We start from the raw sequence: 121,896 nt of genomic DNA on the forward strand, positions 1-121,896 counted from the left end.
ATTCCAGCATGACAATGACCTAAAACATACGACCAAGGCAACAAAGGAGTGGCTCAAGAAGAAGCACATTAAGGTCCTGGAGTGGCCTAGCCAGTCTCCAGACCTTAATCCCATAGAACAACTGTGGAGGGAGATGACGGTTCGAGTTGCCAAACGTCAGCCTCGAAACCTTAATGACTTGGAGAAGATCTGCAAAGAGGAGTGGGACAAAATCCCTCCTGAGATGTGTGCAAACCTGGTGGCCAACTACAAGAAACGTCTGACCTCTGTGATTGCCAACAAGGGTATTGCCACCAAGTACTAAGTCATGTTTTGCAGAGGGGTCAAATACTTATTTCCCTCATTAAAATGCAAATCAATTTATAACATTTTTGACATGCGTTTTTCTGGATTTTGTTGTTATGCTGTCTCTCGCTGTTCAAATAAACCTACCATTAAAATTATAGACTGATCATTTCTTTGTCAGTGGGCAAACGTACAAAATCAGCAGGGGATCAAATACTTTTTTCCCTCACTGTATTTGGAGTTTGCATGTTCTCCTTGTGATCTCGTGGATTTTACTCCGGGTCCTCCGGTTTTTCTGTCCACATTTAGAAACATGCTTTTAGCGTATTTGGCTGCTATAAATTTCCTTGTGATAAGCCAATTCGGTGACCTATCATTTGTGGCCAGGTAGCTCCTGAAAAATAGCTATATAGATAGCTAAGTGGGCCTTACCTGGTAAAATAAAAAGTTTAGTGTTTAGTGGAGTTTCTGATATTAATTGATGAATGAATGTTTCTTTACACCCCAAAAATATTAAACATCCTTCATTTTCTTTTTGTTGATATATACTATATGCATTTTAAGAGGTAGATAGTATTTTCTCTTTTACTGCATGCTTGTAAACTGCTTACTCTCTCATCACTGTTGGCTGTAGGGCCACCTCTAGAGCGAGCTGCAAAGAGCTCCAGAGAGCTCCCGCCAGAGGATCTTTTTGCCTGCTCTTCCACGCTAGCCAGATGACTGAAATAAATGTGGAAGAACCCACACTTTAACCTACCATACGCAACCTGCCAGTCGCCTGTGTAGTGAACCCGATTACACTGCTGGGTGGACAGTCAGTGGGCGTGGGGGGTTTTAGAAACTTGTTTCAACTGTCGTGCCAGAAGATTGAACCGGTGACCTCTGATTTGCAAATGGTCTGGATTGAAAATCTACTGGACATCTATGAAAAAGAGCATTATAGCCCATATAATTCCTCTAGTATGAATACATATTCTGATTTTTAAATCTGGTGGTGCTGACCGTTATTCCACATAAGTAAACAAAATTCTCCTGCTTCCTCTGCAATTGGAAACCCAGCAATGAGAAAACAGAGACAGGGATTGGGGACATATAAATGGGCGTACGGAACAACTTCCCATCCTGAAACTCGGTGGCAGGAGACCTAGGATAAGCTGAGATTGTTTTTGGCAACGACCTTGCCTAATCGTGCCACTGCAACGCGGTCAATTCAGCAGGATTGGAATTACACTGCAGGGCATTGAACCCGATAAGGCCGCCATTGAACAGCTGCGGCACTGGGTGCTTTATGGTGTCTAAATGTACCTGCACAGCATAATGGTGTGACATGGTAACGAGACAATTGTAACGGCAACCCCAATCGCGCCTGCTATGTATTGTAACTATGCTATTGCTGAGTTGTCCGCGTAAAAAAATACTCTTTTAGTTTGTTGGTGACGATGATGGTGGAAGATTTGTTTTAAACTGTGCCAGTGTCCGGTTATCCCCAATAAAAATTAATTATATGCACGGCTAAGAGCATCCTACAAAGTGGTACTTATTTAAACAACCCCAGAGTGATAATGTGTTGAGTCAACACTCGGCCAAGAATTGAAAGTGTAAACTTATGACTGTGAATTGTGTTCTACTACAGTGGCATGTTGATGGATACAGTAGTTATGGTAAATGTGACCATTTTTTTTCTATGAGAATGACAATTTTAAAATATTGCATACCCTGTGCAGTAACATGCCATTAAATGTAACCCATTACCTAGTGCATGCCATGTTACCATATGCGCCAGCGTCACGCTCCACATTTTTACAAAAAAATTACACCAAAAATGTATACATTGGAGCTTCACAGCAATCAGTTTCAGTTTCATTTATTTGGTATAACCCTGTGAGCCATTCGGCTCTTGAATCGGGTGCAACCGCAACAAAAAAACAAAAACATGAACAAGAAAACATCTTAAAGTGACTATGTGACTGTGCAAACGGAAAATCCAGGAAAAAACTGCAAAATATTCCAGAAAAAGCACCGTACGCCAACGTTGTGTGCAAAAATCCCAATGGGATGCAAGTCAAACAACAACAAGATAACTTAGATTAAGGCCATCAGTCTAACTCCGTACTTCAACAAACAAACATGGCCAAACCAAAAAGCGTTTTTGAAATCACCAAAATTAAGCCATAAAAGCAATGTAACAGTGATCATAGGAACTGTGACCGAATTTTCACAATCAGTGCCCCCTACTGCAAAAGCTTGGCAGAACCCTCCTGAAAAAGTCACGACTCAGTAAGGCAGTGTTCTTCATTGCAAGGCCCACGGGCCATTGGCGGCCCCTGGGGGAAAACACCCCCATTATCATCGTGCTGCTGTCAAACCCAACAATTGTTTCAAATGTGTGGCGGCCCTCACACTTATGTCTTATCGGCGAAAGTGAAGGACACTGCAGCAGGGCTTTCCCTGTGTAACCAATAGTAATTTAACCTCTTGCACGTGTTGCAATGCCGTATTAACATAGTTATTTTAAAACGATGTTAGAGGAACCCTGATTTACATGTATCGGGTAGATAAAGGCACTTTGCCCACCCCAATGATCAGACGTCAGAGCCCTAGACCAGTGCTTCTCAACCTTTGTTGGCTACTGTATCCCTTGTTGAATTTTGTTTAAACCGAGTGTACTCCCTTGCCTGACCCGACATGGATCTGAGAAATAAATATATGAAGAATGAACATCGATATTTTAACGAATTGTCCGTGTTTTGAGGTAATCCTAACGAGCTTTGCAACTGCCACGAGAAAACAAAAAAAATCAATGGACGCTCTGCATGCATGACGTCAATTGTTCGCGCCCGCTGGTTACTCTTGGAAACTACCTTGTTAATGATCAATGAGTTTACAATGGTAATTTATATCGTTTTAGGTGACCACATGGATTAAAATTGTATCGTAGTTAAATTATATTGGCAGATTCATGATTATTCACCAAGGACATATGTATGATATAAATTCACATTTATAAATCACCTGACGTACCCCCAGAGGGTCCGCGTACCCCCAGTTGAGAACCACTGCCCTAGACAACGATTAACAGGCAAGGAGGGCCAGAAAATTTAAAGCCAGAGTGGGGGAAAATTAGTGGGAAACTTGAAGGGGAAGTAAAGGACGTTTGGAAGAATGGAGGATTGGTGAATGGAGATCGTGGGGTGGAACAGAAGAAGCGGTGCAGAGAGTGGATAAAGGGGAGAGGGGAGTACCCAGTGTGGAGTCTGCTGGGGAGCATGTTACCTGCTGGCTGACCTGTTGTTATCTGTGGGTCATCAATACAGAGTTTTTTTGAACGCGCGTGAGTCCCTTCATCTGTATAGTAATACTGTAGAAGAAATACTGACGTGAGGTAACGTACTCATCTCGACGAGCTGTACACGATGCACCGCTACGGTGCATACCGCGAGCGTTCAGGGTTTCAGCGCAATCGTCCTCGCTGCGTTTCGACATCATGGAGTAGCACTGATTTCGGATTTATTGGTACCCCAGTCGCGGAGTTAAGTACACCCCTGGGAAAGATAGTGTCCCAGAAATAATATATTTAATTGGCTCGGCCATTTTGTATTATTTGGTACCCCGGGGTACCGCCATAAGGATCAAATACTTACGTGAAGGGAAGGGTCCCATAGTGAGGATGACATCAAGAGGGAAAGGCGAGAGAAGGCGGGGCAAGAGAGAGCATGCCCCAGAAAAAAACGGGATGACGCCACCGGAGCGGTCGGGACGCTTCTGGTCAGGAATTGGAGTGAGGAGGTCGCGTGGAAAATAAAGGAACCTGGTGCTCCGCTGACTACGACTGGCGTTCTCATTACACCTATATGCTCTCTACAGCACGCGTGCTTTAGACCTGCGGTCCCCAACCTTTTTGGCACCAGGGACCGGTTTCGTGCAAGACAATTTTTTCACGGACGGGGGGTGGTGGTTCATCATTGGGTCTTTCCCCTTTTTCAAATAAGCTGTCCAGCGACGTTTGTTTTTGACTAATTTTGGCTAGGGTGAGCTTGTGGGCTTACCAAAACTGTGACTGAGACAAGTGCGCAGTGCAGGAAAGAGGCATAGACAGATGTGGTAAATAAAATAATGGGCGGGTCACGCGCGGACTCACCGCTCTCACCTCCTGCTGTGCGGCCCGGTTCCTAACAGGCCACGGACAGGTACCGGTCCGCGGCACGGGGGTTGGGGACCCCTGCTTTAGACGAACCTTGGAAGGTCTACATCTAACAAATACACTGGGGAACAATGCGATGTGGTTATGGATTTTGTTTACGGTAGAGCTGGGTCGAGTCAAATAAGTAATGTAATGAAATTGTAACCAACTAACCTTTTTGTAGTTTGTTACTCTGACCCCTTTAAACTATACTTTGTATTATACCAGGTAAGGCCCATTGAGCTATAGAGCCCATTTTCATAAGCGACCTTGACACATATGATAGCTTAACGTATTGGTTTATCACGATGTAAATTTTAGAGCAGCCATATATTCTAAACACGCGTTTCTAAATGTGGAGGGAACTGTAGGACCTAATGAAAATTCCACGCAACCACGGGGAGAATATGTAAACTCCAAATATACAGCAGGCGTAAGGGTTGGGATCAAACCCCCAAGACCTATATACCATACGAGGTAGTTACCATCGCCATCGTGGCACCCCAGGTATTGTCACACCTAGTCCCATTGTGCTGGATAGGCCTACCTGTGTTAAAGAAACTCAAGACACCACAGGTTTTGGAGCAAGCTGCCGACCGCGTTCCCCGGGCGGACTCCGTGTGCAACCGGCCTACAGGTAACGTCAAGTCAAGCTTGAGGCAGGGGATAATTATTTGCATGGGCCACCACCCATGCTTAGAATAGGTATTATAGCCTGTGGGGTTTCACTGTGGGCAGCAAGGGGGATTGCGAAAATTCCACGGTACTGTGCTTCTATGCTCAACATGTCCATGTACCCCACCTTCAATCTGCACGGACCAACGTGGCGACATATGCTCAGATCTGCACAATGTGGGGAAAACCTCAACTAGCAGTGGATTACTGTGGTTAGAACGTTCAAGCAAGAGGTTAAGACGAAAAATCCTGGTTGAAGTTTTTGCATATTTTCATTGGCGTTTTTGTGGGCCGAAAATGCATTCCACTTTGATGCCTACAGTGGTTATCCTTTGGAAGGACCACCACCCACCGCCCATAACAGGAATATGGAGTTTCCAACATTGACTCAGGGACATGAGTGTCTTTCCATTTATCTTTTTAGCAGGGAGGTGCTCTGACTTTATTTAAAGTACAATATTACTGCTCGTTTTCTTAAAATCGTGTGCAATAATTAATCTTAATCAGTAAAACCGAGGGTACCACAAATTGCCTTGTAATGTGTGACCCGCGCCCACTGTGCCTCGGTTCTTCCAGCCGTGATCGTCCTCTTGGGCACAGTGGAGGTGATCAACAATAATTAACAAAATAAAAACCGGTAGTTCTCTGGCGTGATCTTCTTGCTCTGCACGCTTGGACATAAGGAATCCAGGAGGAAACTCCATTCACACGGTGGATTTATTGAACCAGCCTCTCCAGCACAAGTGTATGTCAGACCATCTTAAATGACCAAATGTGCTGTCAACTTCACGCCCCACACCTCATTCATCAAATTCATGCGCCATGCCAAGCCGATTCTAAAATCCACAACTACATGCAAATCTGTACGTTTTAGCTCAGAAGTTGCCAAGCGGCAATTTTGAGCCCTCTGCTTTACCACTTAGTATAATTAAACGATACGAACTTAAAGCAATTTATTCTAGATTTGAAGCTTTCGTGACTGCAAGGATTCATACTCTTTGTTTTTTGTCGGCAAAGTCACGTAGTTAAATTAAGCAACCACTGGAAAGATGTCATAAACCAAGTGAAAACTATAGCTACCTTATAAGTGCACAGCCTTTTTTCAAATGCTCTGGTGCAGTGAACCACCGCATCCCCCGAACCCTCAGCATAACAAAAGACGGATTAACATAGCCCCGCACCTCATCATCATCCCCGGCCTGGCTCCTCCCCCCCCCTTAACCTGTATATAAGCTCGAGTGTCTCAGAGCTCCTCACTTGATGCAGCTATCTTGCTGTGACTGTTCCACCTGAAGACGGAAGCTTGTGTTGCTTCCGAAACGTCGTGATTTAATTTAGTTGTTTTATTATTATTATATTATTTTATGTTTATTTTACCTATGTGACTTCACCGAAAAAAACAAAGAGTATTAAAGCAATTTATCATAAAATAACAATTTTGGTCTTATCACCAGTATTCCAGTCATTATAATGGATGAGTCCCCTGTACACTCAAACACGCTACAAATACTGGTAAAAAATAATGATATAATATGCCTCACGAGTAATGTCCTTCCATTAGGTTTCCCGCGCAAACCCCGCCCGTTTATACAATATTAAAAATAAATTAATCTCATACCTGAAACGACCAAATGTGCTGTCAACTTCACGCTCCCACGCCTCACTGATCAAATCGCTGGCATATGGGATTCATTTCAGGTTTTTAATTATTTGTACTTATGTAATGCAGCACTCAGAGGTGCTGTCTTCTTAAGTTATATGTATTTATTATATAAATACAGTCCACCCGACTTGATGACAGGTTATCAGATGGACGCAAGTTGACTAATTTACAATTGGGTGACTTCTATGTAACTGCTACACGACGCTCACTACATAGCCGACTATGTAGGAGGGGGAGGGGTCTACTCTTTTTGTGACGCCGTGTGACGAGGTGGGGGGGTCAAAAGTCGTCCAAAATCGCGTGACGTCATTTATGGACGGCCCCTTTTTACCATTGGCAAACAATATGGTAACTAATTTGTGCTCTTGCGTATTTGCTTTCAAAGCGTGCAGCAAACAGGTCAGCAGTGTACAGTACAGTACTTGACAACTAGAGCACTCACACTAGTGGCAAGAGTAATCGGGTACTGTAGTGCACAGGCGGTGCAACTCCACCGGGCTAACAAGAGAGAAGGTGGGTGGGGGAAATTGTACATTTTTCATAGGGCCCAATTTGACCAGAATAAGGATATTCATTGATTGTATTTTATTATTCGCACATACAAAGACAAGTGAAAGACAAACAGTGCAAAAAACCCAAAGTAAAAAGGTGTGCAGGTAAGGTTGGAAACCCAAGAGGGCTTTTATGAAAACCACACCAAAAATAACAATGTATATACAAAACAGATTGTTCAATCAATTAAATCATACTAATTACAATTAAATATTTTAAACTCAATGGAAAAAAAAAACATTTAAATTTCGACTTAAAGCTTTCGTGACTGCAGTGATTCATTTTCTTGGTTCTTTCGGCAAAGTCACGTAGAAGGAAAATAATAAAATAATAAAAATAAAACATTAAATAAAATTATCGCAACGTTTCGGCCACAACGCAAGCAGCCGTCCTCAGGTGAAGAACAGAGCTGTCGGAAAGAGAGCGTCCTAATGAACACTGCTAAGCTTGGCAGCGTATTTTAAGCTGAGTTGGAGGAGGAGAGCGCCTTGACAAAGGAGTTTACATATCAACAGAGGAATTTAGCATATTGATGCCAAATGCAGATATGGGGTTAGTCACTCCTTGTGGAATGTGTAGGCGGTGGGGGTCTCAAAGTCATATTATGCTAGTGTGTTCTGTAGGATTAGCAGTAATAAAGGGAGGGAAATTTTAATAATAAAGAACTGCACCAGCCAAACCACCGCGTATCAAGCTCGTGCATTATGTGGAAAACAAAACAGGAGTTTCTAAAGAACTGCAAATACCCTACTACCATACAATAAACCGATGTGAAAAACTAAATATAAACTACATCAATATAATCAATGTACTTAATATACTCTCCAAAAAGCTTAGGTATTAACATTAAGTAACTGGGTATACACTACACTATATAATGAATACCATATAGTAAAATGATTAAAAAAACTAAAATATGAACTACATCAATATAATCAATAAACTCAATATATTATGAGACCTCCATTGCCAGTAACAAGAAATAGTAATATGTTTTACCCTTTTAACTGGCACAAAAATTCAAGGACAGTGCATATTTTTATCAGAGTTGTCTCTTTTGTTTGCATTTTGACTGCTTGTGTTGTGGTTATTGCAAATATGATGGGTAAAACATATTACTATAACTCAATATACTCTCCAATAAGCTGAGTTACTACCAATAAGTCATTATACATTACACTTCTATATCGAAAAAAGTGGCGATTTTTGTTTTTATTAACGTAAGCACCACGGAAAGCGGCGAGCGTTGTTCAGACGGACGAGTCCATCTATGCTCGGAACGGAGGAGGGGGGAGAGAGAGAAACAACCACGGTGCGCTACTCTGTCCTGTGCTGTGTTACAACTATGCTATAAACTAGACTACTATACATTACAATATTATACCTTCCAATCTAAACTACACTGTATAATATCGTATACACAGCCCAATATAAGCTCTAAAATTATGCATTATATTGATATGCCTCCAACTAAACTTTTTTTGTGCGGTCCAGTTTTTATTGGCCCGCAGCAAATTCTGAAAATATTATTGAATATGGCCCGCACAAGAAGCTTGAGCTCAACTCTGTTGCACTTAAATTTTGATTTAAAGCTTTCGTGACTGCAGTAATTCATATTCTTAGTTTTTTTCGGTAAAGTCACGTTGAAGAGAAACAACAAAATAATAAAATATATATATAAAACATTAAAAAAAATTCTCATGACGTTTCGACCATAACTCAAACGGTCATCTTCAGGTGACACTTCTCAGTTTCAACACTAGATGGAGCCAGCCACGGAAAACCGCGCTTCTCCACTAAACAAAATTAAGCAAAGAAAAACTTTTACCGCGAGTCACCAGAAATGGCAGCACCGAAGAAACGCAAAATAGCAAATGAGTGCAGAAGATTTCAAACACGGTGGGAAAATGAATATTTTTTAAAGAAATCAACGGAAAGTGTGTCTGTGTGATTTGCAATGAAGATGTTGCTGTGATGAAAGAGTATAATGTCCGTCAGCACTATGAGACCAAACGTCAGAGCTACACATCGTACACCAGTGCCGAACGAACACAGAAAGTCAAGCAAATGGCGGCTAGCCTGCAAGCTCAACAACAATTTTTTTTCGTGCTAACAAAATACAGGAAAACGCCACAACAGCAAGCTATGAAGTCACTAAACTTATTGCCCAGCACGGCAAACCGTTCTCAGACGGTGATTTCATAAAGCAGTGCCTCATCAAAGTCACAGAAATAATGTGCCCGGAAAAAGTGCAGGGTTTCAACAGCGTGAGCTTATCCAGAAATACAGTGGTGCGGAGAATCGAGGACTTGTCAGCTAACTTGAAACTTCAGCTGAGAGACAAAGCTTGTGCTTTTGATTTTTACTCGATAGCATGCGACGAGAGCACAGATGCCACAGACACCACGCAGCTTCTTTGGTTCTTTCGGTAAAGTCACGTAGAATGATAATAAAATAATAAATTGATAAAATAAAATAACACAATAATATTCTCACGACGTTTCGGCCACAACACAAGCGGCCTTCATCAGGTGAAGGGGGCGAGACTGTCTGGTAGGACAGCGCTGGAGTGAAAGAGCCACGTTCAGATACGGCCTTTAAGCTGTGTGAGAGGAACAAAGCGCCTTGACAAAGGAATTAGCATATAATTTAGCATTGAAATGGCTGAATGATTAGCTTGTGACTGGTCACAGAAATAGCTATGTTAAAAGTTAAAGCATACACACCCGCAGAGGCACCCATTGTTAAAGGGATTAGCATAGAATTTAGCATTGAAATAGCTAAGTTAAGGCATACACATCTTGACAATGGAATTAGCATAGAATTTAGCATTGAGATAGGTGAGTGATTAGCTTGTACCTGCTGCAGAAATAGAGCTTGTACCTGCTGCAGAAATAGCTACGTTAAAGTCAGAGCATACACATTCACCGAGGCCCTTAGTACAAATCAAACAGGAGAATTTAGCATTGAAATAACTAGGCGAATCCAGCATTAAAACAACTGAGTGATTAGCTAGTGACTGGTCACAGAAATGACTACACATCTGAGCTATTCACAGTACTATATAGTGAACCAATAAAAACTAAAATATAAATTACCTTCATGTTATCAATAAACTCTATATTCTCCAATCAGCTAAGCTACCAACAATAAGTCGTTATATATCACAATGCTATATGGCGAAAAAATGGGTGGATTCTTACCCTCAAATTTCAGCACCACGGATAGCTACGGGCCCCGTTCAGACGGACGAGTTCGTCCATGGTCGGAACAGAGGAGGGGGAGAGAAGATGGATTCAGGCTTAGTAACCACTGGAAAGATGTTTTAAATCATTTCTGTTCTTAATTAATTGTATTTTTACGATGACCTTCAGACCGCAGCTCTTTCGCCAGCATTGCCTCTTAATACCTCTCACACCACGGTTAATGGTATAGTTTTACAATATGGAGCATACTAGGGCCTCGCAGCTGTCTCTCTCCAGCTGCGAGGCCCTAGTATGCTAGATATTGTAAAACTATACCATTAACCGTGGTGTGAGAGGTATTAAGAGGCAATGCTGGCGAAAGAGCTGCGGTCTGAAGGTCATCGTAAAAATACAATTAATTAAGAACAGAAATGATTTAAAACATCTTTCCAGTGGTTACTAAGCCTGAATCCATCTTCTCTCCCCCTCCTCTGTTCCGACCATGGACGAACTCGTCCGTCTGAACGGGGCCCGTAGCTATCCGTGGTGCTGAAATTTGAGGGTAAGAATCCACCCATTTTTTCGCCATATAGCATTGTGATATATAACGACTTATTGTTGGTAGCTTAGCTGATTGGAGAATATAGAGTTTATTGATAACATGAAGGTAATTTATATTTTAGTTTTTATTGGTTCACTATATAGTACTGTGAATAGCTCAGATGTGTAGTCATTTCTGTGACCAGTCACTAGCTAATCACTCAGTTGTTTTAATGCTGGATTCGCCTAGTTATTTCAATGCTAAATTCTCCTGTTTGATTTGTACTAAGGGCCTCGGTGAATGTGTATGCTCTGACTTTAACGTAGCTATTTCTGCAGCAGGTACAAGCTCTATTTCTGCAGCAGGTACAAGCTAATCACTCACCTATCTCAATGCTAAATTCTATGCTAATTCCATTGTCAAGATGTGTATGCCTTAACTTAGCTATTTCAATGCTAAATTCTATGCTAATCCCTTTAACAATGGGTGCCTCTGCGGGTGTGTATGCTTTAACTTTTAACATAGCTATTTCTGTGACCAGTCACAAGCTAATCATTCAGCCATTTCAATGCTAAATTATATGCTAATTCCTTTGTCAAGGCGCTTTGTTCCTCTCACACAGCTTAAAGGCCGTATCTGAATGTGGCTCTTTCACTCCAGCGCTGTCCTACCAGACAGTCTCGCCCCCTTCACCTGATGAAGGCCGCTTGTGTTGTGGCCGAAACGTCGTGAGAATATTATTGTGTTATTTTATTTTATCAATTTATTATTTTATTATCATTCTACATGACTTTACCGAAAGAACCAAAGAAGATGAATCATTGCAGTCACGAAAGCTTTAAATCGAAATTTAACCACGCAGCTGTTAATTTTTTTGCGGGGAGTAGATGATAATTTTTGCTGTACGGAGGAACTGCTTGATATGATGAGCCTAAAAGGCACACCGACGGGTAGAGATATTTTTGAAGCTGTGTCAGAGGCAGTTGAAAAGATGGGGCTTAAATGGGACAAGCTCTGTGGAGTAACAACGGATGGAGCTCCGGCCGTGACAGGCGAGCGCAAAGGAATGGCATCGATGGTGTGTGCAAAGGTAAAAGAGAGCGGAGGTGAGGCTGTTAGGATGCACTGTATAATCCACCAAGAAGCACTGTGTGCCAAGACTGTCCAGCTGGGCGATGTGATGAACACTGTTGTAAAAACTGTCAACATAATTCGAGCTAGAGGACTGTACCACAGAGAATTGCAAGCTTTCCTATCTGATGTGGATGCTGAATACTGGGATGTACTCTACCACTCTGATGTGCGCTGGCTCAGCCGCGGCTCTGTGCTGCAGTGGTTTTATTCGCTGAGATCAGAAATCGACCAGTTTTTGAAAGAGAAGGGCCGACCTCTTCATGAACTGAGTGACCCTCTGTGGCTGGCAGACCTGGCATTTTTAGTTGATCTTACTCATCATCTGAATACACTGAACAAGAACCTACAAGGCAAAGAACAGCTGGTGCCACACCTGTATGCGCACATGAAAGCCTTCTGTGTGAAGCTCCGCCTGTTTGAGACACAACTACGAAGCTTTAATGGTGCACACTTCCCTGCGCTGTCTGAAATCAAGTCTGCTTTTCCAAAGGCCGACCTTTCTGTTAAAAAGGAGAAATATGTGTCTGTAATTGTATCTCTCGTGACAGAATTCAACCAGCGTTTCCAAGATTTTTCTGTCATTGAAAAACAAATCAAGCTGTTCTCGATCCCCTTCCTGGTGGATGCAGAAGAAGTGGAAGAGAGTCTGCAGTTAGAACTGATTGAAATGCAATGTGATGATTCTCTGAAGAGTCAACATCAGTTTCTCTCCCTCCCTGACTTCTATCAGAGTTTGGATAATGCCAAGTTTCCTCTGATGAGACGCCACGCAAAAAGAATGATGAGCCTGTTCGGCTCAACATACATATGTGAACAAACATTTTCTCTGTTAAATCAGAACAAAAGCAGACTGAGAACCAGAATGACTGATAGCCATCTCTGTGTCCTTCGTGTCTCAACCACCAAACTTTCTCCTGACATGTCAGCCATCCTTCAATCCAAAGGACAGCATCACTGCTCCCACTGAGTGCAATGTTCTTCACATTATAGGTGCGTTAGAAATACACACAGTATTCATGTGTCAATATGTCACCTCTAGTGTGTGGCCCGGCCTTTTGTTTATTTTTCTGTATTTGGCCCTCACTAAAAAAACTTTGGACACCCCTGGACTATACATTGTCATATTACACTTTGTATTATTCTACAAACCCTAGTGTACACCACACTGCTGTATATTCACTATACAATTACGATACTATATATTACCGTATACATTCTATTAAACATTACACCATTATACTATGTATTATTATAGAATCCACTATACACCATACCATTGACCGTCGCGTGAAAGGTACTAAGAGGAAGCAAAGAAATATGTCAATGGGAGAGTGGTAGCAGGAAACTTGCAGTGGAGCAAAGACTCCGATCCGTGAAGAGAATACAAAAGCCAATGCCAGCGAATGGAATGCGGTCTGAAAGTCACCGTAAACGTGAACACAATCAATCAAGACCCTAAATGGTTGATCACGTCCTTCCAATGATTTCTGAGCCAGAAGTCATCTTCTCGGTTGAAATTGTCTCTGTGTTTGTATATGTGGATGGCCTCATGAACGAATCTCTCATGGTAGCCGGATGTCTTGCAGAGAACCTCCGTCTTGGAGAAGTCAATGTCATGTGAGCCCACTGAATTATAACAATGGTCTGCCACGGCTGAGGTGTTGGTCCTACCGTGTTCCAGGTCTGCTTTGTGTTCACGGATGCGGTATATAGCTATATAGTCAATGCCAGTGCAATCCATTCGCTGGCATTGACTATATAGCTTTTGTATTGAGGGATGATGATATTTTGGCAATGTGAATTTCAGAGTATGGAATCTCTGTATCTGATAGAGAATTGACTATATGTGGTGCGGCAGTGGGAAGGTGAAGGTTATCAGATTGTCTTGTATGCATGGATGTGGGAATTAAACTGGAAGAATACTTTGAAAGGTTTCGGTGCGATGTCTCGGAGGTACGTGTATTTATACACAAAGGTGCATATTTGGAGTATATTAATGTTGCAGAAAGACATGATATTGAGTTTTTTTTTTAATATGGGCAGATGAAGCCAAGTAGTGAGAGGAGTTGGCCAGTCTTGCAAATTTATTTGAATGATGTGTAATTTATGGAGGTTTGAAGCATATGTACTCGCCCAGACAATATGCAGTCAATGAGATATGGGTAAATTAAGCTGTAGTATAGAGTTAAGAAGCAAGCCTGATGAACCAAACCACCCATCTCTCTGATGATACCAATGGACTTAATCACTTCACTGCAGACAAAGTGATTGTGATGTTTCCAGCACAATTTTTCATCAATGAAAACTACAAGCAATCTGGTGGATGAAACCTGGCCCATTGTATTCCCACTAATTGAGATTCTGGCTCTTTTTTCACAACATTTCTTATTCTTACCAGTTAATATAATAAAGTTGGAATTTGTAAAATTTGAAAATAATTTGTTTATCTGGAGCCATGTGGAAAATTTGGCTATGCCTGTGTTTGCTTCATTGATTAGTGAATATAAATTATTGTGTGATAAAAAACAAGTTGATATCATTACCAAAAAAGTATTGGAAGTAAGGTAGAAGACACAGCAGCAAGGTCATTGATATAGATTAGGAACAACAAGGGTCCAAGAATAGATCCTTGTGGGATGCCACAGTATATCCTGGTCCTGGTAGATGCACAACCATTTTGAATATACAAATTGTTCTCTATTATATGCATAATTATATAGCCATGTATATGTATATTAATGAAAGCCATAATAATGCAATTTAACAAGTCATATTTCATGATGAACCATGTCAAACGCTTTTAATAGATGTAGAAAAATGCCGAAGGGCGTTTTCATTGTTCAGGGGTGTGAAGATTTTATCCTCAAGCTGTAAAAGAGCCATGTCTGTGGAATAGTTTTTTTTTTTACGAAATCCATACTGGTGCTCACATGAAATACAGCGTTGGTTTTAATGTTTCAAAATTATTTTATTTCTTAGTTTCCCTACGGTTTTTAGAAAACTGTGGTAGTACAGGTATTGGGCGATAATTAGTAAAAGATCTTGGATCCCCATATTTAAAAAGGGGGGGGGGGTAACTTTGCCAACTTTGAGATCTTTAGGAACAATACCAGATTCCCGATTCCCTAGATTTGGTGGAGATATAAGTTAGAGGCTGAACAATTCAGGATCTGATTTCACCAAAGAGGCACCAATCTCATCATGATCTGCTCCTGATATCTTTCAGTTACCAATTTCCTCCATCACCTCCGTTACATCTGGCATATCAAACTGTAACGGTGAAGGGAAATGCCCCTCATGCTGGAGGAATCCGATGAGCTATAATTTTATTTTTTACACATCCAGGGCCCATGCCAATCACACTCCGCCACCGATTCACACCACGTGGTACCCTCCATTCACCACTAAGCAGCCACTCTTATTTCTCAAGTGAAGCCTCACTGAGTTTCAGGACCTCGTTTTTTCAGGAGGATCCTGCAGTGGTATCTTCGGCCAATATCGAGTGTCGGGCATGTGGAAGGTAACGGAAGAACCCGAAGAAAATCCACGCACACGAGGGGACACTGCCTTCTTAGCCATCTCGCAGTCACATGCCAACCTAAAACACCTGGCTAGCCCTGCAGGTCACCCAATTCAAGTATTAACCAAGCTCAATTCTGCTTAGCCTTTTAATATCTGATGATAACGAGCAATATTGAGGATGCTTTGGCCCATCATCCTGGACTCGTGCTAGACTAGTTGCACTTTGAAACCACGTGGAGTTGAAAAATATATTTGGCAGGAAGACAGGACGGACCCAGGTGTTATGGATTAACAGAATATGGTGGCTGGCAGATACAATGTTTGCTCTGCCTGCTGTGCCAGCTCACTGATGTTTAGCCACCCAATGCTCTATATCGTTATGAGCATCACTTCTTTGCCTCCTGTTGTTCCTGGAGGGCGGCTGCCTACAGCTGTCCACTGGGATTATTCGATTTTATCTTGATAGACTTGTCTCAGAGGCAAATTCCAACTCCTCATAAACCCACAACCACCAACACGCACACATATCCCAAGAAAACACACACACGCAACCACTAACAACACAATACCAACACAAACAAAGCGAAAGTACATACTAACACAACTCAGATAATGCACATACCAATATACACACAACCCGAGCAATCTTTGTGCTGTTGGCAGCTATGACGAGGCGGTGGGTGGCCAGCACCATGCCCGGCGGATTTTATCTCCCCAGTGCTGATGTTTACACACTGCACCTGGTGCTCATTCAAGGCTGAGTCAACCTAGGGGAGAGGCCCAGGCCAAGTTCAGATAATCATCACTGGTGTTGACGATGAGCGGGAATCTAACTCGGGTCATCGGGTTTGTAGTGTAGTGCGCTAACCACTACGCTACCGCTTACCACGGTTACTCCAACACATACACAACCCACTTTGCATACACACTCAAACAAACATACACACATAACCCCAGCACACGCCAGCAGACACGAACACGTCTCAAAACGCACGGACAATTTAACAAAAGCATGCTCACGTTCGTACGCACGACATATTATGTAAGTTCAGCAAAATAAATTATTTTATCCACGCCCTCAGGGTGTCCAGGGGAATTGCTTGTTTGGGAAACTTTAAATTGTTTCAGGGGAAGTTGATCTGTGGCGGAACTTTATCGGCATCAACATGCGGAGTGCCGCGACGTTTATCCACCAGCCCCGGCCTGCTGCCTGTGATGCTCGCCTCATGTGGGGTTGGTGGATCACTAAAGGGATTGGGCTGTGATCGACAATGTTGGCTTCATGGGTAAGTAAACTAAACTATTAAAAACTATATTTTTTTACACCAGGTAAGGCCCATTGAGCTATGTAGCTATTTTTCAGAATCGACCTGGCCAAAAAAATCATAGCTCAACGAAGTGGCTTATCACGTGGACATTTTAGAACAGCCAAATATGTAGGTTTGGTCGTACTTCCGTAGGTACGAAAAAAACCCCACTATCATGGAAAGAAGATGAATATTTGACAGTACCTGAAGAGCGTAGGACTGACTATATGTGAATCCATTGACATGAGTGGTGTATTTCCAGTAAACATGCAACATTGGACCAACATCTATTGGCGCTGGACGAACGTTGGCCAAACGTTTGCATGTGAAGTGACATCGCGGATGTCACTGTATGGTGCCGGCCCTAGAGGGGCACGGCTGCGATGTACTCACATCACGGACATCACGTGTGTAGCAGCATCGTGCATGTCACCGAGTAATGCCGGCTCTAGCAAGGCACGGCGTGCGATGCACCGTCATTCCGGACACCCCATAGGTGGGTGTAGTACCAGCCCTAGTGAGGGCTTGGTGAGCGCTGGGATAGCGCAGTGGCACCACGCATGGCGTGCAGTGCTGTCTCCTACCGGAGGGAGTGGGAGAGTGTCAGCCCAGGGGACAGGGTTACCCTAGGCCATGGCACTCTGGTTGACCCCGAAGGCACGTGACTGGAAAAGTCTACAGGGGGCCCCCAGATGGGGGCTAAGGGGTGGTCACGTGTCTGGGGGAAAGTTGTCTCAAGAAGAGTCGAGAGAGCACCAGAGCCAGTGCTCTCTCTCGACTCTTCCCCGCCCACCTTCGAGAGAGAGCTCTGGCTCTCTCTCGAAGGTGGGCGGGGCCAAGGGCGGAGCCGGCCCCGACCCGGGAGCATATAAGCTGGATCCCCGCAGGGACCGGGGTCGGCGTTGCTACCGTCATCTGAAGATCTACGTTCTACGGCAAGAAGAGTCTCCAACACGTGGTCCGGAACCCGAGCCGGGGTCCGGTCCGTTGTAGCTAACTCCCAGTGTGTTAGTGTAGTTAGCCGGGTGGTCCACCACCCTAAGCTGTTATCTGGTAAAGGGGAAGCTATCCCTTTGTGTATTCGTGTTGGTGTAATGAATGTGTTGCCTCTAAGAAGTACGTCTGCGACTCAGTTTGGCCCACTTCACATGTTTAATGAGTTATTACATAACTGATAATAAGACTTTTCTTATTTTACAGGTTAAGGCTTACAGATTTACCAGGACTGCAGCTACCTCTTTAAAGATAAAAGTTGACTTCTCCCAAAGTGGGTCTCGTTTTAACGATCGCAGTGGAGAGGTGGGGTGAGGGAGGTCAACGATTAGCACGGTTGGCTGCGTACGGTGCGAAAGAAGTTCAACATCAAAATCTAGTTAAATTATTTTATTTTAAAACTATTTTTATTTTAACAGGTAAGGTCCCCTGAGCTTGATAGCTCTTTTTCAGAAGCGACATGGCCAGATATGATTGCTTCACAAACAGGTGAATCATGTGAAAATGTTATAGCAGCCATATATTCTATACAACTTTCTAAACGTGGAGGGAACAACTCGAGGACCCGAAGAAAAATCCACACGGCCACGTGGAGAATATGTAAACTCGAAATATACAGGCGTCAGGGTTGGGATCGGGATCGAACCCACGACCGCCTGTATACCAGACGAGGGAGTTACCATCTCGCCACTGCGGCGCTCTACATACACGCGTGCGGCGAGTCACAACTTTTAGACAGTGAGCCAAGCGCTCTCACAACAATAGTGTTGCCTGGTCACAATCTAATTTTGAGTTGGAAAGTTTGATTTCCATTAGAGTTAAAAGTCCAGCCAAAGCTAATAACGATAACGCACGCTGCTCCAGGAAGCATGGCATCATAAAGCATTTCGGAATGGGCATAGACAATCTTAGCAGAATTGAGCCTGCATAACGAGCTCTGCTCACACTGATGAGTTAACGAGCATGAATTGATGGAGTTGCATGGGAATGGTGCGTGCATAATCGGTGGCAGCAGAATTCGAAAAAAATATACAGTGGAGTTTGTTATGCTAGTGAATGTAATCCACATTTTTCTTTTCTATTTTTCCCCTCAATTTCATGCCAAATGTGCTATCGGCGGCGCATCATGGACATCAATAATCCATTGGGATCTCTTGCAGGACAGTGAAATATTTTGCGTTAAACAACGGCATGCTGAAGCGGATATAATTGAGCTACTTCTGAGATCCCTTCAAGTGACCACTTTCCCACCTACTCTGCATATGAGTCAAACCAATCTGTATATGTATTGTTTAATTCTCAGATATAAAAAAAAACTCAGAACCAAATTGAATACGATGGGTTTTGTTTGTTTGTGGTCATTGGTGATTGGTGTTTTGTTTGTGGTCATTGGTGACCACAAACAAACACTCCACTCAGTAGGCTTTACCTGGTAAAATGAAAATGATTTCGTTTAATTTGTATATATGTTTATTGATTTGTTTACCTTTTCTATTCTTCGTACTCCTATCGTGCCTTTGTACTGTTGTTGTAACATTCTGACCTGCCCCTACTGGACATCTGTGAAAAAGAGCTTTATAGCTAATCGAATTCCTCCAATATAAGTAAATATTCTGATTCTGAGAACGCGCTTTTAATAGCAAGCGGGTGACACCTGGGTCCGAAGCCAGGAACTCAGTGGTGCCTGCTCAGCAGCGCTCGGACCTCTGAGCGACCCCAACACCTCTTTGACCCAAGTTCCCTCTTGCATGCTACATCCACACCACATCGCACACGACATCCAAACAAACAACAACAACCGCCATTCGCCACTAAGTGGCGGTGACGTCACCACGATGCTTGTGCTAGGTTATGTGCACCTTGAGGCCACGTGAAGTGTTGAACGCCTGCTGGCAGGATGTCACGGGGTAGACCTAGATGCCACAGGTCGACTGACTGAGACGACTGGCTGATGCACCACCTTTGCCCCCTACTGTGCCAACTTGCTGTGCTTTAGCCACCCGGCACTCCGCTTGTTGTTGTGAGCATCGCTCCTCTACCCTCCATTGTTGTTGGAGGGCAACTGCCTCCAACTGCCTAGTAGCATCCTTCACGAGCCTCCTCCACAGAGGCCAATCTTGACACCGCTGGTACCAGTCATCGGCAAGTCCACTCAGCTCCACATCCTCCTGTACCACATCACTCCATCTCTTCTTTAGCCTGTGCCCCGCCCGTTTCGCCTCCTCGATCCGGCCGAACAAAAGCTGTTTAGGCATGCAGTGGCTGGGCATGCGGGCTACATGGCCCAGCCAACGCAGCCTTGCCTGCTGGAGGAGCTCACCGATGGGACTTTGTCCAGATCTTTCAAGGATTTGTGAGCTCATCACACAATCCAGCCTGGTTAAACCCAGGAGGGATCGTAGGCAGGCCAGCCTAAACGTTTCTAACCGGCGAAGATGTTCCATTAGGGGCGTCCACGTTTTGCAAGCGTAGAGAAGGGAGGGAATGACCGTGGCTGAGAAGACCTGAAGCTTCGTGCGGAGCGACAGACTAGGTAGCTTCCACGCAGCGTTACGCAACCGATGAAATGATAATGCCGCTCGACTGATTCGGAGTGAGACCTCTGCTGTTAAACCGGAGCCGGTCATGAGCACACGGCCCAGGTATGGGAAATTCTTCGCTTTCTCCACAACTGCCCTATCATCAATTGGGAGTTGTGGGGGTGGAGTGTCCAATGGTACAAAATACCCAGGCAGGTGCTTAGTTTTGGTGGGGCTGATGGTAAGGCCCACCTCTAAGTGGCAAGTTCCAGATTCAGCAGCAGCGCCTCCAACTCCTCCTCTGAGTGAGCAGCAATTACCAGATCATTGGCATACGTAACATGGTTGAGCAATAGGGAGCCATCCCTTGACCGCACCTGGGCATCGATCAACCTCCCATTGTATCTGTACCAGATGGAGATTCTTGCAGTACAGCTATTGAAGGCTTCACGAACTACGTGGTCGAAATAGATGTTAAATAATGTGGGAGTGAGAGGACATCCCTGTCGCACCCCAAGATGTACAGGAAATGGTTCTGACTGCCAGCCACGTAGTTTTAGCTGGGCCTGCTCACCATCATGAAGGTCCTTAATTATCGTGAGCAGAGGTTCAGGCAATCTGAAAGCACGACGAACAACCCAGAGCCCAGGCCTATTGATGGTATCATAGGCCTTGACCAGGTCAATAAAGCAGAGATGTAGGTCTTGTTGTAATTCCCTACACCTCTGCTGTAGTAGACGGACAGAAAATATGGCATCTGTGCAGGACCGCATTTTCCTGAAACCACATTGAGGCTCCGCAAGCCTCTCTTCAGCGTGCCTAGCAAGGCGATGTTGAATAATCCTTGCTAGGACCTTTCCCAACACTGAGGAGTGAGATGCCCCTGTAGCTGTTACAGTCTGTGCAGTCCCCCTTCTTCAGGATAGGGACCACCAGGGCATCCTTCCAGTCCTGCGGAACCCGTCCAGTGGTCCAGAATGTTGTTATGATGTCATGTAGGGTAGTCTGTGCACAAACGCCACCCTCCCTCAGCATTTCGCTTGGGAGATCATATCTGCCCGGTGCTTTTCCTGGTCTCAGACTCTGGATCGCCTTCAGTACTTCCTCAACAGATTGCACCTCAGCCAGCCATTCACAGGGGGTGACTTCCAATGTTTGAGGCACCGCAGCCTCAGCAGGGTCATCCCCACTTTGTCCCAAGTTGTTATCCAGGCTGAGAGATGTCCCCTCCCCCACGACCTCACAGAAATGCTCAGCAAATCTGCAAACCTGTTCCTGGGGGTCGGAGATTGGATCACCGTTCTTTCCCCTAATGATGGTAATAGGTGTGGCGCTGCAGGTAACTTTTTTGATGGAATAAAAGAGCGAATTGTGATCGCGGGCCATTGAGGCAGACTCCATCTCCTCAGCAACCCGCGACCACCACCCATCCTTGCAGCACCTCATGGCTCTCCGAACCTCCGAGCGAAGGCTACGGTAAGCCTCCTCATTCTCCAACATGGGATGCTGTAGCCGATGAGCGTGGGCCTGTCGCTTTTCTTCAGCCAGCTTGAACACCTCCTGTGTCAGCCAGGGTCTATGGGGAGGTCTGGACCGTGTACCCAAAGCAGCCATTGCAGCTGCATGAGCCACAGTCCTAAACCTCGCCCATTTCCACTTGAAATCAGGAGGAGTGGGGGACGATGCCAACCCCAGCCCCAAGCGATTATTAAATTCTTGCTTGCAACTTTCATCAGCTAGCTGAGAGCATGCCACTAAGGGTTGGAATGGGGTCCTGGGTGTACACCCACCACTGGAGTGGAAAAATGGCAGGTGCATCTTACAGATGAAAAGTCGATGGTCAGTGGGCAGATTAGCTCCATGGTGGTCCTGGTGTCAAGGACATGGGCCCGCATCCGCTGTTCCATCACTATGTATTCCAGCAGATGTTCTTGCTTGGACCCGGCATGCATCCATGATGTTGTGTGGATGCGCCGATGCCGGAACTATGTTGGTAATTACAAGCCCATGGGCTGCACACAAATCTACCAGCCTCCTGCCATTGTTATTGAGCTGATCTGGCCTATGACTTCCAATCACTCCAGACCAGGTGCCAGCATCATGACCAACTCGGGCATTGAAGTCACCCAACAAGATCACTCTATCCCAAGGAGCCGCTTTAGCTAGCACCTGTGACAGGAGGTCATAGAAGGCATCTGGTTCATCGGCCTTGCCTGCATCCCTCCACGGATGTTCGTCTTCAGTGGGGGCATAAGTAACCACGACCACCACTCCTCGCCTTTGGTTGATGGGACGGCGAGCCCAAAGTAGCCTGTGGCTTACAGCTTCCCACACCTCACCGCCACGCTCCCACGCCCCCTTCATTCTTTTGTTCAGAAGAAGAGCCACTCCCTGTTGTTTGACAGTTTCCTGCCCTGAGAAGAGGACTGTCCACCCCTCATGGTGGCAGGAGCCAGAGCTGATCCACCAGACCTCCTGAATACCACAGAGATCCAGGCGGTACCGGTCCAGCTCCCGACAGAGGAGTGGCAGCCTCTCCTCTGCAGTGAGCGTTCGAATATTCCACGTGGCCACATGTAGTGTTTTTTTGTTGTTTTGGGAGGAGCACCGAGTGTAAAGATACAGTCTCCTGGCTTCGCCAAATGGGGTTTGGCCAGGAGATGTCATAGGCGCCTGTCCCCCCGGGGCCTCCAGCACAAGCTTATTAATTAAAAATTTCCGTCGTGGTTTAACGGTAATTAATTGGAGGTGGAGGGGTTACCAGCCCCTCGCACCCATCCAGAGCCCTCTTTTGGCCGCTATGGTGGTAACAAACGCCATGACGGGAAAGGCCAATCGGAATTGGCCCTCCCTCCGCAGCACTGCCCACGACAGCGTTGCCCGTCCGGCACCACGAGGAGGTAGGGGGTTGTTTTGCCGGACACATCCACGCCACATCCCACACCACATGCACACCACATCGCACACGACATCCACATCACATCCCACACGACATCCACACCACATCCAAATGACATCCCCACATCCCACACTACATCCACACTACACCAACACCACATCCTACACTACACCCACACGACATCCAACACCACATCCACACCACACCCTACACCACATCCACATCCCACACTAAATCCATACCACAACCACATCACATCCCACACCACATCCCACACCACATCCACACCACATCCCACACCACATCCACACCACATCTACACCGCATCCCACAACCCTCTATTGTCCCTGTGCGGCATTCTCCCAATCATCCAATCGATTTCCGGGATCAGAGGAAGTGGACCCAGAAGATGCAGCGGTGAGGACGACTGGAGGGGGCTGTGCCCCTCCATAGTGCTATTAAGCCACGGGCATCAACAGCCCTTTCTCGCACACACTGGGGGTGAGAGAGCCAGAGCTATAGGTTTATCCAGATGTAGTGGCATATTCATTCTCTCATACGAGCCTCTGTGTGAATAATCATCGCGCAAACTGCGGTCTTTCTCGCAGTAGTTTTTTGCTGGCCATCGGACAAAAATGGTCACTGCATTGTGGGATTTCAGATGTGCTGCTATCGCTGTCTGGAACGCTGTTCATTTCGATATTAGGAAGCTACTGGAGCTATGCACTTTTCCATCTTGATTGAAAACTAGTTTCCTTAGAAATGCCTTTTTGTATTTAGTGTAATGTCCTTCCCTCACACCTCTGATTAGCTATGTATGGTTGGCTATGTACGGTGCGAAATAAGTTCCACAATCATACATGCAATCAGGGCCTGTGTTACAGAACCACGGGCTGTGTTATAAACTTGACAAGAAAATAAACACATTAATCTTCAACGGAGAAAACCCCTGGGGATTCGCATCAAATTTACAAGTGGGTTTACTCTTCCTGCCTTCTTGTCAGGAGCAGTAAATCATTCGAACAGTAGATCATGCATTAACCATAACCCTTGCCTTGACCAAAACCCTATCCATTAACAATTACCTTACCCTAACCCACGCCATAACCCAAGTCTGTAAAAAAAAGTATAATCATCAATCAGCTCTTCGTCAATCCATTGCCAAGAAAGTATTTGTGTTAATGACACAGTGCGCCAACCAACGCGCCACCACCCCAACCCTATTCTTTAGCATGACTATCATCCTGACCCCAGTAATAAACCCTAACGTTCTTCCGACCCCCAAGCAGGCTAATTTTTATCCTAACCCATAAAGTGTAAATCTAACCTCATACTAACCTTGACCGTAGCTCACCATACCATTACACCATCCTTTCCGGTCTCTGTTGACCTGAATAGGCGCTCGCTAATGGCACTTGTCGACAGTGTCTAGAAATAGGGTTGCGTGCGGGACCATGTCTCCACTTAACTGGTTTGATGTATTTTAAATTGCCTCTCTTAGCGTTACTTTTGTCTTGTTTTGTTTGAACTACTCCCGGTGGTTTTGAGTAAAAATGCCTTTTGTAAATCATATCAAAGCAAACACATCTGCACTCGTCTTTTGGGGGTTAGCACCGTGAAACCAACGTTGTGAACAGTGCCTAAATAATAAAGATCACACCCGTGTGTGTGTGTTCGTGTGTGCACGTTCATGTGTATTCCTAGATCGACTCAGCCTAAAATTAGTACCTGGTGCAGTGTGTAAATATTGCCACGGAGAAAAAGGCGGCTGGGCATGGTGTTGGCCACCTACCCCCTCGTGTGCCATGCCAGCCATATAGGTGCTCGCGAATAGCAAATTCCCCAACAGTCTTAGCACCTGCACACGAGCTAATTTCGTCGCTCCATCTCCTCAGTGGACGTTCTATAGGACGTGTTTAATGCCTTTGCTGCCACTCCAGGTACTCGGCTGGTTATAAATAAATGGTTGAGTTACATTTTCGTGTTGTTAATTTTTTAAAATGGACCCATTTACAGATCTGCTGTTGGGTTAAGTGCACAAAATTTAAAGCGGTGGTCTGCTCCGGGAAAGTAAGCAAGTTCTTGATTTGCGATTCAAAAACAATCGCGATTTATGTCCTGAAAGGGCCCCTACCTGGTTAATACCGGACTCAAATAGTTTTCTCCGGTGTGTCTTACAGCTTTAAAAATTTCATGCAATAAATGTATAACATCTCCTACTATAACGAGCCAAGAATGTCTGTGTCCCGCACGTGACGTTACTCCACGTCGGCCAGACCCCCTCATTAATAATCATGAACAGGTGACGTGCTCCACATGGACCCCCCCCCCCTTCATTAATAATAATTAGCGGGTGACGTCACTCCACATTGGGGGGGGGGGGGGGGTTAGTCGCCTCCTCCCCCCTCCTCGGCGTCAACTTACAACCCTCACTACAAAGGCAGAACCCTCACGTTACGCGATCTCCGTGACGCTATTGAGACATCAAAGTAAAAAGGACGGCATCATGAACAAATGTTTGGTGGAATTTCATTTTAAGCATATTTCTCATATTTGTGTTGCGGATGGTCTGTTTTACCTGTATAACTTTAAAATAAACTTGTGATTTAACCTAGGACAAACCATGCAAATGTTGTCTTCATGGGTTGTTTTCCATCTCCAGATAAACGTTTACTATTGCTACTCCCCACAACCCACATGGCACGAGGAGGCCCTCGTCCAGTTGTGGATTGACAGACTGGGCCACGTATGCACTATGACGACACCTCGCTGGATTCACTGCCCTTGTTCCAGTGAACAATTGGGACCCGGCATGTGCCACGGCGCTCACCCTCAGCGTTCACCACGATGGTTCCAATCACCCCCTTGTGGGTCTGAATCCTCTTCAGAGTCTCCTCCACCTCAGACTGGGTATCAAAGACAACCGTGATTCATCATTAGACGGCCGTACCTAATAGCACCCGAATGTAATGCTACCGTAACCATGATGAGCAAGGGATTATAACCTTTAAATGAAATAAGTCTGTGTCACCGCGGCCTTCAAATTGCACACGAATTGATGCAATGAATATCACGTCGTGATCTGATTTTTGCTTTCAAGTTTCAGATTTACATTGGACGGGCAAAAGGCTAGTTTAAAACATATTTTTACAGATAACGTATTTCAGTAATGAAAATACTTCACTTTTACCCAGGAACTCCACACTCGAGTTCTAATAAACGTTTACAGGAGGGTCCTGCATTGACGTCTGGCCGTCGTGGAAGAGTATAGAGTTAGGGGTCGACAACCTGCGGTTCTGGAGTTCCTTGCGGCTCTTTAAGGACTGCTTCATGACGTTACTCACATGGCTCTTGAAATAGTGAGGGTTTTTTTCCCAATTCGAAAATAACGGCTCTTCATGGTAATTTGGTTGCCGACACTGCTCTTACCAGGTTCAGGATTTGAAAGCGGCTGCCGGTCACTCTAGTCCCCTTGGAGCTTACATTTGTTGAGAGCTTCTCTTTTCCCACCGAAATGATAAATTCCCCCAGGCGTACATCGTCAAGTACACTGACGTCACTACAACAGGTCTACCCATGATGCAATGCACCACTGACAATACGTTTAATTTGAATACAAATGAGTTTAGTTAGCCTCACTATTTTGATCATTGAAGGCTTTGTCTGTTACTCAATAGGCACCTAAAACGTCACCTGTTATTTAGGCCACACACAGTGCTATCGACAAACGTGGTGTGCTTTGTTACCGATGCGCCACTACCTACGTAATGTTTACTTTCCTAAGCCATTTGGACGATGTCCTTAACCTGGGCACGTTCCCTGATCTGCGTGTTGCAACGTTAACACGTAATCTACCGTGTGCGTGCGAATGTCGGCTCACGTGCACATGTAAACACTCGGGACACATTTCCACAAACTCAACCACTAATGACTCATTGGAGCTATGAAGACCGACGCATGCATCTAAATCAATAATGATAGCGAATGCGCATACATTGACGTTGATACATTCCAATAAGTACATTCTCATGCGTTCATACAAAATCCCATTTATATTTCCATTAAATGAAAAAAAAACATCGACTTTTCAAATGTGTTGAGATGAGATTTCATGTGCGTTTCTTCCTGTGCATGAAGTGCTCCGAGATGCTCCGGTGCAGAAGTCCGGTCGATCAAATACAACTCGCTATTATTTGTACGACTGCTACTACTACCGTAAGGCGGTCATGTGGATTGATGAGCTATTGCGCACTGATTTCCTCCAGTCACCTCGCTCAACGGCGGTCAGTCACTTATCGCTTGTTAATCGCTACGACCATGTTGATTAAATTTGACGCACTCACACAAAGCAGCATTGGTGCGGTGCAACAACTTAAAACAGTAACTTGCATGCAGCCTCTTGGCAATCCACTGCTGGGTGAAGTCCTCGCACGATGTCGGTTGTTTGACCATACTTCATGTTGACACCAGTGCACGTTGGAGGAGAGGGATCTTGATGTCCCACCAATCTATTACCGAGTCCCAACAATCGGCTTCACTCTTTGTGTGTTTTAACGCACATTTGTTTGGTGAAATCGCTTGATTTTTAAACCAATCTTACTGCCTTCCCAACCCCGATTCTTCATGTATCACAACGGCATTAAATGTTGATGTAAAGCTTTCGTGACTGCAGGGATTCATATTCTTGGTTCTTTCGGTAAAGTCAAGTAGAAGGGAAACAATGAAATAATAAAAATATAAAACAATAAAATTCTCACGACATTTCGACTGCAACACAAGCAATCGTCATCAGGTGTGAAAACCACAGCAAGAACATTTTGAAAAAAGTGGCGGTTTTTTAGCGTTTGCACCACGGAGAGCGATTTGGCAGTTATTCAGATGGACGAGTCCATCTATGTTCGGAAAAGAGTAGGGGGGAGACGAAAATAATGGATGCGGTCTGAAAGCCACCGTAAGCGTGAACAATCAATTAAGACCCGAAATGGTTTATCAAATCCTTCCAATGATTGCTAAGCCAGAATCTATCTTCTCAGTTGAAATTGTCTCTATGTTTGTATATGTGGATAGCCTCATGAACGAATCTCTCGTGGTAGCCAGATAGCTTGCAGAGAACCTCTGTCTTGGAGAAGTCAATGTCATGTGAGCCTACTGAATTATAATAGTGATCTGCCACGGCCGAGGTGTTGGTCCTACCGTGTTTTAGGTCTGCTTTGTGTTCACAGATGCGGTCCGAGACATGTCGTTTGGTTTCTCCAATGTAACTACTACCACAGAGGCAACTTAGTTTGTAGACGCCAGGGTACTGTATGTCTGGAATCACATCTTTTACAGACGGAACCAGATCACGGATTTTATGTAATGTGTTGAATCGGACGTGGATCTTGTGTTTATTCAAGATTTTGGAGATTTTTTTGTGATCCCCGCAATGTAGGGTAAAGTGATGGTTTTGAATGGCTCCTCAAGAGGGTCCTTCTTCATGGTTTAAGTGATAGCTTTGCGGATTGTGTAGTCGGAGTAACCATTAGCCTTAAGAGCTTGATGTACGTGCTTGAGTTCACTGGCTATGTGTTCCTGGTCGGATATGCATTGGGCTCCATTGTGTAGAGTCTTGATGAGGGAATTCTTCTGGGATGGATGGTGGTGGGAATCCGGTTTCAGGTAAGCATCCGTATAGGTAGCAAGTGAAGTATGTATTGGTTAAGAAGTGTCTCACCAGGGGGGGTACCTAAGTGTTTAGTCCTTGATGAACCAAGTCTTCAATGATTGCGATGGTGTCAGGTACAGGAACTTTGGTGAATAAGGAAACTGCCACTCTGCGCCCAACCTTATGGAAGACGTACATACGTGGATGACACTTTTGTCATCTGGCCACATGGCCGGCCTGCTCTAGACCAATTCCTCTACCACATCAATTCCATACACCTAGCCATCAGATTTACCATGGAAGTCGAAAAAGATGGCAAGCTACCTTTTTTGGATGTCCTAATAAAAAAGAGACCTGATGGTTCAATGAGCCACTCTGTCTACAGGAAAGCTACCCATACGGATGCTTACCTGAAACCGGATTCCCACCACCATCCATCCCAGAAATATTCCCTCATCAAGACTCTGCACCATAGAGCCCAATGCATATCCGACCAGGAATACATAACCAGTGAACTCAAGCACGTACACCAAGCTCTTAAGGCTAATGGTTACTCCGACTACACAATCCACAAAGCTATCACTCCAACCATGAAGAAGGACCCTCTTGAGGAGCCATTCAAAACCATCACTTTACCCTACATTGCGGGGATCACAAAAAAGATCTCCAAAATCTTGAATAAACACAAGATCCAAGTCCGATTCAACACATTACATAAAATCCGTGATCTGGTTCAGTCTGTAAAAGATGTGATTCCAGACATACAGTACCCTGGCATCTACAAACTAAGTTGCCTCTGTGGTAGTAGTTACATTGGAGAAACCAAACTACATGTCTCGGACCGCATCCGTGAACACAGAGCAGACCTAAAACACGGTAGGACCAACACCTCGGCCGTGGCAGATCACTGTTATAATTCAGTAGGCTCACATGACATTGACTTCTCCAAGACAGAGGTTCTCTGCAAGCTATCTGGCTACCATGAGAGAATCGTTCATGAGGCTATCCACATATACAAACACAGAGAAAATTTAAACCGAGAAGATGGATTCTGACTTAGCAATCGTTGGAAAGATTTGATAAACCATTTCGGGTCTTAATTGATTGTTCACGCTTACGGTGGCTTTCAGACCGCATCCATTATTTCCATCTCCCCCCTCCTCTTTTCCGAACATAGATGGACTCGTCCATCTGAATAACTGCCAAATCGCTCTCCGTGGTGCTAACGCTAAAAAAACGCCACTTTTTCAAAATTTTCTTGCTGTGGTTTTCACACCTGATGATGATTGCTTGTATTGCAGTCGAAATGTCGTGAGAATTTTATTGTTTTATATTTTAATATTTTATTGTTTCCCTTCTACGTGACTTTACGGAAAGAACCAAGAATACAACGGCATTAGTTTGCAGACTTGGGCTGCTGGAATCACCCTCTTGCACTCGTTGCACAGTGAAATGAGGCCCTTTCAGCGGTCAATTTGGTTTTCCTGAGCAGCCCTGCGCTAGAGGTTTGGCTTCCTCGCGGTGGGACCAGTGGTCTGGGTTGGTGAGGGTGGGGGTCGGCGTCCATACACACGGGTTGAACACCACAGTCCGAGAGTGTTGGAGTAAGATTCGTTCGAGTGATAAAATGACCAAGGCCTTTTTAAATATTTGCAATTTTAATTAACTTTCAAGCCACACACAAAAACACGAGAAATAAGACCCAACAACATTAACATTATTGCATTTTCGAAAAGAACGTATTATCCCACGTACAAAGTTACTCTTGCATATTTTTTGCTTATTTGAAGTTAATTGTGTAATGCGACGCATACTTTTATTTTTAAACGCACATCTCGGGTTTTAAAACGGTTTTCCCAGCGGATAAAAATTATTGGTCAATATGAAAAATCAACATCCCCCGCCCCTCACCTACCACCCTTCCCCTCCCGCACCCTCGACAATTCATGAACCTGACGAGGTTTAACTTCGCCCCCAAAGGCGACTCCACTAAGGAGGCGGTACAGTACAACAAGTAGGCTGCAGATGCGCTATCTGCGTGGTACAGTGTTCGACTGCTCTCCTCTTGCATGTGTGGATTTTCTCCGGGCATTCCGGTTTCTTGCCACGTGCCAAATAAATAGAAAATGCAAGAAATTAATAGCAATTCGTCAGACATATCCCAAATGCAGGACCCTCCTGGCAAATGATCTTGAGACTCAGGGAGGCGTTTCTGAGGAGACAAAGGAACTGGTATTACCGTATTCTCTGGATCATGCCACACTCCCCCCCTGTATATAATTTTGTGGTGCGTATTATGGTTCGGTAGATGTGTTCGTGCGTGGTGACCAGTCTTTGTCTTACTTTATTGACAGGGGGCACAAGTTTGTATGTATGCTGAACTTTTTTGCACCGTACGTAGCCAACCCTGCTAATCGGAGGTGCGGGGGAAGGACAACTATACACAAAAGGCAGTTAAAAGAAATGAGTTTTCAATCTAGATTTAAACAGATACAAGTTTGGGGAGAGCGTCTTAATTTCTTGAGCATCTTAAAATCTTGAGAATACGGTAATATTGCAGTACAACTCCTCTTGTCTGCAGTGGTGTGTGGCTACACACGCGGTGTGTGCCCGGGACACCGCTAAGATATTTGGACACTGCATCAGGACTGCAGGTGGAGAGGTGGCGCAGTTGGTGCCCTGCGTCACAAACCCGACGACCTGAGTTTCATTTCCGGGCATGGCTAACATCAGTGGTGACACCTGGACCGGTCCTCCAAGCTTCGGTGATTCCCACCGTCACCAACCGGTACTGAGCAGCTGTGGTGAAGTATGATCAAACAACTCCCGTCACCGGCAACGGCGAGGCCTTCATCCAGCAGTCGATTGACATCAGGGCCGTACGTAATTATGATTAAGACTGAGCAAAACATTGTCTCTTGTCACTTCGCTTCCGGCTGTTTTAAGCAGTCGTGTGGATGCAATTTGTGGATGTGCCCCCCTAACTCTCAGCCATCGTGTTTGAGACGACAGCCAACAAGAACGAGTTACAATTGCCACACTACCATAAGCAGATTAACCAATGCAGTCTCTAATCAGTAATCTAAAATTATTCATTGTTGTATGAAATCATATTACTATTCGGGTCAGGGTGATCCGATGACATTTTGTTCGTGAATCTGAATTTATCCAAAATCATAGGCGGAGTTTGACGTCTATATTTGGGGGGGGGGGGCTTTGTTCGCTTTGTCCCTCACATTATGAATCTCGGGTGCATATAGTTATTATTTTTATCATCATTGTAAACTACTGAAAATAAATTAATAAAATGTTTAGTCTGGGTGGGGCGTTGCCCCCTCCCCCCGCAAACTCCGCCCATGTCCAAAATTGTATCAATTACTGTATATCGAGAAGTCTCTCCCTGCTCAATGGATCGATGGGATTGGTATCACTCTTCATCTGCTGCTCTGACCCAGTGTTGGATATTGCACATTCTCATGGTAAGTGGCAGTCTGTCCATAGGATGACCACTGCTGATTGACTTTCCACAAACCCTTTAGGGATCATGGGTTTTATAAACCCTTTAAGGATGATGATGAACTGAGCCAACCCCGACACCCCCGCCCCTTCCCCCACCCCTGAGTGAGATTTTAACTCATAACCTCTCCGATTGCGAGTTGAGCTCTCTAACCACAGCCCTGCGCTATATTTACCACACTTGTGCACTGTCAGCAGAGATTCTCTATCAAATGAAGCAGCAGTGGTGGAAGTTGCCTATTGGGTCTAAAGCAGAATTTTGATCTAGAGCCCCCCTTTCGGAATTATAAACTCCTGGTGAGATGACAGAAGAGCTATGGAAATGCAGGCTTAGGAATGGGAATGTAGTGAGCTAGCAGAGTGATGCAAAATAGGATAGCATTGATTTAGTGATATTATCAAAGACCGTGATTAATTCAACTTTTTACGTTATACAGCAATTAAGGGGTTATGTTTATTGGAATGTCAATTTCCAATTATATTTTATTCTAATGGAATTGATATTTATAGAGCGCCTTCACTCAAGGCGCTTGATACAAAAACGGTGACAGAGTTATTTAAATGACAGGGGCGTGCCACAAGGATCAGGAATGAGTGACAGCGATAGAAGGTACAGTAAAATCTTGGATTGCGAGTAACTTGGTCTGCGAGTGTTTTGCAAGACGAGCAAATTTTTAAAATAAATATTAATTTGATAAACGAGCGAGGTCTTGCAATACGAGTAGTACGTATACGCTTTGTCTGCCGAGCGTCACGTGATCACAACTGATATACGAGTGCTTTGATATACGAGTGCTTGGATTGCAAACACGTTTCCGGAATGAATTATGCTCGCAATCCAAGGTTTTACTGTATTTAGGGATCACAAAAGGGGAGGGGAGGGACGCGAAGGAGTGGAGGGATGAGGGGAGGTAAGAGAATGGGCAATATAGAAGGGGTGAGGCTTTATGTACAAGGAAAGTTGATTCCAGTGGAGAAGTGCAAGGAGGGAAAAGAACCGAAAATGGGACTGGGCACGGAGAGGAGGAGGGACAGAGAGAGAGACAGAAAATTGGGAATGAAGAGGACGAGAGGGGACATGCAAGGAGATGAGAGAGGCAATATAAGATGGGGCTAGGCCATGGAAAGATTCGCTGCGACAATGCCATGATTCGAGGGCACCTTGTGCTACTTGTGCCCTGAATATTTTGCTTGGTTTGCTTGAGCCTAGGGCGGCCACCGAGGAGCCACGGGCATTGCTGTGATTGTGCCGTATTGTCTGGTTCACTTTACTTCACCGCGTTACATTGTCAGAGCAGTTTCACTGAGCTTGGAGTCAGTCGGAGATCAAATGTTACGATGCGAGGCCTTGAATTAAAACACTGTGGGGATTTGTAAACGGCTGATATCCAAGCAGTTTTTTTTCCCTTTCTATTATCGGCTGTTTTGGTGTCGCAAAACAAAACTGATTAGATTAAATAGGGAAGGATTTTAATTAGCAGACTCGGGAGTCAAAAGGCGAAGTGTCCCGTGAGCTCTGGCGCGCGACGGGGCAGCGCTCATCTCTGTTGCCGAGCAACGAAGACAAATTAAAATGTGCTCATTTGCATATTGCAGGGGCAAATAGCTAAAGCCTGTTGCGTGTGTGATGCAGTTGAGCTAGAGTTGTTCAGTTCAAGTAAAGCCATCGGTGGGTGACGTTATTGAAGCCACAGGCGACTAGCAAATTAATTACATTTGTACGCAGGAGGGCACGCAGAACTGCTTCCCAAATGTCTTGAAGTCACCTCGTTATCCACAAGAGGTGGGCATCATATTTTCGTTTGTCGCTTGACGGTGCGACCGATACTTTTCAATGTTATCGGAGCTGGAATTTAGTTGAATTAAGGCCAAAACTAAATTAGTATGATTTTTTTTAGTGCAGCCATTGATGACTGGTTTGAGAACATCAACCCGCTACATGTAAAAAGCCAGCTAAATCATGGGCGACTGCAACCTGGATTCGAACCCAGGTTCGCTTCAGTGTCGGCACAACAATCTGATTTCATAGTGACCCGGTCACCTCTCCCTGCTCAAACGAACTCTGTGCAGTGCTCAGAGCCAGTGGTGGAAAGCCCACGTTCCTGTGGTAGGGGCCATTCTCTCGAGGGAACCACCCTTTGAATTTTCACAAAGTGGTGCTCATTTTTATCAGTTCTGAAGGGATGGTACGTCGACAGCTCAAAGCGCAGAGCTCCGTGCGCCATTACTGCACTGTGAACTGCAGTAAGGTCCGACGAAATGTGAATGGTGGGGTTAGGGTGTCAGTTACAGACCGAGTACTGGTGTCTGGTTGGCTATTTGGTTAGGGCTAGCATTTGGTTGGTCACTGGGTTAGCGTTATGGTCACTGGGAAGGCTAGTAATAATGTCAGGTTGCCTAGTCGGTTATGGTCAGAATAGGGGCTAGTACTTGAAAGTGGTTTGCCTGGTCGGTTAGTTAGTTAGGGTTCTGACCAGGGCAGTATTAGATCCGTGGCTACTTTTCATTCCCGGTGTTTACAGAGCCACTAAGTAACCAGGACCACCACCACCATAAAAAAGTGATTAATAAAAAAACGTGGCGATCATCGGCGACGCGGATAACGGGACTGCGGAGAACGAGGAGTCGAGCAGCGCCACCACAACGGCGGCGGTTGCGGCAGCTTAAAAGTGGATGGAGGCAGAGCGCAGCACGGGGCCGTCACACTCACACGAGCATTCGTCACACTCGCACTCGCTCTCGTCGTCCACCTCCGGCTCGCGGGGGTCGTTTGCTGGGTCGCCGCGGTGGGGCGGGAGCGGGAGGCCGCGCTTCACCGTGAATATCCTCTTGCGGCCACGGCCCTCGGCGGGCCCGCTTGCCCCCGGCGACTGAAACGCGTGCAGCGAGTGCGCCGACAGTGCCATGTGCTGCTGCTGGTGCTGCTGCTGCTGCTCGTGGTGGTGATGGTGGTGGTGCGGCTGATGATGATGATGCTGTTGCTGCTGGTGGTGATGTTGGTGAAGGTCCTGCTGATGCTGCTGTTGCTGGTGGTGATGATGGTGGTGCTGGTGGACGTCTTGGTGGTGAAGAAACTCCTGGCTGAGCAGGTCCTGGTGGTGGTGATGGTGGAGGTCTTGGTGGTGTAGCAGGTCTTGTTGATGGTGGTGATGGTGGTGGTGCTGTTGCATGGCACTGCCAGGCAGCCGATGGGCGGCATGAACCCCAAATCCTCCACCTGTTCGGACTCCGCCTCCGCTGCTGCTGCTGCCGCTGACGCTCGCGCTGTTGCTGCCGCCTCCTCCGCCACTGCACGCCATCCGGCGGTCGACGTGACCGCAGTCGACCCCCGACGCAGTGCACATGTGTGGCGCATCCTGACGCAATATCAGGTCGCGCAAGCTAAGCGTGCTGCGGGCCATGCACGCGGCGCCGCCACCACTGCCACCAATGGCCACCGCGGCCGAGGAGGAGGAGGGCAGGGTGCCCGGCCGGCCGGAGCCGCAGTGGTGCTCGTGCACGCAACGCGTGAGCGACGCGCACCGGTGAAGTTCTCTGCGCTCACACGCCGCACCCGCCTGTGCCCCGCCACCGCCAATAGTGGTGGAGAAGGTTTCGGCGAAGGCGCCAGCGGCGGAAGAAGATGCTTGGCCATGCAGCATGGTGACGGAGTCGTGCCGGCAGCCTTGGGCGGGGGCAGGAGAAGGGGTTAGTCAGGACGTGCCAATAGATGAAAGATAAAGGTGCTAGAACCTATAAACGCTCGCTCGCTCGGACACGTCACTGTTGGCACAATGGGACCCTTCACCAGAGGAGGGCTCTAAAGAGTCACTCTCTATGAGCCACGTCCTTTCTCAAATATGTCAGCGATCGTAGCCTTCTTTTCTTTCAGCTTTACCCGTGATATTTACTCAAGAATGTTGCCAACATCCGCCAACTCTTGTGTAGTGACATCACAGCCACACAGCCGGGGTGGCTATGCTGCACATGCCCTGTAATCCAGCATTTTGGAGTCAGCAAGGGTTGGTGGATCACTGCACAAATGTTGTGCAATTACCCATACATTATAAGGTTTCACTCATTGCACACAAAGTGCTTGCCACAAATGAACCACAATACCTTACTGATCTCGTCAAGGAGCATAGACCACCACGCAAACTTGTAGCTTTTGTATAGCCATCGAACAAAGATGATCTTTGCATCGCGCGCTTTCAGATACGCTTCTGTGGCCGTCTGGAACACTCTTCCTTCTGATATTAGGAATCCACTGGAGCTATGTATTTCAAAATATAGATTGAAAACTAATTTCTAACTGCTTTTTGTGTTTAGTTTGTTGTCCTTCCCCTGCACCTCCGGTTAGAATGGTTGGCTATGTACAGTGCAAAATAAGTTCACATCCCGTGGGCGTCGAGGAGATGCCGTTCCCCTGGCTCGCTAGGAGAAGGCGGTACAGTAAAGCGCGCACTAATATCGTCTGCCCCTTCTGTATGGGATAGAGTGTTGTCCCCTCGCACCCGTGGGTTTTATAAGGGTGCTCTGGTTTCCTCCCACATGTATAAACAATCATTAATTGGTCAAAACACCTTAATATAGAGGAACACAGAGCTTGGGAAATTTTTGGTATTGCTGGCTCACTACCTGGCTGATGTCCTGCAGCTCGTCTGTGGCTCCTCAGTGATGGTGAGATGTAGCTTTGCAAGAACGACGATGCTATTTATCAAACTAAACGTTCTTATTTAGTTTTTACGCAAAGCGGGTCTGGCTATTTCCAAGAGGGCAGGAGACAGCAGGTCTTGTGCTGTGGAGCAGCCGTGCTGTGTGGCAAAATTTCCAGCCGAGAAAAGTGTCAGAGCAGCTTAAAAGTTATGGAAGGTTGGGAGCCGTGCGGTTTGTCATAATCATCATCATCATCATCTGGGATCCCTCGAGGTCCAGTACAATGGTCCTCCATCGACAGCGATGATGGTTAGGATTTGTGTGTGTACTCAGGTGGCTGATGAGGCCAATCCTGGAACCACATATCATGAAACAGTGACAGCGTGCGTCGTCTTTATTGGCAGTTTGGAAGCTTTGAAATTCCTATCTGGCCTGGGTGCGTTTTATTCATTCGTGCACGTTTCCTAACTCGTGTCTCTCACATGCAAGTGTGCTGGATGGGCAACTCTGTCGTGAACAGTGCTGTGGGGAGAGGGCCAATTCCGATTGGCCCTCTCCCCTCATGGCGTCTGTGACCACCAAAGTGGCTAAACGGGGGCTCTGGACAGGTGCGAGAGGCTGGTAACCCCTCTACCTTAAAAAATTTACCACAAAACCACGACTTAAATATATAACTAATAAGCTTGTGCCGGAGGCCCCGGGGGGACAGGCGTCTATGACATCTCCTGGCCAAACCCCAATTGGCAGAGCCAGGAGATTGAATCTCTACCCTCGGGGCTCCTCCAGAAACAACGACAAGCCACTTCGTGTGGCGTGGAATGTTCGAACGCTCACTGCGGAGGAGAGGCTGCCACTCCTCTGTCGGGAGCTGGACCGGTACCGCCTGGATCTCTGTGGCATTCAGGTACTCGGGGCAGCAGACTGCCAAACAACAGGGTGTGGCTCTTCTTTTGAACAAAAGCATGAAGGGTGCGTGGGAGCGTGGCGGTGAGGTGTGGGAAGCTGTAAGCCCCAGGATACTTTGGGCTCGCCTTCCCATCAACCGGAGGCGAGGAGTGGTGGTCGTGGTTACTTGTGCCCCCACCAAAGACAAACATCCGTGGAGGGATGCAGGCAAAGCCGATGAGTCAGATGCCTTCTATGACCTCCTGTCACAGGTGCTGGCTAAAGTGGCCCCTCGGGATAGAGTCATCTTGTTGGGTGACTTCAATGCCCGAGTTGGTCATGATGCAGCACCTGGTCTGGAGTGATTGGAGGGCATGGGCCAGATCAGCTCAATAACAACGGTAGGAGGCTGCTAGATTTTTGTGCAATCCATGGGCTTGTAATTTCCAACACGCTGTTCCGGCATCGGCACATCCACACAACATCATGGATGCATGCCGGGTCCAAGCAAGAACATCTGCTGGACTACATACTGACGGACCAGTGGATGCGAGCCCAGGACCTACCGTGGAGCTGATCTGCTCTCTGACCATCAACTAGTCATCTGTAAGATGTGTCTGCCATTCTTCCACTCCGGTGGTGGGTGTACACCCAGAACCCCATTCTAACCTAAAGTGGCCTGGTCTCAGTTAGCTGATGAAAGTTGCAAGCGAGAATTTCATCATCGCTTGCGGCTGGGGTTGACATGTCGAGGGTAAATGGGCGAGGTTTAGGACTGTGACTCATGCAGCTGCAATGGCTGCTTTGGGTACGCGGTCCAGACCTCCCCAGAGACCCTGGCTGACAGAGGAGGTGTTTAGGATAGTTGAGAAAAAGCGACAGGCTCACTGTCATTGACTACAGAATCCCACGTCAGAGAATGAGGAGGCTTACCGCAGCCTTCGCTCGGAGGTTCGGAGAGCCGTGAGGTGCTGCAAGGATGGGTGGTGGTCACAGATTGCTGAGGAGATGGAGTCTTCCTCAGTGGCCCGCGATCACAAATCTCTATTTAACGCCATCAAAAAAGTAACCTGCAGCGCCACACCTATTACCATCATTAGGGGCAAATTGGTGTTACAATCTCCGACCCCCAGGAACAGGATTGCAGATTTGCTGAGCATTTCTGTGAGGTCCTGGGGAGAAGGGAAACCCCTCAGCCAGGAAAACATCGTGGCACAAAGTGGGGATGACCCTGCTGAGGCTGCGGTGCCTCAAATATTGGAAGAAGTCACCCCCTGTGAGTGGCTGGCTGAGGTGCCATCTGTTGAGGAAGTACTGAAGGCGATCCGGAGTCTGAGACCAGGAAAGGCAGCGGGCAGAGATGATCTCCCAAGCGAAATGCTGAGGGAGGGTGGCGTTTGTGCACAGACTTCCCTATATGACATCATAACAACAGTCTGGACCACTGGACGGGTTCCGCAGGATTGGAAGGATGCCCTGGTAGTCCCCCTGTTTAAGAAGGGGGACCGCCCAGACTGTAACAACTACAGGGACATCTCACTCCTCAGTTTGCCGGGAAAGGTTCTGGCAAGGATTATTCAATATCGCCTTGCCAGGCACGCTGAGGAGAGGCTTGCGGAGTCCCAGTGCGGTTTTAGGAAAGGGCGTTCCTGCACAGATGCCATATTTTCTGTCCGTCTTCTACAGCAGAGGTGTAGGGAATTCCAACAAGACCTACATCTCTGCTTTATTGACCTGGTCAAGGCCTATGATACCATCAGTAGGCCTGGGCTTTGGGTTGTTCTTCGTGCTTTTGGAGTCCCTGACCCCCTGCTCACGATCATTAAAGACCTTCATGATGGTGAGCGTGCCCGGGTAAAACTATGTGGCCGGGAGTCAGAGCCATTCCCTGTACACCTTGGGGTGCGACAGGGATGTCCTCTGGCTCCCACATTATTTAACATCTATTTTGACCACGTAGTTCGTGAAGCCTTCAATAGCTGTACCGGGGGAATCTCCATTTGGTACAGATATAATGGGTGGCTGATCGATGCCCGGGTGCGGTCAAGGGATGGCTCTTTATTGCTCAACCACGTTATGTATGCCGATGATTTGGTAATAGCTGCTCATTCAGAGGAAGAGTTGGAGACGCTGCTGCTGAGACTGGAGCGTGCCTTTAAGAGATGGGGCCTTACCATCAGCCCCACCAAAACTAAGCGCCTGCCTGGGTATTTTGTACCATCGGACACTCCACCCCCACAACTCCCAATCGGTGATGGGGCAGTTGTGGAGAGAGTGGAGAGTTTCCCATACCTGGGCAGTGTGCTTATGACCGGCTCCAGTTTAACAGCCAAGGTCTCACTCCGAATCAGTTGAGCGGCATTATCATTTCATCGGTTGCGTAACACTGTGTGGAAGCTACCTGGTCTGTCGCTCCACACGAAGCTTCAGGTCTTCTCGGCCACGGTCATTCCCTCCCTTCTCTATGCTTGTAAAACGTGGACCCCCTTAATGGAGCATCTTCACTGGTTAGAAACATTTAGGCTAGCCTGCCTACGATCCATCCTGGGTTTAACCAGGCTGGATTGTGTGAGCTCACAAATCCTTGAAAGATCTGGGCAGGGTCCCATCGGTGAGCTCCTCCGGCAGGCAAGGCTGTGTTGGCTGAGTCATGTAGCCCGCATGCCCAACCACCGCATGCCAAAACAGCTGTTGTTCGGCCGGATCGAGGGGGCTAAATGGGCGTGGCACGGGCTAGAGAAGAGATGGAATGATGTGGTACAGGAGGACGTGGAGCTGAGTGGACTTGCCGATGACTGGTACCAACGGTGTCAAGATTGGCCTCTGTGGAGGAGGCTCGTGAAGGACGCTACTCGGCAGTTGGAGGCAGTCGCCCTCCAACAACAACGGAGGGTGGAGGAGCGACGCTCACAACAACGAGCGGAGCACCGGGTGGCTAAAGCACAGCAGGTTGGCACAGTAGGGGCCATAGGTGGTGCATCAGCCAGTCATCTCAGTCAGTCGACCCGTGGCACCTGGGTCTGCCCCGTGACCTCCTGCCAGCGGGCGTTCGACACTTCACGTGGCCTCAAGGTGCACATGGCCTGGCACAAGCGTCGTGGTGACGTCACCGCCACTTAGTGGCAAATAGCGGTTGTTGTTGTTGTGTGTACGTGTGAGTGATGGGAGCGGTAGTGTAGCGGTTAGCGTGCTGCGCTATGAACCCGGTGACCCAAGTTCAAATCCCGCTCATGGACAACACCAGCAACAAATATTTGAGCCGGTCCTGGACTTCCCCTAGGTCGACTCCGCCTTAAATAAGTTTCTGGTGTGGTGTGTAAACATTGCCACGAGGGAGACAAAGGCAGACGGGCGTGGTATTGGCCACCCACCCCCTCGTGTACGATGTTGACCTTCATAGGTGATGACGATGATGATAATGATGTGAAAGCAGAGGTAATCAAATGGGTGTATACCTGTTTAAATGATTCTGTATCTATGGCATTAAGGCGTAGCGACATTCACGTGTAGCAGGGGTATGATTTGAAAATATAGGAAAAAGTCAACATTTGTCAATAACACTTGCAGGGAAAAATCTATACGAGCGACATTTTGGGCAACAGCCCTTCTCCATGCATAAATACAAAGTTACATTTACTTATACTTTAAAACATTCTCCAACTAAAGTGCCTGTTAACCTTGAGGGAAACTAATAATTTGCATACAACAATAATCTGATACCAATACTTTCAAAGAAATGGATTGTTACATGAAATTATAAATTGGCCCAAAATCCAAAACAGGACATTACTGCAGGAGAATCGTGCTTATCCTAGGCTTTCCAGGATAAATTAAGGGCACAAATGCATAACTAATTTACATTACTTCTAAAACTTAAATTAATAAGTCATTCAGATTTCGATTTAAAGCTTTCGTGACTGCAATGATTCATCTTCTTTGGTTCTTTCGGTAAAGTCACGTAGAATGAGAATAAAATAATAAATTGATAAAATAAAATAACACAATATTCTCACGACGTTTCGGCCACAACACAAGCGGCCTTCATCAGGTGAAGGGACGAGACTGTCTGGTAGGACAGCGCTGGAGGGAAAGAGCCACGTTCAGATCACGACCTTTAAGCTGTGTGAGAGGAAACAAAGCACCTTGACAAAGGAATTAGCATATAATTTAGCATTGAAATGGCTGAGTGATTAGCTTGTGACTGGTCACAGAAATAGCTATGTTAAAAGTTAAAGCATACACATCCGCAGAGGCACCCCTTGATAAAGGAATTAGCATAGAATTTAGCATTGAAATAGCTAAGTTAAAGCATACACATCCGCAGAGGCACCCCTTGACAAAGGAATTAGCATAGAATTTAGCATTGAAATAGCTGAGTGATTAGCTTATAACTGATCACAGAAATAGCTACGTTAAAGTCAGAGCATACACATTCACCGATGTACTTAGTACAAATCAAACAGGAGAATTTATCATTGAAATAACTAGGCGAATTTAGCATTGAATTTACTGAGTGATTAGCTAGTGACTGGTCACAGAAATGACTATGTTGAAGTCAAGGCCTACACATCTGAGCTATTCACAGTACTATATAGTGAACCAATAAAAAACTAAACTATAAATTACCTTAATGTTATCAATAAACTCTATAATCTCCAATCAGCTAAGCTACCAACAATAAGTCGTTATATATCACAATGCTATATGGCGAAAAAATGGGTGGATTCTTACCCTCAACTTTAGCACCACGGAGAGCTACGGGCCCCGTTCAGACGGACGAGTTCATCCATGGTCGGAACAGAGGAGGGGGAGAGAGACAGCTGCGAGGTGCTATTATACTCCATGTTGTAAACTATACCATTAACCGTGGTGTGAGAGGTATTAAGAGGCAATGCTGGCGAAAGAGCTGCGGTCTGAAGGTCATTGTAAAAATACAATTAATTAAGAACAGAAATGATGTAACACATCTTTCCAGTGGTTACTAAGCCTGAATCCATCTTCTCGGTTGAAATTGTCTCTGTGCTTGTATATGTGAATGGCCTCATGAACGAATCTCTCATGGTAGCCGGTTGGTTTGCAAAGAACCTCCGTCTTGGAGAAGTCAATGTCATGTGAGCCCACTGAATTATAACAGTGATCTGCCACGGCAGAGGAGTTCGTCCTACCGTGTTTCAAGTCTGCTTTATGTTCGCGGATGCGGTCCGAGATATGTCGTTTGGTTTCTCCAATGTAGCTACTACCACAGAGGCACTTTAGTTTGTAAACGCCCGGGTACTGTATGTCTGGAACAGCATCTTTTACAGATGGAACTAAATCACGGATTTTATGTACTGTGTTGAATCGGACCTGGATCTTGTGTTTATTCAGGATTTTGGAGATCTTTTTAGTGACCCCTGCAATGTAGGGTAAGGTGATGGTTTTGAGTGGCTCCACAAGAGGATCCTTCTTCATGACTGGAGTGATGGCTTTGCGGATTGTGTAGTCGGAGTAACCATTAGCCCTGAGAGCCTGGTGTACGTGCTTGAGTTCACTGGTAATGTGTTCATGGTCGGAAATGCATTGGGCTCTATGGTATAGAGTCTTGATGAGGGAGTTCTTCTGGGATGGATGGTGGTGGGAATCTGGTTTCAAGTTAGCATCTGTATGGGTAGCTTTCCTGTAGACAGAGTGGCTCATTGAACCATCATGTCTCCTTTTAATTAAGACATCCAAAAAGGGTAGTTTGCCATCTTTTTCGACCTCCATGGTAAATCTGATGGCTGGGTGTATGGAATTGATGTGGTCGCGGAATTGCTCTAGAGCAGGCTGGCCATGTGGCCAGATGACAAAGGTGTCATCAACGTACCTCTTCCATAAGGTCGGGCGTAGAGTGGCAGTCTGAATGGCGTCAGTTTCAAATTTTTCCATGAATACGTTGGCTACAACCGGAGATAGGGGGGGCCCATTGGGGTGCCCTCAGTTTGTTTGTAGAAAGTTCCATTCCAGGTGAAGTATGTGTTGGTTAAGCAATGTCTCACCAGGGGGGGTACATCAGTATGCAGTCCTTGATGAACCAGGTCTTCAATGATAGCGATGGTGTCAGGTACCGGGACTTTGGTGAACAAGGACACCACATCAAAACTGACAAGCAGGTCGTCTGGGGACAGGGAAATGCCTTTGATTGTCGATACCAGGTGAGTAGAATTTAGTACCGCAGAGGTGGTTTTTCCAGTGAAAGGTCGCAGTATATCAGCAAGAAAAGTGCCAGTTTGTAGGTGGGGGAGTTGATAGTAGAGACGATGGGACGAAAGGGTGTATCTTCTTTGTGTATCTTTGGAAGGCCATATAATCTTGGTGGTCTGGCAGCAGAGGGTTTCAACGAGAACTGTTTGATCTCATCACTTAATGCTGTTGAATCAGAGATGATTTTGTTCGTTTTGGTAACCAGGCTGTTGGTGGGATCTCTTTTTATTTTTGTATAGCTGCCATTGTTGAGTAGTTCTTGAATTTTGTTGTTAAATTCTGTTTTGTCCATGATGACAGTGGCATTGCCCTTGTCGGCTGAGAGGACCACAATATCATCCCTCTTTTTTTAATTGAGATAATTCAAAACGTTCGTCTTTGCTGATGTTGCTGGGTGGCAACTTAGCGTTTTTGAGGGTTGCAGCGATTTCAGATCTTGCTACGTCTGCAGAGATGTGACTCAAGCCCTTGAGTGCAACGTCGACATGGGCAATGATATCATTAACCGGTAAGTGTCTCGGTGTGACAGCAAAGTTTAGACCTTTAGCTAAAACGGATTTCAGACCATCAGAAATGGAACTGTTACTGCGATTAATTACGACTTTGTTGACGTCTATCTTTTCGGTGTGTGGATCCGATTTTTTGCTGGAGAGGTGATTGAATTTGGAAATCAAATTGTCCCTACATTTGGTCGACATAGTGGCAGCCGAAGAGGTAGTCATATTGTCTACATGTTCCCAATCCGATGTAGACATTGTTGCTGTCAATTTTAAGTGTGATTTGTAGAGTGTCTTGTCTAACTGATCGAGTTCGGTGCGTGTAAGTCTGATTTTTTCCGAGATAAGAGCGAAGCTAGTTCTAGCTAGAATTCGTTTTGCATTGAGAGAAGTTGCAACAGCAGAGGTTAGTGTAAATGCGGTTGGTATTACCTTAGAGTCGCGGCATCTCTTCAGAAAGGTGAGAGACTCGATTAGTTGAGCCTTCTTATCCCGGAGTCTGTTGAATGATCTTAAGGATGTGTGGAATCCCTCCCCGTAGAGGCGGTTAAATTTCGATTTAAAGCTTTCGTGACTGCAATGATTCTTCTTCTTTGGTTCTTTCGGTAAAGTCACGTAGAATGAGAATAAAATTATAAATTGATAAAATAAAATAACACAATAATATTCTCACGACGTTTCGGCCACAACACAAGCGGCCTTCATCATATATTGGACCGCATCCGCGAACATAAAGCAGACTTGAAACACGGTAGGACGAACTCCTCTGCCGTGGCAGATCACTGTTATAATTCAGTGGGCTCACATGACATTGACTTCTCCAAGATGGAGGTTATTTGTAAACCAACCGGCTACCATGAGAGATTCGTTCATGAGGCCATTCACATATACAAGCACAGAGACAATTTCAACCGAGAAGATGGATTCTGGCTTAGTAACCATTGGAAAGATGTTTTAAACCATTTCTGTTCTTAATTAATTGTATTTTACGATGACCTTCAGACTGCAGCTCTTTCGCCAGCATTGACTCTTAATACCTCTCACACCACAGTTAATGGTATGGTTTACAACATGGAGTATAATAGTGCCTCGCAGCTGTCTCTCTCCCCCTCCTCTGTTCCGACCATGGATGAACTCGTCCGTCTGAACGGGGCCCGTAGCTATCCGTGGTGCTAAAGTTGAGGGTAAGAATCCACCCATTTTTTTTGCCATATAGCATTGTGATATATAACGACTTATTGTTGGTAGCTTAGCTGATTGGAGATTATAGAGTTTATTGATAACATTAAGGTAATTTATATTTTATTTTTTTATTGGTTCACTATATAGTACTGTGAATAGCTCAGATGTGTAGGCCTTGACTTCAACATAGTCATTTCTGTGACCAGTCACTAGCTAATCACTCAGTAAATTCAATGCTAAATTCGCCTAGTTATTTCAATGATAAATTCTCCTGTTTGATTTGTACTAAGTGCCTCGGTGAATGTGTATGCTCTGACTTTAACGTAGCTATTTCTGTGATCAGTTACAAGTTAATCACTCAGCTATTTCAATGCTAAATTCTATGCTAATTCCTTTGTCAAGGGGTGCCTCTGCGGATGTGTATGCTTTAACTTAGCTATTTCAATGCTAAATTCTATGCTAATTCCTTTATCAAGGGGTGCCTCTGCGGATGTGTATGCTTTAACTTTTAACATAGCTATTTCTGTGACCAGTCACAAGCTAATCACTCAGCCATTTCAATGCTAAATTATATGCTAATTCCTTTGTCAAGGCGATTTGTTTCCTCTCACACAGCTTAAAGGTCGTGATCTGAACGTGGCTCTTTCACTCCAGCGCTGTCCTACCAGACAGTCTCGTCCCTTCACCTGATGAAGGCCGCTTGTGTTGTGGCCGAAACGTCGTGAGAATATCATTGTGTTATTTTATTTTATCAATTTATTATTTTATTCTCATTCTACGTGACTTTACCGAAAGAACCAAAGAAGAAGTCATTCAGATACCAATTACTTTGAGAAAGTTACCCACGCAGCTCAGACTCAGGCAAACACTGCCACAACATCTCCCACATTCTTCTTCTTCAACAAACACAAACAAACATAAAGCCAACCCCAGCGTGCTCATTCATGCTGCCAGGTTTGTGCTCGAGTGGCTTTTCCCTCGCCTCCTTTCGTCTGCGTCCATTCGTCAGCATTATTAGCCGATCGTCTCAGAGCTACAGAGCCAAGTCTTTCTCAGCGACGAACACAAATGCTGACTTGCGCGGGGGTGGGGGGAGGGAGTGGGGGAGGCTTTCAGTCAATCAAACTAATGAATGGACTATCTCACGCTCCGGCAAGATGCTTTGCAGGCGCTGTGTTTTCCCGCTAATTGAGTGTGACCCTGCGCGTAATGAGTTTTTCCGCCGCCAAGATCCGGGGAGAGGAAAGGGCTTTGTTGCGTCGTCGCCCATTGATGCCGGGGGTCCCCTTCCCCCCCCTCACCTCACTCCTCTGGCAGAGTCATCAGCGGCCTGAGGAGTTTGCATCAACGGGGAGCACCGTGGACGTGCATGACACAATTTGTTGTCGCGCTGCCGTCGAGCCTCAGAACCAGCGTCGGTGGGAAGGGTGACCAAGCACCCCTATTTGTTAGTTTGTTTGTTTGTTTTTTTCAAGCATCGTGCGGCGATAGACAAACTGTCTGCGGTAGCTTGGGGGGGGCGGGGGGTGCTGGGCAACATGCCCAAGCTGGGACGGTTTCACGTGACGGGCTTCGCAGCCTCTCCTTACACACGCAGGGTAGGTGAGAGAGACAGGGCGAGAGCAGAATGTAAGGTGGACAAAAGCAAATCCTAGAGTTACTCTTTCTATTCGGTGGTTAATGTTTGTTTATAGCTTGATTAAGGTTGACTGTGCTTGTGCCCCCTCCTCCCCAACCCCCCAGAGTTCTTGTATGCGTGCCCCCTCTTTTAAACAAGGTCGTGATACAGGGCTGTCGTGAGTTATCTGCGTGAAATTTTAATGCTTTATTTGCATCCATCTCCATGTGCCTGGGTTTTCTCTGAAATGCAAGAAATTCCCAAGAAGAGGCACCGGCGGTGGGCAGCCGGGTGGCCGGGTGGCCGGGTGGCCGGGTGGCCGGGTGGCCGGGTGGGCGGGCGGACAGGTTCAGAGGTCAGGGAGCTGAGCCGGCACCCCTGGGAGCCTGGATTTGAATCGTCAACTGAGCTGCTGCCCACAATCAACCCGGCTTGTCCAGTGCAGCGAGATGGATGCTGAAGTCACCTACAATGGCTGTACAAAAATATAATCGTTTTCTTTGGGTTAGATCGCGTAGGCATAATGCCGATATTGTTTTATATATATGTCAATCTTTAAATCATATCTAGACGATCTTTAATAATCTTTTTTTTTTACATGACACATACATGATCTAATTCGGCAGAAACTAATTATGAATGATAATATTGGTCGTGAAAGCCGATGTATAAAATAACTTTTTTGTTATTTGTCTTTAGTTTGGTGTCCTTCCCCCGCACCTCCGATTCACACGGTTGGCTACATACAGTGCAAAATAATTCTAGATTTGAAGCTTTCGTGACTGCAAGGATTCATACTCTTGGGTTTTATTCGGTAAAGTCACGTAGGTAAAACGAATTAAAATAAAATAAAATAAACAATTTAAACACGACGTTTCGGAGGCAACGCAAGCTTCCGTCTTCAGGTGGGACCAGTCACAGCCAGAATCGCTGCACCAAGTGGTGAGGCTCTGGGAACCTAGCGCTTAAATACAGGTTAAGGTGGGGGGGGGTGTGGGAGGGGCCATGTGGGGGGACTTTAGTGGGATGCGGAGGGGGTATGGGTCGTTGTGTGTGTGCAGGGATGAGTTAATCGGTCTTTTGTTGTGTGTAGGGTGCGGGAGATGGGTCACTGTGTGTGTGCAATATAAACGGAGTTAATCCTTCTTTTGTTGTGTAGAGGGAGCGGGGGATGGGTCGTTGTGTGTGTGCAGGGATGAGTTAATACGTTTTTTGTTGTGTGGAGGGCGCGGGAGATGGGTCACTGTGTGTGTCCAATATAAACGGACAGAATATCGGCCAGGATGTGCTGTAAGGGGGCAGTAGAAAAAGGAAAATAGAAAAGTTCGGAAAGAATATGTTTGGTATACCACTGCTTGAAATTGCTGTTAGAAATTAGTTAGTGTTTGGTATGATTCAAAACGTCTTTACAGTGGTTGCTTAATTTGAAACCATCCTCTCGTTTGAAATTATGCCTGTGTTTGTATATCTGAATGGCTTCGTGGACAAATCTTTGGTGATAACCTGTAGGTTTACAAAGAACCTTGGTATCGGAAAAGACAATCTCATGATCACCCATAGCGTTGTAACAGTGATCAGCCACAGCAGATGAATTCGTTCTGCCATGTTTCAAATCTGATTTATGTTCGCGAATTCGGTCAGAGATATGTCGTTTCGTCTCCCCGATATAACAATCACCACAGGTACAGCTCAATTTTTAAACACCGGGGTACTGCAAGTCAGGGATGACATCCTTTACGGATGGGATCAGATCACGAATTTTGTGTATTGTATTGATTCTGGCTGTGACTGGTCCCACCTGAAGATGGAAGCTTGCGTTGCCTGCAAAACGTCGTGTTTTAATTGTTTATTTTATTTTATTTTAATTCGTTTTACCTACGTGACTTTACCGAATAAAACCAAAGAGTATGAATCCTTGCAGTCACGAAAGCTTTAAATCTAGACTTAACAACTTCTACGGGGAAGATTTTCACCTATCTGTTAGAGCTTTTAACAGACAACGAGACAAGAAGTCACAACTCATCGAGACGCTGACTTTCCTCAAAAGATGCCGCGACCAGAAGGTAATACCCATCGCTTTCACTCTCACATCTGCCACTGTATCTTCACTGAACTCTAAACAGATTCTGTTTAAGGCTAGTCTTTCATTAATCTCAGAGAGGATTAGGTTACTCCGATTTGAACTCGACTGTTTAGACAGGACTCTCCTACAATCTCATTTAATGTTAACACAAAAAATGACACCTTATGATTGGAACCACATTGATAACATGACTGCTTCCTCTGCTGATTCACTGTCAGTCAAATGCAAGGCTAACCTAATTGCTAAATTCAACCGCCTATCAAAGAAAAACCCAGTTCCACAGATCACAAAACTAGACGTTAACAAAATTGTTATCAATCAGAGTAGCATCCCGATTTCGGACAATCTGAAAACAGTATTGGCTAAAGGACTAAATTTCGCTGTCACCCCAAAACATATACCAGTAGATGATATCATTTCTCAGGTCGATGTAGCCCTCAAAGGTATAGGACACATCCAAGCAGACATAGCGAGAGCTGAAATAGCCACTATTCTTAAGAGTGCTAAGAAACCCGTTAGCAACATCAGCAAAGGTGAACGCTCTGAACTAGCGAAATTAAAAGAGAGGGATGACATAGTCATCCTCTCAGCCAACAAGGACAATGCCACTGTAATTATGGATAAACAACAATAAAACTCAGGGCCTACTCAGTGATGGGAGTTACTCAAAAATTTAAAATGACCCGACCAACAGCCTATCGATTAAAACCAACAAGATCATCACAAATTCGACCTCCCTAATCGAACCAACTAAACTTCCCTCTCTAAAACCCTTCGCTGCAAGACCTCCTAGATTTTATGGTCTTCCCCAGATCCACAAAGAAGGTACCCCACTACGACCCATCGTGCCCACGATCAACTCCCCTACCTACAAACTAGCCCGTTTTCTCTCAGATACTCTGCTACCTTTTACTGGCAAGACCACCTCAGCAGTACTTAACTCATCCCAATTGGTCTCTATGGTCAAAGACATTGTACTGGCCCCTGACGATATCCTCGTCAGCTTTGATGTGGTGTCTCTGTTCACCAAGGTCCCAGTACCTGACACCATTAAAATAATTTAGGATCTGGTCCATCATAGACTAAACCCCGAAGTACCTGCGCTGGTTAGGCACTGCCTTACCAACACCTATTTTACTTGGAATGGTACCTTTAACAAGCAAAATGAGGGTACTCCTATGGGTTCTCCCTTGTCACCAGTGACAGCCAATGTTTTCATGGAGAAATTTGAATCGGATGACATCCAGACATCCGCCCTCAGTCCTTCCCTTTGGAAGAGATATGTGGATGACACTTTCATCATTTGGCCACATGGCCTCCCAGCTTTGAACCTTTTCCTGGACCACATCAATTCCAAACACCCTTCCATCAGATTCACCATGGAAATAGAGAAAGATGGCAAGCTTCCATTCTTGGATGTTCTGTTTGAGAGGAGGTCTGATGGCTTGTTGGGACATTCCGTTTACAGAAAGCCCACCCACACAGATTCCTACTTGAAACCGGATTCCCACCACCACCCGGCTCAAAAGAACTCTCTCATCAAAACTTTACACCATAGGGCTCATTGCATTTCAGACCAACACCACTTGACCAGTGAATTAAAATTGGGACGGCTGGCCCTTAGGAGGAACGGATACTCTGACCGTACCATCCGCCAAGCTGTTTCTCCTACCATACAGAAACAACCACCTGATACTCGGATCAAAACCATCACACTACCTTACATAGCAGGCGTTACTAAAAAGATTTCCAAAAATCTAAACAAACACAAGATCCAAGTCCGGTTCAATACAGTACACAAAATTCGTGATCTGATCCCATCCGTAAAGGATGTCATCCCTGACTTACAGTACCCCGGTGTTTACAAATTGAGCTGTACCTGTGGTGATTGTTATATCGGGGAGACGAAACGACATATCTCTGACCGAATTCGCGAACATAAATCATATTTGAAACACGGCAGAACGAATTCATCTGCTGTCGCTGATCACTGTTACAACGCTATGGGTGATCATGAGATTGTCTTTTCCGATAGTAAGGTTCTTTGTAAACCTACAGGTTATCACCAAAGATTTGTCCACGAAGCCATTCAGTTTTATAAACACAGGCATAATTTCAATTGAGAGGATGGTTTAAAATTAAGCAACCACTGGAAAGACGTTTTGAATCATACCAAACACTAACTAATTTCTAACAGCAATTTCAAGCAGTGGTATACCAAACATATTCTTTCTGAACTTTTCTATTTTCCTTTTTCTACTGCCCCCTTACAGCACATCTTGGCCGATATTCTGTCCGTTTATATTGCACACACACAGTGACCCATCTCCCACGCCCTCCACACAACAAAAGATGAATAAACTCATCCCTGCACACACACAACGACCCATCCCCCGCTCCCTCTACACAACAAAAGAAGGATTAACTCCGTTTATATCGCACACACACAGTGACCCATCTCCCGCACCCTACACACAACAAAAGACGGATTAACTCATCCCTGCACACACACAACGACCCATCCCCCCTCCGCATCCCACTAAAGTCCCCCCACATGGCCCCTCCCACACCCCCCCCCCCCCACCTTAACCTGTATTTAAGCGCTAGGTTCCCAGAGCCTCACCACTTGGTGCAGCGATTCTGGCTGTGACTGGTCCCACCTGAAGACGGAAGCTTGCGTTGCCTCCGAAACGTCGTGTTTAAATTGTTTATTTTATTTTAATTCGTTTTACCTACGTGACTTTACCGAATAAAACCAAAGAGTATGAGTGCGAAATAAGTTCAACATTCATACATTTTCTGTTTTGCTGCATTAATCTAATTTCCAGCTCTGAGAATCAGAATATCGGTTTGGCGGCCACGTGGTGAACATGCATCCCATGGCGCTAATGGATGGAGCATCTCCATCCATTAACGCCATGGGATGCATCTCCCCACACTCTCTGGGAGAATCTCTGGCACAACCCTTTACTGATGAAATGAAGTTCCACTGCTCTGTGAGATTTTACCAATGGAATTTAACTTGTTATTTTATTTAATAACCTAGAAAAGAGAGGTAAAATTGTGAAAAAGACTCTCCTAGGTAAAAACAAAATAATTATATTATTGTAAAAAATACCTGGGAGGTCACACAAATCCTGTTCAAGGCAAATATCATACAATTATAGTTGTCTGTCTCCTGTCAATAAAACGAGTACTGTAAAACTTTTTGTAGGAAGCCATGAAGCGATAACTCTTTGGATAGACTGTCACTGCCTGCCATGGGAACATGTAATATCCACCGCTGGCATCAGGACTGCCATCCATTGGAGATGAACGCTGCCCAGCTTTTGTGTGCGTAAAGGAAACGACTTTGACGCCGACTTTGTGGATCTCGCTGTCGCTGGGTAAGGTCGCTCCAATGTTGCCTTTGCATATTGGTGTGGCCACACTTTACACTCCAGGCACGCCAGGCTCATGACGGCGTGCCCTGTAATGGACTGTGGTTGATTGCATGCTGCAGGGAGGCCTTGAGCATATACTTCCTCGCCGTGCAGAGGTGGAACAGAATACGGAATGCATTACTCTGCAGGGCAAGCAATAAACCAGCGTGAATGCATACACACACACACACTTCTGTATCCACAAAAGACACATACATAGACACGCAGGCAACAATCGCCTGTTTAGATTATAGAATTATAGACTGTACGAGAAAGTTCTGTCAGGAGCAATTATTAATAAGCAAACATCTACCATATTCTCCAGATTAATAAGACTCAATTATACGCCAGTAGGTGTGAGTGTGTGTGTGAGACCAGCTTTTCTTTACATGATTACCACCGGGTACAAGTTTGGGGTGCGTCTTACTTTCTGGAATGTCTTATAACCCAGAGAATACGTGAATTAGGCTGCTGGAGCAAGTGCTGTGCGTGAGCATCAGTATATGAGAGTGATATGGCCAGGACTACTACTGGCCACCTTTGTCTCCCCAGCACTGATGTTTGCACGCCACACCAGGTACAAGACTGAGTCGACCTTAGGGAGGCTCAGGACCCGTTCAGATAATTCCTATTGGCTGTAGCCAGTAATGTAACTCTGGCTAATGGGTTTGGCACGCAGTGGCCTAACCACTACACCACCATGGTGCCTATGCAAGGCTAGGCACACTCTTAGACCATGTGATGTATGGAAGACTGGCTGGCAAGAGTTCACCTCATTTCTTAAGAACTGCTTTTTGTGTTTAGTTTGTTGTCCTTCTCCGTACCTCTCATTAGCACGGTTGGCTATGTACGGTGCGAAATCAGTTCAACATGCATACATACACTCACTGGGATGACTGGGAGATCCATTACTGCACCAATGCCACACACGTACCGGCCTACTACAGTACTCATGATTTTACTCAAAGGTATATTTTTGCTTGTCTGTCATTCAGTTTTTAACTCGTGAACCGAACGTTGCATAATACTGAGCGATTCAACAGTCATGAAAGAAAAGGCATGCTTTGAGAGTTGGTTCATAGGAGGGCATGAACTGGCCTGGAGAGCTGGCACGAACGTTTCATGGAGTGATCTGTTGGTCGTGATTGGTTGGTTATTATTTCTCACTGAAGAAACCTTTTGACGGATGCCTGAATGACGGCATTTTTCAAATCCTCATCGTCACACTCGGCAGAGAGTGTGATGATGATGATTTGTCTGCATATACTGTGCTTGCATCCAAAAGACAGAGATCTCCCATATAGCCTTAACAGACTGTTGGGGAAAGTGCTGTCCGCGTGCACCTATTCAGGCTGGCAGGGCACACGAGCAGGTGAGTGGCCAGCACCACGCCTTTTGTCTCTGATGTTTACACACCGCACCAGGTACTCATTTTAGGTTGAGTCGACCTAGGGGAGACCCAGGACCAGTTCAGATATTCGCCACTGTTATTGGTCTTGAACTGTATTCGAACCCGGGTTGCCGGTTTTGTCGCGCAGTTGCGACAACTACTGCGCTAAAACTCCCTAGACTAACAGCCGCCCACCGATATACCCGCGGGCACACACACATGCATGCAGACACGCACGTACACACATCAGGAGCAGAGCAAGAGAAACCGCCTTCAGATTGCAATAACTGTGGCCCCTAATTAATATCAGGCGCAGCAGTGAATTATCTCCACAGATGTCAAAAAGCCCTGGGATGCAAATAAGGTCGAGTGTGGACAGTTCACGCTGCCTCCGAGCAGTGCATGTGCGAGCGTGTGAGTGGGTTTTTTTTCAATAGCCAAGCAGCCGCTCCTTTGTGCTGAAAATATTGTAAAGGCAAGCTGCTCACAGCCGGGCTGTGACGGCACTGGATAAATGGGTGGGTGAACGAGTAGATGGGTGAACAAGAGGGTGGGAGGACGAGTGGGTGAATGAACGAGTGGGTGGGAGGACGAGTGGGTGGGTGAACAAGTGAGTGAGTGAGTGGGTGAACGAGTGGGGGGGGGGTGATCGAACGGGTGGGTGCACGAGTGGGTGGTTGAACGAGTGTTTGGAGGATGAGTGGGTGGTTGGGTGAACAAGTGGGTGGGTGAACGAGTGGGTAGGTGAACGAGTGGGTGGGAGAACATGCGGGTGGATTGGTGGGAAGACGAATACCCCGTTGTGGGACGTCACCACTGACATAAGGTACAGGTGAAGGGGCAGCCCTGAAAGTGCTTGCTCGCGCCACTGCTGGCAGAAGGGCGTCCGCTCAAGCGAGTTGATGAGAGCCCCTCTGGAAGGTGTTTCAGCCGAGTCTGCTGCAAGTGGCCAGACAGATGAAGTGGGTACCCACATTTCACCTCACCACACGCGACTTACAGATTGATTGCCTGTTGTGGAGATACAGGGTGGATTTAAGAAAAGTGGTAATTGTTTTAATTGTGGCGACCACTATATTTTAAGTCCAGTGTGATAACATTACACCAGGCCAGCATCCCACTGGGATAACGTGTAATATTTTACCGCCGGTTAACTCTCTCAGCGAGCAGTGTACCACCCTGTCAGAGAACAGACCTGTAATATGAACTACTTCTGAAGCCACTTAAGTAGCCTTTTTAAACATGTTTAGGCACATCTTTTATATGCCCAGCAAAGAATCTTTGTCTTCTTTCAAACTGAAGACACAAACACACTTCACCCACTCATATATAGAATACAAAGATCCCCCGTACAGCCTTAATAGACTGTAATAGCAAGTGCTGTGAGCGAGCACCAATTAAGGCTGGCGCGTCACACGAGGGGGTGGGTGACCAGCACCAGGCCCCGCTGCCTTTGTCTCCCTCATGGCGATCTAGACATATGGCACCAGGTACTCATTTCAGGCTGAATCGACCTAAGGGAGGCCCAGGACTGGTGTTGGTCTAGAGCGGGAATTGAACTCGGGTCACCGGGTTCATAGCGCAGTGCGCTAACTGCTACACTACCGCTCCCGACAACACACACCCACCCACCGACACACGTGAGCGCTACACAGACGCACCGGTCAGCGTGCCCGTGCCGTGGTTGCGTGCGCCGTCCCCTCTGCCGTCACGTGCCGGCCCCCCACTGGGCTTGGCGGCGGAGAAGAGGTCGTAGAGGGGGGGCTCCAGGACCTCCTGCAGGCAGGCGGCATCAGTGCTGCCCGAGCCGCTGGCGGCACCGCCGCAGGCCCCGGCACTCGTCCCACGCTGCGGGAGAAGCTTCTTGCGCGGCTGCTTGAGCTGCACGTAGACGGAGATCACGATGAGCACCACCACGAGGCCCGAGCAGACGCCGATAAGCGTGCCGTTGGTGGTTGTCATCTGCTGGAAGAGGCTGCCCTTGCGCTTCTCTGCAAAGGGGAAACGAGGAGTCGCGGACACGGCCGGGGTGAATGTTATGAGCGGGCCCCAAGGCTGATTGCAGGGAATGGCCCAAAGCATGTGCGCTATTACATATTGCAAAATAAATAATACAAACATTTATTCCTTTATTTATCGGTGTAAAATTTACAAATGTAAACTAATCAAACAAAAATCACTCGCTATATTCATTTTTTAAACAAAATACATTTTTGTTCCGAGGTTTAGCTGTGGAAAATTGTATGAATGATGTAATCGAAATTCATAAAATAATTCCAATGGCTTCCATCGCTCAGCTGTGACTCCAACCTGGAACGGTGGGTCTAAAGGTAGGGCCTAAGGCTATAGCCACCACCCTGCAGGTCACGAGAGGTGGTACAACGGATTGCGCACTGCGCTACGAACACAAAGTTAATATCCCAGCTACGGCTAACATAGTGATGAATATCTGAACCAGTCCTGGGCCTCACCTAGGTTGACTCAGCCGTAAATTAGTACCAGGCAGAGTGTGTAAACAAACATTTTTCTAAGGTTGCACTCATTACACTCAAACTGTTGGCCACAAATGGACCACAATACCTCGCTGATCTCGTCAAGGAGCATAAACAATCACGCGAACTCCACTCATCCTCGCAGCAGCAACTTTTGGCGAGCCATCGAACAAAGATGGTTACCTCAACATGCGCTTTTAGATGTGCTTCTACGACCATCTGGAACGTTCTTCCTTCCGATATTAGGAAGCCATTGGAGCTATGCACTTTTAAATCTAGATTGAAAACTAATTTCTTTAGAAAGGCTTTTTGTGTTTAGTTTGTTGTCCTTCCCCGCACCTCCGATTAGCACGGTTGGCTACGTATGGTGCGACAGAAGTTCAACAGAAAAAATATAATCCAGCAGTGGAACTGGTGAACCACCACTGCTGGATTATATTTTTTCCGCCTGAGGACGACCGCTTGTGTTGCGATCGAAACGTCGTGATTTATTTTATTTTCTACCTACGTGTCTTTATCGAAAGAACCAAAGAGTATATGGGAGCTCTTTGCCTTTGTACATGCATTTGCCAGGGTATGTGTGTGCGTGCACGTGCCTTTGCAGTGCTTCTCGTCCCAAGGGTAGACGCAGTTCTGCACGCCGTTGCACACAAGCGAGCTGTTGATGCACATGTTGCTGTGGCAGAAGAACATGCTGCCATCGCACGGGGCTGTTAACCAGCATGGTGGGGGAAGGGGGGTGAGGAGGACACTTAGATGAGACGAGAAAAGCGAAAGACCCAACCAACGACAGAAACCTCTTGACAAGTAAAATGCATTTTCGTTTCGTAGCCAATGTTACAATGACTCACAATAGATTATTTTTTTTAGGCCACTTAGTGGTCTGGCCAAATTTGTGTCATGGCACCCTCCACTACCTGACATAGCTAAATAAATGAAATGTATTGTGTGTACAAACATTTAACATGCCAATTCGTGTTCTAGCTCATTCATCTGTGCTTTTAAGAACAAAGCTCGCAACCAAATTTAGCTGTTGGATATAACGGTGGCAAGATGTTAACTACCTCGCCTGGTATATAAGATGTCGTGGGTTCGATCAGGACCCTGACGCTCGTTTATTTGGAGTTTGCATGTTCTACCCGTGGTCGAGTGGATTTCTCTGGGTCCTCCGGTTTTTCCTCCACATTTAGAATCAACGTGCGTTTAGAGTATTTGGATACTAAGCCACTTCGTTGAGCTATCATTTGTGACCAGGTCGCTTCTGAAAAAGAGCTAATAACTCAGTGGTCCTTACCTGGTAAATGAAAAATTGTTTAAAGTTGTAGTTTAAAGTTTGGCTTGCAACTGTGTCAAGCCGCATTCTGGTGAGAAACCAGGAATTCATTCTGATTGCCTGGTTCTGACTTTCTCAAAATGAGTTCCTGGTTTCTGGCAAGAAGATGCTTTTAAGACCTTGCTCATTGCAAGTACAGTAATGTATTAGCCGTTACTTTGTTTAACTTTAATCGTGCTAAATTTCGATTTAAAGCTTTCGTGACTGCAAGGATTCATCTTCTTTGGTTCTTTCGGTAAAGTCACGTAGAATGAGAACAAAATAATAAATTGATCAAATAAAATAACACAATAATATTCTCACGACGTTTCGGCCACAACACAAGCGGCCTTCATCAGGTGAAGGGAAGAGACTATCTGGAGGACAGCGCTCGTCCCTTCACCTGATCAAGGCCGCTTGTGTTGTGGCCGAAACGTCGTGAGAATATTATTGTGTTATTTTATTTTATCAATTTATTATTTTATTCTCATTCTACGTGACTTTACCGAAAGATCCAAAGAAGAAGGTTTAATCGTGCTGTTTGTTGCTGGCCGCTTGGGCCTAGTGCGCTTCGCAACCGCGAGAGAAAAAATATTCTCAAGGGGGAGGGAAGTAGGTGGGGCATTGTCGCATTCGTTGTTGAGCACGTACGGTCGAGGAAGGAGGTGAAGAGCATGGAGAAGTGCGTCATGGTGCGGCTGCCCTCGTCAGCCCACATCCTCACGACGCCCAGGCCCGACTGCAGCATCACATCGCTCGCCACCGTGCTGCAGAACTTTGCCTTTAGGTTGTCGATGAGCCGCGAGCCGTCGTACACGGCGATGAAGTTGCGCTTGCACTCGTTGGAGTGGTGCATCTGGTAGTCGAGGAAGCGCAGGTAGATCTGGGTAAGGTGAGTACGAGGGATGGGGTGGGCAAGGGAAGTGGATGGGCAAGAGACGGAGGTGGGCAAGGAGCACGGGTGGGCAAGGGATGGGGGTGGGCAAGAGACGGGGGTGGGCAATAGACGGGGGTGGGCAAGGGGCACGGGTGGACAAGGGACGGGGGTGGGCAAGAGACGGGGGTGGGCAAGAGACGGGGGTGGGCAAGAGACGGGGGTGGGCAAGAGACGGGGGTGGAGGACAGAAAAACTCGTAACTCAGCTTGTAACCATTTACCCACCCAGCTTGACTGCACCAGCTGTCACGATTAGGTGGTCACAATTCAATTCAGGAATGCTTTTTTTGTGGAGTGTGTATTTTCTATACTGTCTGGCTTATCCGTACTGCCTCTCTTGTCTGTACTGTCTTGTCATGTGTATTGTGTCCGTCTTGTTTCGCCCTTGGTGAAACACGTTTACGGCAAGGAAGACGCGCGCAAACAAAGTACGGCACTAAATATCTCCACGAAGAAAAATAAAATAACCGAAAAACATCAACGAATCTGACACAAATACAAAGTTTCACAGCAAAACAATATAAATAAACAGTATATATACGACGTGTAAGGGACAATCACAGAAACCCCTTTGGCTCTCGCCTTCATGCAAATAAATACATTCCCCAATTTCAGGGACTTTATATAATGATACCACTGACCCGATACTCTAGAGCAGGGGTGGGGAACCTTTTTTCTGCCAAGGGCCATTTGGATATTTATAACATCATTCGCGGGCCATACAAAATGGTCAACTTAAAAATTAGCCCGTTATATTTGGTAAAACATTTCATTAACTCACCCCTAACGTGATGGCTGGAACTGCTTCTCTTTGGTGAGGCGTGGTGGTGTTAGCTGGTATTGATGATGTTGCTACTCGCAACTGCTTTTCCAGGTTTGCTCCTAGATTGATTGAATTTCGAGTCCCACCTGCGGTTGCCTTGTCAGGGCCAGACCAAGTGATTTCGCGGGGCCTTATACGGCCCGCGGGCCGGACGTTCCCCACCCCTGCTCTAGAACCATCCAATCACCTGCAACATTGCACATCATAAATAATGTCAACTTGTAACGCGTCGCAACGCGTCGCCGAGCGAGGAGGAATCACAGAGAAGCAGGAAGGCAGCCATGCAATGAGCCAGGACCAACAATTGCCCAAGCTCTGCGGCCCTCTGTCTGTTAAGGTGTTGTCAACCAATTCATGAGTGTTCATGTGTGGGAGGAAACATGAGCATCCAGAAAAAAAACCTACATGAGGGGAAAACACTCTATCCCATACAAAACACTCTATCCCATACAAAACACTCTATCCCATACAAAACACTCTATCCCATACAAAACACTCTATCCCATACAGATGAAACAGGTGGAGTCCACATTTCTGCTGTACCGCCTTCTCCTGGCGAACCGGGGTATGGCACATCCTCTACGCCCACAGGGAGGGAGTTTCGCAACACTCGTGTGATCCACCTGCCCTCGCTGCCTCCACAGCGCAGGATTACAGGCCAAGTGCAAATCCACCACCACTGCCTGGCATGTACAGCCCTTGTCCATCAACTCTTAGATGTGCATGATCTAGAATCGAATTGTGAACCAGAATCAACAGTGCTCACTCAACAATGGATGGGCGCTCTATCATCCTCTACTTTGATCAAGCATGAGTAACCGTATGTCAACCTCCAAATATATTTACAAAATCTAGCTCTCACATAGGGTAATATGAAGTGAAAAGCTACATTCATGAAAATATTGAGGAATGTTGTATTGCGATATTATAAAAAAAAATACAAATGTTTTTACACCTTTCTCCCGATATTGGCATCGCAACGCGAGAATGAGGAATCCATTGGGAGCTCTCGTAGGGTACGGTCCACAGAAGACTTGCTGAAACGCTTCCGACATCCCTCCAAGCGCCCTCTTATTTGCATGCTAGGGGAAGCACCTTCCCGCCCACACGACTACACAAACATAATGTTCGTCACATGATGGTCAAAGCGATTTTTTCTAATTCGCAGAGCTGGAATGAATCCAAATTAAGTGTAAAACCAATTTATTGTTTTTTTGTACAGCCATTGGTGACCGGGCTGTGAACATCAAAGTGACTACGCCTGAGTAACTGGTTTAATCACTGGCGACTTGCATGGATTAAACACAGCATTTAAATAATGCTGGCTCTGCTCTGAGACACCCATTACCCCAGCCACGTCTGCTGACATCCCTCTCCTGAATTCACTGCTCCAGCCTGATGCATCCACTCACTATTAACGAGACCCCCGTATTAACGAATGATTGAATTATCTTGATTTAAAGCTTTTGTGACTGCAGGGATTCATATTCTTGGTTCTCTCGGTAAAGTCACATAGAAGGGAAACAATAAAATAATACAAAATATATAAAACAATAAAATGCTCACGACGTTTCGACTGCAACACAAGCAATCATCATCTGATAATCTAAGTTTTTGTGGTTGTTGTTGTTTGACTTGCATCCCACTGGGATTTTTTGCACACAGCGTTGGTGTACGGTGCTTTTTTCAGGGATATTTTTGCTGTTTTTTTTCATGGATTTTCTGTTTGCACAGTCACATAGTCACTTTAAGATGTTTTTCTTGTTCGTGTTTTTATTTTTTTGTTTGTTGTGGTTGCACCCGATTCAAGAGCCGAATGGCTCACAGGGCTATACCAAAATAAAACTGAAACTGAACTATTCGGCCAAACAAAAGCTCACTGGGCTTGCGGGTTACCTTATCAAGTCAACGCAGCATTGCCCGCCGGACGAGCTCACTGATGGGAATGTGCCCAGATCTTAATATAATTTGTGAGCTCCTCACACAATCCAGCCTGGTTAAACCCAGGATGGATCGTAAGCTAAACGGGCAAATGTTCAAATTAGAGGGATCCACGTTACGCAAGCAAAGAGAAGGAAGGGCATGTTTGTGACCGAGAATACCCGAAGCTTCGTGTGGAGCGACAGACCAAGTCGAGTATTTGGCTGGTATAAATTTCCACGTGATAAGCCACTTCGTTCAGCTATTATTTGCAGGCAGTTCGTTTCTGAAAAAGAGCTATATAGCTCAATGGGCCTTATCTGGTAAAATCAAAAAAGCTAATTAAAAAAAATTAGTTTAGTTCAGCTTCCACACATCGTTACGCAGCAGATTAAATTATAATTCTGCCCGAACAGATAACGAAACGATAATGCACAGACACACAAACTTGTACGAGCAACCAAAGAGCTACTTCGCTTTAAGATGTTCTTTGTTCATGTTTTTGTTTGTTGCGGTTGCACCCGAGTCAAGAGCCGCATGGCTCACAGGGCTATACCTAATAAATTAAACTGAAACTGAAAGGGCAAGTGCTTTTTGCGAGCACCTATGAAGGCCGGCACGGTACACGAGGTGGTCGGTGGCCAGCACCACACTCGACACACAGCCACATATACACACATGCTCTAACACATGAAAATGTATTCACACAATAGTACACGCAAACATACACTCACTGCCATACACAACATATAATCACACAATGACAAAGATAGCAATCCCCCATATAGACTTTCACGTAAGTTGGGGCAGAGGTACTGTTTGCAATCACCTATGAGCACCGTGCCCGGCCACTTTTGTATCCCAAGTGACAATATTTATGCACTGCACCAGGAACTCATTTGAGGCTGAGTCGACCTCGGGGTAGGCCCGGGACCGGTTTGGATAATCACCACTGTTGTTGACCATGAGAGAGAATCGAACTCGGGTCGCCGGATTCATAGCACAGCGCGCTAACCGTTATACTATCGCTCCCCTATAACACACGTACAAAGATCCTCCCAGCGGTGCCATACAACGGTCTGTACACAGACATGTACACAAACATTTACACAGACATGCACACACGCTCACGTCTGCAGACACCGAGCCGATATTCCGGGTCAAACGCAGTCATTTTAATAATACGCGCGCTCTTGGCTCTTTGCGATGAAACATCGCAAAATCAATGTCCTAATGTAATGGAATGATCTAAAACGGGCCCAGCTTTGGCAGGGCGACGTTGGTGCCGGCGCGTTCTGCCCAGATTGATGGTTTTAAATGCAGGACTCGTTAAGGATATTGGCCGTGGAGAGACGTGACGGCAGCGGCTGTGGAATAAAATGAGTGGTGATTTTTTTTTTTACTCCGCTTAAGTTCCGAATCAATCTTGGCCCGGAAGAGTGTTGACTCGGCACCAGCTAATCACACAATTACTCCACCGATAACCCCGGTAATAGAAGTGGTGGTACGGAATTCTGATAAGATGGCCGTTGAGTGTAGAACAGAGGGACGATGCTGCCTAATGAGATGATCTGGATGTGACGCTCACTAGTGGCAGTTGTGATTATAATTGTTGGTGGTGAAATTGAATATGGTGGAAATATTTTGATGTTGGCATGCGTTGATTTTCTCTGGGTATAGTATTCCTCTTTACTCTAACATGCAAACAATTGTTAACGTGGAAATAACCAAACAATGCCAATCAAGTCTCTCCTGAAAAAAAGGCTCTTTGGACTCAGTTGATGACAACACATTAAAGTGTCTGGCTGCTTAAACGACTCGAAACAAGTGGTGGAAATTCCACATTCAAATGACAGGCATCAGTTAGCCACTCCATAGGACACTCACTGGGGTTCTGTATTAATACCGTTAGAGGGATGCTGCCACAGCGTAGTGGTGAGCCCACTGCACTTGCAATCCAGAAGTTGCCAGTTTGATTTGATCTCCCGGCACGGCGGTTGAACAATGGTGCGAGCTTCTTAAATTCCCCATCCTCTCCATCCCCCACCACCTCTGTCCATGCAGTAGTGTAAATGGGTAGAACCAGAGTTAGTTGATCAGTAGGTCGTGTGCGGTGGGGAAAAGTGTGGGTACTCCAGCCTCTCCCACGATGTCTTGCAGTTGTGGAAGATCAGGCAAAAATACCCTCCACAAGAGCCCCCCCCCCCCCCCCCTTCTGCCAGCAGTAGTATGAGCAAGCATTTGCAGGGCTGCACTTTTACCAAGTACCATCAGATGACAACAACGATGCAACGGTGACAATGATGAGGACGGCAATTGCGATCACGATGACAATGATGGTGGAGTTGACGATGATGACGACGATGGCGATGATTCGTCGAGGCGGACTCTTGTGGCTGTGGATGGGAGAGTACCCGTGAATTGGGGGTGGCCCGGATAGTCCAAAAGCAGTCGATGGCTTCGTTGGCCGTTGCCTTGCTCTCGGTTTCGAGCTGTGCTGACTTGAGGATTCCCTCTGCGCCGCTGACTTCAAACTCACACGCTGCACACCGCACAGACATCAGCTACGCTCGGAATTTTTTCATAATGATATAGTTGAGACACTTGGTATTCACGCCACTCTTACAGTGCGAGGCTTTCGTGAGCGTCCTATGTATCACCGACACAGCAGTATATTCGCAGCCCAGGGGTGCTGTTGTTTGCTGTGTGTAATTCCTACTGAGTAATTTGCATTGGATTTTCTTCAAATTTGGCAAAGGTGTATCACGACGCCGGCACATAATGGCCTAACTTTTTTGGAGTGGTGCCACGGGAGATCTTTAAATGTCCACTGTGAAGCAGACGGCACGTAGTAACTTGACAGTTAATACGCCCACAGTGGTAACCATGGGCGACCTTTCCGGATTTGAACCACGAACGTGCTCCCACTGCTGTTTTCTGTGGGGTGTGCAATACATCGCGCGTATGTATCGCCTCAATTGGATGGTCACGTGACCAGGTATGTCACAGTGGCAAGATGTTAACTACGTTGCCTGGTATACAGGAGGCTGTGGGTTCGCTCCCGACCCTAACACCTGCTGTGTATTTGGAGTGTGCATGCTTTCCCCGTGGATCACATGGATTTTTCTCCGGGTCCTCCGGTTTTTCCCTCCACAATTAGAAACATGCTTCTGAAAAAGAGCTATATAGCTCGATAGACCTTACCTGGTGACATTGAAATAGTAGTAAATAGTTAGCATAATCTATATTGGGGCTCTTGCTGGAGTGGATACCCATATAATGCCTACCTAATAGACAAGATGGCTGCCTGTACCTGCAACGCTGTGTGCTGCACCAGTCTGTGGGCCTCATTGCGATAATGATTATACAAAAGCCATGTCGGTCCTTACACTCGTTAATGGATGCCTCTGTGTCTCTGGTGAAATACAAATAGTTGAGTTTAGTTTTAACTCTACACTTGGGAGATGAGGTTTTTTGGCAGCAAGGATGGGATGTAGCCATGAGGTGCAGTTTAGCAGGCTATAGATGTATATGGAATATTAGTTTGTATTTGGAAAAAGCTGCTTTTGGGATGCAGAGGTCTGCGTAAGCCAGGAAGCAGCATAAGCCTGGTGATTTTCAGGCAAGTGAGAACAGCAACAGCAGCAGCAGCCAAGTTAGCGGCAGAATAAGCAGATTAAATCAGGAAGAGAACAGCTGAAGGTTGCGCAAGACCCCATTGGATCTCAGCTGCGGCCACGTGAAGGAAGGCATGGCCACAGCAGCACAAAGGGTGGGCAAGATGCCTCTGGATCTCGGCTGCACGGTGCTCTTGCAAAGTAAGCTGCTGCACTTATATGCATAAATGTTTTAATGTATACGGTTTAACCAATATTGGAAATTGCTATTTTGCTTTGTTTTTTATATTAACAGGTAAAGCCCAATGAGCTATTCGCTCTTTTTCAGAGGAGACCTGGCCACAAGTTATAGATCATCAAAGTTCTTATATCACCATATATGGGAATTTATAGTTTCAGCCAAATAATATAAACGCATGTTGTTTATATATGTGGATTGGGGCAAAACCGGAGAGACCTGGAGAACAATCCATGTGACCACCATGGGGAGACAGACAACGTGGACTCCAAATGTATATCCCTAATATCGTTTTTTTGGGTTAGATCCTGTAAATATCTTATCACGTAAATGGCTTATCATGTGGAAATGTATAGCGGCCAAATACTCTAAATGCATGCTGATTCCAAATGTGGAGGGAAAAACCGGAGAACCCATAGAAAAATCCATGCAACTACGGGGAGAACATGCAAACTCCAAATATATAAGCATCAGAGTTGGGATCGAACCCACAACCTCCTGCGTACCAGGTGAGGGAGATAATATATCCTCGCCACTGGGGTTGCTGTGATATCGTTTGTCACCTGGCTTTATGGTTGTCACCTTTGAGGTACAAAAAAACCAGAACAAATCATGGGAGATGTGGAAAATCTCACAATACCAGAAGACGGGAGAACTACACGTGTACATGCATCGTCTTTAGTGGTGTAATATTATTGTTATTCATCAGCAGACATAAAAACATGGGAACGTGAATGTCTTGGGAAGACTTACATATGTTCCAGGATGACAGCAGCTACCTCAAAAAGGATGATTCTGGGAAAACCAGGTCAAGTATCAACCGTACTTGGCTCAGGAGAGACAAAGGGGTTACAGAATTCTGGGTTTTAAAAATAGCAACCTGGACTATCAGTCCAAGCGGCTGCGTTCTGAACTCTGGCCATGCTGATAATGAGGAATGGCTGCTTTAAAAATGGGCGTGCTCCTGCAAAGCTGCTGACCTCAGAGGTCCTCTTAACCAATGCTATGGGACAGACGGCCATCGTGCAAAACCACCAAATAGGCTGGTACAGCACACAGCATTGCAGGTACAGGCAGCCATTTTGTCTAAGAGTTATGCATTATCTAGGTATCCACTTCAGCAAGAGCCCCAATATAGATTATATATTTTTTTACTGTTTTCATTATCCAAGTAAGTCCCAAAAGCAACCTGGCCTCAAATGATAGCTCAACGAAGTGGCTTATCACGTGGAGATTTATGGCAGCCAAATACTCTAAATGCACGTTGCTAAATGTGGAGAGAAAAACTGGAGGACTTGGAGAAAAATATACACAACCACGGGAAGAACATGCAAAATCCAAATATACAGGCGTAAGGGTCGGCATCAAACCCACGACATCCTGCATACCAGGCAAGGGAGTTAACATCTCGCCACCGCGTCGCCCCTAAACACAATGGTTCGATTGGACAGCCACGGCTCGACTGGACAGTCACGGCAGTGATGCATCTTAGTGGAGGGGGGGGGGATACGAGGCGTGGGAAGGAATTGCAGTGGAGGCACCCGCTGCGCCACCCCCCACCCACATTGAGACTCTGCGAAAAATGGTATTTTATTGATATTTACCCCAGGAAATGCATGGGATCTTTTTGCATGATTATAGGGCTTTATTTATTTTCTAAACACTTGGAATTTTGAGACCACCCCCCTGGCCTCCACCCACCCCCACCTCCTTTGAGAAGATTACAATCTGCCTCTGATTCCCGGTCTCGGGAAATCTGTACCATTGTCCTGGACCATTTGCATAAATCAGGATTGTCTCCCAGTTGAACATTTTCTGGCTGTGTCGTGGATGGGACCGGATCAGAAGAAAATAGAAAAGCAGACAACTTGCCTCCTTCCCACATTCGTCCCTCCACGTAAATCCAAAGTATTATTTACACATTCCAGAATCGCATCACTGATTAGCACGGTTGGCAAGAAGTTCAACATACATCCATACATACATATGAGCCACACCGTCTTCTGGAAGTGCATAATTTTAGCAGAATTATTTTGACACAAGAAAATTTTGGACGGGGTTTGCCATTCAGCATCTCATTGGTAGAGTCAGGCTTTTGCTTGAACCAGTGCTGATGAACCGCCCCAGATGTTTATAGGCAAGGGCCTTCTGTGTTAGATGTGAACTGAGCACTCACCTGGGAGCGGGTGGATGATGCTGCCCATGTGGCTGAAATCTGGGTCTGCAAGAGGAGAATGCAAATCGTTGTTGATTTTAGACTTTACTGCCTCTGCTTGATCATCATTCATATAGGAACACAGCCATAAGCCAGACTCTGTTAAAATCAGAATGGCTAAATATTAAAATAAAGAAATAAAAGGCAGGGGTTGGTCCAGTGGCAACAGTTGTGCCTCACAGCAAGATGAGTTAGTAACATTGCATGATTTTTATTTAGCTATGGGGGAAAAACCCCGGAGAACCCAGATGAAACCCATGCAGAACAAGGGAAGAACATACAAACTCCACACACTCGCAATCATTTTCACACTCGGGAGAACATACAAACTCCACACAATCACAATCACTCCCACACTCGGGTGAACAATCTCCACACAATCGCATTCACTCTCACACTCGGTAGAGCATATAAACTCTACCCACACTCGCAATCGCTCTCACACTCCGGAGAACATACAAACTCCACACACAATCACTCCCACAATCGGGAGAACATACAAACTCCATCTTACACTCGCAATCACTCTCATACTTGGGAAAACATACAAACTCCACACACTCGCAATCACTCTCACACTCCGGAGAACATACAAACTCCACACAAAGAGGCAGCCAACCCAGGCCCTTCTTGCTGTGAGGCTATAAACACTTCACTCCTGCGCCACCCTGCCGCCCACTAACCGCCACTCCCGACGGCAGCGCTGCTTCCCAGGGCGGTCGCGGCGCCTCACCGGGCAGGAAGGTGTAATAAGCGCGGAAGCCCATGGACTCGAGTTCGCCGTCGGAGTAGAACTTGATCCACATGAAGCGGCCGTTGGAAGTGATGGGCGGGGGGCGCTCGGTGCCGCAAAAGCGGCCGATGAGCGGTGAGAAGCTGAAGGGGCCGTCGCGCACCTCCAGGTGGTCGAATTTGCACTCCCACGACGGCTCCACTGAGTACGGCTCGTCGAAGTGCAGCTCCGTGCGCTGCCGCGGCGGGGCTAAGGGGTGCGGCATGGAGAGGGGTCGGGGTTAGGGTCTGATTCAGGTCAGGGACAAATTAAGGGAGGACACGGCTGGGTGGGTTGGTTGGAGAAGACCGTTGGCAGGCATCTCAAGCACGGCAATGAGCCGTGTGTCAAATGTCACGTTCTCAAAATTGCTGGAAACTTGCTAGAAACTTGCCAGAAACAAGCCGGCCCGTATTACAAATCCTGTGTATATATAGATATACAGTAAAACCTTGGATTGCGAGTAACTTGGTCTGCGAGTGTTTTGCAAGACGAGAAAAATGTTTAAATATTAATTTGATAAACCAGCAAGGTCTTGCAATACGAGTAGTACGTATACGCTTTGTCTGCCGAGCGTCATGTGATCACAACTGATATACGAGTGCTTTGATATACGAGTGCTTTGGATTACAATCCAAGGTTTTACTGTGTACCCCTTTTCCACTGGCACATCCAAGCCGAGCCAGTATGGGCCCTCATAATATGAGTATTTTATTTTTCATACTGACGATTTGCAGTGCCAAGCAGGACCAGACCGTAGTGCGCTGGCCTTGGCATGGCTCGGGTTGTACAATGGAAGACGGGGGATGAGTGAAGCGAGTACAGTTTCGATAATCGCACTCGGCCCATGGAGCTACCTTCTGTGCTTGAAGCAATGGGCAAAGTAAGTGAGACATACAGGACCAATCAAAACACAGATCAATTTGGGCTACAGATCAAAGAACTCAAGGGATAATCGGGCTGTGGAGAAGGGTACGTTCACTCTATAAGATTCAGAAAGTTCACGTACCTTTGTTCATTTTCAATGCCTCTCACATATTTGCATCCTGTTCAGTCACTCTGATCGCCCACCCCTAAAGCTGGGCGTGCAAAATGATCACGTGTGCAGTGATGCGAGCGAGCGTGGCGCTGTCCACCCATACGCTCGTGTGCCATGCCGGCCTTCATAGGTGCTCGCTAACAGCACTTGCTCCAACAGACTATTAAGGCTATAAGGGGATCTTTGTCTGTGTTTGTGTAGAGAGTGGTCACAGCGTTTCGTGCACACTGCAAATACAAACACGGCGACCCAAGTCCGTTGACCAGACACGACCAATATCAGTGGAGAGTGATAACTGAGCCAGTCCTCGACTTGACTCCGCCTTAAACGGATACCTGACGCGGTGTGCAATCAGCAATGGAGACGCAAAGGTGGCTGGGCTCGGGTATCGGCCATACCACTCGACCATGCACCTTTCCGACTTTAATCGGCGCTCGCTAACAGTACTTGCCCTAACTGTCCTGTTGAAGGCTACTGAGGGGTCTTTGGCTCGGTGTGTGTTCGCTTCTGTGCCGAACGGGGGAGGGCCCACTCACCCTCCAGGATGTAGATGCACTCCTTGTCGGGGGGGTAGTTTCCAGGGTAGTTGGAGGAGGAGAAGGACCCCCCGTTGGGGTTGCGGAGCCACGTGCCGCACTGTGCAGCGCGGAGCCTCTCTGCTGCCGACTGCGCATCTGTGGGGCCCGGCACACAGACAAAAAGGCAAAGGTCCCCCCTATATTACCCTTCATGGACTGTTGGGGCAGTACTATTAGGGAGCACTTCATGAAGCCTGGAAAGGCACACGAGGGGGTGGATGGACAGTACCAATGCCAATACCCATCATTCGCCACTAAGTAACGGTGACGTCACCACGGCGCCTGTGCCAGACCAGGTGCACGCATACACAGATCCCCCGTGAAGCATGCACGTGTAATGAAAATAGAGCCTGCATGCGGTGTGAGGGGACTAGTGGCCACGGGAGGTAATGATAGGGAAGCCAGCCTACATTACGAATGCACTAGTGGCCACGGGAGGTAATGACAGGGGTATCAGTTATGAGTGCAAAGAGACTGGTGGATACGGGAATGTTGGAGAAGGGAGCGTAGTCAGGAGACGGAAGAGGATGGTAGAGCGAGCGTCCAGAGTCAGCGAGAATGATCGAAAAGGGGAGCGTGGACTCGGTTGATATATAAGGGAGATGTGCGGGAGACTCGGGACTGTTGCAGTGGGATCTCCGCCTGACGTCAAGTGAACGTGTCTTCAATAAAGTGCCATCTCAATAGAAGTGTGTCAAGTCGTCGTTACACACGTACATACAGATCCCCCGTGTAGCCTACAGATGCTGTTGGGGCAAGTGCTGTTAGCGAGCACCTATGAAGGTCAGCACAGCGCACGATGGAGTGGTGCGGCCAGTACCACACGCGGGGAGACTTGTGACTAAACTTACACGTGGTGCCAGGTATTCATTAAGCCTGAGTAGACCTAGGGGAGGCCCAGTACTGGTTCAGATATTCATCACTGATGTTGGCTGTGAGCGGGAATCAAATTGGGGTCTGCTGGGTTCATAGCGAAGTGTGACATACATATACAGATATAACCATGAGAGATGTCAGCTTGGGAAAATACTTCATCTAGCAATTTATTGATCACGGATGATGAATTGTGCAGGCTTCTCCTTGTGATCACTCGCTTTGTGCAGCAGCAGCAGCGCTTATCATAGCAGTGGAATAAAACTTCTCAACCTGAGGAAATATATAAGCAACCTTTATCAGTAACCCTTGGGTTATTGTCAAAAGAGCCTTTAAAAACTTATTTTAAAAATCTCACATTTCTGAACAAAAATCCTCGAATCAGGAATACAACTTTTCTTTTTAAATGCGACGGAGATAAAATATCAGTTGTATAAAACAACTCAGCTGTGACTCTACCCCCTTGCACTGCTGTCGCTGATAGATGGAGCAAAGATTCTACTTTAGCTATTGTTGTATGCCAGCCCGCTGATTTGGCACAACCGCTGGGTAGCGGCATGCATGACTTGTCTGTGTGTGCGCTGTAGCAGGATACGATGAATTTGCGACAGAATGAATGATACATTGTTAATCAGGGAAGCTAATTAGCGTGGGCAAGACCACGCCCAATTATTATATATATGGGTCTGAAAAAAGATAACGTAATTTATCATTAATTCTGTGGCGGATTCATTATATCCTGTTACAGCCCGCCTCTAAATCGGGGTCGGTGGCCACTGGTCGTTATTAAGCTGGGGCCCTCCAGTGCGGCGAGCTGATTATCTGGGCCAGGCACCAAACGCCGCAGACACACAGCCGAAATTCTTGCTTCTCAACCAATCTATAATCTTAATCCTCCGTGATTCGTAAACCCTCGTGTAAAGTGGTGCTTTACACAAAAATACATTGTTTACAACACTTTATTACATTATTTTCTGGGTGCGTCCTTGGTGGACTTTTAGCTGCATTAGGCTACGGCCTAGTCACTCATGACTACACACAAAATAAACCCAACCACATTATTTTCTTACTTAATTCAGCTTATTCCAGCTCGAAAAATTCTAAATCCTGCTTTTATTGATATGTGATAACCAGGGCATATAGAGTTCACCCTTAGTGTGGCTACAGAGGCCTGAATGCAGAGTAACCTTAGAACGAGTTCTACAACAACATCCCCAGGGAGAGTTCAGAATGAAAGTTTGTTTATTATAGTCTCATGACATCACCAATAGCACGAACTCAATACATATACGTTGTAACAGTATAGACAAGCACTGTCGCCCCGCGGCGATGTGTGGTGGCCGAGGTTACATCAGGTAAGGGGGGTTGAAAGGTTATGGGAGGAAAACGCCCCATCTCAGGAAGCGGGGCACGAGTTGGCCATTCAGGGCAGGCCGGTTGGCGTGAGGTGAGGGGTTAGTTGATGGGGCTGTGAGTGGTGGAAAGTGAGGTGAACAAAAAGTCAGGGCTAATGTAACGATTTTACGGGGTTACATTTGGGGGGTGCTGCACAAGCCAAGTTGATTGACAGAGGCTGTGAGAGCGGGACCAAATGTGTATGTGAGCACTACCCGTGTATGGAAGAGGGGCTGGGATGGTCGGCGTTCGCCGGGGCCGGGGGGCTCCCACGGCGGGCCGGCGGCTGCGGGGGGCTGCTGTCGTGTGGGCAGCTCGGTGGGCGGGACTGTTGTTGCGGTGGGTCATTGCGAGCGCTGCTGCTGTTGTGCGGGCGGGCCGGTGCCTGGGGATGCTGGTGCATGGAGTGGCTGTGTGCGGTGCTGCCGTGCGGATGGGTCGGTGGCTGAGACCGCAGCTGCGTTGAGTCGCTCAGAGCGCTGTCGTGAGCTCAAACCAAGTCCTGAGTTGGTGCGAATGGCCGGCGCAGTGTTCTGTAATCGCACTACCGTCGCGGTGTTCTGTACCTGTTTTGTCGTCAAAGGTATTCTGTGATTATTGACACGTGGGTCGCTTTGTTAAGTTGGTGAACTACGGAGTTATGTAAATATTATGCAAATGTATTGTCAATGAAGTATTATCTGCCAAAGTTGGTTCGCGTCCTTGTGCATAGTGTGTCAATAGTGCATAAATCAAGACATCTATATATAAGGGAAATTTGTGAATCTGTGTCTGTTCGAAATGTTTAGCATACTTCCCGACATGCAACAAACTTAAAATGTGGCATGTGGGTAGCTTCCAGACTGTACACAATGCAAAAAGTATAAAAATAGACTTTTGTATTTGGGGGGGGGGGTGGGGGGGCGCAATAATGGATATATTTTTTCACGGCAAGTGAGCGGTGACGTCACATCTGTGATGTCACCCGCATGCGGCAGCGTCACGCAGTGTGCCTGCTGACGTCACGCATCCCCCCCCCCCCACCCTCCGCGTAGGCCGTGTATTGATCCAAGACAAGCATCCAAGTCTCGGGCGAAGCCGGGTAGTAAAGCTAGTCGTTAATAAAATCCAAACCTTAAGATTAATTGTATTCTGGATCGAGTTATTGTCCTCCTTTCAGTCGACATTAAAGCACGTTTGAAAAAATCCGCATTGGTATCCTCATAAAATTATTGAAGGAATTGCATGGGAGAGAAAATGGATCTGAACTCCCCTCTCTCCCATATTAAAAGTGAGCAACCCTCACATAAGTAAATAATTATAAAAAGATTGCTGGAAACACTGTCTCCTCTGGGTTGAGTCATACCATTCTTTCCCAACCTTTAGGGTCAGATATTGCCCTTCGTCAGTGGGCAAGGGCCCTGTGCTGTAATGAAATGAGGCCACCCCCCCTCTCTTCGTAGCCCAGGGCATTGATTGGGCCCTTGGGCCCTGGTGCAGCTGCACCGCCAGGGTAATACTACTCGATAGCCACAGCATTGACAAAAGAGAACTTGAAAAACATTCGACCTCTGTGGATATTGAAGGCCTGCCTGTCTCCTGCCTTGGAAATGAGCAGTTGGAATTAACCCGGTGCTCCTTGCGTAACATCACTAACGTCTCAACAAGGACATCGTGGCTTTACCACAAACGCTCTACCGCATGAATAATTCCAGAGTAAATGATGGCTGAATGCTGCCGGACTGATCCTTCTAACACATTACGTGTATCGACTACGATGGAATTGCATTTAAATGGGTGTGCATGGGGACACACTTTCAAGTAAAAAGGTGCTAAATTTAATTTCTCTTCTCCTCTCCCTGTGAATCTCCATGAAGCGTGTTCAATCGCTCCTTAGGTAAGAAAACAAATTCCTTCCTTTCATCCCGTGATCTGCAAATGCCACCTCTTGTACTGGGTATTTGAGCTGCAATCACATTTGGCCGCTTTGTCAATCCAGAGTGTTGATTTAAAAGGTAAAGGTCAAAGTGCAGTCCTGAAATCTCAAGTGGAAGGGCCTCCACTAGAGAGAGCTCTAGAGGGCTCCTCCTTTGGGTATTTTTGGCCTCCTCTTCCATGCTGGCCAGACATCTCAGAAGTTGTGGGAGCAACCGCACTTTACTCCACGACACCTGCTCATTTAAACAGCTGCTGGACAAAGGAGGTTAGCACCGTTGTTTCAACTGCCGTGCCAGGAGATCAAACCGGAAACATCTGAATTAACATCCAGTGTGATCAAAATGGTTATAACCATTAGCACCATGGCAGTATCCCAATTGGAGTGCACTTTTAAATGGGATGAGTGTGCTTTTATCTGCATTCCATGTCGCAGGTGCAATCGCAATGAACATGAATATTGGAGGTGGCCAAGTGGGTCATAGATCAGAGGATTGAGCCAGCACCACTGAGATCCTGGATTACAGAATCGGAATCTTTATTTAAACTGGAGAAATCCGATGAGCTTTGAAGCTTGTTTTCACAGATGTCCAGTATGGGTGGGTCAGCAGACATCCCATTGTGAAATAAACTGGGTCCGCATGTGTAACGAGCTGATGGTCTCTACCTGGTCATCAATGATTTACATAAACATAGACGTACATATAGAACCATAGACTCGCATAGAGACCCATAGACTCACATATGCTGAGTTGGGATTTAAACTGGGATCACAAGCGTAGTGACCGGAAGGTCTCAGCCTGGTCATACAATGATGCACGCAAAAAATACCACGTAAAATGTGCTACTGCTCTTGTTTCAGCTAAATGCCAGTTCTGAAAGTTAAAAATAACGTATTTGACTGTCACACGACGAATATTACTTTCAGTGGCAGAGCAGCTGGAAGAAAGTGCTGCCTCCCTGTGTGTGGACCAAGCCACTTAATGAGGGATCTCAATGGTAGCTCTGAGGTATGCACGTCCGGGTGCTATTGTTTACAGTGAGGGGAAAAAAGTATTTGATCCCCTGCTGATTTTGTACGTTTGCCCACTGACTAAGAAATGATCAGTCTATAATTTTAATGGTAGGTTTATTTGAACAGTGAGAGATAGAATAACAACAAAAATTCAGAAAAACGCATGTCAAAAATTGTATAAATTGATTTGCATTTTAATGAGGGAAATAAGTATTTGACCCCTCTGCAAAACATGACTTAGTACTTGGTGGCAAAACCCTTGTTGGCAATCACAGAGGTCAGACGTTTCTTGTAGTTGGCCACCAGGTTTGCACACATCTCAGGAGGGATTTTGTCCCACTCCTCTTTGCAGATCTTCTCCAAGTCATTAAGGTTTCGAGGCTGACGTTTGGCAACTCGAATGCTTCAGCTCCCTCCACAGATTTTCTATAGGATTAAGGTCTGGAGACTGGCTAGGCCACTCTAGGACCTTAAAGTGCTTTTTCTTGAGCCACTCCTTTGTTGCCTTGGCCGTGTGTTTTGGGTCATTGTCATGCTGGAATACCCATCCACGACCCATTTTCAATGCCCTGGCTGAGGAAAGGAGGTTCTCACCCAAGATTTGATGGTACATGGCCCCGTCCATCGTCCCTTTGATGCGGTGAAGTTGTCCTGTCCCCTTAGCAGAAAAACACCCCCAAAGCATAATGTTTCCACCTCCATGTTTGACGGTGGGGATGGTGTTCTTGGGGTCATAGGCAGCATTCCTCCTCCTCCTCCAAACACGGCGAGTTGAGTTGATGCCAAAGAGCTCCATTTTGGTCTCATCTGACCACAACACTTTCACCCAGTTGTCCTCTGAATCATTCAGATGTTCATTGGCAAATTTCAGACGGGCATGTATATGTGCTTTCTTGAGCAGGGGAACCTTGCGGGCGCTGCAGGATTTCAGTCCTTCACGGCGTAGTGTGTTACCAATTGTTTTCTTGGTGACTATGGTCACAGCTGCCTTGAGATCATTGACAAGATCCTCCCATGTAGTTCTGGGCTGATTCCTCACCGTTCTCATGATCATTGCAACTCCACGAGGTGAGATCTTGCATGGAGCCCCAGGCCGAGGGAGATTGACAATTATTTTGTGTTTCTTCCATTTGTGAATAATCGCACCAACTGTTGTCACCTTCTCACCATGCTACTTGGAAATGGTCTTGTAGCCCATTCCAGCCTTGTGTAGGTCTACGATCTTGTCCCTGACATCCTTGGAGAGCTCTTTGGTCTTGGCCATGGTGGAGAGTTTGTAATCTGATTGATTGATTGCTTCTGTGGACAGGTGTCTTTTATACCGGTAACAAGCTGAGATTAGGAGCACTCCCTTTAAGAGTGTGCTCCTAATCTTAGCTCGTTACCTGTATAAAAGACACCTAGGAGCCAGACATCTTTCTGATTGAGAGGGGGTCAAATACTTATTTCCCTCATTAAAATGCAAATCAATTTATAACATTTTTGACATGCGTTTTTCTGGATTTTTTGTTGTTGTTATTCTGTCTCTCACTGTTCAAATAAACCTACCATTAAAATTATAGACTGATAATTTATTTGTCAGTGGGCAAACGTACAAAATCAGCAGGGGATCAAATACTTTTTTCCCTAACTATATTAGCACGAAGGGTGACACTGCTCTGAAACGGTGCCAAATTGATTATTTGCCTAATGACGCTGCGCCGAAAGCGCAGTTGATATCAAGATAAACATTTATAATTACGTAAGATTGATGACTATTGCAAGGATTTGTGACTGAACTTCAAATGGGCAGTTTACAACTTGAGCAGTCCTTGTGGTCTACAGTATCAACAAATCCCGATTGGCATGAATTGAATGAACACCCTTATGTCTATGTATTAATACCCAATCGGCATGCCGCCAGCAGATATGGGAAATTAGTGTAGAAATGTCAATCGCCCGTTCCAAATACAGTACAAGATTGACCGATTTATTGAAGGCATTAATAACGGCCGGGAAGTTATAACGTCTTTGAACCTAAAAGTCACCTTAGCCGTTCATCAGAGCACTAATCACTCAGCATGTCGACGTGCGTATGTTTATACTTCAAATTGAGTTGCGTAATTTTGATGAAAACTTGGCACTCGCACTTGCTTGAAACAAGGCAGGCGCACCGTCTGGCTCAGGATGTTTCTCCCCCCCCCCCCCCCCCTGCCGACTACCTGCCACCCCTCTTTCCCTAGATGACACTTAGTTTGACTTTTTCAATCTTGGTCATCGTGAACACCCGCTAAGAATCTCAAGTATGCCTTGTTGAGCTTCTGTCGACCCCCTTGAGAACCGACCGCAGGTGCACCTTCGAGTGGCACACTTGGCAAACGCCGTTGATTTCTGATTGAAAAGGTAAAGGCACAGTCCTGCAATTTTATTTTCAAGCTCTAGACAGCCCCCCTCTAGAGGGTATTTGGACTACTCTTTCACGCTGGAAGAGGTGGGAGTACCCCCACATTATACCCCACTGCACGGGACCTGCCGATCAAATGGCCTGTAATGTGCCGCTGTATGATTTTGATTGGACATAGGCGGGTCATTTGGGGGTGGGGGATTTAAGAATCTTGCCCCCTTGTTTCAACTGCCGTGCCGGGGGATTTAACTGCCGACCTCAGGATTGCAAGTCCAGGGTGCTGACTACTACATCACTGCGGCAACAGCATCTACCAGTTTGACACGTCGGCTCTAATGACTAATATTATTCTTAAATGTTTTTTTTGGATTAGATCATGTAAATATAAATGTGTCGTTGACTGTGTTGGGTGGTGGTAGGTTAACTACACATTTATATTTAAGTATTCTAACCCAAAAAAACCCTTTATTATGAACATCTAACTGACTGACCTTTTCATCCCATCCACACCACGTCCAACCACCACACTTGCAGGTCACAACGCTTCTTTATCTGCTTATTTCCTCTCACTGTTCCACTTTGGAATTCCCTCCCTCCCAATCGTGTCTTATCTTATTTCTTATATAGATTCATATTGCACCATATTTCAAGGCGCTTTAACAGCAATTATAGAATTGTACGTAATATGATAATGGTTGAATTCACAAAGAACTGCTCACAGCTCTGGCCTGTTGATGGTATTATAGGCCTTGATCAGGTCAATAAAGCAGAGATGTCGATCTTGTTGGAATTCCCTACACCTCTGCTGCAAAAAGGGGAGAATGTCACATCCATGCAGAACCACCCTGGTCTGAAACCACATTTGGGCTCTGCAAGCCTCTCTCTCCTCAGCGTGCCTAGCAAGGTAATTTTGAAAATTTTTAGCCAGTACCTTTCCCAGCACGCTGAGACGAGAGATGTCCCTATAGTTGTTACAAACTGTGGTCCCCCCTCTTAAAGAGGGGGACCACCAGGGCATCCTTCCAATCCTGATGAACCCACTTTACCCCATGATTTTGTCTGGGCTGAGGGAATTCCCCTCCCCCAAGACCTCACAAAAATGCTCTGCAAACCTGTAGATCTGTTCCTGGGGGTCGGAGATTTGATTATCATTCTTTCCCTTAAGGATGGTGATAGGTGAGGCGCTGCAAGTTACTTTTTTGATGGAATTAAATCGTGATTTATGTTTGCGGGCGACTGAGGCAGATTCCTTCTCCCCAGCAACCCGCTCCCACACCACTGATCCTTGCAGTGCTGCACGGCTTTCCGAATCTCTGATCGAAGACGACAGTAAGCCTCTTCATTTTCAGAAGTTGGATTTTGTCGATGACGTGAGTGGGCCTGTCATTTTTTCTCAACCAGCTGGAACACCTCCTCCTGCAGCTAGGGTCTCTGGGGAGGTCTGGACCGCATACTCAATGCAGCCATTGCAACTGCATGAGCCACAGCCCTGAACCTCATCCATTACCCCTCAGCATCAGAAGGAGGGCAGATGATGCTAACCCCAGCTGTATGCGATGTTGAAATTCCTGCAACTATCCTCAGCTAGCTGAGACCAGGCCACTGTAGAATTGAATGGGGTTCTAGATGTACAACCACCACCGGAGTGGAAGAATGGCAGGCACATCTTACAGATGACAAGTTCATGGTCAGTGGGCAGATCAGCTCCACAGCAGGTCCTGGTGTCAAGGACATGGGTCTGCATCTGCTGGTGCGTAATTATATAGTCCAGCAGATTTTTTTGCTTGGACCCGGCGTGCATCCATGATGTTGTGTGGATGCCCCAATGCTGGAACAGCATGTTCATAATTACAAGCCCATGGGCTGCACATAAGTCTAGCAGCCTCATTCCGTTATTATTGAGCTGATCTGGCCCATGCCTTCCGATCACTTCAACCCAGGTGTCTTGAGTCATGACCCACTCAGACATTACAGTCACCGAAGAGGATGGCTCTATCCCGAGGGGCCAATTTAGCTAGCACCTGGTACAAGAGGTTACAGAAGGCGTCTGACTTATCGGCCTTGTCTGCATCCCTCCAATGATGTTCATCTTCGGTCGGGCCATAAGCAACCACCACCACCACTATTCCTCGCTTCTTGTTGATGGGGAGGCGAGCTCAAAGAGGTCTGGGACTTACAGCTTCCCACACCTCACCACCACGCTCCTACGCCCCCTTCATTTCTTTCTTCAAAAGAAGTGCCACTCCCTGCTGTTGGTAGTTTCCTGCCCCGAGTGGAGAACTGTCCACCCCTCATGATGACTGAGCCAGAACAGGTCCACCGAACCTGCTGTATTCCACAAAGGTCCAGGTGGTACAGGTCCATCTCCTGACAGAGGAGTGGCAGCCTCTTTTCTGCAACGAGAATCCAAACATTCGACGTAGCCAATCTCAGTGTTTTCCTGCTCCTGGATCTGCCAAATAGAATGTGGCCAGAAAGCGTCATGAACGCCTGTCCCCCTGGTCTCTAACACAGGCTTATTTGGTGTTGCCATCGTGGTGCTTGGTAGAAAAAGGTGCCATGTGGAGGGATTACCAGCCCCTCACACACACTGATCTATCTACTGTACATACACAACAACAACATGACCCAGCCAACACAGTTTTGCCTGCCGGCGGAGCTTACCAATGGGACTTTGTTGAGATCTTTCAAGCATTTTGTGAGCTCCTCACCCAATACAGCCTGGTTAAATCCAGGATGGATCGCTGGCAGGCCAGTCTAAATGTTTCTAACCGGCAAAGATGTTCCATTAGGGGGGTCCACGTTTCGCAAGCGTAGAAAAGGGAGGGAATGACCGTGGCCGAGAAGACCTGAAGCTTCGTGCCACCCCTCTTTCTACATACAGATCCCTACTCACACCAACACGGCCCACACACACACATAGCCTGCACCGCTTACACTCAGCCTGCACCACACACACAGCCTCTAACCACACGCACACCACCTGCGTTGCATTGTATACAATTTAGTGCACTACACACTATGCTCTACAAGCCAAATTGCACCATAGACTGCAGTAAACACCCACGATAGTACACACACTACAGTAAACCACGCTACTGTACACCACGCTACTGTACACAAACCACAGTACACTCTACAGTACAGTACACACACTGCAATACACCACGCTAAAGTACTCACACTATAGTACACCCCAAGCTATTTATAAACATGCAGACAAGAACACACGCACCCAGATACGCAAACACACAGACACTAATAATACACATACAGACACAAATAATACACATACACTAATAATACATAGATGTAAATAATTCAGGATACAGTACGTGCATGCTGTCGAAAAGAAAAAAAGTTCGCCAAAACAAACCGCCAAGAAAACGTTCAAAGACGTTAAACAATAAAAAGACGATCTTGATTTTAAGCTTTCGTGACTGCAGGAATCCATACTCTTTAGTTCTTTCGGGAAAGTTACGTAGGTATCAAATAAAATAAATCACGACGTTTCGGTCGCAACACAAGCATCCGTCATCAGGTGAAAAAGCATGATCTGCTGCTGAGGCAGTCTGCCTCAGCAGCAGATCATCCAGATCATGCTTTCTCACCGGATGACGACCTAAAAACGTGATATTAACTCACACTAATAAACACCAAAATATATATCCAACCTACCTTCATAAATGCACTCATTTTCAGACACAATCACACAATCGTTCATCCCGCTCGACCGCCTACAACCGCTCAGCCGCCACCACCACCACGGCCGCCCAGCCAATCCGAAGACCGCACGTGCGCCCCCTGGCAGCACGCGGATGTCGGTGCGAGCGGCAGCAGCAGCGGCAGCAGCGGCAGCCCCAGCGGCAGTCGGGGCCCCAAATTTAAAAGGGCGGCTCCTCCTCCTCCTCGCTGACAGCGTCAGGACCTCCGCTTCATTCTCAAAGCTGCCACGCCATCCAACGAAACGTTCCCGTCCGACGCGTTCGGAGCCCGGCGTTACCACCCCTTCCCCCCCCCCCCCCGGGGGGCACGACAGAGCAAATTCAAGCAAATTCAAGCATAACCTTGCCGACTTCCGTTTATAAAACTGCGTCTGAGGCTACCGACCCCTGATTACAGAGTGGGGTTACAGGGCCAAGAGTACGGATTGAGTGGGCATTTATTCCCATTGTTTAAACTTCCACCATCTCTCTGATTGATATCCGCAAAGCAATTATGCCGCCGGATTTAAAAATGTACAGCATAATTATGGATATGATTCGCGCCGTGAATTCTTGCATTTGAAACGGATATGAAGTCCACGGGATGGTTCGTTGCACTGGTTGTGTGTCTGTGGGCTGTCCAGTGTTAACATTCCGGTTTGTGCAGCCTGGTTAACAGCTGAGACTAATAGTGACGGTTTTAAAGATTTGAGATTAACGTTATTTTATGGTTCACAAAGTTATCGAGGGTAGGGGAAATGTCAACGCCTGAGCAGCCAATGGGCTGCCTCGTTCCTCATCGTACTTCTCTATGCACTTCTACGTGACGGTCTCTTGCCAATGTAACTGCACGCCTCTACGCATGCGTGTACAGCCACGTGTCGATCCACTGCTAGATTGAAGGTCTCCCCACGCAGTAGGGGTTGTGGGTGTCATTTGACCATACTTCACCATGCTGGTTAATGTGGGTTGGTGAAAGAATGTAGATGTGGGAGCACAGAGGTACAGCACAACAATGAATCACTGTCCTCTGCATGGGGTAATCCACCTTGCTTTAGATATTGTTTTATTTATTAATATCTCCGAGACTTTCCAAATTGTAAAACATTGCCAAACCCACAATTTCTCGTTGAGGGCCGTCCGGTGCGTTGTCTCTTTCTCGCGTGTTTACTGAGACGCGTCTCGTAGCGAGCTCCACGGTCGCTGTTGCAGAACGAGCGCCACGAGCGCATGAACGGGGGCGCCCGTAGTCGGCCCATCGGGGCTGCACAGCGCGAAGACACAATTGCTCAACACCACTCACTTCACTTGCGTCGTAGTTTTCGTGATAAAGAAAATCCAAAACAAATTATTTCGAACAATATCACCAATTTGTGATAAGTTTGTTGTATTTATCCCACATCTCCGATTATCACGGTTGGCTACGTAGGGTGCGAAAGAAGTTAAGCATACAGTACATACATTCACGAACATATATTTACGTATTCTTTTGTTTCCCAAACGTCTTTGGCATTGTAGCGATCGTAAGATAGTGTTGGTAGAAGCTGGAGCAGTCTTTATCCCCAGGGCCCCTGACACTTTTGCCACCGTTGTGCCTGCCACTCGTCCGCTCTCCAACCCATGCCTGCGTTGCCCCTCTCCACCAACGAAGCGATTCTCGGCACGGCACGTGAATGTTTCCCGCCCTGCTTCGTGCACTTCCTGTAGTTTCTGCTGCAACGGTGGTTTTGTTGTTAAAAACTATCGACTTCATCAGCGGCCAATATTCCTTATCGTCGTTGGCATTGCCGTACACGGACAAAGCCATGAACTAAAATTAAACCCCCGGACCACCGCACGTTTCCGGACCTAACCCTCATCCGTTTGACAAAGCGATTTTAAGCTGCAACTGAGATTGGCTTTGCGCTTTGGCGGGGGCAAGAGGAGGGAATACTTCTTTTCTGAACCTCTCGAGTGCCGAATAAGACTACCCTTGGCGAGAAGCCACACGTTAAGACACATGCCTGGGCATTACCCACGGCGTAATGCCAGCACTCCATTCCAATTATTATTTTGGTATTATTATTAAATGTATATTTGGATTTTAAAAGCTGTTTATAGGATTATAGGAACATATGGTACACTAATGTAGGGTTATTACAGATCGGCTTTCCACCCTGTAATTTAGTGGTAGTGCCTTACGCCGATAATCCTACACCACGCCAGCCAGGCAGCGTTCTGGAAAATATCGAGTGAGAAATTAAGCACCAGCAGTGGATATATAATGATGTCCTGGCTCTGAAATTGAGTGGATGCCGGTGCATTACCTGAAAGCTTGTGTGCAAATCCGCAGAAGCCCAGTGTGAGTAGAGGCAGCCAGACTGGAAAAGAAACACAAATACACGTGGAAACATAGTCCAGCTTAGCAAAAGGTCATCACAGCCACAGAAGTCGATTTACAAATAAATTTGGCGACACTCAGTTGGCAGTGGTGCAAAAGCACAAATAAAAAAACAACACACTGCCGCCTTAAAAAGACAAAGTATATAATAGGTAACGTTTCAGGCAATGGCCCTTTTTCACAGCACATAGAGAGCCGAGACTCCACCTCTCTGACCTATATGATGTGAAGCAGAACCATTGCATGAAACGTTACCTATTATTGTATATCATTTCTTTTAAAGGCAACACATAAGGTGTTATTACGTATTGGCGGACGTGTTGAGATTATTTAGCCAGCTCTCTTTCAAATGCAGCGCGGCTTTTATATTTAAAAAAAAAATGAAGTATTACGTAAGGATAATGCCAGTTGGAGTGGACTTGTATGCGCGTTATGAACGAGGGCGGCTGTGGGAATTGCCTATTTATCGTGCACGCAAAGCCATACTTATCACATCAGACCCCTGTGAGAGCATCGCCACCCCTTCCGTCAGGGCACTTACTCTTCAGCCGTCTCTCCAATATAAATTAATAAATATACGTGCATCGCACGTATAAAACATTTTAATTAAAGTCTAAAAGTGAGGACATTTTTCATTTCAAATCAACACGTCAGCGAGGAGCACCTCGGGATCGGGCCTGCCTGACAGCTCCCCACGCCGTGACCGTGCATAATTTAACAGCCTTGGGCGTTTTCCGTCTCTCATTTCCCTGGCCCTTCGGCTCGCCGATCGATGATTGGCTCACTTTTACGTGAAGTTTTCTCCCCCCACTCCATGGAGAAGTCCGCGCGAGTGCCAGAGATTATATTTGCATGCACGGCATCAGCGTCACCACGCCTGGCTCTGTGGTCGCCGGAGTCAAGTAAGAATACTATATATTTTGTATTTTACCAGGTAAGGCCCACTGAGCTGTATAGCTCTTTTTCAGAAGCAGTCTAGCCACAAATGATCGCTCAATAAAGTCGCTTCTCATGTGGAAATTTAGAGCAGCCAAATACTCTAAATGTATGGTGATTCTGAATGCAGAAGGAAAAACCGGAGGATCCGGAAAAAAATCCACGCGACCATGAGGAGAGAGAGAACATGCAAACTCCAAATATACAACAGGCGTTATGGTCGGGATCATAACCACGACCTCCTATATACCAGGCGAGGTAGTTAACATCTAGCCACCCTGGTGCCCAGGTCAAATCCCGGTTGTGGCGGTCGACTAGTCGGCCAATCAGTTCATCATCATCTATCCGGGGTCAATACAATAAGTTTCTGCTTTGTGAGAAGTTACTAGTGATTGTTACTGTGGGTAAACTGGCCCGTGCCATGGGAATGTGGAATTGTATGCCAGGTTTAAGACATGAAAACAACCAAAGAAGGGCTCAGAAACGAGAGGAGGCCCATTGCGTAATCCAACTCGCTTGGCTGCATGTCGCTGACCGAGTAAAGGAGCTCACCGAGGCGCTTCTTACAGAGTCCGGGTGAGAGTTTGCACTTCCGATTAGCACGGTTGGCTACGTATGGTGCTAAAGAATTTCAACATACTTACGTGTGGCAGCCGCTACCACACTCGCACCACCGCCCTCTGCGCATTAAACACAATTACTGCCTCCTCCCGGCCTCAGTCGTGAACTTTCCCCACACGAGGCTTCCACCCCGTGGTGACTTGTTTCCTGTCTCCTCTGTGTCGAGCTTGACGCAGTCGGGAGTCGTCCGCATCGACTCGGTCGATATTATTTACGATTCCGTAGACCTGTATTAAATCTCCATGGATTTTTTTCTCAGTTTAAGGCTAAAGAGATACAGTACCTCGAACCAATCAGCGACTATGTCTTTTGAGTCCTTAAATCGCTCGAGTTGCTCCTTGTTGGAACTGCCTACAGGCAAGCAGCATTGTCTATGTTGTACCCCGTGGTGCCCGCAACTGAATGCAATGCTTTATGTGGAGTCGTAAGAGTGCATTGCGCAGCCTCAGCATTACATCCCTGGATTTACATTCGACACTTGTCCCTCCATACCCCAAGTAATTTATTGCATTTCTTTATTGCGTCTCTGGTTTTGTCTGGACAACGAAAATGCTGAGTCAACTCACTCCTAGATCCCTACCTTGTGTCCTGCTTCCACAAATTCCCATTCCTCCAGTTTCACATTAAATTTAGGTTGTCTTTTGAAAAAAGTTGAGTGGGCTTGGGCAGGACGCAGGGTCACTAGAAGGGAAGAATGATGGGCCAGTGGTCGAGATTAATGATGGACTGGCAGCCAAAACGAGGGAGCATGGCTGAGAGGGGAAGTGCTTTGTAAAGATGGACCAATGAAATTAGATTGTGTGCAGGAGCTGGATGCATTTTTGCATCGCAAAACCGTGAGAGATGGCGACAGCTTGGGGATACTTTCACCCAGTAGTGGATAGATCATGGCTGCTGGTGATCATGACAATAATCATAATAATGAACATTTATACAGTACAGTACTATTTCCAAATGCTAATTTTCGCGGAAGCCACTTTCATAAGATATTAAAAAAACAGTAACAAAACTGTATGCTAAGGTTCTCTTTAACTTGATCATCTTCACGAGGATTACAATAATCGTTCCCTCCCCGCCTCCCCACACACCAATTATAGACGAACGGACAGTCAGAGATAATACAAAAATTGCTTTCAACCTTAGTTGGAAATATTGCTAAATTATTAAAAAAGAAAAATATGTATAGAACCTTCACCACTGGCATATTTAGGAGCTGTATATTCACCCATAAGCCATCAGAAACAACCTCGGAGACGTTTAATATCCTTGGGTCCTCTTCCCCTGCCATTCCCCTCTTCCCCCCTATCTCCCAGACTTGTCCTTAGCGTGCTGGTTTATTCTTCTCCTGCCCCTCCCTGTCTCCCCTCCCCATATATATCTTCATATCCCTCTTTGTCCACCGTGCCGAAATAGAATGTCTACGCTTTTGTTCTGTACCGTGTTCTGGGAACTTTTCAATATGGTATGCTGGGCTCGCATGTTGTTGTAATTATATATATATCCTTGGGCCCTCAGACCTGTCGAGCAAAAAACATGAAGGTATATTTTAGCTTCCTAAGCTTTAGTCTGCACCACCTGCACAACTCAAACCGAGGCAGAGAGTTAGAAGCAACGCGGGATAAACGTTCCGAGGCGGGATGCATGAGCTGCCCCGTTAACGCCACACTTTCTTGCCAGTCGTCCAAAATAAACGCGCGCTCGAGCGTTGGATTATTGATGACTGCGATGACGTGGGCGGCCAAGAGCCCGCGGGAAGTAATTTCTCCCCGAGTCTTGGATGAGCAGAGAGCGCATGCTCTTTGAACGCTGCTCGGCTCTGCCTTTTTGGCCTCCAGTGAATTAAAGAAATAGAAACAGCACCTCGTCGTCCCATAACGCTCTCGAGTCTAGTTATACGGCTCTTGAAAGCCTATGTGTGTGTGTTGTTTTTCCCATTACAATCAACGCTATGTATTTATTTTTTAAGTTATTTTAAATAATCATCTTTGGCCATGGTCTATCCACCGTTGGATGAAGGACTCTCTACGCCGTCGCCCTCCCCCGCGGTCCTGTAAAACCACCACCATCTGACTTCCGCGCGTGAGCTTATTTCATCGCTCCGTCTCTGTTCCCTCTTCTGTGGCCTGCACTGCCCAAAAAGAACCAGACACACCACAACTCTTTCGCCGTCTGCATGGCACCACGGTTGCGAATAAAACGATCTAAGCTCGCACTCTTTACACACAAAGTGCTTGCCACAAGTGAAGTACAATACCTCGCTGATCTCGTCAAGGAGCATAAATCATCCACGCAAACTCCGGTCATCCTCGCAGTGGCTTTTGGCTAGCCATCGAACAAAGACGCTCACCGCATCGCGCACTTTCAGATGCGCTTCTGCGGCCATCTGTAACACTCTTCCTTCCGATATTAAGAAGCCACTGGAGCTATGCACTTTTGAATCTATATTAAAACTTATCTTCTTTAGAACTGCTTTTGTGTTTAGCTTGTTGTCCTTCCCCCGCACCTCTGATTAGCACGGTTGGCTAGGTACGATGCGAAATAAGTTCAACATGCATAGATACGTACAAAACGTCTCTTTTTTTCTTGGAAGCTCTCTGCCACTGCCCATGCTCTATGCATCACAGGCAGCTGCGAACGCCCGTCTTAAATTTTCCTTTCCGAAACTCGACAAACAGACGTGGTGTTTTTTTTACCGATACCGTCAGCACGCGCGTGGTTGGCGGTGTACGGGATTGGCTGCTGCCCATGAGCGATGGGTGTTTGCCAGGCGGATGCTGTGGCCTGCAGCAGTCCGTGCTGATAGGAGAAAAAAAACACTGAGGAAGGATGCGTCACGAAGTCAGCAAAACTCACGACTTGAGATATCAATACCCCCTTTTTCCACCAGAACATCAGGTGAGCCAGCACGGGACCAACAGGAAATGGGTAAATTTCGATTTAAAGCTTTCGTGACTGCAAGGATTCATCTTCTTTGGTTCTTTCGGTAAAGTCATGTAGAATGAGAATAAAATAATAAATTGATAAAATAAAATAACAATAATATTCTCACCATTATTTTATTTTATCAATTTATTATTTTATTCTCATTCTACGTGACTTTACCGAAAGAACCAAAGAAGAGGAAATGGGTACTTTTCCACTGGCGGTTTGCCATACTGAGCCAGAACTAAACCGTGATGCGCTCACCTCTCAAGACTGAATTGGGCTGGGGGGCTAATGATGCGTTCATTGAGTGTGATGTCAGTCAGTACACTGTGAGGACACTGCATCACTGCATAATCTACATGCATCTTTACTAGTTCGTTGTGGGTGAAGTATGTACGTTGAACTTTTTTCACACCGTACCTAGCCAACCGTGCTAATCGGAGGTAACAGCTCAGGTTCTACAGTGGAAAAACTATTTGCTGCCTCCTGAGCCATGTCGGGGTGGCTGTCTGGATAACGAGAAGTTTCAATAACAGATTTTGAGGAATTTCACCACTATCTTTACGCATAAGCTAATTTCTCAATCCAGTATATATATCACCGAATCACGAATTAGAGTCAAAGTCAGGGAGTCTTCCTGCTTAAAGGAGCATAGGATAATACTCATATTTATTGATGGCTCGGAACACAAATGCCGAACAGCCAGGAACAGACCACAATATTGACGTGGTGAGTTAATGTGTTTCTTAAATTACACAAGGATGTAAGAACTTTGGAAAATGGAGCAGTGCGAGGGAAGAAGCAGAAAGAAAAGTGAGGTGACCTCCAGTTTGGTGAGTGAGTGAGTGGGTGTGTTGTGACCCGCAGTGTCATGAGTGGGTCGGCGGGTGTGTTTATCAGAGTGTGGTTAGTGGGTGGGTGAGTGGGTGTGTTGTGACCCGCAGTGTGGTAAGTGGGTGTGTTGTGACCTGCAGTGTGGTGAGTGGGTGAGTGAGTGGGTGAGTGTCTTGTTGTGACCCGAAGTGTGGTGGATGATACGCTGTGTGCATGAGAATTAATCAAGTCGAGTCTGGTGGAGCAAGTTCATGGAAACATGACCCTTAGTTTGGTTGCAGCGAGCGAGTGACTGGAGTCATGGAGTGTGAGTAGGTACGTGGATACGTGGCAGGATAGGTTGCTGAGCGGTTGTTATTAAAATTAATTGCTAGCTCGCAATAAACACATCAAATAGTGTGTGATATTTAGTATTCTCGCTGTAAGCAAATTACATGTCCCCTATTACGTTTAGGCTAATGGGGTGGAAAAAAACCCATCAGAATTACAGATAACAAAACACCATATTAGTGATACAAATTATATGGTTAGCACGATACTAGAATGGATTCTTGAATCGTATGAATACCTACAATCGCAACAATGCATTAATCAGATCGCTGACAGAGTGGACTTTTGCGTTCCTCGCGAATGCTGAGTGAGCGTTTCGCAAACGTTAACGGAAGACTCAACACAAAGAAAACACAAACAGGCCTCAGCAGCAACGCGCCTGGGCTATGTGTCGCGGTCTCTCTGACATGCTTTTGAGGCTTAGACAATGGAATACGCTCCTTAGCCACGTGTTAATAATGACGCAAAGTAATTCATACAGTTAATTCATCAAAGTGGGAATAACCCGAAAGGAGTGAAATCAACATTGAATGACGTGGTTCAAACAGTCACAGGTGACCGGGCTGAGACCATTACCTTTCTACTCTTGGGAACTGTGGTTTAATCACGAGCGGATGACAGTGCGACTCAAACCCAGGAAGGATGTCACTGGTGGCTCACTGTATTACATGCCCTGTCATGGTAGTGATCTTTAGTCCTCAGAGCTCGGATTTACAGTGAGGGAAAAAAGTATTTGATCCCCTGCTGATTTTGTACGTTTGCCCACTGACAAAGATATGATCAGTCTATAATTTTAATGGTAGGTTTATTTGAATAGTGAGAGACAGAATAACAAGAAAATCCAGAAAAACCATGTCAAAAATTTTATAAATTGATTTGCATTTTAATGAGGGAAATAAGTATTTGACCCCCTCTCAATCAGAAAGATTTCTGGCTCCCACGTGTCTTTTATACAGGTAACGAGCTGAGAATAGGAGCACACTCTTAAAGGGAGTGCTCCTAATCTCAGCTTCTTACCTGTGTAGAGTAGGAGTTAGTGACGTCATGTCACGCTCGCCCTCTGGTACGATGACGTCACGAATTGTACCGTCACGCACAAGGGGCGGGACGGTGACGTCATGTCCCCCTGGGGGATTTAATCTGGAACCCGTCACGGGTTCAGGGTCGTCTGGAGGGTCCGGGAACGTGAAGGGTGAAAGTCGGGACTCAGGGTAGGGGGAAATTGGCACCAGGCTAGGGTAGCCCGTGAGTGTACTAGGGACCTCCCCAGTACCCTTCCCATGGGGGAGCGATGGGACCCCGGGGTAGGGGGAAATTGGCACCAGGCTAGGGTAGACTGCAGGTGCTCGGGAATCCCCAGTACCTTTCCCCTGGGGTGTGGAGTGTAGGCAGTGAGTGTGCACTACACGGAGTCGTGTGCAAAGAGAGGTCTTTAATAAAACAACTGGCGTGAGCCCTTAATAAACATGGCGCAAACCTTTACACGAAGATCTGCCTCCGAGTCATCAGTTACACCCCAACACCTGTATAAAAGACACCTATCCACAGAAACAATCAATCAATCAGATTCCAAACTCTCCACCATGGCCAAGACCAAAGAGCTCCCCAAGGATGTCAGGGACAAGATTGTAGACCTACACAAGGCTGGAATGGGCTACAAGACCATTGCCAAGCAGCTTGGTGAGAAGGTGACAACAGTTGGTGCAATTATTCGCAAATGGAAGAAACACAAAAGAACTGTCAATCTCTCTCGGCCTGGGGCTCCATGCAAGATCTCACCTCGTGGAGTTGCAATGATCATGAGAACGGTGAGGAATCAGCCCAGAACTACACGGGAGGATCTTGTCAATGATCTCAAGGCAGCTGGGACCATAGTCACCAAGAAAAGAATTGGTAACACTACGCCATGAAAGACTGAAATCCTGCTGCACCCGCAAAGGTCCCCCTGCTCAAGAAAGCACATATACATGCCCGTCTGAAGTTTGCCAATGAATATATGAATGATTCAAATGACAACTGGGTGAAAGTGTTGTGGTCAGATGAGACCAAAATTGATCTCTTTGGCATCAACTCAACTCGCCGTGTTTGGAGGAGGAGGAGGAGGAATGCTGCCTATGACCCTAAGAACACCATCCCCACCGTCAAACATGGAGGTGGAAATATGCTTTGGGGGTGTTTTTCTGCTAAGGGGACAGAACAACTTCAGCGCATCAAAGGAACGATGGACGGGGCCATGTACCGTCAAATCTTGTGTGAGAACCTCCTTCCCTCAGCCAGGGCATTGAAAATGGGTCGTGGATGGGTATTCCAGCATGACAATGACCCAAAACACATGGCCAAGGCAACAAAGGAGTGGCTCAAGAAGAAGAACATTAAGGTCCTGTAGTGGCCTAGCCAGTCTCCAGACCTTAATCCCATAGAAAATCTGTGGAGGGAGCTGAAGGTTCGAGTTTTCCAAACGTCAGCCTTGAAACCTTAATGACTTGGAGAAGATCTGCAAAGAAGAGTGGGACAAAATCCCTCCTGAGATGTGTGCAAACCTGGTGGCCAACTACAAGAAACGTCTGACCTCTGTGATTGCCAACAAGGGTTTTTCCACCAAGAACTAAATCATGTTTTGCAGAGGGGTCAAATACTTATTTCCCTCATTAAAATGCCAATCAATTTATAACATTTTTGACATGCGTTTTTCTGGATTTTTTTGTTATTCTGTCTCTCACTGTTCAAATAAACTTACCATTAAAATTATAGACTGATCATTTCTTTGTCAGTGGGTAAACGTACAAAACCAGCAGGGGATCAAATACTTTTTTCCCTCACTGTAACTACATGGCATGAAAACCCAGATTGAATGTGAGCCAATTTTCGAATGGTCATCGGTGACTGGGCCGAGACCATCAACTCGCTGCACTTGGCAGCTGGGCCTTAATTTTAAGTGGCTGACAGTGCAACTCAAACCTACTAACCCAGTGGTGCTGTCTCAGCGTCTCTGACATGGCCATAATGAACCTCTAATAATACGCCCCTCTGATGTAATCACGGGTAGCTGAAACCTTCATTTTGTTCAGGATCTCAGCGGTGGCTCGGTGTCGCGGACTCGGCCATGATGAGCCCTTCATGCCACTCGGATTTAATCTCTGGTTTATATCCAGACGCTCGGGGGGGTTGGTTCACCGGCTCCAACGCGGCACGGGTCCATCTCAAGCCGTTTTGTCCGTGCTCCACAAACACCAAAGAAATCCGAGTCAGCCACCAGGGCGATGCCACGGAAGGGTTAAAGCCCTAAATTCTCGCTCTGCAGCCGAACGGCGGATCACCTATCAACTGGGGTCGCGCGTTCCTGCCAAAAAGCTTCTCTCTCTCGCCTTATCTCGCCCCCTGGGGAAACATCGCATTATTCCGCTAAAAATACATCCGATGCTCCCCGTTTCCTCCTCTTCGTCTCGGCGTGGACCCCCTGGCCTGGTCGTCGGGGGGTCCACGCCGAGAGGCACGTTTATACCAGCAAGTGGGCAGCACTGGTTTGATGCCACGGTTAAAGTCAATGCCGAGTGATGATATCTGAACTGTGCCTGGGCTTACCCACTCTTTGTCATGCGGGGGGGGGGGGGGGGGGAAGACACGCGAGCAGTACGGTACAACACTGCATTTTGCTGTGCTGCACTTTGCTGGCCACTTTGTAATCACACAGCCTCGAAACAGGCCTCAGCAACCGAAAAAGACAAGGACAGCAATTTTTTGTTCAAATTTGGTAATATATTTCAAGAGCCATAATGAATGTGAATACGAGACAGTACTTAATAAATAACGCCGCTAAGCAGTCCTTTAAGAGCGGCATGAGGCTCTGAAGCCGCAGGTTGCCAACCCCTGATCTAGAACAACCTGCTTGTGCATTGTGACACTCATCCTGGCACTGCCCAGGCTCAAAGTACCTGCTTAGCTTGTGCGATCGGGCACATACTGGGTGATTTGGTCACGGCGCGTAGCATGTCACATGAGCTGTTAACGAATGAGAATACAATACGATTGAAACCCGAGTACAGGTTAAATCAACTGAGGCAATAGCACTGTTAAAATCAACCCCACTCACGTATTGTTCTTCCGAAGATGTACAAAATATTTTGGTCGCTCATTGTAGGAGCGGTGATGCCGTGGTTGGTGCGTTGGGCTGTAAACGTGGCCACACGGGTTTGATGCCAGAACCAAGGCTAATGCTGGTGAACTCCCAGATGTTCATAAACAAGGACCCTCGTTGTTAAATGTGTGTTCTAGTTGAACGGAAAACTATAACACAACCAATGCAGCCTCCTCTAACCCTAGGCCTAGCAAATGTTCACTTTTTTGAGGCTATACATTAATAGAGGGAACAGATTTTCACTGGTGCAGCCAAATATTAATTTCCTCGAGGGTACAAACATTCGCAAATATATTTTGTTTTCTCGAAGAACAAATATTTTGGAACCTGCGTGTGTTTATACCAGCACCACTGAGAACCTCGGTTCGAATCCAGTTTTATTCACCTGTGATTAAACCGGTTTCTCAAGTGCAGCGAGTTGATGGTCGCAGCCCGGTCACCAATGACTTTGAACAAGGTCATTCAAATATTAGACTTCTGTTTGTCACTCAAATATTTTTGGGGTAATATGATGACATTTCATATTGATTGCCATGCGACAAGACAATCAGCAGGGTATATATATACATATACACAATGTGTGCTTCTAATGCGAACAAGGGTTTGGATGATTTTTGCACACCGGTTGGTACATTGTTCACTGCACAAGTTACGAATGGAAATGTATTCATCGCATGAGACAAAAACATTGAGGGACTCGTTGGCATTGGTGTGCAGATACTGTACAGCTAAAATTCCCTCGCCAAATTTGTCATTAACAACGCCATATAACAAACATAAACAAAGCCTATGTTTTGGGCGTCATGCTCTGCAAAAGGACCATTACCTAAAACGTCAACCCATGTTTATAGTTTTACTTTACAAGGCAGTGTTATAATCTCTGTGTGACACGTAGGTGTGAGGCACGGACATGGGAAAGGTAATGGAACCAAAGTTGAAAAGTGAGAAAAGAAGAATCGTGAGACATCAGATTGGCTGTTAAGAAGAGTAGGTGGACTTGGACAGGGCAGGTCACTAGGAGAGATGATGACCTACGGTTGAGACTAACGGCTGAGCGGCAGCCAAAGGAGAGATTGCGCCAGAGAGGACATCCACCGCGGAGATGGAGCAGTGACAGTGAGATTGATTGTGACATTTTCAAGGCCACAAGCGATGCCAACAGCTTGCTGAATACTCTTAACAGCAGTGGATAGATCACGGCTGACGATGATGTTGGTGGTGAAGGGAGTGTTAATGATTCATGTGGGGAGTGCTTTTTTGCATCGTGACGCAAATTGCGCCTTCGTAACATAATTGTAATAAAAATAAGAAAGCGATGTTTTTTTCAAAACGCAATATGAAATGTATTTGAAAAGGTAAAAAATAAATAAATCTAAGAAAAGCAATTAAAAACCTGAATCAACACCGCGACCGCGGGTCATTCTTGTATTCGTTGTTGTTGGTGAGAAGACAGACAGCCTTTGCTCTTCTGAGCGTTGTTGCCCAGGACTGGCCACATTCCAATTGGCACAGCGGAAAATTGAATGGAGGGTGCGAAGAAAAAGCCTCCGTGCACTTTTGGCAATTGCATTTGGGGAAGGGCGAGCGTTTTGGCTTTTTAATCAGCACTCTCGCACGGGACTCGTTTAAACCCCGCCGCTCTCGAAATTAGCAAGCGGCACGATTTCAAGGGATGATGTCCCACACAGCGAGACCGGTGACGGAACGCGCCCGATAGCACGCCCGTCGCAGAACGAGATGGATATTTGAAATCATAAACTCGTGTTCGGGCGCGAGATTAATTGTGGTATTGCGAGACCATCAGAGATTGATGGTGACAGCATGGGGAGGCTTTAATCAAGCAGTGGATAGATATTGGTTGACGATAATGATTGGCACAGCTGGAAATTGATTAGAGGGCGCGGAGCGAAAGCCCCCTAGCCCTCCCCGTGCTATTTTGTTGATTGCATTTGGCTGCCAATCGGCGCTGCCGCACGGGGAATCGCGTAAATCGGCCGCTCTTGCAATTAGCGAGCAGTGGATTTACAGGGACTCGGGGACAAGACGCTACAGCCACGGGGCTGGTGGAGGAACGCGACGCCATTGTTTACAGGATGGGAATTGTATGCGATGGTGGTTCAGAGGTCAGTTCTGGTCTCAGTCTGTTCACCTATAACTCACATTGAAACCACCTAACCTAAAACTCGCATTGACACCATCTAACCTATAACTCACATTGACACCATCTAACCTAAAACTCACATTGACACCATTTAACCTATAACTCACATTGACACCATCTAACCTATGACTCACATTGACACCATCTAACCTATAACTCACATTGACACCATCTAACCTATAACTCACATTGACACCATCTAACCTATAACTCACATTGACACCATCTAACCTAAAACTCACATTGACACCATCTAACCTAAAACTCACATTGACACCATCTAACGTATAACTCACATTGACACCATCTAACCTATAACTCACATTGACATCATCTAACCTATAACTCACATTGACACCATCTCACCTATAACTCACATTGACACCATCTCACCTAAAACTCACATTGACACCATCTAACCTAAAACTCACAATGACACCATCTAACCTATAACTCACATTGACACCATCTAACCTATAACTCACATTGACACTATCTAACCTAAAACTCACATTGACACCATATAACCTATAACTCACATTGACACCATCTCACCTATAACTCACATTGACACCATCTAACCTATAACTCACATTGACACCATCTAACCTATAACTCACATTGACACCATCTAACCTAAAACTTACATTGACACCATCTAACCTATAACTCACATTGACACCATTTAACCTAAAACTCACATTTATACCATCTAACCTATAACTCACATTGACACCATCTAACCTAAAACTCACATTGACACCATCTCACCTATAACTCACATTGACACCATTTAACCTAAAACTCACATTGATACCATCTAACCTATAACTCATATAGACACCATCTCACCTATAACTCACATTGACACCATCTAACCTATAACTCGCATTGACACAATTTAACCTAAAACTCACATTGACACCATCTCACCTATAACTCACATTGACACCATCTAACCTATAACTCACATTGACACCATCTAACCTAAAACTCACATTGACACCATCTAACCTATAACTCACATTGACACCATCTAACCTATAACTCACATTGACACCATCTAGCCTATAACTCACATTGACACCATCTAACCTAAAACTCACATTGACACCATCTAACCTAAAACTCACATTGACACCATCTAACCTATAACTCACAGTGACACCATCTAACCTAAAACTCACATTGACACCATCTCACCTATAACTCACATTGACACCATCTAACCTATAACTCACATTGACACCATCTAACCAATAACTCACATTGACACCATCTAACCTATAACTAACATTGACACCATCTAACCTATAACTCACATTGACACCATCTAACCTATAACTCACATTGACACCATCTCACCTATAACTCACATTGACACCATCTAACCTATAACTCACATTGACACCATCTAACCTATAACTCATATAGACACCATCTAACCTATCACTCACATTGACACCGTCTAACCTATAACTCGCATTGACACAATTTAACCTAAAACTCACATTGACACCATTTAACCTATAACTCACATTGACACCATCTAACCTAAAACTCACATTGACACCATCTAACCTATAACTCACATTAACACCATCTCACCTATAACTCACAGTGACACCATCTAACCTATAACTCACATTGACACCATCTCACCTATAACTCACATTGACACCGTCTAACCTATAACTCACATTGACACCATCTAACCTATAACTCACATTGACACCATCTAACCTATAACTAACATTGACACCATCTAACCTATAACTCACATTGACACCATCTAACCTATAACTCACATTGACACCATCGAACCTATAACTCACATTGACACCATCTAACCTATAACTCACATTGACACCATCTCACCTATAACTCACATTGACACCGTCTAAACTATAACTCACATTGACACCGTCTAACCTATAACTCACATTGACACCATCTAACCTATAACTCACATTGACACCGTCTAACCTATAACTCACATTGACACCATCTAACCTATAACTCACATTGACACCATCTAACCTATAACTAACATTGACACCATCTAACCTATAACTCACATTGACACCATCTAACCTATAACTCACATTGACACCATCTAACCTATAACTCACATTGACACCATCGAACCTATAACTCACATTGACACCATCTAACCTATAACTCACATTGACATCATCTAACCTATAACTCACATTGACACCATCTCACCTATAACTCACATTGACACCATCTCACCTATAACTCACATTGACACCGTCTAGCCTATAACTCACATTGACACCATCTAACCTATAACTCACATTGACACCATCTAACCTATAACTAACATTGACACCATCTAACCTATAACTAACATTGACACCATCTAACCTATAACTCACATTGACACCATCTAACCTATAACTCACATTGACACCATCTAACCTATAACTAACATTGACACCATCTAACCTATAACTAACATTGACACCATCTAACCTATAACTCACATTGACACCATATAACCTATAACTCACATTGACACCATCTAACCTATAACTAACATTGACACCATCTAACCTATAACTCACATTGACACCATCTAACCTATAACTCACATTGACACCATCTAACCTATAACTAACATTGACACCATCTAACCTATAACTCACATTGACACCATATAACCTATAACTCACATTGACACCATCTAACCTATAACTAACATTGACACCATCTAACCTATAACTCACATTGACACCATCTAACCTATAACTCACATTGACACCATCTAACCTATAACTAACATTGACACCATCTAACCTATAACTCACATTGACACCATCTAACCTGCAATCTATAGTGCTTTGAGTCCCCTGTAAAAGGCGCTTCATACTATACGTGTAATGTATATTATTACATAGTATGTCGACAAAGCTGTAAATAAACCGGGTTCTCAAGTTTAACGAGTTTATAGTCTCAGCCCTGTCACTAATTACAAAGCTCCCCCGTGGATCCTTAACAGACTGTTGGGGCATGGTACACCAGATAATAATCGTCACTGGTGTTGGCCGTGAGCGGGAATCGAACTCGGGCGCCAAGTCCGTAGCGCAGCTCGCTAACCGCTACACTACCGGTCCAGATGCCACCAATTACACGTACACACACAACAGACCATGTCAAGTTAAATTTGGTTCTGCACTTAATTTGCATCATTCCAGCACTGACATATACAACATCGGTTTCACTTCTCATTTATGGACGAACATTACAGAGGACCGCGCAGCTGGTGGGGAGTTTGGCGCCAGCTCCATGACCGTGCACAGCTAAAACTTAAGTAGGTAAGGCACACTGAGCTATATAGCTATTTGTCAGAAGCGAACTGGCCACAATTGATAGCTTAACAAAGTGGCTTACCATATGGTAATGTACAGAAACCAAAATACTCGAAACGTATGTTTCTAAATGTAGAGGGAAAACCCGCAGGACCTGGAGAAAAATGCACGGGACCACGGGGAAAACATGCAAACTCCAAATATACAGGTGTCGTGAGCGAACCCACGACCTCCTGCAGGGAGTTAACGTCTCGCCACCGCTACTGCCTTTCCGCTCATCTGTGGTTCCTCCTCCTCTCTCCTCTGAGTCGTCCTTTCTCTCTACACTCTTCTCTCTCTCCCTTTCCCTCTCCTCTTCTTGTTCTCTTAATACCCTGCGGTGCGTTACAAGTTTAATTGCTGAAATTAGTATCGTTTTTAACTGCCTATTTAAATAACTGTCTATTCAAATAGTGCCTATTGTCAAGATCAAGTTTATTTTGTTTAACCAGGATGTCAATCATCCAATACACATGCTGGATAAACTTTATCCTTCGGCTCTGGGCTATGCTGAATAAAAATAAGAATAACATTTGCATGACGGATTATTTTTTTCCCGTGCATTAATTGGTGACCAGGCTGAGACCATCAAAGCGAATGTGCTTGAGAACCTTCTTTAATCATGGACAGCTGCCAGGACTCAACGCAGATTAATATAAATTAATGTTGTTTTTTTTCTTCCTTTTTTTAATGAACTTGGCCGTTCATGGGAGCGAGCAGAGATATCCGCACCGGTAACTGAAGTGCAGAAGAAAAGAACCCTTCTGGTTCCGCTGCCCATGCATAATTAATTGCAAAGTGGAATTTATCGAGATCTTAATAAGCTGGCGGGTTATTCATTTATTATGTCCCCCGTTACATTGCGTGTTGATATTTATTGAGACCCAAGCGTGAGGCTGGATTTACATGCATAACCGATAACCACCGTGTAAATGGATGTCCCGGTCTGGACATCGGCATGAATAATTGATTTTGCCTTTACTGACGCCTCACGTGGATCTTTTTTTTCCAACTTTGTCGCTCGCTGGATGTATTCCAAGTTCATTTTCATCGCGGCGCTCCCTCGCTCCCTCTAAAATTGCGTCGTGAAGAAGCCCTCTTCTTTATCTCGCGCATTTAGCCGCCGCCTCGTGTGGCGTGATTAACCTGGCCTCATGTTTCTCGCATTAGCTCCGCTCAAACTCAATTCTACTCAAGCCAGATTCAGAAAATTTAGTTTTGCCGCTATCAAACATATTTAGGGTCTAATGAAACTCAAAAAAATGCATGGTAACGGGGCACCCAGATGGCGCCCCGCGACTATGTCTGTGTCTATACGAACCGAGCAGAGGCCCCCATGGAGTGCCGCCTCGGCACGATGCCTCCGACGTTTCGCTCCACATGCCGGGAATTTCTTAGGGAATTGAATAAATTGCGTTTCACTTCCTCCCTAGATTATATTCGATGATATACCGCCATGAAACCTGGGCAGAACGTGAGCTGCACAGTTCAGTATGACGGGGGAAAAAAATATAATTGGCTATACCCTATCTGGCAATAAAACAGGTGTTAAGATGTTCTAACACCAAATAGATACCTGTGTCAAGGCATAAAGTCTCCATTAACCACACATACGAACAGTATTCGCCTTTTGGCGTTCTCTGGTCAAACACTGGCGAGACAAGATCATAAAGAAGGCTCTCTATGGCATAGGCCAATCCGTTTAAAAGACAATGCCCATATATTAGCAAAGCATGTTTGTTTGCATGTTTTGCCAAAAGTACGTGTGGTTCAAACTTGATTTGAAGCTTTCGTGACTGCAGGAATTACTCTTTGGTTCTTTCGGTAAAGTCACGTAGAAAGAAAATAAATTCAATAATAGAATACGACGTTCCGATTGCAACACAAGCAGTCGTCATCAGGTAGAACAAATTTGAGAGAGAGACAAAACACAGACATGGAGACAAACAGACAGACACACAAGCAGAGAGAGAAAACACAGAGACACAGAGAGAGACACAACATAGACACACAGACTTGATGCCTTGAAATATGTATCTATTTGGTGTTTGAACATCTTAACACCTCCTGTTTTATTGCGAGAAAGGGTAACGACTCTACTTATTTTTTATCGTTTTGATGCTGGAAAAAGGACCCGTAGATATAACTGCTCAACCCGAGCTATTCATACTTTGATATTTGTGTAGTGACATCGGGGATGTCACTGTATGGTGCCGGCCCGGAAGGGCCGTGGCGCGCGATGCATTGTCACTGCGTACACCCCGTGGTGGGTGTAGTACCAGCCCTAACGGGGCTTGATGAGCGCTGTGAAAGCGCAGGCACGACGCATAGTGTGCAGTGCGGTCTCCCACGAGGGGGAGCGGGAGAGTGTCAGCCCAGGGGCAGAGTTGCCCCGGGCCATGGCACTCTGGTTGACCCTGCAGACACGTGATCTAGAGTGTCCACAGAGAGGCTCCCAGGTGGGGGGACTAGGGGGTGATCACGTATCTGGGGAGAGCTCTCCAGAGGAATCGAGGGGGAGCTAGAAGGCCCCAAAAGGCGGGCGGGGCCAGGGGCGGAGCGGCCCCGACCCATGGGGGGATATAAGGCGGGTCCCTGAGAGGGACCGGGGTCGCTGAATTCTTCAAGCTAGAGAGCTCTACGTTTCAAGCTGAAAGCTCTACGTCCTACAAGGCAACCACGTGGTTGCGGAGCTGAGTGAGGGCCCGACCCTTCGTAGCGGTAACTCCTCTGTATAGGGTAGTTAGCTGGGAGGTCACCACCCTAGGCTGTATCTGGTGAAGGGATAGTTACCCCTTTATGTTACATGTTACAAATACATGTGTTGCCTCTAAAAGGAACAACGTCTGCGACTCAGTGGGACTCACTACACTTGCATTGCCTTTGTATTGTTCACTTTTGGCGTTTTCTGATCTAACATTGGTGAGACAAGGCCATCAAGAAGGCTGTCTCTGGTGTAGGCAAATTAGTTTAAAAAACAATGCATATCATTATCAGAGCACGTTTGTTTGCATTTATGTCACAAGTACGTGCGGTTAATGCAGACTTGATGCCTTTAAAAAGGTATCTTTTTAGTGTTTAAACATCTTAACACCTCCTGTTTTATTGCCAGAAAGGAAAACAGCCTTTTCTTAGTTGTTATTTTATTTTGATTCTGGCAAAAAGGTCTCCTAGATATGCACAGTTCAGTTCCTGGAGAAAAGTGCCATAGCAATGGCAATGGGCAGGGGCGGCTATAGCCCCCGGGTTGCCCCATCCGAGGGGTGCACTGGTCGAACGTGAATACGAAATTTAGGAAATGAAGGTGGCAGTGGCAGCCGATGGCTCAAATATTTAGTGGGGTGGTGGTGGCGCTGCAGGAGCAGCGGCCGTAGGAGAGGTGGAGGGGTAGTGGGGCGGGAGTGGCGCCTTGCCCCCCCCCCCCCCCACAGTGCTACAATGTATCACGCAACAACTCTGCTGAAGCAACTCCCAGCACATGGAGCGAAACATCGGACATCGTGTCAGACAATAGCTGAGGAGTTCTGCAGGACGACCGCGAGAACCCAAGCAGCAGCCGTTGGGAAGCAAATCCGCATCCAGGAATCGCAAGACACTGATTGAAGATCCAACGATGGACCTATATGAATCTATGACGTAGGCTTTCGCGACCAATATCATCCATAATAGACAGGAAGGACAAAGGGCTCACATAATTCATAATGTACGTTGCCTCAGTCACCCCCCCCCCCACGTGGTGCAAGAGTGCAGAAGCGTGATCACCACATCTATGCCTCCATATAAGGAACGAAACAGTTAAACTTTTCCACAAATCTGGCTGTCGCCTAATGAAGCGAGTTGTAAATACTGGCGAAACGTCGTACTCAGATTGTAAATGTTGTGGCTTGGCTCTCCAACACACCGGTGTGCTGTACTCGTGACGAATTGGCATGTTCTGTTTACGTGACAACCATTACTGGTTGGCTGTCGGGTGTTGGCAGGTTTTAATGACACATATTTTTACGCAATCTAACCTAAAAAAACCTCTTATGGATGAATCTAGGAGTCTGCATGTGCGTCTATTCGAGTCTCCAGTATTTAGGAGTCGCCTAATTGTGGCTGGTGAAGTGATATCCATCACTCGCATCACCGATCATTGCCCCCCATGCGCTTTTATAGGAGGTACAATTGGAATCTATTGGGGCTCTTCATACCCAACAAGCAGTTGTTGGGTATGAAGAGCCAGTATCAAAGTACGTAAAATAAGTGTAAGGGATCTGCGAGCCACCCTCACGCATACGCACCACGCAGACACGCGCGGAAATGCGCTGGACGGGGGTCAGGGGTTAAAGGGCAGTGACGTCACCTGGACCAGGCATGCTAGACATGGATGTGTATTTGGAGCGAGGGCGGAGATGGAGGGGTTAAAAGGGGCTGTGGGACGTGTGTTCTTGGTTGCTTTTGGAACGAGTGTTGCTGTGCGTTGGAGAAATAAAGAAGTGATTGAACCATTCTCCGACTCTTCTTCATAAGTATACATGTTCCCCTTTCTGGAAATAAAACATGTGTTAATATGTTCAAACACCAAATAGATACCTTTTGCAAGGAAACAAGTCTGCATTAACCACACATACTTTTGGTGAACATGCAAAACGCTCTGATAATATATACATTGGGCAGACTTGACCTTGCAAAGAGTTAGTCCGTTGCTTCTCAACTGTCGTATGTCAGTAACCACGTAAGGGAAATAAAAATCGAGCACTTGGAGGCCGGGGTATAACGCCCATTCTATACGGTTTACAAGTCACTAAGATATTGCCCTAGCCACATACCTGCAACCCCAGAACATGATTTCACGGAGCTAAACTTGGAGTTGGCTAAATAGTTTTTGTTGTTGTTGCGTACATAAGGCGGTACACCTTCATCATTGGACCTCCTTTACCAGTACCAAAATATAATAATAGGGTTTTTCCCCTTTTTTTCTGGCAACAAAACTGAAACCTTTTTTACATGGATTCATGTCTGCATTAACCACAATACTTGCAGTCAAAATGCAAAAAAACACTAATATATGCATTGTTCTTGAAACTGATTGGTTCACACCAGAGACTTTATTTAGAGCCTAGTCTCAATTGGTGCTAGACCAGATGACGCCAAAAGGCGTACAGCTCAAAGACAATGCACTAGATGCTTACCTCAAGCCCTGATTGTAAAAGAGGTTTCAGTTTTGTTGCCAGAAAAAAGGGGAAAGCCCCTATTATTGCGGTACACCTTGTTAAATTATCTGTAAGAATGGCCAAACAATCTATAATTGTTTGTGCCAATAGTTGAAATCTGCTGCATAAAATGTAAAACAAGTCATTTCTGTGGGGTATTTTTTTTGCGCAATTTATATTCCAAATGTGCTTATCGCCCACAGCACGCCCCCCACGGGCCTTGGTCGGGCGGGGTGGAGGAGTCGCTCTGGGCCCACCGTTCACTGGGCACGAACGAGGACGCCTCCTGTACTTGACCATCGCTCCACACGCCAACGCGGCGGACTGCGTCGGTCGAATCGAACTTCAAAGAAATGATGACGGAGTGGCAACCGAGCAATGCGACCGCGTGCGAGAGGGCGTTAACCCAGGAGATGGAGCCGTCAAATCAGCTCGCGTGCAAGCGTCTGAGGGATTATTACATCGCGGTACGTTGAGGGATTGGCGGCGTCTTTTGTGGAGGCCTTCATCCAGCAATGGCTGGAACAAGGCTGCTAATTGTGATGATGTGTTTCTAAGCATCATTGTGATTAGATGACCTCTTCATTTGGAACTCTATAATATCGCTAGACAACAGCCTGTGGGAAATACATCAAAGAATGACTTCTGATGTCCCTTTAAATGCCACCTGACCACACTCGATGGTTCTGCACCTTCTCGTACACCTCGCTTCAGAGGTGTTCGTCTCATGGCAATCAAACTATCAACATTGTTCCGATCAGAATACTAAAAAAACTCACAAATTGAATATAATGGATGTTTTGTTCAATATTTGGTGATCGAGCTGAGAAAATCAACTCGCTGCTTGAGAACCTGGTTTACTCATTGGCAGCTGAGCGATGCTTGGGCCCAGTGTCTCTCACAAAGCCCCCTTCAGTTTCCCCCTCCCCATCGTAACGGAGATATCCAGAGCTGTCGGTCTACTGTTGGCGTCTGTCAGTGACAATGAATGGAGCCATGTTGGTACAATCTGTGCTAGGTTCCTCCACAGTTAATGGCTTCATTCATAAATCGTACAGTGACTTTGTGGCTTAAGAAGACACAGAGGCACCCATTTTTAAATGTGACACCGGCGGTCAGGGCTGCTAAATGCAGCGTTGCCATCGTCACCGGCATGCGAGCAGCAGCACGCATTGGTTGGCGTCACGTTGCCGTGAGGGTTTTAGATCACCGTACACAGCTTGCGGTCATAGCATCTTCATCATCATGGTCATCACCCTTGATCTATCCACTGCTGGATGAAGGCCCCCCTCCAAGCTGTCATAGTCGTGCCTCGTCTCAAACGGTGGTAGACCAGAGGACGCCAAAAGAAAGCTGTCTCTGGTGTGGACCAATCAGTTTCAAGAACAATGCATATATTATATTATTGGTTCTTTCGGTAAAGTAACGTAGAAGGGAAACAATAACATAATAATTAAAAAAATAGTTATATTATTTGATTATTTCCCTTCCCTGCAGTCACGAAAGCTTTAAATCAAAATTTAATGCATATATTGTCAGAGTAGGTTTTTGTTTGCATTCTGACCACAAGTATTGTGGTTAATGCACACATGATTCCTTGTAAAAGGTTTCAGTTTGGTGTTTTAATATCTTAACACCTGTTTTGCTGCCAGAAAAAAAGGGGAAAACCTGTTCTCATATTCTGGATTGCAAGTCCACTGTGCTCACTGTAACAACCATTGTGGCAACATCCTTCAAATATAAAGCAATAATTATGATAATAAAAATTCGTAATTAAAGTATTGATCCGACTGCCCTACTTTTAAAATTATATTTGTAGAATATCGTGAAAGTTGCTTTGAAAAAAAAAACCCTCAAGTAATGTAAATGGTAATCGGACACACTAATTACTTTTTTAAAGTAATTGCTTGGTCAGTAAAAAAAAGTAGGTATAATACCAAGAGGCATCGGTTTAGAAATATGCGGAAGTGCACAGTCACACTCGCTTGCACGGCAGAACCGCAAGGGGAGGCTTCCTTAAGAGCACACATGTAATTTTACGCAGCATTTTCCTATGAATATAAAACCGCTTTGCCCATGAATACGGAATGAGACGAAAAAGCTGCCTGGCTCCAAAAATAGATTGCATTGTGTGAAAAGAAAGTTGGCAATTCTGGCGAAATTTTTTTTTCCCCCTGTGTATATTAATACAACTATTTATCTCTTTCAATCAGCACTCCTTTGAAAGCTGCCAAAGAGAGTGAACCCACGGTGGGGGGTGAAATGGGCTGGGAGGGCAGTATTACATTCGTTTTGCTGTCAACTCCAACTATTTGCCTAGGCATCTGGAGTCTATAGAGCAGTGCTTCTCAACCAGTTTATGGCAGCCCCCTTCCACGCTCTCCCCTCCCCAGCTGCTAGGTTACTTAACCGACAGTATGCAGAAAGATCACATGCCCACGCCACTAGCGAACGCAATGTTAGTCAGGCATTAGTTTCGTGTTGTGCATCTGTGTGTTTTGTTGCCACAACATGGCACTGACATTCCGTGCGCACATTCGAGATTTCTCCTGCACGGTATCCGTGCCACAGATTGCGTCCCACCACCCGCTCCCTGAAAGGTTTTCGCGCACCCCCTTTTGGGGGTTGCAACCTACAGATGTATCCGATACAGAACTCTCGACTTATCCAAAACAGAACCCTTGTCTTATCCAATACAGAGCCCTCGTCTCATCCAATACACAACCCCTGAATAATACAATGCTGAACCCTCTTCTCATTCTGACAGAGAACCATCGTCTCATCCTTAAGTCACGTCGCGTCAGCGAAAGCCACATATTTACTGCCATAGCCACTTTTACTCTCGGTGTCTTTGCCCAATCGCTCAGTAGTGCAACTCCATGCCCGATAAATAGCAGTTATCCTCGTATCGGTTATGCAAACGCGCATGTACATTACATGACTACCATATTTTCTCGCATATAACCCGCGGGGTATACCACTTTTTACAAACAAAACAAGACCCTGCGGGGTATATGGAGGTGTGGGCTACCCCAAAAATATTTTACACGTGTGACATTTCGTAACTCGTTAAATTTTTTCATGGTAGGACTATCCACTATGCAACACTTACCTTTGACTAAAGCACTGCTGAATAAACCACTCACACTAAAATTGCAGATGTTATCATGTTTTAAATTATTACAATTGTTTGTACAATAAAACGACAATGTTTGAAGTGGGCACAATTTGTTTACAGGCGACGGGAGAGCTGGGGGAGAGAGAGGTGGGGGTTGGGGTGTGGGGCAGCTGGGGGGAGAGAGAGGTGGGGGTGGGGGCGAGGCGTCGGCGTTACCGTAGTGCCGCTATTATCTGCGAGTGCGCAATCTACCAGTGCTAAAACTGTACTTACCGTACTTATCTACCAGTTATGTGTTACTTATTTATTGGATATTTACTTTTGTTATTTACTGTTTTAAGTTCACTCGTTTCTGGTTAGTTTGTTTTCTTTGTGCACGTTATGATTTTAATGTTAACAATTGACAGTGGAATGTATTGCAAATGTAAACTTCGTATTAATATGATGGAATTAAGCTGCTGTAACGACGTTAAATATATGAATGCATGCGGGGTATATGGAGGTGCGGGCTATCTGAAATTTGTTTTACACAAAACGCTATTTTTGCGGGGTATATGCGTCTGCGGGTTATGTGCGGGAAAATACGGTAATCGTCCACACAGATGGGAATAAAGATGTCGGACATGAGGGTGGAGGTCAAGAGGCAGGCGTGAACAATCGCGGCTCGGAGCCGTGAGCCAGGATGCGGGGGGCCGTGGATGTGGAGGTGGTGATGGCCCAGGGCAGGAGGACTGAGCGGAGGGAGAGGAGGAGCAGGAAGGCAGAGCCCAAATGAGTGGGCCAATGCCAGACAGGTGAATATTAAATCTCTCATATCTGGAATACGCACAATGAAGTGAACAATCTGATGTAATTCTGCGCGATGTTTTGTGTTCGGTCAATGTATGCTAAGACCGTCAACTCACGACACTTGGGAGCCTAACATCGGAACGGGTGGCTGAATCGATTATTCTACCTGGAATCTCAGTGGTGATGACTCTGTGCCTCTGACGCGGTCATTATGAACTTATACCACCTCCAGTTAATCACGGGTGGTGCCAACTCAATGTCTCTGACGTGGCCATTAAGAACTCCCCCCTCCTCACCCGAGGGGGGCGAACGGGCCACGTCAGTTGCTCCGGTTTAAAATCGTTTATGGCGGCTGAAAAACGCCTGGTGTGGCCAACAGGGGTCACTCAAGCGGTGTCCTGCGTCCCATGTCTCATCCTGTCAACGAGATCCCGCGGTGGTCGTTCCGACGCTGCGGCAAGTCGTGAACCTGCCCGATGTCACCATCGTGAAGATCCATTCTAGCCCTCGCGATGCGTGCACAGGATCGGTCTTTTCCCAACTTTCGTTGAGATTACTACGGTAATTCCAGGATCGCGCGTGATGTCTTCCATAGAAATTCCCATCATTGCAATGTATTGCTCATGCATAGGAAAATATATTAGCATGGGTCTTGCCTATATCACAAAGTATTGTATATTTAAAATAGTTAATGCATTAGCATTGCCAAATTCAACGTAATTATGTGTATGGAAAATACTTTGGTATTACCCAGTACCAAGTATTGCCTTCATCGCAATGTTTTGCTCAATATTGAAGCAATAATGGTATTTCATGGGACCTCCTTTGCCAGTACCAAAATATGAGAAGAGGTTTTGCCCTTTTTTCCCCTTTTATTTTGCCAACAAAACAGGTGTTCAGATATTCTTAGCTTTTTCGGTAAAGTCACGCTGAAGGGAAACAATAAAATAATAAAATATATATAAAACAATAAAAATTCTCACGACGTTTCGACCAAAACACAAACGGTCGTCATCAGGTGTGTCAGTTTACATTAATTAATTTATTTTTAAACGGTGTATTTATTTATAAAAAAAACGTCAGCGCCACGCGCTGCGATTTGGCAGTTTATTTAGAAGGACTAGTCCATCTATGTTCTGAAAAGAGGAGGGGGGAGACGAAAAATTAATGTATGCTGTCTGAAAGCCACCGTAAGCGTGAACAATCAATTAAGACCTGAAATGGTTTATCAAATCCTTCCAATGATTGCTAAGCCAGAATCCATCTTCTCGGTTGAAATTGTCTCTGTGCTTGTATATGTGGATAGCCTCATGAATGAATCTCTCATGGTAGCCAGATGGCTTACAAAGAACCTCTGTCTTGGAAAAGTCAATGTCATGTGAGCCTAATGAATTATAACAATGATCTGCCATGGCCGAGGTGTTGGTCCTACCGTGTTTAAGGTCTGCTTTGTATTCACGAATGCGGTCCAAGACATGGCGTTTGGTTTCTCCAATGTAACTTCTACCACAGAGGAAACTTAGTTTGTAGACACCAGGGTACTGTATGTCCGGAATCACATCTTTTACAGACGGAACCAGATCACGGATTTTATGTAATGTGTTGAAACGGACATGGATCTTGTGTTTATTCAAGATTTTGGAGATCTTTTTTGTGATCCCCGCAATGTAGGGTAAAGTGATGGTTTTGAAAGGCTCCTCAAGAAGGTCCTTCATGGTTTGAGTGATAGCTTTGTGGATTGTATAGTCGGAGTAACCATTAGCCTTAAGAGCTTGGTGTACGTGCTTGAGTTCACTGCCTATGTGTTCCTTGTCGGATATGCATTGGGCTCTATAGTACAGAGTCTTGATGAGAGAATTCTTCTGTGATGGATGGTGGTGAGAATCCGGTTTCAGATAAGCATCCGTATGGGTAGCTTTCCTGTAGACAGAGTGGCTCATTGAACCATCAGGTCTCTTTTTTATTAGGACATCCAAAAAAGGTAGCTTGCCATCTTTTCGACTTCCATGGTAAATCTGATGGCTGAGTGTATGGAATTGATGTGGTCGAAGAATTGATCTAGAGCAGGCCGGCCATGTGGCAAGATGACAAAAGTGTCATCCACGTACCTCTTCCATAAGGTTGGGCGCAGAGTGGCAGTCTGGATGGCGTCAGTCTCAAATTTCTCCATGAAAATGTTAGCTATAACTGGAGATAGGGGGGAGCCCATTGGGGTGCCCTCAGTTTGTTTGTAGAAAGTTCCATTCCAAGTAAAGTATGTATTGGTTAAACAGTGTCTCACCAGGGGGGGTACCTCAGTGTTGAGTCCTTGATGAAACAAGTCTTCAATGATTGCGATGGTGCCAGGTACAGGAACCTTGGTGAATAAGAACACCACATCAAAACTGACAAGCAGGTCGTCTGGGGACAGGGAAATACCCTTGATTGTCGATACCAGGTGATTCGAATTTGTATAAATAAATACACCGTTTTAAAATAAATAAATTAATGCAAACTGACACTTCAAATGTTTCTTGCCGTTGGTTTTTTTCACACCTGATGACGACCGTTTGTGTTATGGTCGAAACGTCGTGAGAATTTTTATTGTTTTATATATTTTATTATTTAATTGTTTCCCTTCAACGTGACTTTACCGAAAGAGCTAAGAATATGAATTACTGCAGTCACGAAAGCTTTAAAATCAAAGGTGTTCAGATGTTAAAACACCAAACTGAAACCTTTCACAAGGAATCATGTCTGCATTAACCACAATACTTGTGGTCAGTATGCAAACAAAAAGAACATACTCTGATGTTTTGTTGCAAGAAAAAAGGGGGAAAACTATTGGTATTGCCCAATGCAATACCTATACTGTACCACAAACAATTACTCAGACTGTGTGAGTGTTTAGGAAATAATACTGACTTCACCATATCATGCATGTCGTGTAAAGTATTGTCTATATCACAAGGTGTTCCACAGCAGATGTAATATAATATTGGCAAATGCTAGGCAATACCCACACCATAACTTTAAGCCATTAAAGGAAATATACTGGTATTTTCCAATTCCTGGTATTGTCTGTATCACATGTACAGTGCATGTACTGTATATCCCTTTTGTTAATCCACTGCTGGATGACGTCCTACCCACACCGATGTGGGTCGTGGGGGCTGTTTGACTATACTTCACTACTCTGGTCAGTGCGGATTCGTGGTGGAGGGCAGAGACGTGGGAGCACAGAAATATAATACCGCCCTCTCCCGGCCACCACGCAGCGCTGCATCTCTGTGACAACCTGTGTCATTAGACCTCCTTTGCAAGTACCAAAATATAATTATAGGGTTTTCCCCCAGTTTCAAGGACAATGCATATATTATCAGTGTGTTTTTTGTTTGCATTTTGACACATGTATTTTGGTTGATGCACACATGATTCCTTGTAAAAAGGTTTCAGTTTTGTTGCCAGAAAAAAGGGGAAAACCCCTATTATAACCTGTTTGTGCTTTGGCGGTCTCCGATCCTGGAATTATCCAGGCTTCAATCAGCTTAGCGTCTGCGGTCTAAATGAGATGGGCACGCATTCTGGGTGACTTTATCTTCGGCAAATGCTCGATTTAGGTCAAACATTAGTGCTGTATTGCTTAAATGACAAGTAACACTCAAGGTATATTGATATTTGCCAATGATGTGTAGTGGATTCAACTGAGTCGCATATGTACTCTTTGGAGGTAACACATTTATTAATACCAACACACTTAACACAAAGGGGTAACTGCCCCTTTACCAGATAACACCCACTGGTGGTGGACCACCAGGCTAACTACACACTATAGTGGTGGACCACCAGGCTAACTATGCTAGTTACACTGGGAGTAGCTACAACGGACCGGACCCCAGCTTGGGTCCACGTCCACGTGTTGGTGACTTTTTCTTGGACGTCGAACGTAGGTCTTCAGATGACAACAGCAACGCTGAACCCCGGTCCCTCTCGAGAACCCGGTTTATATGCTCGCTGGCCGTGGCTGGCTCCGCCCTTGGCCACGACCACCTTCTCGAACGCTCTAGCAGGATCTCGCCCCGGCACGTGACCACCCCCAGCCCCCACTTGGGGCCCCAGTGTAGATCTTAACCGTCACGTGCATTCCAAGGTGAACCAGAGTGCCATGGCCTGGGGTAGCGTCATTCCATGGCTGACACTCTCACACTCCATCCTGTAGGAGTCAGCACTGCACGCCACGCGTGGTGCCACTGCGCGCTGTGACCCAGCGCTCACAGAGCCCCCTCTCGGGCTGGTACTACACCCACAAATACGGGATGTCCGTGATGGCAATACATCGCACGCTGTGCCTCGCTAGAGCTGGCATTACCCAGTGACATCCACGATGTCGCTACATACGTGTTGTCCGCGATGTAAGTGCATCGCACGCCGTGGCTCTCTAGGGCCGGCACCACACAATGACATCCGCGATGTCACTAGAAATGTAGAAGGTGTTACCCGAAACGCAATGCATTGTTCAATATAGGTAATGTATTTGTACTGCCTGCATTAAATACAACCACACAAGAGCTCATGTTTATTTATTTTACTACTTCACCGAAATGAATTACGATTGGCAATCCAAGATAACATATTTACGCATTGCTATGTTAAATGGGTGGTAGAGGCATTGTATGCATTACTAAACAGACACGCTGATCTCCATCAGACCAATGCCCTCGGGTAGTTATTATTATAGCTACCAATATGCTGGATGTATGATATGTAAATTAATATTGTTCATTTAGTAAAGAGAGCCTCACCGAGTCCCAATGGTGCTTGTCAGGAGGGTCCTGCATTGGGATGTTAGGCCAATCTCCGTTTTCACGAGTGTTGTGTGAGGAAAAACTTATGACAGACATCATCCTGCCTCCCACTGCTGCTGGTGTCCTCTGCATTATCACCATCTGACACAATCTATATCCATTGCTAAATGATGTCCAGTATTGAAATGCAATTAATGAGTTTGATGTAAATTATGTGGCATAATTCATTTGTACCCATAAATCATATTAACTGTCACAGTTTTGAATAGTAGCGCCTCGAGTGGCTGCTGTAGAGGTATGAGGTAAAAGTGCAGCCCTACAATTTACCTGCTGTTGGTGGAGGGGTCTCCATTGGCCTACTCTTCCATGCTGAACGTACATGCGACCTGCCGATCGACTACCTCGGGTGAACCCGTTTACATTGCCGGGTGGATAGATGTAGTGGAATGTAAGCCACTTTCACATTTAAAACGAAAACACAACCGTTCATACAACACACGTGCTTGGATGCGTCCATCACAAAAGCTTAAGAATCGATATGTATCGATGGACTCAGTGCAGAGTTCCACCTCCTCCGAATGCATATGTGGCCTGGATAAAAATAGATAATATCAAGACTCTTGTCAATTAGGCTATAGAAACGAATGTTTTATTCACCTTACATAGCATGGGGTGAAGTTAAAACATTGAATCCGTCTACTTGCAACCTTGATTGTGGTCACGTGGGCCCCGTGTCACTGACCCTCTACGAGTGAGGAGCAGCAGCTATAATAACAATTAAACCATACGTAACAGACAGAGTCATTCATCTATTTCTCTTTCTCGCCAGCTCGGTTTTAGCAACCCGGATAATCAGCCCACGGATAATCGAGAATCTAAACGTTGTGCTAACAACCGAGAAAATATCGACTCTTATCACGATGTATATCGTTAGGGCTCAAGAATCGGATACTGCAATCCATTCCCTGATCATACGGCTACACGCACCACACGGACGCTCAGCCGAGGCAGGTCATTGGGGGTCATCACCTGGTGGGCCGTACCACCGGCTGTCTCTTCAGCGGGGGTGTTCTCATATTTTCTATACAGTCAGTGTTTTCTTCATCAATGGCCTGTTCTGTGTGTGTCACTGTTGGGGATAAGGAATGTCTCAACAGAGCACCTCCTGGTCCCATTCGCTCACGGCAGTGCGTGCCGTGAATGTTACCTAACATGATTCATAGCCTGTCAGCGGCACTTACACATAGCTTACTGGTTATTATTACGCATGCCGCTTCCAGAATACCCCTTCTGCATAGCCTACAATTTAACGGTAGCAGTTATTTGCCTAAAAACCTGGTCCCGGGATAGGAATGTGGAATTGCCACCACTGTATTTTAATGGCTGCCAATTGAGATTAGCAATTCCCCGCGGTGTTGTTTGAGCAGCGGGGATGACTCTATGACTTTGATAGCAGAGTCAAAGACAAAGACTCCCCCGTAAAGCCTTAAGAGACTGTTAGGGCAAATGCTGTTAGCAAGCACCTATGAAGGCCGGCATGCCACATGAGGGGGTGGATGAACACCACCACGCCTGGCCGCCTTTATCTCCCCAGTGGCGAAATTTACACATCGCATCGGGTACTCATTTGAGGCTGAGTCGACATAGGGGAAGCCCAGGACCGGTTCAGATAATAATCGTCAGAGGTGTTGGCCGTGCGCGAAAAGAATCTAACCCGCCGGGTTCATAGAACAGCGCGCTAACCGCGACATTAGACTCCCCATAGCAGAGTATATACACACAGTTGGCAAAGGTTTAGCCATATGGCAAGCTGCAGAAGAGTCTGTTAGTGAGCACCTATTAAGGTCCGTTTCGGCACTCGATTTGGAGGTGGGTGCGACGAATGATGTGCATGCATGCTTGACGATTTTAACACAACTGCGATGAGAATAAATGTTTTGTGTTGAGTCAATCTAGGGGAGGCTCAGGATAGATGTGTTGTTGTATATAGAGCATTGTCATAACCAAGGCCGTAATTATAATATATATTGGGGGGGGGGGGACATACCCCCCCCCCCAATATTCAAATATGCTCAAAATGTCCCCCCCCCCCAATATATTGCTATAAAATAGATTTCTGTTTATGATTTTGGTTATGGTTGTACTTTATTAATCCATCTCTGCCATTACATACAATGAAACAAGAAAAGGTAGAAAATAAAAAAACAGAGCAATGTAATACAAAACACTATTAGACATTATTGTAAAAAATAAAATACAAATCCATCCTGTGTTCGTGAATTTGTTTTAATATTTTAGGCAGGAAATTCTTTTCAAATTTAGATTTTTTTCTGGGGGGGGGGACCCAGACTCCCTGGAAGATTTGGTCCCCCCCCCCAATGTTGACTCCATGGCTACGGCCTTGGTCATTACACACGCGTAATATTTAACCTCTTTGTCAATCCACTGCAGGATGAGGGCCTCCACACAGTGTGTGGGTCCTGGGAGTTGTATGACCATAACTTCGCGCTGGCCAGTGCGGATTGGTGAATATTGCGAGCACAGAAGTAGGGTACAACATTTAACTTTGTTGCCCTGCCGTCTGCTGACTAGCACGTAGCCCAGCCCACGCAGTCGCCTATAACAACCTGGCATGCATGGTGGTGGCTACCTATCCATCCAAGCACTTTCTCGGCTCAACACCGGCTTGGCTTGTGACCTCTGACGAGCACGGGTGCATTCTGGGAGACTTGATCACAGGCTCAATGCACTGTACAAAACAAAGACAAATATCCCCCGTATAAACTTAACATACTGGAGGCAAGTGCTCTTAGCGAGCACTTGTGAAGGCCGACACGGCACACAAGGGGGTTGGTGGCCAACACCACTCCCGGCCGCCTTTGTCTTCCTAGTGGCGATGTTTACACACCGAGTTAACCTAGGAGAGGCCTAGGACCGGTGTTGGCTGTGTGCGGGAATCGAACTCGGGACGCCCGGTTCGTAGATGTTAATATATACTGCCAGTGACTTGGATGCGAGACAGACCTACCTTTTATTGCTCGATAAATGCTCTCTCTAGCCCTGTACCAAACGTGGCATGTCTTGGGCTCAAACTCCCTCCTTCCCTTCTGATCTTTAGCTTTATTCTTAATTTCACTCAACAGCTCCTACCCTTCAAATTAGAAACTATTTTTTATTTTACCAGGTAAGGCCCACTTAGCTATATCGATCTTTTTCAGAAGCGACCTGGCCATACATGATAGCTCAACTTAGTGGCTTATCACGTGGAAATGTATTGCAGCCTAACACTCCCAAATTCATGTTTCTAATTGTGAAGGAAACAAGTCTGAGGACCCGGAGAAAAATCCACACGACCACAGGGAGAGAGACATACACATTCCAAATATACAGCATGTGTCAAGGTCGGAATCGAACCCACGACCTCCTGTATACTTGGCGAGGTAGTTAACATATGCTAGCCACCGTGGCGTCCATGGTCCTCTGAGCGCCCTCTCCTCTTTCCCAACAACCCGGAAACTTTCCACGACATCCTTCATTAGGCTTGCAACTTTGACAACGTGCCCATTCCACATTTCTTGTAGTTCAGTTTGTTTCATCAGGGAACTTCTGAACCGGTTTCGACTGTCTTAGGTCTCATCAACATTGCGTGATACAATGCCAGAATTTACAACCTTCTGATATGCATTGGTTTAGAAGGGCCCATAGGTATGATGGACTGAAACGCAATGTCAGTAATAACTATGGACGTGTTAGAAGACATATGTAGATATAAATAATACAGCATACACACACAATGTTCTGTACATGACCACTGAGCACATAGTGAATGGATAGAATATGGGAATGTATATGCACGAACAATTTGCACACATGCATACACGAAGACACAACATGTACAGGTACACTTCATGCAACACATAAATAGATGTATCCACAGTTACGTTATGCAAACAAAGACAAGATCCCCCGTATAGCCTTTAACAGACTGTTGTGGAGAGTGCTGTGAGCGAGCACCTATGAAAGCTAATACAGCACATGAGTTGGTGGGTGGCCAACACCACACCCGGCCGCCTTTGTATCCCAATTTCTGATGTTTACACGCTGCACATTTAATTGTACGTACAATGTGAACTAACTTTACAAAAGGAGTAAAAAGTACATGCATTCATATTGCCATGCATACAACAAAGCTAAAGGCTCTCCATATAGCCTACACATTGTTAGGGAAAGTGCATACATACACATGCATTACATATATCAACATGAATTACATATCTAATGTAAAGCAAAGCACAGCACCGGTTCGTTTCTCACTCGCTACTCATGTTAGTAGTGACCGCGGGGATAGAACTTAGGTAGCTGCGACTCCGCTCGACAGATCGGCACACGCATGCACAGACAATGAATACAGAGATTACAATCACAACAAAGAGAACATTTCAAAGTCGGAACGTGCAGTACAGAGGCTTTGTGCCGGATGGCTGATGACCCAGAGGCTCTGGGGTCAATTACTGAGTTAATATTTAACAGCCCCGCAGTCGAACTCACTCACGCCCGGTGTGTGCGTGACGCGGTATGTTGAACTGCCTTGTAGTGTGATGGTATTTCTCCTGCACTGTGGTGGGCTGATGCATTGTGATGTGCTATATTATACTGTGATGCACTATCACTGATGTTCCATCTTGCACTGTTATTTTCCGTTTTGTAGTATTGTGCTGTAATGTGCTATGATGGTCTGTGCTGTACTGTGTTGTGCTATCAATGGTGTACTGTGTTGTAATTTAGTGTAATGGTATGGCGATATTACATCCTATGTTGTACGGTGACGTTTATTCAATACAATACACAAATCAGCACTCTATGTCCTGCGTTGCAGTATGTCAATTTAGTGTAATGTCATGCGTTTGCACTGTGTACTCTGTGAATGTGGACTGTTCTGTGTGCCGCTATCTGGTACGTTGCGTATTGTGGTATGTATGCTGTGTGTACTGTGATACAGTACGATGGAAATTATGTTTATCTCCATACATACTGTGATGTCGCACTGTGTAATATACTGCATGTTAACTATTATTGTGTACTGTGTATACTGCATGCTGTACATATTGTCGCATTTCAACGTTATTGTATTGTCATGCACACTGTGTACACTGCACTATGCGTACTGTTACAGTGCTCAGTGTCAAGTGTTGTGTATTTTGTACATACTACTCTTGACTGTTTTTACGTTGCTGTGTGTACTGTGCTTTATCCACTGTTATGTAGTGCTGCTAAATGTGCACTGTGGTGGTTGTGTAGAACTGTAATGTGTCTACAACAGTACACGCATCGACCCTGTGTGTACTGTGAATACTTAGGGAAGGCGTAGCGTCTGTTTATGCATATAGATGCTTAATATTATTAACGGCACCCAGGATTACTTTGTGATATGCATTATACATCGTTTGGCGTCCTCTCAGGACCCATATCCAACAGAGAGGAAGATGTCCCGTGCTCCCACAACATCTGGCAGTTCACCAGCATTGCTTCAAGTGAGCCTGACCCTACCGATGAGCCACTGAATGTCAAAACCTTTCCAGAGTTGTTGTTGTTGTTTACGTTGAACCAATTCAGCTGTAAAATGATGCACTGCCAAGAGGCAGCTTTGCTGACGGGATGTGTAAAACACGTTGTGTGTGTGTGTGTTGATACGTGGAGGAAGACACGTGTGTATTGTGCGGTGATCCAAGTGACTCACCCCGCGCTGTGCTGAACGCAGCCTTGATGCGCATCTCTGCAGCCTGTTCTGGGCTGAGTATCTGAAGGTTACACACAACATTGCAATAACCGCATAGATTGTAGACGACACTGCCCTTCTTACACAACTCGGCAATCAGAGCAAGCACTCCGCAACCTCTACGGCGTAGTGTTAGTAGCTTGAGCGTTTAAGCGGTCGTAACGTGGTTTCTTTGAGAGCGGTTTATAGAGATTAACATGCAGCGTATGGCTTTTGCGTACGAATGGTGTATGTATGCAATCGCATATCATTACATGAACCGTGAACACGAGTGCATCTCTGTGTGTGTATATACCAACATGCATGCGTGAGCGTGTGTTTAATATGCCATGAATGTGTCTGTGCCTTTTAGCAGCACTAGCTACAGACGGTACACTTTGGTTGTGGTGTTTATGAGTGTACACGTTTAAAGCCGTGTAATTGCCTGCGATAAGACATCACATTAGCTCTGAAGCGAGTGCATGTGTCCAGACATCCGGACAGACCTGTGTCCATGCATATTCAACACTATCTACAGGGGCGCATGTATTTCAGAATGTAATTAAGATAAGACTTTTTGTGTATTACAGCGTGGGGCAAACCTGCATGTGAGCGCATGTGTTAAAATCCATTACTGAAGATGAGACAGACGACCTGTGTGTGTTTACATATATAAGGCACAACAGCATACACACACGTATATATAAGTGCATGGATTTAACAATCGCATGTGCTGTAAGTGGGGAATGGTGGCGCAGTGGTCAATGCGCTGAATTACGAACCTAGTGAGAGTTAGATTCCCATGCACGGGTATGATTTGGAGCGAGTGAATATCTGAATCGGTCCTGGACCTCATCTAGGTCAACTCAGCCTCAAAACGATTGCCTGTTACGGTGTGTAAAAGATCAAAACTGGGGAGACAAAGGCGGCCGGGCGTGGCGTTGGTCACACCATCACACTCGTGCGACGTGCCGGCTCGCTAACAGCACTTGCCCTCACAGTATTGATGTCTATACGGTGGATCTATGTCTTTGTATAATACGTATGTAACATCACATACATACATATATATGGAAACAAATGCAATATTTTGAATGCACGTAGATATGTGTACGCATTTGTAAGCACTTGTCTCTGTGTGTATAATTGTGCATACAAAACATACCATCTGTATATTAGTGCACGCATTCATTAGTAGCTAAGAGGTCAGACGTGTATGCATGCATGTCAGTATATAACACAATACCTACAAATGAGTGTATGCGCTTAACAATACTTAAAAGCAGACTTTGTCTACGCATGTATATAGGTTGGCTCGGCATTTCATGAGTACCCGGTGCGATGTGTATAAACCATCAGCATGGGGAGACAAAGGCGGTCGGGTATGGTGTTGCCCCCCCCACCCCTGCTCGTGTGCCGTGCCGGCCTTAATGGTGCTCGCTAACAGACAGCACTCGCCCTAACAGCCTACATACATACTGGGGTGTGCTACGTCAATACAGGCTAAGAACCTTCATTATTAGTGTTACGCATTTGGGCAATACCAGAGAGCAAACAGACGTTGCATGTTGCCCAGCGATCAGTGTATGCGGCGTGTAGGATCAGCGTACCTTCATATGAGTGCATGAATTCAGGAGCGACGGACAGCACGGCCGCGTTCCTCCTCCTCCTCCCGCTGTGCTCCCTGCCTGTCCCGTACGAGGCTCTTCAGCCGCACCAGCGAGTCCTTGTCCGCTCTGTAATCTTCTCTGAACGCGTGCGGAATTATAGCCAGGGCCGCTGTTCTGTTCGGCGAGATGCAGCGGCAGCAGCAGATGATGATGATGATGTCGGTGAGGATGTTGGTGATTTTGCTGTTCGCCTTGGCAGACAGAGAGGTCCTGCTTGGAGTCATGGAGCAAATGTGCGCGCGCCTGGACGGTCGGCAGTCAAAACAAAACAAGAGACCGTCATAGCAAACGGTGATCTCTCTCCCCGAACGCTCGCTTAGTCTCACACTCTCACACATGAGCTCATTTCAACTGGGCGCGAAGGCAGGAGGGAGGAGAGAGAGGGGGAGGGAGGGGATGGAGCGTGGTGTCAGAGAGCGAGAGGAAGGTGGGGAGGAGAGTGAGTGTGTCTGTGTGCGTGGTGCTGGCCACCCACCCCCTCGTGTGCCGTGCCGGCCTTCTGCATAGGTGCTCACGAACATCACTTTCTCCAGCAGTCTGGTAAAGACGATATAGGGGGGATCTTTGTCTTTGCGTTGGCCACCCACTCACTCGGGTGCCGTGCCGGCCTTTGGAGGTGCTCGCTAACAGCCCTTGCCCCAACAGTCTGTTCAAAGCTACAGGGGGGATCTATTTCTTTGTGTGCGTGAGAGCATGTGATATAGGGGGAGTGTGTGTGTGTGAGAGAGAGAGTGTCACATCAGTGAGAGATGGAGAGAGGCACCGAGTCAGTGTGAGTGGCAGCCTCTCTCTGTGTGCGTCGAGGTGAGGGAGGCCATCAGGGTGAGAGTGTGAGCAAGTGTGAATAACGGTGAGTGTCATTGTTGGAGGGGAAGAGAGTGTGAGAGGAGCTGTGTGAGTGCAGGTGATAATGTATGGGGAGCGGTGGTGTAGCGGTTAGTGCGCTGCGCTACGAACCAGGCGGACAGAGTTCAATTCCCGCTCACGGTCAACAACATTGACGATTATCTGAAATGGTCCTGGACCTTCCCTCGGTCGACTCAGCCTCCAATGAGTATCTGGTGCGGAGTGTAAACATCGCCATTAGGGAGACAAAGGCGACCGAGCATGGTGT

At 46.0% G+C, this 121,896-nt stretch overlaps 1 protein-coding gene across 2 annotated transcripts; it reads right to left on the reverse strand.

The window, feature by feature from the left end:
* Positions 1 to 30,738: 30,738 nt before the first annotated feature.
* LOC116952047 (neuropilin and tolloid-like protein 1) lies at positions 30,739 to 121,517 on the reverse strand. Of its 2 annotated transcripts, XM_032971055.2 has the most exons (12): positions 120,723 to 121,517; positions 119,095 to 119,155; positions 84,082 to 84,135; positions 82,896 to 83,039; positions 70,450 to 70,587; positions 68,836 to 69,084; positions 68,064 to 68,108; positions 64,447 to 64,574; positions 59,005 to 59,236; positions 57,638 to 57,751; positions 56,211 to 56,540; positions 30,739 to 36,279 (listed from the first exon to the last, which is right to left on the reverse strand). In XM_032971055.2, exons 1-12 carry the CDS (start codon positions 120,726 to 120,728, stop codon positions 35,279 to 35,281), a joined length of 2,502 nt encoding a protein of 833 aa, XP_032826946.1. In that variant the 5' UTR covers positions 120,729 to 121,517; the 3' UTR covers positions 30,739 to 35,278. The 2 variants fall into 2 exon arrangements, with proteins under 2 accessions (XP_032826946.1, XP_032826947.1); XM_032971056.2 differs by lacking the exon at positions 82,896 to 83,039 and having other exon boundaries at positions 120,723 to 121,514.
* Positions 121,518 to 121,896: the final 379 nt, after the last annotated feature.

The sequence above is a fragment of the Petromyzon marinus genome, chromosome 45, assembly GCF_048934315.1.
Source record: "Petromyzon marinus isolate PM22_M1 ecotype Great Lakes invasive population chromosome 45, UKy_Petmar_22M1.pri1.0, whole genome shotgun sequence".
Classification (NCBI taxonomy): domain Eukaryota; kingdom Metazoa; phylum Chordata; class Hyperoartia; order Petromyzontiformes; family Petromyzontidae; genus Petromyzon; species Petromyzon marinus.

Excerpts from the sequence above, each read along its gene's own strand:
- LOC116952047 (XM_032971055.2), bottom strand. Across the intron at positions 84,136-119,094 it reads TGCGTTCAGCACAGCGCGGG|TCTGGCTGCCTCTACTCACA; the intron begins GTGAGTCACTTG and ends TTTCTTTTCCAG. Across the intron at positions 68,109-68,835 it reads TTATTACACCTTCCTGCCCG|ACCCAGATTTCAGCCACATG; the intron begins GTGAGGCGCCGC and ends CTCCTCTTGCAG.